The 131,163-nt window shown below is 42.1% G+C and overlaps 9 protein-coding genes across 9 annotated transcripts; 2 read left to right on the top strand and 7 right to left on the bottom strand.

Annotated features, from left to right (window-relative positions):
• Positions 1-8,581: 8,581 nt before the first annotated feature.
• On the bottom strand, positions 8,582-10,195 carry LOC139296734 (relaxin-3 receptor 1-like). Its single transcript, XM_070919217.1, has 3 exons — positions 9,989-10,195; positions 9,302-9,745; positions 8,582-9,193 (listed from the first exon to the last, which is right to left on the bottom strand). Exons 1-3 carry the CDS (start codon positions 10,193-10,195, stop codon positions 8,582-8,584), a joined length of 1,263 nt encoding a protein of 420 aa, XP_070775318.1.
• A 3,975-nt stretch (positions 10,196-14,170) lies between these two features.
• On the bottom strand, positions 14,171-23,297 carry LOC139297098 (cyclic AMP-responsive element-binding protein 3-like protein 3-A). The gene is made up of 10 exons (XM_070919688.1): positions 23,277-23,297; positions 22,113-22,205; positions 21,496-21,820; positions 20,444-20,577; positions 20,085-20,195; positions 19,572-19,678; positions 16,777-16,845; positions 14,869-14,953; positions 14,444-14,537; positions 14,171-14,283 (listed from the first exon to the last, which is right to left on the bottom strand). Exons 1-10 carry the CDS (start codon positions 23,295-23,297, stop codon positions 14,171-14,173), a joined length of 1,152 nt encoding a protein of 383 aa, XP_070775789.1.
• Positions 23,298-36,149: 12,852 nt separating this feature from the next.
• Positions 36,150-41,945, top strand: LOC139295989 (elongation factor 2b). The gene is made up of 12 exons (XM_070918229.1): positions 36,150-36,262; positions 36,363-36,574; positions 36,695-36,870; positions 37,288-37,393; positions 37,820-38,072; positions 38,230-38,425; positions 38,566-38,689; positions 38,853-39,095; positions 39,664-40,017; positions 40,120-40,302; positions 40,691-40,823; positions 41,331-41,945. The coding sequence occupies exons 2-12, from the start codon at positions 36,428-36,430 to the stop codon at positions 41,522-41,524; spliced, it is 2,109 nt and encodes a 702-aa protein (XP_070774330.1). The 5' UTR covers positions 36,150-36,262; positions 36,363-36,427; the 3' UTR covers positions 41,525-41,945.
• A 598-nt stretch (positions 41,946-42,543) lies between these two features.
• LOC139296179 (BTB/POZ domain-containing protein 2-like) lies at positions 42,544-47,947 on the bottom strand. The gene is made up of 9 exons (XM_070918518.1): positions 47,358-47,947; positions 47,123-47,242; positions 46,689-46,845; positions 45,834-45,939; positions 45,539-45,736; positions 45,216-45,408; positions 44,295-44,382; positions 44,049-44,195; positions 42,544-43,650 (listed from the first exon to the last, which is right to left on the bottom strand). Exons 1-9 carry the CDS (start codon positions 47,945-47,947, stop codon positions 43,489-43,491), a joined length of 1,761 nt encoding a protein of 586 aa, XP_070774619.1. The 3' UTR covers positions 42,544-43,488.
• A 1,673-nt stretch (positions 47,948-49,620) lies between these two features.
• Positions 49,621-79,289, top strand: LOC139296411 (protein unc-13 homolog A-like). Its single transcript, XM_070918811.1, has 40 exons — positions 49,621-49,642; positions 54,114-54,143; positions 54,390-54,489; positions 56,025-56,142; positions 56,311-56,434; positions 57,038-57,108; positions 57,285-57,339; positions 57,789-57,818; positions 59,408-59,621; positions 61,516-62,634; positions 62,779-62,881; positions 64,045-64,088; positions 64,691-64,769; positions 65,352-65,426; positions 65,529-65,748; positions 66,458-66,685; positions 66,978-67,119; positions 67,359-67,528; positions 67,703-67,818; positions 68,799-68,962; positions 69,140-69,293; positions 69,608-69,676; positions 69,960-70,049; positions 70,405-70,545; positions 70,652-70,779; positions 71,482-71,567; positions 71,733-71,859; positions 71,952-72,048; positions 73,373-73,516; positions 73,620-73,703; positions 74,203-74,280; positions 74,363-74,451; positions 74,564-74,707; positions 75,111-75,234; positions 75,875-75,931; positions 76,051-76,131; positions 76,820-76,967; positions 78,321-78,407; positions 78,534-78,690; positions 79,001-79,289. The coding sequence occupies exons 1-40, from the start codon at positions 49,621-49,623 to the stop codon at positions 79,287-79,289; spliced, it is 5,598 nt and encodes a 1,865-aa protein (XP_070774912.1).
• A 7,803-nt stretch (positions 79,290-87,092) lies between these two features.
• Positions 87,093-91,716, bottom strand: LOC139297035 (RNA-binding protein MEX3B). Its single transcript, XM_070919617.1, has 5 exons — positions 91,617-91,716; positions 90,488-91,064; positions 88,600-88,797; positions 88,490-88,536; positions 87,093-88,338 (listed from the first exon to the last, which is right to left on the bottom strand). Exons 2-5 carry the CDS (start codon positions 90,996-90,998, stop codon positions 87,124-87,126), a joined length of 1,971 nt encoding a protein of 656 aa, XP_070775718.1. The 5' UTR covers positions 90,999-91,064; positions 91,617-91,716; the 3' UTR covers positions 87,093-87,123.
• A 1,252-nt stretch (positions 91,717-92,968) lies between these two features.
• Positions 92,969-98,991, bottom strand: mbd3a (methyl-CpG binding domain protein 3a). The gene is made up of 7 exons (XM_070919055.1): positions 98,920-98,991; positions 97,891-98,056; positions 96,336-96,473; positions 95,974-96,064; positions 95,698-95,875; positions 93,910-94,065; positions 92,969-93,785 (listed from the first exon to the last, which is right to left on the bottom strand). The coding sequence occupies exons 1-6, from the start codon at positions 98,931-98,933 to the stop codon at positions 93,915-93,917; spliced, it is 738 nt and encodes a 245-aa protein (XP_070775156.1). The 5' UTR covers positions 98,934-98,991; the 3' UTR covers positions 92,969-93,785; positions 93,910-93,914.
• A 1,093-nt stretch (positions 98,992-100,084) lies between these two features.
• Positions 100,085-102,885, bottom strand: uqcr11 (ubiquinol-cytochrome c reductase, complex III subunit XI). Its single transcript, XM_070919261.1, has 3 exons — positions 102,766-102,885; positions 101,877-102,007; positions 100,085-100,490 (listed from the first exon to the last, which is right to left on the bottom strand). The coding sequence occupies exons 1-2, from the start codon at positions 102,813-102,815 to the stop codon at positions 101,887-101,889; spliced, it is 171 nt and encodes a 56-aa protein (XP_070775362.1). The 5' UTR covers positions 102,816-102,885; the 3' UTR covers positions 100,085-100,490; positions 101,877-101,886.
• Positions 102,886-103,472: 587 nt separating this feature from the next.
• Positions 103,473-127,700, bottom strand: tcf3a (transcription factor 3a). Its single transcript, XM_070918844.1, has 20 exons — positions 127,412-127,700; positions 123,626-123,722; positions 123,194-123,266; positions 117,631-117,704; positions 116,484-116,559; positions 115,786-115,826; positions 115,479-115,614; positions 115,003-115,052; positions 113,441-113,540; positions 112,940-113,076; positions 112,655-112,805; positions 112,469-112,527; positions 112,230-112,308; positions 110,783-110,859; positions 110,475-110,645; positions 110,184-110,292; positions 109,905-110,037; positions 108,537-108,775; positions 106,227-106,358; positions 103,473-106,094 (listed from the first exon to the last, which is right to left on the bottom strand). The coding sequence occupies exons 2-19, from the start codon at positions 123,677-123,679 to the stop codon at positions 106,234-106,236; spliced, it is 1,884 nt and encodes a 627-aa protein (XP_070774945.1). The 5' UTR covers positions 123,680-123,722; positions 127,412-127,700; the 3' UTR covers positions 103,473-106,094; positions 106,227-106,233.
• Between the last annotated feature and the right edge of the window lie 3,463 nt (positions 127,701-131,163).

Below are 131,163 nucleotides of genomic sequence, written 5' to 3'. Positions count from 1 at the left end.
TACAGTGCAGATGTTTTTGTTTTTTATCCCCAACAAATGATCGTACAAAAGATTTCTCTTCCTCTGGCAAGATGGGAAAAGTTTGATGAGGTCAAAACTCCAATAACACTTGTAGTATACAGAACAACTTCATGGGCAGACCTGGTCTGGTATGGTCTGACCATAAAGTTGTGCTGTATACTACAAGTGTTGGAGTTTTGACCTCGTCAAACTTTTTCCCACCTTGGAAGTCGGTGAAGTTGTGCGAGTAATTCTCTGCTTCTTGAGAAGTATAATTCCGCCTGCTGCTGACTGGCTGTAGATTTAATTACACTGTATGTTTCTAGGAAAATGTTTTTACCTCAGGATAAAAGCATTGTACACACACACACACACATATATATATGCATTATGTTCTGGCAATAAACACAATGAGTTCCTGGTAGAAGTACTGTCAAACAGCAGTGGCCTAGTTATGAATATGGAAGTGGAGATGGCATGCGTTTGTTCATTTGAGATAATGGTACCATTCTTTGTGTTTGCCATGAAACCTCATTAACATTTCTGAGGTCAACATCATCACTTTTGTGTTTGTTTTGTTTTAAAATGTCATTATGCATCATGAACATGGCAATAAGGACCAAAGAGCCTCCTCCTGATATTCCATTCACCCTAAATACCACAAAAAAAATAAAAAGAATATTTCTCAGCTTTCTTCTTTTTTTTAAGCAGGAACACTCCTCAGATGCTACGTCTGTACAATGGGTCACAGGTGTTTGTAGATTATTACTGCAGCGAACATAGCCCTGCGTGTCTGATGTTGAATATGCTTCAGTCCATTAAGGCATTAAGGTCTCTTCAGATATATAAGCAACAGATGTAACAGATGCAACTCAAACAGTCCCACTGCCTGCTCTGTAAAAGCATCATTACACAGTCCTCATTACAGCTCTTACCGTCTCTGTCTATGCATCAATTTGTTTTTTTATTTTGTGCTCTATGGTGCTCGGTAGACCCTAAACCCAGTGGCTTGTAGGCAGGCTGTAGTGTGTTAGAGAGACCCATAGATGAGGCAGATGTTCAAGAGTGAGAGTTTTATTTTATTTTCATTTCTTTACATGTCTGTGTGGTTTAAGCTCTGCAAGGAGAACACATTTATTAACATTAAATCAAATACCTCGACACAAATAATGAAAGTAAATCAAATATTAAATGAGGAATCACTTACAGGACAAACACACAAAGAAAGTCTAAGAAAGAACATTATTGTTTTGTGGTGTTGTACCTAAGGTTTGGTGATATGACCATATATATACAGTGCATCCGGAAAGTATTCACAGCGCTTCACTTTGTCCACATTTTGTTATGTTGCAGCCTTATACCAAAATGGATTAAATTCATTTTTTTCCTCAAAATTCTACACACAACACCCCATAATGACAACGTGAAAAAAGTTTATTTGAGATTTTTGCAAATTTATTAAAAATAAAAAACCTGAGAAATCACATGTACATAAGTATTCACAGCCTTTGCTCAATACTTTGTTGATGCACCTTTGGCAGCAATTACAGCCTCAAGTCTTTTTGAATATGATGCCACAAGCTTGGCACACCTATCTTTGGGCAGTTTCACCCATTCCTCTTTGCAGCACCTCTCAAGCTCCATCAGGTTGGATGGGAAGCGTCGGTGCACAGCCATTTTCAGATCTCTCCAGAGATGTTCAATCGGATTCAAGTCTGGGCTCTGGCTGGGCCACTCAAGGACATTCACAGAGTTGTCCTGAAGCCACTCCTTTGATATCTTGGCTGTGTGCTTAGGGTCGTTGTCCTGCTGAAAGATAGACCGTCGCCCCAGTCTGAGGTCAAGAGCGCTCTGGAGCAGGTTTTCATCCAGGATGTCTCTGTACTTTGCTGCATTCATCTTTCCCTCTATCCTGACTAGTCTCCCAGTTCCTGCCGCTGAAAAACATCCCCACAGCATGATGCTGCCACCACCATGCTTCACTGTAGGGATGGTATTGGCCTGGTGATGAGCGGTGCCTGGTTTCCTCTAAACGTGACGCCTGGCATTCACACCAAAGAGTTCAATCTTTGTCTCATCAGACCAGAGAATTTTGTTTCTCATGGTCTGAGAGTCCTTCAGGTGCCTTTTGGCAAACTCCAGGCGGGCTGCTATGTGCCTTTTACTAAGGAGTGGCTTCCGTCTGGCCACTCTACCATACAGGCCTGATTGGTGGATTGCTGCAGAGATGGTTGTCCTTCTGGAAGGTTCTCCTCTCTCCACAGAGGAACTCTGGAGCTCTGACAGACTGACCATCGGGTTCTTGGTCACCTCCCTGACTAAGGCCCTTCTCCCCCGATTACTCAGTTTAGATGGCCGGCCAGCTCTAGGAAGAGTCCTGGTGGTTCCGAACTTCTTCCACTTACAGATGATGGAGGCCACTGTGCTCATTGGGACCTTCAAAGCAGCAGAAATTTTTCTGTAACCTTCCCCAGATTTGTGCCTCGAGACAATCCTGTCTCGGAGGTCTACAAATTCCTTTGACTTCATGCTTGGTTTGTGCTCTGACATGCACTGTCAACTGTGGGACCTTATATAGACAGGTGTGTGCCTTTCCAAATCATGTCCAATCAACTGAATTTACCACAGGTGGACTCCAATTAAGCTGCAGAAACATCTCAAGGATGATCAGTGGAAACAGGATGCACCTGAGCTCAATTTTGAGCTTCATGGCAAAGGCTGTGAATACTTATGTACATGTGATTTCTTAGTTTTTTATTTTTAATAAATTTGCAAAAATTTCAAAAAAACTTTTTTCACATTGTCATTATGGGGTGTTGTGTGTAGAATTTTGAGGAAAAAAATTAATTTAATCCATTTTGGAATAAGGGTGTAACATAACAAAATGTGGAAAAAGTGAAGCGCCGTGAATACTTTCCGGATGCACTGTATATATCTATATATATATATAGATATATACACCATCGCATTTCTTAGGCCAGTGATTCCCAACCTTTTTTGGCTTGTGACCCCTTAAAATGAATGAAAGTATAAATGAAGCTCTTTAAAACCACAACCACAGAGGGATTTTTCTTTCTGAGATAATTTGATTTAAAGGATTTTTGCAGTCCTGAAGAGTTGAAAGTATCCAGTGTTTCCCCAGAAAAAAACATCGAAAATGTGAAAAAAAACCTAACCCTTATTGTTTAAATATATCCCTTGCGGGGGGGGGGGGTGAACTTCTGTCTTGAGCCATTGTGGGCAATGCTGTAAATCAATAACCTTTGTTTGCTTTGTGGCAATGTTTGATTTTTATGATTGTGATAAAGTGCCTTGATTTGTGAAGTATAACTTTTCTGGAGTTGCTAAGAACAGACATTTCTTTCTGGTTATATCATCTATCAACAATTTCTCTGTTTAGTTTTCGAGAAAATTCACTATATTGTCGTAGACATCTGCACCGCCATATAGAATTACATATACTGTGATAAAAGATTTGATCTTTGTCAGCTGACAGCAAGGCAACAGTAAAGAGGACACTGAGTACATTTTTTATAACTTGATGTATGTCCACCTGATCAGTTCAAATGATAGGAAATAGGTAAGAAAGCATACTGTCTAGTGTAGAACCATATACTCTCAGGAACTGTGTAACATTCAGAGACAGAGTAGCGAGGAGCCACAGAACTGAAGAACAGCATCAAACGACTTCCAATGTGATAGTGTTCACAGGCTCCATCATTAGAAACTGTAAACTTTATATATAGCACCAGACAGACTCTTCCTCCAGCTGCTCATCCTCCTAAACCCAGCGAGAAGGACCTTGTTCAGAGACTCTACATCAGAGCCCTGTTGGCTGTGAAGGCAGATCTCTCTGGAAGGAGAACAGTCACTGCAGCTCTTCTTAAGTCTGTGCTACATGGCAGAATGGCCATAAGGACAGACAGTCAGAGACAGTTGGCGCACGGAGAGTAGAAGACTGTGCATCAAAGATTTTCTGGTCTGATGAAGCCAGAATCAAACCCCTCAGTTGTAATTCAAAGTGTTGCGTCTGGAGGAAAGCAGGCGCAACTCATTAACATTTAACATGAACCCTGCTGTGAAGCACCGGGGTGGCAGCTTCATGCGGCATTAGAGAGACTTTCACTGGCAGTTACTGGGACTTCTTTAACAAGAGCGAGAAGAACAATGAACAGAGGTCATGAGGTCAGACCCACTAACCTGCTAGAGAGTGTCAAAGGCCTTCTAGACTGAGATGGGTTCATGCTCCAACGCTGCTGTCGCACCAAAGCACGTCATTGAGTGAGTCAGGAACCAGAGAGTGGAGTCCTTGAATCTCATTCTTGAATATTCACTCTACCCATTCAGCAGAAGCGAGCTCGAGCAAGTCTCTGAGGAAGACGGCTGAAGTAATCACCGTCGAAGGTGCGGCGCTGCAAACGTGATAAAAATGGAGAGCAGAAGGAGGAAGAGACTGAGAAATGAAAACACTTCATTTTGAATAGTTTATACTTAAAATAAATGTCTCAATTTCTCATTGTCCTCTCTGATGAGTCCAATAAACCAGAAAACCAAAGCCCAGAGTCAAAACTCACAAGAAATTAGACGAGTCTCCTTCAGATGGAGGCGGCAGCGGCAGATTCATAGAATTATATTTTGCTCTCACGTCAAACTGAACAAAAAAGTTCAGAAAGTTAGAATGAGCCAGAAGAGATAATTTGGGGTGACCTTGAGCCCTTTTGCTCAAAACTCAAATCCTGTAATTTATTCATAGATGAGAAGCAAAATGTTCAGATTTTCTCTAAATTGAGCTGTTATTGTTAAGTGGAGCAGATTTTGTGGCAAGCTTGCGCTTTTCCCTGATTGATCATGTGTTACCATGGGCAGCAGTCAGTTAAGGTCGGGCGAACCTTTTCATCCTCATATGGAAATAATTTTAAAGACAATGTCAATCATTTCTCTTTGAGGACGCTTGCACTTTAATTGTAATATGAGTACCGAGTCGTGTGTCACACGCTCTGACATCACTAACAACTGCATTCATATTAATTACTGCAGTTCTTGATGGAGACTATTCTATTGAGAGAGGCTTGTTTTTGTTCTTCCTGCTTGTGCATAAATTCTCAAAACATTCATTTTAGATCAGTCAGAAAATCTAACCCTGATGTGGTTACAGGATTAAGATAAGGTCTAGCAGCTACAGTTACAGTGTGATCAGATGATGCTACAGAGTTTTTATTTCAGTGGATTATATTATTTCAGAGTGTAAAAGTTCATTTTTGACCTTTGGAGGGGTACTTTGACAATCTGAACTCTAGGTCCACTTACTTGCTTTCAACAATGAAAACTCTTCTTGCTGAAGACTGAAGATGAAGGGTTGAGCTTTCAACAGCATCTTATAGTCTTCGTGATGATGTGGTTGAAAAACTCTTTATGATGAAGACCATGACATGGCATTGAGCTTTCGACTGGAGCTTTCAACTGTAGTTCAGAGTCTTCATGAAGGCTGGGAGATGCATTTGAAAATTCCAGAAGTAAGTGGATCTTGAGTTCAGGTTGAATCTCCAACAATGATCTGACGCCGCTATCGGCAGGACGACATCGTCACGGATCACTGTTGAAAAGTAAATCCCTTTTATGATGTGACCACCACTTGGTAAAGGTTTGGTTAGGCTTAGGCACAAAAATGACTTGGTTGGGTTGTGGGAAACATCGTGGTTCAGTTTAGGGAAGCTTCATCGTCAGGGTTACGATAATCATGGTGATTAAGGTTTGGAAACTGATCGTGGTCGTGCTTAAAAATAAAGTTGACAGTAGGAAGCGGGAAACGAACTATGGTCTCCCTTATTGAAGCCCAAAGTTTTGATAACAGAGCCACACACCCCACATGGACTTCATCCATGACACGTCACCGGATAACATCACCTGACTTTCTCCTTTTCTCCCGTCAAAATTCCTACGGTCACTTCTTGGTGACAGTGAGATGCACTTGAGCCTCAACAAAAACACGAAGAAGACCGTGAGAAACGGTTGAAAGCTCTTCACAATGGAGACCGTGAGAAGCCATTGAGCTCTGTATGGGAGCTGTCAACTGCAACTCATGGTATGGTCTTCATTCTGAAGACTGTGATATGTGGTTGAAAGCTCCGACTAAAGGTTAGAGAATCTGTGTCACTCTCCGTCCTCCTTCTCTCTCTCTCTCTTCGCTGTCTGTGCACACCGACGCAGGAGTGTTTCTTTACAAAACTGACAGCTCTTTCTCAGATGAACCCGGCTTTCTGACTGTATTCCAGTTTGTGATCAGAACGTGAACTCTGTACAAATTGGCTTGCTGCTTGCTTTTGAAAGGTTTTTAATTCCCACTTGAGTACTGCACAGGTTGTAAATCCTTGCACATAACCACACACACACAACCAAACAACTTTGCCTGCTGAGATGTATCATGTCTTTACTGCATGATTGACACTGAAGTGTGATTGATTTTGATTCATTTCTGTGCCTTTATGTATGTCACGCTCATCTCCTCATGGAAAATAAACATCTTGAGCCTGTAATTGCTTTAAAGCCATGATCCATACTGGCCATATATGGTATAGGGATGACACTATATGTTGGATGGTTTTCATCCGTGGAACTCTGTGAAATTAAAAGATGAATAGCAGGGCACACAATTGCAGCGCTTGTACCTGTCAGGTGTTGCTTGTTTTTCTGTGAACCGGCTCTGAACTAGAAAAGGGCCGTCTGGGTGAGAGAGGATGCACTGTAGCTGCTCTCTCCAATGTTCAGAGCTTGATGAGAAAACAGTTGAAAATATGAAGTGAGAAAATAAAGATTAAATCAGAGAATACAAGAGCTGTCAGCAGCAGAACTTTCTTTTGATAACACAGTGAACAGCAAAGTGACGGGCAATTTTCAGACAAAAGCTCGTTCTGAAATCACACTTTTGATTGTTTTCCATTCACAGCTGGAAGATGCAGGTTCCCTTGGTGACCCACTGGCTTTTTATTGCCTCCCACACAGAAACATGCTGAATAAACCTGTCATTCTGATTGGACAAGTAATTACTACCTGAGTGGCACACAATGGAGGGACTGTGTGGAGTGTGTGTATGTGTGTTTGTGGTATTTGCATGTCTGCCCCTATCTGTGGGCAGCTGAAGATGGTTATCTGTGTTCAGACTTTAAAGGTTGCTAAAGGGCAAAAACGTGGAGCAGCTTTTGTGCGATTGACTCATTTTCCTCGTCTTTGTGTTTTTTGTGGCTGTTTATGACCGCAGACTAGATTAACTTTCCTGAGACGTCACTAAAGTCTTTTGTCCCCTCATTTTTTTTTAATTTAATGTCACATTACATTATTGTACTCACAAAACAGCAAGGCAGACATTGAGAGACATGAAAATGGCCGACAGTTTCATGCTAGCATCAGACACTCCCTACACTGAATGACAAATATTCTGGCGTTACGTTTTACTTATGAAGAGTAGTGTCCTGACTGGGTTATCAACGATAACACAAATAAATATTAAACACGTCAATCCTAATGAAAATGTAACGATCTTACAGTCCACATGATTGCCTGTGTGGGTGTTTGCAAAGTACAGAAATCACTTTACAGGTTGAGCTGCTCAAACACCACGCTGTATTTTGCTTGATTGGAGAAAAGAAAAAATCAGCCCACAGTGAAACTCATCGGCTAATTCGAGGGTTTGATCATTTTCTACAGTGCAGATTATTTCCACAGTGGCATATCTGGTGTGGAGTTTTCCACAAAAGTGCATAATGAAGCTAAAACATTGCTGTTCAGGTTTGTCTGTAATAGGCGAGTGAGCTAAAGTGTGTGTGTGTCCAGTTTGAGGGCAGAAATAGATTTGGAGGGATGACAGTGTCACAGGAACGTGGTTAAAAAATGGCACCAAAGAAAATATGGCACACAAAGTTGACTCATAAAGAGGCATTTCCTTCAGTATTAAAGGAAAAGTTTGACATTTTTGGGAAATATGCTTCTTCGTTTTCTTGCCAAGAGTCAAGGAGATACCACTCTCATTTTTATAAGCTAAATATGAAGCTAGAGCCAGCAGCCGGCTAGCATAGCTTAGCACAAAGACTGGAAACGAGGAAACAACTTCCCTGGCTCTGTCCACGGGTATCAAAATCTACCAGCACCTCTAAAGTTCACTAATGAACAGGATGTATCTTGTTTGTTTAATCCACACAAAAACCAACCTATTGCCAGGCAACCAGTGGAGACTCCAGGAAGTTACTACTCAGAGACAAGAAATAGTCCCGCACATAACCCCTCGTAAAACAGTGATTTGTCATTTTTTCACTTTTTTGTACAGATTAAACAAATGAGATAAAACGTGTTAATTAATTAAAGAGCTGTGGAGGTGCTGGTAGGCAGATTTTGTTACCTCTGGACAGAGCCAGGCTAGCCGTTTCCACCGGTTTCCAGTTGTTTTGCTAAGCTAAGCTAACCTGCTGGCTGTAGCTTCATATTTACCGTCCAAACACGAGGGTGGTATCAATCTTCTCGTCTAGCTCTCAGCAAGAAAGCAAATAACTGTATTTCCCAAAATGTCAAACTCTTCCTTTCACAGAGTAAATCACATATGGATGTCTTTGTGTATCATAACCAGGCTGGGTGGTGCTTCCTCCACTCTCCTCCCTCTCATAGCCAGGGTGAGAACATTTTGGACTGAGTGCGACACTCTCAGCAGAAGCTCCTTCAGTCCAGCTCTGTACTCTTTCCGGATCAGGCAGTAGAGCACTGGGTTGAGGCAGCTGTTTGCGTGAGCTAAACACACAGTCAGGGGGAAGGCATAGGCCTGGGCGTTGTAGAAGGCTTTACTGAAGGGCACCAAGTCAAATTTGATTAGCACCCCCCACAGGGTGAGTGCCTGGTTGGGCAGCCAGCAGATGAAAAAGGACAGAACTACGATGGTGACAGAGCGGGTGACTTTGGAGCGGCGGCGGTGGCGTCTTCTCTCACACTCCGACCTCTCTGTCACACTCCCGCTGACCATGCTGCCCACGATGCGCCTGCTCAGGATGAACCTCAGGAGGAGGAGGTAGCACACAGAGATGACAATCAAGGGAACTACAAATCCCAAGAGGACTTTCTGTGTTTGGTAGAGTCCAAGCAGGACTTGAGGATCCCAGTGGCTTGAATCCGAGTCAGAGAACCGTACTAAGCACAGCTCGTCATCTGTGGACACCTGTAAACACAACAACAACTGCATAAGAGGCTACTAACCCAAAACAGAACGCATGAACTGGAACCAAATCAAATCATGGGGTGGTAGTTCAGTCTCAATTCAACCAACCTGGACTGTGGTGGAGTAGAAAGCATGAGGCAGCGTAGCCACCAGTGACACTACCCAAATGGCCAAACTGGCCCATTTGGCTCGAGCAATGCCGATCCCAGGGCTGTCCATCTTCAGAGATGTGACCAGGGAGCGGTAGCGGGTCACGCTCATGGCGGTGAGGAAGAAGACGCTGGCGTACATGTTCAGGGTGGTGACCGAGCTCACGATCTTGCACATGACCCGGCCAAAGGGCCAGCGGAAGTCCAGCACCGTGTCCACGGCCCAGAAGGGCAAGGTGAGGACGAACTGGAGGTCTGTCAGCGCCAGGCTCATCACGAAGCAGTCGATGGAGGAGTGGTGGTGGCCCCGGCGGCGGGAGTGGAGCAGGAAAAGTGCCAGGAGGTTACCCACAAGCCCCAGGACACACACCACCAGGTAGACCAGGGCAATGAGAATTCGCACCTGTCGAACACACACAATGACATTTTTATTTTGTGTTTTCTGATAAACAGTATTCATGTTGGAGCTGCTAGATGGGAACTCAAAATACAACATGCATGAGTAAAAACCCTTCCAAGCACTTCCTCTCAGCATGTGTTGAGGTGATTCAGGTAGAAATACTCTCTTGACAGAAACATTCACTCATTGTGTTCATCTGGATTTGTGAGGATTTGAGGATTTGGTAAAACCTTTAAATAAACCTACTGCCAGGTTCGCGCTGTCCCCGTGCAGGTCCAGCGAGGACTCCTTGGAGAGGATGTGCAGCCAGCAGTTCAGTGACAGGTTAAAAGCTGCGACGTTGGAGGCTGCTCCTGCGGGGCTGACAAGTTCAAAGATTTCGCGTTCGTCCTCTTCCCCTCCGCACACGCTCGGAGCGGCCAGGGGTCCGGAGGCGCTGCTGTTGCTCTGCATGCTTCTGCAGAGGGGGAGAAAGGGCGAGTTTTAAAAGAAGCTCTGCTCTCTGTGACTTCCAGAGTGCGGGTGCGCAGGTGTGCATGCAGAAAGCCACATAATCTTCGTCCTGTAAAGTTAGTCTTGTTCAAAGTCTCAGAGTCGCAGGATTTATCCGAGTGATTTCTGAACTTGAACGCGTCTCCGCTTGCATTGTATTGTTCTCACAGGAAATATGAAGCGTAAAAGTTGATGAATCCGCGTCAGCCTACTGTCAGTCTGTAGTGACGCAGCCGCCTCTTCTCTCTGTGATGCTGCTGACAGCGTCTTGAAACTGGAGGCTTTTATACTCGCTGAGGCTCTCCTCCGCCGCACGATGGCGCCCTGCCTGAGCTTCAATATGCAGTATTACTTTTTATGATTGTTACAGCAGACACTGGGCTGGAATGAAGATCCACTTCTGGTTTCAAAGTTAAGCCAGTTCTCTGCTTTGTTTCCATTAAAAGATACAATCAGATGTTTTTCCAAGGTTTGTTTTTCTGCGCAGTTCCTGATGATTCAGGGGTAAACAAACCTTGTGTTGTGTGTATAGTGGGAGAAATCATTTAGCAGTCTGACACACTGCAAAAGAGTCAGTGTTTCCTGAATTGTATAAATGTGTTTCTGCTTTCTTTTATTTAAAACTGTTGCAGACCATCTTAGTTCACAGTGTTTGTACGCTATAATCTGTTCATTGTTTGTTTTCCTCTTTGATGGAGTCAGCTAATCACAGTCTCCGATGTTATGTCCAAATATCACCTTTAATATTCCTGCTTATGATGTGAAGGTAAATTATATATGATAGTGTTTTCAGAAAAGGTTTCCTTAGCCTACGAGGGTTTGTTAACGCACATCTAAAATGATGCACATCAGAGGAATGATCAATTAGATTTCAAACAGCTTTCAGTCTCTGTGAGAGAGCCGGGAGGAGAGAGAGAGGTGTGTGTGTGTGTGTGTGTTTTTGATTTGCATTTCTTATAGGTCACTGTTGGTATTCACACAATGCACCACCATGGCCATCTGTGTGTGCGGAGGTGCAGGCGAAAAAAGGAGATATTCAGAGTCATTTTCTCAAGCAGCCTCAACAGGCCAGACTGGACAAGTCTGTAACTTATTGAACAATTTGTAAAACCTGCCACTTGCAGCAGAGAGTCTGACATCTTGTTCCTGAGCAAACTGCAATGCCTCACCCGTTAGTGACATTAAATCCTGATTTAAAGTCCAGTCAAGACAGTTAAAGGCAATTTATTGTCATCCCTGTTTCTGTGTCTGGTTTCAGGAACAACTTCAAATGAAAACAACACCAATTTGTTGACAGTTTCCTTTTTTCCCTTGTGTTACCAATATTGAGATGGATGGAAATGCAGTCATGGTCAGAGTCTGACCCTGAAGCTCTCTGTGGAGACGCTCATTTAAATTCTGTTGAAGCTTTCAAAGGCACTTAAAGATGTCTAATTTCTTTTTCAAGAGCTTGTCTTTATTTTTCACGACACTTGCAAAACAAAAGGATAGGGAGATACTGACATGACATCACATGAAAAAAGTGATTTGAATTCCCTCCGCATTGCTGTAATGCATAAAATATAACAGCAGTGAAATAAAGCTCCTCATACAAGCAGTGATCTTACAAGAAAAACTAAAACGAAGCGCCAAAGAATATCTGAATTCATGATTTTTTTCCCCCTCCTGTAACCTGATTCCCCCTCAGGTAGCAGCCCCTCTGCTCAACTCTCACATGATTCATATTCTGATTGAATTTCTACCTACATCTATAACTCTTTATCACACCACCACAACATACTGCTTAAAGCAGTCTGATCAATAATTCATTTCTGACTCTCAGTGCGGATGGTGTACCCACATTTTAGGTTCAAACAAGCTTGAATGTTAGAAATATTGAGGGCATAAGCCCTAATTTACCCAACAGATCCCACCCACCTATGACATTCATGACTAGCCACCAACCAAACTCTGTAGAATTTTCAGAGTATCAAACAAAATCACCAAATTTGATATTTTAATTATTCATTTAACTGCTGAATTATATTATCTGATAATTTTGATCTCCATACATTATGGTCTGGTGTCAGGTATGTAACCCTGGTAGAGAATACTAAATTCCTTTCATTTTACTTAAATCTATTTAGTCTTTAGGCATGATAGCGGCCTGGCTCTAGGGGTAGCAATGTTGGTTGTTCAGTCAGTCCACCACTTGTCCAGAGTGAAATATCTCCACAAATATTGGATGGATTGCCAAGAAATTTGGTTCAGACATTCATGACTTTGACATACTGACTTTGGTCACCACCTGACTTTTCCTCTAGCACCACCAGCAGGTTGGCCATTGTGGTTTTGAGTGAAATATCTCAACAACTAAATCATTGGATGGATTGTCCCTCTTATGATATAATACCTTTGACGATTCCCTGACTTTTCATCCGGCACCATTGTCACCACCATCAGATTCAAAATGTAAATGTGTCCAAGGCTTTGGTTTATGACTACTTACAAAACTAAAGACATTGCCCTCAGCATGTTATCATGCTCAAAGCACTACTGTGCCTAAGTACAGTGCTCACAGAGCTGCTAGCATGGCTGTCTTAAATATCAGAATCAGCTTTAAAAAAACAACAGCATGCGTGTAAGTGTAAAACGTCAACTCTTATTTATGTCATACTGTAAATCAAGGACATGACCTCACTGTCCTCTGTTAGCTACGCCCCGTACTGTATCCCAGTAAAACTTCAGCACATACAGTATGTGAAGAGCATCTTGTGGGACTGACCTCGAGCAGAGGCTGCTTGAACATCAACGGTTCAAAAATAAATCCCCATCTGACCTCAATGTTGCTCTCATTCTTTGGCCAAGTCGGCATCAAGCTAATAAAATATGGTACACTACTTGTTCTGTATGTGTGTTGGTGAATATGGACAGAGATGAACTGTTGTTGCCTCTTCGCTTTGTCTGTTGTACACATTTTGTCATGGATTTACAGCGGAGACCCTGTAAGATAGATAAGCTGTCTGTTTTGTGATATGTCATGGACAGGAACAGAGATGAGGATGTAAACAGTGGATATTCATCTTCTTCAGAACATTATGTGACCAGCGAACCAGAGACAAGAATAAGTGTTGTTTTAATAATTATCCTTCAAAGGCATTAAACAACAGCGGGTTACATTTCTACAAACATAAGAACAACAAAGACTTTTGCTCTAGAACTGAGATATGATTTCCACTATTTTCTAAACCTGAAGCCCACTTTACCATATTGATAGCCGACATGAAAGTGAAGCTTATTATACGTTTTTTATTGAAGTGAGAAGTCATCCAGCAACTTTTTTGTTTTTCAGATATTGCCTCTGTATGTTCGGGATGCAAATCAAATCAATCTCAAACTGGACACATGGAATTACTGAAAGAAACAAAATCCACTGGAATACACTTTTTTTAATTCTCTTGTGCTTTGTCAGTTTTGCACTCACTTTGCAACTATTACAAAATGCAACTAAAATCTTTTTTTAGGTTTTTCAACATATACATTAAAAGTAAATAATAAAATATAGCAGTGAATATACATATACATTTTCTTTTACAAATCATACATGCAATGCATGCAGCACTATAATACATATTCCACCAAGTCCCTGAGGCTCCATTTTCCAAATCAAAATGAAAAATGACATCTGGATGAGCTCCACACCGACCTCCGTCTGAGTGAGTGAATTTCAGTTTAAAGTCTTTTAACTAGCTGTTTGTGTGTTGATGGCAAACGCACCATAAAACCCTCACTCAGTCTCTGCAGTGAGAGACGGATGCTGGAAAACAATCAAACTGCTCCTTTGGATGCAGGCGAGCCTGCGCACCTTTGCTACATCTTTCCTCCTGGGGGTCCCAAGGAGGCCTGTGATTGTCCCTGTGCTGGATGGGAAGTCTACCGTAGGGAGATTGGTCAGGGTCAGTGCTTCTCTGTCAGGCTGTACAGAGCATCAAAGTCCCTGGAGACAGAGAAGAGAGGAAGAGGAGGGACGTCTTGCACTTCATCCATCAACTGCAAGGAGCGGGACAGCACTGTGGGGCAGAGATGTGGAGGAGAGGAGTGAGTGTGTGTGTGTGTGTGTGTGTGTGTGTGTGTGTGTGTATGTGTGTGTGTATGTGTGTGTGTGTATGTGTGTGTGTGTGTGTGTGTGTGTGTGTCAGAGAGAGAGAGTGACTGTGTATGTATACAGACCTTTGCTCTGTGTGTACTCTCTCTGGCTGTTTTGGCTGTAAGGGTCTGGCTGAAGATTTGAGGAAATGAGCAGGGAGAAGGAGAGGAGCAAAACCTGGACATGAATAGACAGCAGGACAAAAACAGGCCAAGAAGACGGAGACCAGAGGGAAATGACAGGAAGCACAGGGAAAAGAAGAAAGGGAGTTATTAGGCATAACCTACATACATGTTTGCACAAAAGATGAGCGCAGCTGCTAGTCAAACATTTGGCTCGATTAAGATCTTAAAGGTAAACACAGCAGTAGTCAACAGGGGAGCACAGGCAGTGGTTTTTAATGGTGTGCTCGGGCACTGACCTACTTCAATCATTTAGTTGGTGCAGATTATGCTGTCTGAGAAAATTCCCAATGGTGTAAATTAATGTAATGTGTTATATATCTCACCAGGATGCAGGTCCCTCTGTGTTTTGTTTTGTTGGAGCTGTTAGGAAGGAGAGCCTGTAGCCGGCTTAGCTGCTCCAACAGAGCACTGCAATACAAATACAGATAGAAAGATGAAAGAGACTTTTTACATGAGGGTCCAAAGGTTCCTATAACCATCATTTTTTCAGGATCTGTGATCACTGGCAACGACAACAACAAACAGAAGAACCGCACGCGGGGGGGAAGTGTTGGCACGCCGTCTCTTCCCGCGTTTTGTTTCAATTCACTGCAGCACTCTGCCAGCGTCAGGAAGAAAGCAGCATAATGAGATGAAGAGGAAGCAAAGTCAGAGAGTGCCGTGTGAGGTTTTAAAATTGGATGGGCTTTGTATTCTGGTAATTTTATACTGAGCCTCCTCAGTAGAAAGTTTTCTGAGGGAGGTTGTCAGCATCTGGAGAGGGAGGCGCTGAGGGCAAAATCAATAAAGATCAATGAAACTCTCACAGACATAATCCAACACACAAGAATTAACGCACAAAAGAGAGACATGGCTCATACAAACAATTTAGCCACACAAAAACAAACAGAGGGTGAGATTAAATGGCAAATAAAAAGATGAACTGAGACAGTAAAATATTCAAGGCACCACTTTAAATGGTACTTTGTTGGGTTTGTTTCCTGTGTTTGAGATTATGCCCACAATGGAGTCCTTAAGAGGATTTTCAAAGATGGAAAGAGGTGATGCTGAGCTGCATTTGTGGTTCTGTGTTTCCAGCAGCAGTCAGCTGAAGAGCTTAACTGACCGTAAATTACCTTTCTAAAACTAAAAAGAAACAAAGCAAAAGTGTAAAGAATAGATTGAAGAGTGTGTTTATCTGTTTATGTCCAGCTAACTACCTAAATTAACTACCTAAACTAACATTAGCATTACTTCCAAAGCCAAGGACCACTTCACTACATTAGTTTTTGGGGTTACAGGTTACAATTTAAAAAACGCCCGTTCACGACATTAGCACGTTCACTGTGTAGCTTGCATTCCCTCACCATGTGGAAGCCAATCCTGGATGCTATCAGAGTTTAGGATAACAATTTTGGAACTTGGATTCTTGAACTTTATTGGATTTGGGGAAGTTTACACTCCAGCAACATTACAACAAACACATTGGTTAGTCCTCATCCGAAAAGCTTTTTCTAAGCACCCAAACTGTGTTATGTTACAGTGAAATAACCGTCTAATCTTACAGTTTCCTTATCATACATGTGCAACACAAGAACAATGTTGTTTCTTTATTTCCATGTCTTCTACAAGGATCATTAACTGGTGAGGACGCTGACTTTTTGCCCGGCACATTCAGCTTTAGCCTCATCACGTGCACCTTTTACAGGGTTTTCATTCTAAAACAAGTCAGCTGGAACTAATGTTAGATAAACTGATTACCTACAGCTGATAAAATGTGCAAGTGGTAGTTTATCATTTAAAAATCACAAAATTGGCGGCCGTCAGCTGGACATGAGAATCAGGGTCCAACTGTTTCACAATGTTTCAACTAAACTGCACAAGATGTGCCCTGTGAGAACGGAGAGCTCGACAGGCGTAGCAACTAAGGGAGGCTGTGCTTACGGTCAACTGATTAATTGATTAATCATATGGTCAATCGATAGGATTATTTAAGTAATTATTGAACAAAAATGACAACATTCAATGATCCCAGCCTCTCAAATGTGGTAATTTGCTGCCTTTCTCTGTTTTAAATCACTGTAATTTGAATATCTTTGGGTTTTGGACTGTTAGTCCGACAAAGCAAGCTATTTGAAGATGTCACTTTGACCTTCTGTCATTTTCATTAAAAACTAAAACTAATAAATAGATCAAACAATAACAGAAATATTTATTAGTCGCAGCCCTTTTTGGCTCATTTGAGGACTCACTTGTTGGTCTTCTCCAACTGCTGGATCTTCCTCTGCAGTTCGAGGTTGTTAGCACTACAAGCAGACATCCTACAGAGAGAGACAGAGAAGAATCGAGGGGAAATAAAATTAGGAAAGGAGGGTATCAAATAACACTGTGCTATGATGCATTGTCTCCCCTTCGTTTTTCTCTTTGCCAATATCCGTCTGCTGAGTGTTATCTCGCACCTCATTCTGTCATCCAGTGACTCCCCCCCACCCTTGTTTCGTTCATTCACTGCGAGTGAGTCACCCTCCATTATGGCCCTCTGACTGAGCTGACGACTGATAATGATACCCTGTTGATACGCTCTGCTTGCAGCCGCCTTAATTACCAGCAAATGCTGACTCTGCTCTCCGCTGACAATCTCACCCCATCATGAAACTTTTGTTGTCCAGAGGCAACAGAGCTCAAGCGTGAATGAGATGTTGATAGCACACTATTAGATATTTCAAGTTCCTATTCGATAATTAAGGGTTTTAAAAAGAATGGGTGTATGCATGAAGGTTTGTTTTTGGCGATGCAGTAAGCACACAGACAGAAGAGAGAAACACACAACTGTGTGTAAACAACTGTATTATTTAAAATATAATTAAAATCCATGTTTATTGATTCAGGTGGAAACCCCCATGTTTCTTGGTTTATAGATTACCACACGGATTGCAGCACAGCTTTATTCCCCTCTCCACCACTCTGATTTCACATTCATGTTTGGGATCAATCATTGAAGTTTTTACAGTCCAGTGGTGTAAGGAGACTCATGTGAAGGTCAGCATCAGGAAGGTCAAGCAATTGTTCAAAGCGTCTGGGGAGGGCTGATGAACAATAAACCTGGAGGGGTCCCGACCCATGTGGGGGAACTGCTGCACTGCCCTTTTTTGAGAAGTCTTTCAACCTGCGAATCAAACTACAAGCTCTGCCACCCTGCATTGTTTGCGGAGGTGTGATGGGGTGGAAGAGCCAACGTGGGGGAGGCAGGCAGGATTTGGTGACAAAGGCTGGCTGTTTTGGTAGTGCTCATTCTGCACAGCCTGGAGGTAGAACAGAGGAGGAGGAGGAGGAGGAGGAGGATTAAACTGAGCTCCATCTTGGCAAACCTCCTGTTCCTCCATTGTGAGATGCTGCATCTACACAGAGTCTTCGACTTCGGCTTAACTCCCCCTCCAGATGCAACGCAGAGAGGTTTTGCTGCTCTTTAGTGCCAGAGGCTATCACAATATACCGTGTTGTCTCTCCAACTGACCCCAGATCAGACAAAGAAAGCTCACAGCTGCACTGTTTATGTAATATTTCCTGATTGTGCTGGAAAACCTTCACATTCTGACTGTTCATTAATTGTATGGCAGTCCTGAACTACCTATCTTATTTAGTAGTATTAGTCCACAATCAACAATATGTTCTGTTTACAATCAGGATAATTACAATGATTTGTGAGCATAGAGCACCTCCCTCTGGAGTTCTTGGTGACGAAGACAGTAATGCTTGTACCTTGATATGTTTTACGTTGCATATACAATAGTTTCTCTAGAAAGAGTTTGAGTTTCTGTATGTGAATAGGAAAGTTGTTTTATAGTCAGCATGGCTATGTTGATGGTAATGTCAGTGTATCCACCTCTGTGCTCCAGACTGACATATCTCAACAACTATTTGATGGTTAAGATGAACGTTGGTACAGACATTCATGGTGCCCAGACGATGGATCCTAATTACTTTTTTGATCTCTTGACTTCCTCTAGCGCCACCATGATGTTCCCATTTTGGGGTTTTGAGTAAATTATCTTCACAACTGTTGGATGGATTGCCATGAAATTTGGTACAGACATTTGGTACATTGATGTGCCCCTCAGGATGAATTGTAACAGCTTTGGTGAACCTCTGACCTTTCATCTATAGCACCATCATCAGGCCAAATGAAAACTTTGGTTAATGACCAAATACCTGCGAAACGAATTATATTCCCATCATCCTCAGCTGTACTTTCTGTTTAGTGCTAATTAGGAAATGTTAGCGCGCTAACATACTAATCTAAGACGAGCATTTAGCTCAAAGCACCACTGTGCCTAACTACACTCTTGTTACCAAGCATGTGTACATATCTTGGCTATTGTGAGTCATGAGAGACTGAGACAAGCATTTCGCTCATCATGCTCTCATAGTATTTTCATTTACCATCTAAATAACCTGATAACCTGACATAAAGTTAGTAATTCTGTAATCCACATTTCACATATCACATCACAATGAACAATATCAGCGGATAGTTTGAAGCAAACATCTGCAGAGTCATTGTGTTTTGATCAGTGTTTTTTTCTGTGGTGTTTTGGCGCTTAATTCCCCAGATGTCAATTAAATCTGTGAAGCCTTTTTTCTCTTGAAAAAGTTTGACTTTCTGTAGGCATCTGGTCTGTTTTTTGTTTGGTCAGCCATGACAGCTACTGCAACTCCGCTCTTTGTCTTTTTATTCCAACAAACCACTTCTGTTGCTGTGAATTCCCTGTAAGCCCAAGAATCTTTTTCAAGGTATCACCAGGTATCAGGAAATGAAAAAGCTTTCATGAGCTCTGCTTTATCAACAATGATATGAAATAGAAAAATGGGCAATTACCTCTTTAACATAGTTCCCATCCCATCCATGCAACAGTTTGTTAAAGTTAATTAAGCGTATGACAAAACAGGCTCATTATAGAGTGAATCAGAGCACAACAAATGAGTGCAGATAAAAGTTTAATTTTCTATGGTGTGCAGAGATGATGTGGAGTTGAGTGAGGATGCTTACCTTCCCTCCAGACTGTCAACATATTCCCTCTTCTTCTTCCGACTTTCTTGAGCCGAGTGCTTGTTGCGGATTTTCCGCCGGATCTTCTTCAAAACCCTCTCTTGAAACTTGACAGGGAGATGAAACACATGGGGTAATATGATCAACAAAGAATGAAGCATGCAAGTGTGTGTGACAGAGAGAGAGGAGGCAGTAACTGTGTGTGGTGTGGTGTGTGTGTGTGTGTGTGTGTGTGTGTGTGTGTGTGTGTTCTGACTTAGGCTGCCTTTGGGGACACATTTCAGACTAAAGACCAGTTTATTGAGGACAGCTTGTCCAACTGGGGACAAGATCTGTGTCCCCAATTTGGAAAAAGCTGATTTTGGGTCAGTGGTTAAGGTTAGGGTTTGGGTAAGCCTCCAGGAAATCAATGTAAGTCTATGTATTTTCCTAAGTCAACGTGTGTGTGTGTGTGTGTGTGTGTGCCAAGACATCTGCCCTACATACATATAAGTGTGTGCCTTGCTCATGTACCTTGGACAGGGGCAGCTTGCTGGGTAAGTTCACCCCTTCTTTAGCCAGAAGCTTCTTCTCATCCTCATTAAGTACAAGCTCCTGCAGGGAATGCTGGAGGGTTTGCTGCGCCTGTGAACCAGATGGACAGAATATTCCAGTAAAAGTGACTCTCTGGGCAGTTTACCCAAAAGAAGTAACTGCAGTGGACCAGTTCATAGAATTCATAAAATTCTGTTTTCTGTTTTCTCAGAGTGAGGTCGCCACAAAAAGGTCTCTGGTTTCTGGTCAAATAACACTGAGAAGCAGTGGACCGTACAGTTAGTTCACTGAATTATTTTTTTATTTAATACCTCCATCGGTTAGAAAGCTTGACTTACTGTCTGTCCCAGGTTGGATAGCAGCAGGTCTTTCACAGTGAGAGTCTGAGTGGACGACAGAGGGGATGTTTGGTTCGTAGTTCTTAGGTGGTATGCAATGCCAAACTGCTCTTGGAGGTCACCGGACTCCCAGCCTGCAGATTGAACCAGTGAAACAGCTGGTGATGATTCACAAAACTGCCTCCATGTGCTATTCAAACAAAAAGCAAAATGTTTAGGTTGCTGCCAATAAGTGATTTAAATATGTGACTGCTGCACCCTGCTGTTCTTTACTAAACAAATAAAATATACGTGAGACTTTTCTATGTGTTTGATATCTTTGTGTAGTTGCAGATCTGGTTTGCTCAGTCAATTTCACTCAGTATTTTTAGCATTGAGGATGTCGATAATCAGCAATGTGAAAAGGGACCATTATTCAAAAGCAGCCCTCAAAAGACATTTTCCTCATGCGATGAATGACAAATGCACAACCCTTTATCTTTCACAAATGCTCAGAAATGAGAAAAACAAATTATTTGCTCTTTGAAAAGGCCCATAACTGTCCAAAGGCTCAGTCAATAGCTCTCATTATTCTGCAACAGAAAGTACAAATAAATCTCACACCAAGGTCTCCGTTTTATAGCTGGTTGCCCAGTGCCGTGGTTCACCTTGTTCCTCTTGTTTTACGAGGACAGTAATGCTTATACCTTGATATGTTTTACGTTGCATATACAATAGTTTCTCTAGAAAGAGTTTGAGTTTCTGTATGTGAATAGGAAAGTTGTTTTATAGTCAGCATGGCGCCACCATGACGTTCCCATTTTGGGGTTTTGAGTAAATTATCTTCACAACTATTGGATGGATTGCCATGAAATTTGGTACAGACATTTGGTACATTGATGTGCCCCTCAGGATGAATTGTAACAGCTTTGGTGACCTTCTGACCTTTCATCTATAGCACCATCATCAGGCCAAATGAAAACAGCTCACTCTGAAGCTTCAAGTTTCTTGCCAGTATAAAGTGACAGAGTTTCACATCATAGCTTTCCTTTTTACTCTAAATCGAGCCTTACCTAGATCAATGGAAACATCAGACGTTTTTTCACGTAGTGGCGGCTGGGTCTCCAGAGGTGGAGGCTGAGGGAAAGCATGTGTGTGGAAGGCTGGGAAAGCCGTGCAGGAAGGTTCGGGAAGACTCTCTGTGGGATCTGTCTGGGGGTCTTCGTTGATGCCGCTGTCAGTGGTGCAGGGTGACCACAGTGGGGAAGCCGGAGCCGAGGAGGAGTCGCTCCCACCCAGCAGGGTGTCGAGGAAGTCATCAGCAGCACTTCCCTCGGGGCGCAGGGTCTGTGGAGGAGGAGGAGGAGGGTATGTATACATCATCAAATGACACCACCACTGCTGGATCGACTGATTTAATCAGACAATCACATTCCCGCTCACAGCCACTAGACAAGATCATACACACAGCTGCCATCCAAATACTTGAGCTGATTTGCCCGTGACTCTTGCTGTGTGTCATGGTTGCTGCCACACAGGAGAACACAATGAAACTCAGCTCCTATATGTCCCAAGATTCAGCTCAATAATGTATTGACCCTTGTTGAGAATACAGATCAAACTCAACAGTCGGATTTTCATGATGAGATTCATATTGTCTCCCGAGTGACTCTGTCTCCACCGTACTCACGTCATGAGTAGTCCACGGTTGGTTGTTGTGGTAACCGGGTGTTTCATCTGTGTTCCTGAGCAGGAGGTCAATGAGGTCCATCCCACCGTGCACCTGAAACGAAGGACTACTCTGAGCAATGGGTTTTAAGCAGTGGTGGAAGAAGTATCCACAATGTAGAAATATTCTGTTATAAGTAAAAGTCCTGCATTCATAAGAACACAGAAGTGTTAGCTGTAAGATGTACTTAAAGTATCAAAAGCAAAAGTACTAATTCTGCAGTAAAATGTCTCCTGTGACTAATATATGATTCTATCTGACATTATTAGACTGTTAATACTGATGCATCAATGTGTAAGCAGTATTTTACGGATCGTGGTGGAACTAGTTTTAAATACTTTATATACAGTTAGCTGGTTTAGTCCAGTGTTTCCCAACATAGGGGTCGGGCCCCTCCAAAGGGTCACCAGATAAAACTAAGTTTGCTAAATTCTGATACACAAATGTATATTTATGTTTTTGCACTTTTCTCTGATTTCTTGGATCATTTTACCTCTTTGTGCCTCAAATACGTATTTAAATGAAACCATGTGAGAAGTTTAGAGGGGAAATGTCTCTCATTAAGTCTCATCAACGACTCATCTGAAACATGATGAAGGAGCCACAACTAGACACTGTTTTTCATTAGAAGTCACAACCAAAAATGTTGGGAACATCTGTTTTAATCTTTGACAGTGCATCGTATTTCATAAACTGATCACGTTTATCATATGAAATCTTAATCTGAAAGGTAATCATAGTTATCAGATAAATGGAGTGAAGTAAAGTACAATATTTAATTATGATAGAAGTTGAAAGTAGCCCAAAATGCTACTTGATACTCAAGCCCACCTAAATACTTGATAAAAATACTTAGTTACATTCCACCACTGGTTTTAAGTTGAGGTGTTCCCTGTTTTCTCAGAGGAAAAGCTGCTTGTTTTTGATGAATATGATTAATATCTTCAGTCGGGGTGTTGCAAACTCAGGTTGATCAATCCCACACTTGCCTTTGACAAAGACCCCTTAAATCAACACACGTCCCCTTTCTTTAAAACTGTTATTTTTCAGCACAATCAGTCTGAATCATTCTCTTTAAAACACAACCCAATAGCTGCACCCAGTGAAATAGTAAATGTGTCTCACCTTGTCTGCAGTCAGCGACATTATTCCAACATTAATGCAGCAGCTGGTGAAATTACACTGAAACTGAATCAAGCACACAATCAGATCAATGTGTTCCTCTCTGTGGGAGGAATGTCTGAGTCTGAAGCAAGGGACAAAGTTGAAATGCCATATCACACAACTGTATTCCCCAAACCCAGCTGATCACCGTCCAATCCAGTGTTTAGCAGACAGCTGAGAGCCAATCAGCACAAAAGGAAAACTCACTGATGGATTAATTACTCAAAGTTGCTCCCAGGTAGCCCGGAGTGACCTTTGATGTCATCAAGACAAGTCAGGACTGAGTCCCTGCGTGGTTTCACATTAATTTTTTGTTGTAAAGGGTTAATTTAGAACTCCTTTTTTTATTGCTTTCAAAGACAGAAGGTGGAAAGAGTCACGCTTTTAACTTTATACCAAAAAAATTATGTTGGCATTGTCATTGTGAGCATGTTGGCATGTTGACATTAGCAGTTAACTAAATAGAAAAAGAAATAAAAACAAAATGCTGTGCCTAAGTACAGCCTCACAGAACTGCTTGCTAGTGCTATTCCTCATGTCGTTAGTCTAAGAATTACTTTTATCTATTCTTTGCTGTTTTCCTTGTGAATATTTTCACCCTTTCAGACCTCTAAGAATAAAATACAGGAAGAATGCTTTGTGGTTCAACTGACTGCAACTGCAAACTTTTGATGTTGTCAAAATTGGTCAAAGTGGACTTTTTTGGAAACTTTTCTTCAGCTTTGTGTCTATCAATAAGACACTCGCTGCTGCTGCTGCTGTGCTTTCCATCTGTTACCAAAGTCGAACAATGACAAAATCTTTTTGCTTTTCTATAGCAGAACGACCTGACCCCGCCTCACCGTTTCTTATCTTTATTGCTATAATTAGGTGCATCTGTTTCGTGTTATTTCTAAGCGTACACACCATAAAGCAAAGAAATTACGTAATAGAAGAGCAGTTACACAAGAGGAACATGCACACTTGCAAAGACGTATCTAACTATTATCACAGTGGGGAAGAGATTCCTTCAATGGCAGAGCTGTTGAACTCCTCGTCAGTACAGAAAAAGTAATATCACCAGTTTGTCTTCTAGTTTCCACAATGAATATCATCAACACAATCTTTCCATCGCTGCCTTGACTTCAAAGTATTGTTACACCTCATGCATACACCTGGCTCAAATAATTGAAAGCCATTTTCGTTTCTCTTCAGATGATTTCTTTTGATATTTTTAACTTCATCAGACAGTTCAAAGTAGACAGAGATGTGATATGTTTTCTTTTGATTTTTCTTTCATTTCTTTTTAGTTTCTTTTCTCTGGGATGTCGCTTTTATTAAACCGTTCACAAGTTTCAAAGTGGCGAGGGACATGAATGTGAGGGAAGAAAGAAAAGGAGACTCATTCCCAGGATTCAGAGCACACAGCTGAGACACCAGAGAGTCATTTTCTGAAGAAACTGTTCAGATGGGAAGGACCCATTTGTTTCTCATCTTTTATGATTATGTGTCAGGCATGTCGCACAATATGAATACATCAAACTCTCTGAAGATAGCTCTGAAGGGTTTGATTTGAAATTCATTTTACAGTTCACAGGGGCTTTACAGAATAGAAATATAATTCAAGAATTTCTCAACTTCAAAAATCCTCACATATAAGGATATAACATGTCAGGAAAAGGTTACTTAAATGAATTCTTGTGGAACCAGTGTGAGTTATGGATTCACTGACTTGGTCTGATGGATTCATTGCTATTTTATAAAAGTAAAATAATTCCTACAGTGTGGCCCCTGTACAAACCCTATCTGATCACTATCCCTCAGTCTTTCAAGCACTCGCCTCTTTAGTTTTATTTGTTGCATCAAATTCCACTGATCTATGACAGAGAGCACAGTATTATCAGTACTGTAATAAGTCTAATTGCATGGCAGCGGAGCTCTGCTATCTTTATTGTTGCACTATCTTCAGATTAGAGAGTTTCAAAGTACATGCAGATATTATCTAACCAGGACATGTTTAAGTACATCTCTGGATACCAAGAATAGGTTGTAGCTGAGCACAGATAATTGCTGTGTTATTGCATATGATATCATAATAGTTCAAATGTAAGACGTCAACAGGCATGAATCCCACTTTTGTTTTGTAATTGAAACTCACCTTTAATAAGGCATGCGTGAAGGCAAGAAATAAAAAAACAAAAACATGCAACACAGTGATCAGAGTCTCACAAAACCTCTCATCAGCAACCTCGTTGGCAACGTTGACCCCCATCAGCACACCCAGGTGATACCAAGCTTCTCCTGGATCACATCAGAGATGAGTTTAAGTCCATCAGGCCTCGGAGGAACAACAACACATACACATTTACATTAACCCACACCAAGCTGGTATTGACTGGCTTTCGGCTCCTTCAACCTGGTCAGAGACTGTATGAGTCTGGCATACAACATGAATTAGCATCACACCATAATTCAGAGACAGAAGGTGAAAAATTAATTGATGATTATAATAACGCAGCACAAAGAGCAAAGTGGAACCTTGATGAGGGATATCAGATCAGATTACTTTTGTGGTTAAAAAAGTTTTTTGTTTTTTATTCTAATTATTCTAAACTAATCAAATTTTTGAATGTAACCTGTTGACTCTTGTAATCAGATTACTTTTATAATTTAATTACAATAATTATTTTTTTTTAATTATTTTTGTGATCAAATGTTTGAATGTGATATGATTGCTCTTATTATGGAATTACTTTTGTGACATACATATTTTTTATTTAATGTCCTTAATTTTGTAATGCAATCTTAATTTTAATGGCTTTAACATAATGTAATCTCATCAATAGTTTCTAATAATGTAATGCAGTTTACTTTAATGTAATCTAATGTCTTTAATGTAATGTAAGTTATTGAGATGTAATGTAATTTAACTGTGTAATGACTTCAATTTAATGTAATGGCCTTCGTAAAAGTTGTTCTCAGCAGCTTTCTGAATATCTCTTGCGAGGAACTTTAATTTAAGAGGACTTCCAATGATAAGAAAAGACACTTTGCGATGCTCCTAAAAAAAGACTCAACTGATGCAGCTGTGACAGTCACTGGCATGAGTGTTTGTTGATGTAGCATCTTTGAAAAGTGTAAATCCACATCATCGTGTCCATTTGGATGCACATCAGATCCACTCATGGGTATGTTTAGGATTAAGGGAAAGGATGTATATACACTCCTAACATTCCTAGAAGCGATTCACCAAATAACATGAAATGTACCATGACATCACAGTCAAGCTGCTGAATTCTCCTTATGACTATTACACCTGCACATATACGTATGAGTGCAACTCAAGCCCACCTAAAATTGGTTCACAGTTCACAGTCTCATATCCTTGACAAGGATGTACGAAATTGAAAAGGCATGTTGAAAATACTTGAGAAGAGAGAAGAGAGACTTGGTGGGTTACAGCTTCTGAAGTGAACCCAGGAACGCCCGTGTTTCAGATAGGACAGATGAGAAGCGTACAGCGTTATCACTCCACCAGCCATGAAACGCATGTTGGATCGCTCTTATCTGGAGCTCATTGATAACTCTCATGTGCACAAAATGATTCAATACCTGCAGCTTGTGGGAAATTCCCAGTGTGTCACAAGGAAGAGAAATGAAAGCAATTCTGTGTTGTGTGGAGTGAAGTTGGTTGCTCAGGTTTGGAGCGCTTCTTAATCTGGTAAAACCCTAAATTGAGCTTCAAGAAATGAAGATTAAACACACGGCAAGACAATATGGTAGCAGCTCAGCACCTGTTTTCATTGCCCATCGTTCTTTGACATCATAAACGTGAGATAACGGCCTCCCTCCTCCAGAAGTTTCTCCATAACCTGCTTGCTACAAGTGTCACACAAGTGGTTTCTTGGCTGCGAGACTTGCGTATTGGGATTTTTCTCAATCACTTGGTTAGCTCTCATATTTCCTTAAAGAGCTTGACCCAGTGACCCTATTACTCATTTTAAGTCTAAATTTCAGTTTCTGCAGCATTCCCCAGAGAAGGGGTGCAAAATATATCGCCGGCATTAAATATGTTATTAGTATTATCATTATATGTCAGGAAATAATGTTTGGCAGTGTTATGCCACAAAACAGGCACTATTTTTGAGGTGGAGTAATCTGTGCTAATCTCCTGGAGTGACTGCAGACACCTGGAAACAGACTGCATTTGTACTAAGCATCACTGTTGTAGTAGGTCATACAACACAGTGCACAGCGATACTGCAATGAAATTATATTAGTATTGGTTGTATTGGCCACAGAAATTATTGGATTTTGGCTCTCACCAGAAACTTTAATATCCTACCTCCCTTGCATTAATAAAGGCTGCAGAGACTATAATAAACTTTTTATAGCCTTTGATTTTTTTCCTTCTAAATTTTTATTTAGTTTGCGTATTCTAGCTGAGATTTGGACACACAAAAAGACACTACCACTTTCTAACAAGACATACCTTATAGGTTTATAACAAATGTGTTTTTCATGGTTAAAAATGCTTCATAGTTCAGTTATATGTGAGTATTAATTGCATATTTGTTATGAGTAGCATATATCCTCCTCCAGCACAGCTTGCTTTGTCGTTTTATCTTCGTCTTAAATTCATCAGGACAATATAACCACTTGCCTTCTAGAAAACAACTGAAGGGCATCTGGATAATTGAACATTTCTCAACAGTTGAAGGAGATAAACCCATTCAAAAGTAAGTTATTCACATTTTTTGTGAATATATCCCCTAGGTTTAATCAAGTCTTGTCTATTGTTGTAAAAAATAAAAAATAAAAAAGGGGGTTCTTCCACTACAATGAACCATTGTGTGAGGTACACACCTGCTCTCATGAGGGTCCATTATGTGCTTGTTAAGGTGCATCTGTGAAGCATGTATTTTTCATTTCTGAGTCCACTGGGGTAAAATGAGCATTAACACACTTGCTTTGGCAACGTAAATGTCTGTTTCCCATGTCATGTACACACACGCACACATGTGTGCATTTTTATATGAACACATTCACAAAAGCACAGATATAACACCCATTTTACACGCATGTCCCATTTCAGATTCTCAGATTGTCCTGCTCTGCCATCAGCTGGTGGAGGACAGCTACAACATCCGGACACAGTACAGCCACTGCTTTGTCCACAGAGGGCCCACATCTGAGCCACTAATCCTCTTTATTAAAAGGCAATGACAGACCCAACTGCAATGCTGGTGCTCCAAGTAGTAGACCTTTGACTTATTTCACCTGGTAAACTGTCGTTAACACAAAGAGTGTAGGTGAATATCTCTGACATTAAAGATTTGCCACTTTGCCCTCGATTCATACGGTGTAGACTGACAACATATTTCAGGACATGGTAATGTGTAAAGGTCCTCTTCGTTTTGTAGCATCATTTGTAGACAGTATGGGTAAAAGAAATAAGGCACAAGCTGAAAGGTTGAATGTTTTTATTGAAATTGTTGCATGTATTGATTATGTGTGTTTGGTAGATATTGTAGCTGCCCCTCAGCTGGAACTGATTGAAGGCTTAGTTTGACTAGTTTGGTTACCGCAACATAATGTGCTCATGTAGTGTCAACTGTTGCTTCATTGTACAATAACACAAGATGTGATGTTCAGGTCACTTACCTCTGTTGTGTATGATGTTCAGGGTGTTCAGGCTAAAAGAGTCCTCAGGGTATCTGAGCACCAAGTTAAAGGTTCCGGGAGATACCATATTGTAATCTTTGTTGGGGTGTTTTATCTGCTGTTCAGGTTTCTATGATTTTATTGTAACATGTAACATAACATACAATTATGCATATTATTTGACAGTAGTGTAGTATAGATGTATTTTGATGTATTTGTTGTGTTTTGTGGAGTTTTGATGTCAGGGTGTCAAGTGCAGATTCCCCTTTACTGTGGTAGGGGTCGAGGGCGTGGCCAGTGGCAGGCTATATAAGGCTTCAAGCGAGCCTGACTGCTGTCAGGATCACATGCCACCTGTGGTTCACACATTTTATTTGGAGAGGTATGACTGTTGTTAATCTGATTGGTCTGCAGCACCCAACCTCTGCCTCAAGTCTCCTGCTGTTTAAGTCCAACTGCTACACGGTCATCTTAACAAGTGGTGTCAAGAAGCTGGGGCCTGCAGCACAGTGAGGAGTTGAGAATGACTTGAGGTGAGAAAAGCATGACCAAGCACATCAGCTGACCAGGGGGCCATGGCAGCCGGCAAGTGAACGTGGCAATATTGGCAAAATATGAAATCATGGCAGATACCTACCGCTGAAGATTTTTGTCCATGGACATTCTTCAAGGAGAGACCCCAGGTGAGCTGTATGTTTGCCTAAAAGACTTGTTTTCCAAGTGGGTCAAACCAGAAAAGTCCACAGTGAAAGATGTCTGGGATGATTCTTCAACAGTTCCTGTGGCTGGTGCATCTTGAACTTGAGGTTTGGATCCGTGAACATGGCCCTCATACTGCAGAGGAAGCAGCTCAGTTGGACGAAGTCTTCACAGCAGCCAGAAGGGGGACCAGACACACTGGACAACAACAGCCCAGAGAAGTAAGTCCGCTGGGGATGAGCAGGGCTCTGGTCAAGTTTTTTACCCCAGTGGTATTAAGTTTACACCCAACACTAACAAGTCAAACCCTGCTAAAAGCACTCCTTTACAAACCAGACTAAGCCATCTCTCTCAGATAGAGATGCCAGGTTCGTCCACCCTTGTCCCTTGTGTAGTGTATACATGTATTTGAGAGACAGGTAAGTGTAGGCTTACTAGATTTATACACATCTGCCAGAGACTGGGCAGTTTGTTTATTTGACAGTAAATTCAAATAAAATGAAGGGTACATCAAATATTGTCTATACTATGCAGACTCTAAACTCTAACTCAAACTAAACAATTTTTCATTATGTTGCATCCTGTTCCATTTGGTAAAGCAACAGCACCTTGATGATTTCATCATCACTTAAAACATGAAGAGTTATCTAATTGCATGTTCAGTATATTTGAAATCTACTTTTGTCAAAGTTGTTGTTGGACTTGTTTTTTGTATTTTGTACATTGTTGCCGGTGTTTTGGAAGGTGACTTATTTCATGAGATTTACTCAGTAGAAGTTGTCTCGTCAGTTTCTATTTTCTGTTGTGGCTCTCAGTTTACTGAGTTGGAAAGCTGCTTCTTGTTTCACAGATGGAGGGCTCTGAGGAAACAGACAGGTTGGAGTGTTTTCTCTGAGGGTATTTAAAACTTGATGGTAAGAATCTAAAGACTCACCAGGACAAACAGCACATTGCTCTCAATACTATTGTTTCTCAAGCTTCCAGTTGTGAAGTTAAAATATTGTTGTGTAGTGTGCCTTTTTAAAATTGACCAAACCCCAGTGTACCAGATGAGGACTCTATTGTATGAGACTGTCAGCACCATGAGACCTGGTTCTGCTGTGAATGCTCCCACATTTCTTTAGTGTTGCGTTCAAAGACCAGCCAAAAGTATTGCAGTGTCTTTTTTTCAGTTTCAAATGATGGCGCTGAGAGAGGTTACAGTCCAATAGCCACCATTACTCCTGAACTTTGTCTCCATTAACAGATGACAGAGGGAACATTTAGGGCAACACCACTGCTTGCCTGCCAGCTGGTTTCTGGAGGTATTTTGTACTCCATTGTGTTCTGGCATCTTTCTATTCAAGATAGAACAGACGTGTCCAACCAGAAGACCTCTAAAATATGCCAATATAGTTTTTAATGTCTTTTTTATATTGCCTTCTGACTGTAGAAATACTGAGAAAGCAGGTGGTGTGAATAATACAAAGTCTGATCCCCCCTTGTTCAAAAGTGTTAACTACCCAAAGGTTCTGAAGGGCTTTACTGTAGGGGTGACATAATTTACCCCAAGTCAAACAATCATTTAACTGAAGCAGAAACTTGCAAATGGGTGGCACCCCTTGTGCATTGTTTAAAAGTCCCAAAATGGTATAACAATATGAAAATACAGAGCCTTTTTTTCCAACACACTATCAACTGCAAAGATAAACCATGAGGTAAAACATAAACCGTAAAACCAAACTGAGACATTTCCTCTTGTTTTTACTTTTTATTTAAAATACTTTTGCACCATTTGGGTGGGTGTTTCACTTTTAAAGTTTTAGTTCAGGATTCTCCAAATTTTGGTCAGCTGTAAAAGTCTTTATTACGTATATGCTTGGATGAATGTTTGGTTTGGTTATCTTTACATTTTTTAGAGACATCAGAAATCAGGTGAACAGATCATTTAATTTACCACATGAATTGTGATAACATTAAATAAATTGATATTTACCTTTTGCATGAGTTGGTGCCTCATATTACCCCCCACCACCACCACCACCACCACCACCTCCTCTTCTCTTTTATTGTTGGTCCTCGTTTCATTCTCCTCTGTTCTTGTATTTTCTCGTCTCTTCACATCTATTCTTGAATTGTTTCCTCTTCTTTCTCCAAAAAACAGATATAACAGCTACAATCTTGAGAATGAAGGTCAGCAGATTATTGTATCATTCTGAAACATTAAATAATCTGATATTTACCTTTTACACGAGTTAACACTTCCTATTGCCCTCCACCTCCTCTGAAAAATAAATGGAAGACAAAGGGAAATCAGGTGAACAGATACTAACAAAAAATAATTGATACTTACCCAGCCCCTACTCCCCTCTTTTATTCTTGATTCTTTAGTTCTTGTTTCATTTTCTCCTCTCCACCTCCCCTCCTCTCTCTACTGCTCCTCCTTGTATTGTCTCGTCTCTTCACATCTCTTCTTGAATTGTTTCCTCTCTTCTTCTCTCTAAAAAACCAATGCAAACAACAGGAAATAACAGTTAAAATCTTAAAAGAATAAAGGTGAATTCTCTCCTCTCCTCTAAAAGACAAACAGAAAACAAGGAGGATTAGAGTTAAAAACATCTGAAATCAGGTTTATCCATCACTACATCAACACACAAATTGCGATGATATTAAATTAACTGATATTTACCTTTTCCATTTGAGTAACTTCCTGTTGCGCTCCCACCTCCTCCCTCCTCTCCTCTCTCCTCTCCTCACTGTAAAAGATAAATGGAAGTTAAGGAGGGTTGTCGGTAAAAACTTTACACACTAGGTAAATGGAGGTATAATTCATTAGTAATAACATGAAATACATACCTTTTTAATATGAGAAGATTCTCACTTCCTGTTGCCGCCCCACCTCCTCTCCTCTCCACCTCCTCTTCTCTCCCCTCCCTATCTCCACCTCCTCTCCGCTCTCCTCACTGTAAAAGACAAATGTAAGTTAAGGACAGTTGTCGGTAAAAACTTTACATATCAGGTAAACTGAGTTATAATTCATCAGTAAATGAAATGTAAAAGTAACATGAAATACATACCATGAACATGAGAAGATTCTCACATCCTGTTGCCTCCACCTCCCCTCCTCCTCTTCTCTCCTCTCATCTCCACCTCCCTTCCTCCTCTCGTCTCCTCACTGTAAAAGACAGATGGAAGTTAAGGAGGGTTGTCGGTAAAATCTTTACACATCAGGTAAACGGAGGTATAATTCATCAGTAAATGAAATACATACCTTTTGATATGAGAAGATTTCACTTCTTGTTGCCTCCACCTCCGCTACTCCCCTCCTCTCCTCACCTCTCCTTCTCTCTTCTCTCCTTTCCTACAATTACAACCTTAACCACTACAATTATTTCTACCCCTTTTCCCCCAGTGTGGACCCCTGATGAGGTCCTTGTCACTGCAGACTCTTTTTGGTCTAGGGTGGGCGTCGACAGACATGTGAACCTCCTTGACATGGTGTCGCCATCCTTTTCTTTCTCTGCACAGAGGAGTTTCACTGGGAGGGCATAATAGGTTTTCAAAGGCTCGCTGGGTGCCTGGGGTTGGTTAGAGGAGCTCACCTTCTGCAGCTTTCTTAGGGTGATCTTGGTAGGATGATCTGACGGCACACAGCTCCAGTGTTCCTCTTCTAATCCTGGGGTGGGGGAGCTAGGGGGAGGGCTTTGGGGGGAAGAGGTAGCGAAAGAGCAAGGGGAGGAGGAAGGGAAGAACCTATGTGAAGTGTCAATGGAAAAAAGTGAAATTTAAAATGCAAAAGCTTAATGTAATTTAACAGGTTTAATGTTTGATGCTTGTATCACCTGCCTTGGTGACTTGGTGACACTGTGCAGTCTGCAGCATTGGATCACTAATTTAACATAATCAGCCTTCTGTGGAAAGATGAAACAACCACAGCTAACAGCCGTAGTTCAGTGTTGTGCTGCTACTCACCTGAAGTCAAACAGGAGGAAGGAACCACAGAGAGGGTTGTTTAACCGTTTCCACTATGCCATATTTCAGTATCTTAATATATAACCCTCCTTCTGATTTAGAAAAGCTTGCACCTTTTGTTGTCATCTGAGCATCATCATGATCAAGAATTGAATTAAACCCGAGTACACAGCAACAAGGGAAAATGGTCATGTATCAACTTCACTGTATACACAAGTATAAAGGCGAGTGAAAGTCTTAATTCTCTTTTCATTTTCTATTTGGACTTTTAATTAGAAATATGACCAAAAATATCCTCCATATAGACGCACCCGGCAGCAGCAGAGACTTAATGCAGCACAGCAGTGGGGACACATCCATAATATGATACCATGAGCAGCAGCGCCCCCTGCTGCTGCAGCCTCCGCCCTGCAACACTTACACGACAGCCGCAGCAGCAGCAGCAGCAGCAGCACAGTAGCGTTTCTCCTGTCACTACCGGGACTGCCTGTCCTCAGAGGCAGTGTTTACAGCAATAAACCGTCACACAGAGAGACCAACGATCGGCAGACAAAATGGTGAGTCGACACTGTTCAGGTGATTGTGTATTTAATCTGTTTGTAGCAGCGCTGTCAGCCACTCCACCGAATAACCTTCATGTAGCCTATAGTCATAATAGTTTCACTGCAACGGAGCCTGTCAGGTGTTTGTGGAATTGATGCCGATGCATGGTGGTGTTAAATGATCAGATAAAGGCTCTGCTTATGTGATCCGTTACAACATACGCAGCAGCCAGCTGATAAAGCTGCAGGGCTGTGGCCTTTACTGCACGGCCCGTTCTGCCTCGGTGTGACGTTCACAGCAAAGCCTTTAATATCAAGCTGCTGCTGTCGCATGACGGAAGAAATATCTTGTTGATACACTGTGTTACATAAAGCACATGGTCCTGACATGTCTCATACAGATGTTGTGAAACCTGTTATTAATAACTTGTAGATTTACATGAGATTACAAGAGATTGCGTCACAACCCTGCGCTCTTGCATTTGGCTTATAATGAATTATTATGATATAAGAGCCTTTGATTGTCCCAGTGAATGTCTGGACATCCCAAATGTGATATTTCTATAACTACTATGTGAGCTGGATGCATTTAACACGAAATTGTGTTAAATGATGCTGGATCCTTGTGTAAATTCATGATACTGAATTTATGCCTACAGTGAAAATGGCTGTATTTCCATACTATGGGACAAACTGAATGAAATTAATTTTTGGCCTCACTTGTGTCTTATTTGTCCCATGAATTATGTCTTAAACTAAGTGGTTATAACCCCATAAACATTAAAGTAAGGGCAGACTGAGTGCTTGTTATTGGAGTTTTAGTATTTATAAGGGGAATTTAAGGTATGAAGTGAAATACATGTTACCTCGTGATTTTGGGATGATATAGCCAGCCCATTCAGCCTGCAGCATGAGTGGTGACTCAGTAATTCCTGATCTGCTGCTTGGTTAGAAACCAGAAGGTAAAGTCTTTATGCTGTGCCCTCACTCCTTCCTCCTAATCAGGCTGATGGATTCAGTTTCCAACATGTCTTTCTTTTTATAACTCTACTTGGAAGGAGATCTGGTAGTGGACATAAATAAATACACGCATATGACAAATAAAATGAGCCTCTGCTGGTTGTAAATGGATGAATGTAACCCCCCCGTCACTCAACCCCACCACCAGGTGAACTTCACTGTGGATCAGATCCGTGCCATCATGGACAAGAAGTCCAACATCAGGAACATGTCTGTGATTGCCCATGTGGATCATGGGAAGTCCACTCTGACTGACTCGCTGGTGTCCAAGGCAGGGATCATTGCTTCATCCCGTGCCGGAGAGACCCGCTTCACAGACACACGCAAAGACGAGCAGGAGCGCTGCATCACCATCAAATCAACGTATGTGGCTCAGAGAAGTGGGTGTAGACACAGCTCTGTGTGTTTTGTGCAGCCTATTAAAGGTTGTGAAAACTTCTTGACTGTTTCTCTGAAATCAGCAACAAAATTTGGGAGAAGACATATACTAATCAATTGGAGGTTAAGGGCCTTTAAATCTCAAATGCACCTGTCTTTCAATCTGTCGATTGCAGCGTTTACTGCTGTATTTTCAAAACTCCACTCAGAATGTTTCTGTCTGATTCCAGGAAATGCACCAACACTGACATTGATTGACAGCACTAAATATTTTCTAATCATTCCAGTCAAGCCACTTTGTAGCTTTTGAATTGGAAAGTCTCCACCCACCATGTCTGCACCATTGAAGTAAAAGGACCATCTGACTCATCATTGTAATGACTCAGTTTAGAAATTCATTCAGTTGAACTAATTCAATTAAACTTTATTTAATCCATCCTTTACCTAACATTTATTTAAATGCTCAAGTGGTAGAGACAGGTGAACAGTGAACATGTCTTCAGCCTTTTCCTGTTGCCTCTCCGTTATTCAGAGCCATCTCTATGTACTATGAGCTTGGAGAAAACGACCTGGCGTTTATCAAGCAGAGTAAAGACGGAAACGGCTTCCTCATCAACCTGATTGATTCTCCAGGTCACGTTGACTTCTCCTCTGAGGTCACTGCTGCCCTCAGGGTAACTGACGGGGCCCTGGTGGTGGTGGACTGTGTCTCAGGTAATTACAAAATGGCTGACACACTTGCCTCCCCATCCTGCACACACATACACGCACTCTCACTATTCACCCAGGCTCACCTGTTTGTTTCCTCTGACAGGTGTGTGTGTGCAGACAGAGACCGTACTGCGGCAGGCCATCGCTGAGCGCATCAAGCCGGTTCTGATGATGAACAAGATGGACCGGGCCCTACTTGAGCTGCAGCTGGAGACAGATGAGCTCTTCCAGACCTTTCAGCGTATCGTGGAGAACGTCAACGTCATTATCTCCACCTATGGAGAGGATGAGGGGGGACCCATGGGGAACATCATGGTGAGGCAGATGCTCAAACACAACTCAGACACAAAGATATGCTAAAATGGCTGGAAAATGTTGCTATACATTTACTACAGCTGCAAGTTCAAACAATAATATACTTTTTTTGCCCCTCAGATTGACCCTGTTATCGGCACAGTCGGGTTTGGCTCTGGCCTCCATGGCTGGGCTTTCACCTTGAAGCAGTTTGCTGAGATGTATGTGGCTAAGTTCACCAAAGGAGAAGCTCAGCTGGGAACAGCAGAGAGGTGTAAGAAAGTGGAGGACATGATGAAGAAACTGTGGGGAGAAAGGTAAACATGATGGCATGTGTAGACTAGGCTTGTGTTACCGGTGTTACGCTTCACATATTGTAAAAGAGTAACTTAACACAAGACTGAAAAGCAGTGTTTCACTGTTGAATGTTTCCACACCCAGTATCACTGCTGGGTGTGGCCAGTCTGTTGCACCTGTAACCACACCCAACAGTGATGTCACTGTGTACCGACCACACCGTGCAAAACACTTCTACATCACTGCAGCAAAACAGCCGGGGGTTGGCAAAAACAAGATTTTCAGCCGGTGTTAAGTACCTCTTTAAAATAATCTTACACATACCAATAAGTTTTCAGAAATTTTAACTGCCATATATTGCACAATTAAGACAGGATTATGAGGTAGATGTCAATCATTTGAGTGTCATGATGAAATGTGATCATTTATATGCACAGATATTTTGACCCAAATGCCGGCAAGTTCAGTAAGACTGCCACCAGTCCTGATGGCCAGAAACTTCCCCGCACCTTCTGCCAGCTCGTTTTGGACCCCATCTTTAAGGTGAATGGAGATAAAAAAGTGACATAAACCTACAATTTATATGTTAACTAAGTCGGGGCTTAATATTTCTGATGACCATCACATGTCTCTGTATTGTTAAAAATGTAAAGCGCCTGCATGTAGGATTTGAACATTTCTGACCTTGGCACCTCCTAGTGGTAGCACCAAAAACACGTTGTGGTAGACAGCAATTGCATCCAACCTGGAGGACACTAAGATGAGTGGGCTGAAAGCAACACATAGAGTGCACCCATTTTCGCATTTTTTATTGTCTAATTTCTCTGCAAACAAAAACATATGCCATCAGAATAATTTGAGAGATCACATAAAATTGTACACAAAAAAAAAGTTATGGGTGACTTTAAGGAGATGCCTTTTGGCTCGAGTTTGACGCCTTCTTTTTTCCCTCTCTCGCTGTCCTACTAGGTGTTTGATGCCATCATGAATTTCAAGAAGGACGAGACAGCCAAACTAATTGAGAAGCTGGATGTCAAACTAGACTCAGAGGACAAGGAGAAAGAGGGGAAGCCCCTGCTGAAGGCTGTGATGCGTCGCTGGCTGCCTGCCGGAGAGGCCCTGCTGCAGATGATCACCATCCACCTGCCCTCCCCCGTCACTGCACAGAAGTACCGCTGTGAGCTGCTTTATGAAGGGCCAGGAGACGACGATGCCGCCATGGGTCAGTGCAACATTGTCACACCACCTACACCCTCTGGAGACATCATGCTCGATATGGAGCATTTTCATGATGTGGTTTCTTATAATAAATGCCTGATTTATAAGCTTTATTTTGGCTGTACTATATTCAGGGCTTACCGTCTCTGCTGTCTTCTCAGGTATTAAGAACTGCGATCCTAAGGCTCCTCTGATGATGTACATTTCCAAGATGGTCCCAACCAGCGACAAGGGTCGTTTCTATGCCTTTGGCCGTGTGTTCTCTGGCTGTGTGTCCACTGGCCTGAAGGTGCGCATCATGGGGCCAAACTTCAGCCCTGGCAAGAAGGAGGACCTTTATATCAAACCCATCCAGAGGTGAGCATGTCGATGTACAAACCACTACACAGAGGCCTGAGATGGGAGAACAAAGAACATGAGTTCAAAATTCATACTTTTCTTACACTTATGTTTTCATGCATTTGTTGGCAACTTTGTCCGTCTTCCCCTCCATCCAGGACCATTCTGATGATGGGCCGGTATGTGGAGCCTATTGAAGATGTGCCATGTGGCAACATCGTGGGTCTTGTTGGAGTAGACCAGTACCTGGTTAAGACAGGGACCATTACCACCTATGAACAAGTAGTGTATTGCTTTTTTCTCCTGTATGGATATATACTGTAGTTCAAATACTGATGCACCACACAGTTATTTATACTGAGTTATCGCTTGCTGTTTGCATAATTCTTCCTGTTGCAACAACACAAAAAGTCTTTTAGCTTGGTGTCTCTGGCTCTGTCCACAGTCCCACAACATGAGGGTGATGAAGTTCAGTGTGAGCCCTGTGGTCAGAGTTGCTGTGGAGGCCAAGAACCCCGCTGACCTGCCCAAGCTGGTGGAGGGACTGAAGCGTCTGGCCAAGTCCGACCCCATGGTGCAGTGCATCATCGAGGAGTCCGGGGAGCACATCATCGCTGGAGCGGGAGAGCTGCACCTAGAGATCTGCCTGAAGGACTTGGAGGAGGACCACGCCTGCATTCCACTGAAGGTGTGGCAGGGACAACAAAGGAGAAAAGCAACAGAAGCAAAAATAGAATTTTATATAAGGTGGCTAGGTGTCCGACAAGTCTCTGCTCTTTACAGGAGACAAAAGCAAAAAACACATCAAGCTTCTAAATGTTTGTTGGAAGTTAAAGAAAAAATATGTACAGACTGAACACAACAAAGGTGGTGGCTCCCTCCCCTCTAATTTAAACACACTGCTTCATTTAAAAAAGGCTTAATTATCACGACTACACAATTTAGAAAAGACAATCATTTATAGAGATTTGGTATGAGGTGAGACTTGATAGAATTGGTTTCATCTTAGACTGAGAGTGTTTAAAATATTAAACTTAAGAGCTTCAGGAATGTAAAGGTGTGTGAGTGTGTATAATAAGTTACATCTGAACACAGTTTTCCATCTCAAGCTTGTCCAAGTTGAAAATAAGCAGAATTATCCTTTCACAGACACTTAAAGTTAAAATGATTTTAAGAGATTAAATACAGCATATGCGCATCCTCACATTGTTGCATCACCACCCATACTCTCAATCTTTTCCTTCATCCCTATCCAGAAATCAGACCCAGTCGTGTCTTACAGAGAGACAGTGATGGAAGAGTCAGACCAGATGTGTCTGTCCAAGTCCCCCAACAAGCACAATCGTCTCTTCATGAAGTCCCGTCCTTTCCCCGACGGCCTGGCTGAAGACATCGAGAAGGGGGAGGTCACCGCTCGGCAGGAGCTCAAGTCTCGTGCCCGTTACCTCGCCGACAAGTACGAGTGGGAGGCGGGAGAAGCCAGGAAGATCTGGTGCTTCGGTCCAGATGGAACCGGGGCCAACCTGCTGATAGACATGACAAAGGGGGTTCAGTACCTCAACGAGATCAAGGACAGTGTGGTGGCTGGTTTCCAGTGGGCGACTAAAGAGGTGGGCAGCATTCAACTGCAACTGCAAGCACATTTTAAATTAGTAACTCTGTGTAGTCACATTTTTTGACATGCATCTGTGATGTTGTGCTTCATCCTGCAGGGTGCTCTATGTGAGGAGAATATGCGCTCAATTCGCTTTGACATTCATGACGTGACACTGCACGCAGACGCCATCCACCGCGGTGGAGGACAGATTATTCCCACAGCTCGCAGGGTCCTGTATGCCTGCCAGCTCACCGCTCAGCCACGACTCATGGAGCCGGTATACCTGGTGGAGATACAGGTGTGTATGGAGGCCTATTTCCTCCAAAACAAATCTTTGAAATAAGACTGAAATCGTAATTTATATCTATTATTATCTTATTATCTATCTCTATTAATATCTATATAGACTAAACTTGATTATGTTTGTGACTTTGTGTGGATTTATTTAAGCAAGTTAAAAACTACAACAGAAAAAGAAAGTGGCATCATTTTGAATGTAAAAATATTATAGATCTACAAATGTTTTGCGGATTTACAGAAATGATCCAAATGATCTTTTAATGACTGTACCGTATCGGGATTATATTGTCTCCATGCCACTTAACTCACCATCAGTATTATGTTTGACAACTCTCTGAAGCCAGTTCACACTCCATGTCTGACTGCTGCTCCTCTTGTCCGAGCAGTGCCCGGAGCATGTGGTCGGTGGGATCTACGGTGTGCTGAACAGGAAGCGAGGTCACGTGTTTGAGGAATCCCAAGTGATAGGCACTCCCATGTTTGTGGTGAAAGCCTACCTGCCTGTCAACGAGTCCTTTGGTGAGTTTGTGTTTTACTTAGTACTGTGAGATGTCTTCTATCGTGGGATCTGACTCACACTCCTCACACTGTAGTTTCATAAAAAATCTTGTATGAATCTTCCACATTTTCAACAACTTCACCAGAATGTTATTCTTTTCAATGCACCAATGTGTTTAGTTTTAGAATAATGCACCTTATTTATTCATTTGGTCTTGGTTAGTAATTTTACAGGAGCGCTCATATGGGAGGGCTTCATGATTCGAAAAGTCTTGAGTGAAGGAGAGACTGCTAGAAAGGTCTAAAGATTAAATCAGATCTTTGAAGCGTCTGAACACGAAGACCCATATCAGTGTTTTTAATTTATAAATGTCGAAATTAATAAATACAGATTGTAAAGAGATGAAGATTAGAGGATGTTTATAGGGAATTTTACAGAGCATCAAGGTCACAGGGGGTCGGACATTTATTTCCTTATTCCAGGCAGAGAAGAATATTCCACTATTTATCTGTATCTATTGCCTGCAGGGTTCACAGCTGACCTGCGCAGTAACACTGGAGGCCAGGCCTTTCCTCAGTGTATGTTTGACCACTGGCAGATTCTCCAGGGAGACCCCAGCGACCCCGCCAGCAGACCCTCCCAGATTGTCGCTGAAATTAGGAAACGCAAAGGTCTGAAAGAGGGCATACCTGCCCTCGACAACTACTTGGACAAACTGTAACACCGACCCTGGATTCGAAAAATACCAAATCAATCTCTAAACCCTACCCCATGGGCACTTTAAAATCTTTGCACAGGCTTAAAGATACATCGCACAATTTCTTTTGACTTTGACTCCAGAGCAGAAACAAAGCTTAAAGCTTTTGTTGTAGGCTAGTGGAAGCTACAATGCTTTTTTCATTTCACAGCTACAGTACACCAAGTGCCTAGGGCGAGGGTTTTGGGGAACAATTGGATCAAAGCAGTTGTATTCCTTGTTTCTTCTTTTCCTCCACATCACCCCCCCGCCTCATCTGTCAGGACTGTACAGTGCACTGTGATACTGCTGCAATAATGCGTATTTAGATGGATCATGGCCAGATAAAACCATGGAAACCACAATAAAGTGTTACAGAAGTCAAATTCCCTGGATTGAACCTTTGTTCAGTTGATGTAATTAATAAAAACATTAAACTCAATGAAATGTGACTCCTGAAATTCTATTATTTCTATAAGTTCAACATTTTGGGAAATACACTCATTGGCTTTGTGGCAGTGATTTAGATGATGCCACTCTCACATCTGTGTGGTGAATATAGCCTAAGACTACAGCCAGCAGCAGGTTAGCTTAGCTTAGCACAAAGACAGAAAACAATTAGCCATTTTACAGGGGTTATTTACAGTGGTGGTTAAAGTAAGTAAAAGTACTAATACCACATTTAAAAAAAAATACTCTTTCTTGTAATGAAAATGTTACTGTAAAAGTGTGTAATTATAATCAGGCAAATGGAGCTGATGTATTAAAAGTAAAAGTACTAAATGCAGACAAATGGCCCCTGTGACTTATCTATTGTATCATTTGATTATTATTATTGCTAAGTTTCTTCTGTTTTCCCTCTTTCACTAATAAGAAAGCTGTAAAGACTGTAAATGAGTGTATCGTTGTCTTTATTCTCCCCCATGGCATTTTGTTCTAAGGACTGTACTTATTTATATCATGCATTATATACCCCACCCACCCAAAAAAAACAAGCACCACAATACATTTTCCTCACTCTTTAATCAATAGTTATTTCAAGTTACATATATAATGTTAATAAATGCCACTTTAATATACAACCCTTTAACTTCCGCACCAAGAGGGAAAGCTCTTCCGCCCACACTTTTTAAAACAAAGCTAGAAAGAAACATATCTGAAGAGTTAGTGTGCATCCATAGAACAACCAAATGAACATATGCAAGGCCGAGAAGTGCAAGGTATCATGGGTATAGGCAACTACCAAGCAAGGACACAAGATATCACAGATTGTACTGTATGTAGAAACCCGAAAAATTGCTTACCATAATCATGTTGTTAAGATTAATATGAAGATCGGTTCAAATTCACCAAGAGTTCATAAAGCCTATGAGGTCTATGAGTCTATGGAAGTTACAGCTGATGTGGAATTGAGTGAAATGCTGGTTTTAACAGTGATGAGGAACTTGTCTTGGCAAATCTGATAAACTGTACATTCATACAGTTGCGACTCTCCTTTGCCGTAATGCTGTGGAGAACAGGAAGGGGAATTGTACAGCTTAAGTAGAATTCAGTGTCGAGCCTTACGCCGTCAATCCACAGCAGTGACATCAATACTGTGAATAATCTGAGCGGCTCCTCACTCCCTCTCTCCTTCCCTTGTGGAGTCGGTTACAGTCATGTCTGTTTCAGAGGTTGGCATCACTACAACACAGAGGGATAAAGGAAGCCACTGAGAGAGAGAGAGAGAGAGAGAGAGACAGCCTCTCAAATGACGAGCTACGCCCCATGTAGTGAGCTACGCCGCTTTACGGCTGTTTGGCCTCCCACGTGGCCAACAGTAGTGCACTACATGGAGGGAACAGTATGATGTCTGAGAGATTAGTCCCCAGTGCGGCTGCTGAGGTGTGGCCCCGCGCTGGTGTCAGGTTGTCACATTTGATGGAAGATCGTTGTTATGTCAGAGGTGACTATGTGTAGAAGATGACCTCAGGAATCTGTCCGTCCTCTACAGAAGTGCCGTTGTTGTTGCCCGCTGCGTAGCAGAAGGTGAAACACGTCTTTGTGCCAGTGGATGATGACTCGTGTGTTACCTTTCGCATTCCCTTAGTCCCATAATGAGAGTCTGGACCCTGCAACACAGACGGAGAGGTTGAACACACTGCTGGAGCTGCATAGTGACACATTAGATACTCTAAAATTTCCACAAGGAGGGAAAATAAATTAGAGCTGAAACAATAAGTTGATAGATAGAAAATGTTTTTTCTTTTTTTTTTTTTGTCATTTTTTTTTTTTTTTTTTTTTACAATTGATTAGTTATTTAAGTCAAGCTTCTCAATTGTAAAGATGTGCTGGTGTTCTTTGTCTTCTATTTGAGTAAATCTATTATAGTAGTCAGCTTTTTGGACTGGACACTATTTATTTGACATTTTATAGACCAAACAATTGAGAAATCAGCAGACTCATCAATAATGAAAATAATGGTTGTTGCTGCATGTGTATCTGGTCAGATGACCAACACGTCACAGACCTTCAGTGTAGCACAGGCAGTGTAGTTGACGTTGGGTAATATCTCCACTGGTTCTTTGAACATGACTCTGAAGGTGTTGGCGGAGCCATCACAGCTGAAGCCTGTATCATTCTGGCCCAGCACCGTGTTACTGTCTGTGTGAATGATCTGCATTGAGAGAGAGAGAAAGAGAAAATATGTTATACATCATGACTACAACATATAGCAAAACCGGACACAGAGTTTCTGAAGGGTTCGTGTCCACACCTGTATGTTAACTTGGTAGTCTGTGGGTCCGTGTATAGAGCCGTAGAGACCGAACCCAACCACAAATATCCTTCTGTTTACGGAGAATCTGAGAAGAAAAACAGAACGGGAATATATCAAGAAGGGAGAAGATACGATGAGCTGGGTAAAACTGTACGTACAACATGTGGTGTGTCTTCCTTCGTAGTTTTCTAGTCACAGAACTAACCCCTTTTTCACAGCAGACAGTTTCACTTGTCATAGCAGGAAAAGCACAGAAGTAACTAATAACATGAGCGACGGTTCGGTCTTAGTAAGCCATGCCAGTGAGCCAGCATGCACAATACTGAGGCTCTCACTGGAACAGAGCCATCGTTTATGTTATCAGTTACAACTGTGCTTGCCTTAGAAAAGGTCTATTAATGACCACAGTGCTGACAGTGTGTCAACCATGACTTTGACAGGTAAATATTCTGTTCTGTGACGACAGCAGAAGTTTTTTCAGGTTTCTTAAAGTCTGTGTTCCTGTTAACAAGTCCCTGGCCTTACATCATTAGGTATAGTAGGAGTATGGCATGGTAAACATCATCTGTTTTATTGGCTTACTGACTGACTGACCAAATATTTTGAAAATGTGTCATTCAGTTTAAGTTTGAGTGGAGCAGGGAAAAGTGCAAATGCAGCCAATGTAATCTACACTAAAACAGACTTAATAATTTTCTTATTCTACGGCTGAACTCTGGAAGTGGACTTTCACTGACTTTACTGTAATTTTCTTCAAAAATCATAGGCCATTTTTAGTTCATAAATAATAACTAAATATTGATTGCACTGAATTAATATGCCTTGACATCTAACTAACTTTAAAGTCTATTTTTGTAAAAGAAAAAAAAAAGAGTAAGGCTGTAATTAAATTTTTAAAATGCTCTGCTCCTCACTTACCGTATGCGGTCGCTTGTCCCGCTGTAACCCCAACGGCTCTCCACCTGTCCAAAACGCGTGATGCTGCACTCCTTCCCGCGGAGGCAGCAGCGAGGCCGGTCAATGAAATCTACACGAGGCTTTGGGTTCACTGTGAAGTGGAGGAAGAGACTCACCACCTCCCTGTCTGTCAGAATACTGGACTGGGCTGGACCTGAGGGCACGATGACAAGACCCGAAGACAAGGATCAGGGTCTGAAGCACAGGATGTGTGTGTGTGTGTGTGTGTGTTTTGGGAGATTAAAGTAAAGCTACAATGTTGGTTTCATTGTGTTTCTGTTCACCTGCAGCAAACTCCTCAATGGTCATGAGAGGGAAGCGGATGAGTGTGAGAGCTTTGCCCAGGACTTTGCGTTTGTTCTCGGGTGTGGGCTGCAGCTGCTGCCTGTGAGCCTCGGCCTCGGCCCAACGCACCGCAGCACCAAACAAACGCACCTCCCTCACCCCGAGAGTATCCCTCTCCAACACTGCCACCAATGTATCTAAGGGAGGGAGAGATGAAAAAGCAATGGTCAGTTAGGCTGTTATCCTGAAACACAACGTGTGGCACCAATGACAGCATTCACAAGGCGACATTACCCAAATCTATGTCTGTAAAGCCTTCAGCGGCGAGAGCATCTCCAGTGTTCTTATCGATGTTTTCTAGACAGAGGCTGGCAAGCTGAGGCTCATCAAACAACCGTGCCTGAAACAAAGAATATACCACAGTTTTAAGAACACATTTTTTACTATACGGCCTAGTTAGAGAATTCACAACTGCACTTAAAAGAATGACAATTCAGTAATTACTGTATTGCAAGAAGATCTATGAGCAGGACTGGATCTCAAACCTTAATACTTTTTTGGGATGAGCCAAAATATGTTCGTGGCATCAACTTTCAAAAGCTGACAAATACCGAAAGCTGGCATCAAATGTCTGGTCAGACTTGTAATCTTGTTTACTTATTCTTTGATGGGACAGTTTCTGATTTAAACCATCATTTTGCCAATTGTAGACTGTATTATATTATTGTCATTTATTTTTAAGGTTTTGGACAGCTGCTGGTGCATGTTTAGACATGTAATATTTGAGAACTTTGGCTTCTTCTGTTGAATAAAAAAAGAGTTTTGTCAAAAAACATGTTTATATTTCTCAATATAAGGTATCATATTGTATTGAAACTCAGCTATCATATCAGCAACAGTATGAACAACATATATAAGGATACCCAACTTCAACTGTGAATTAAAAATTTCAGCTCTGTTGCATATCATACTGACAGCTTTGGCACACTAAAAATATCAACTTCTAGGGCAGCAAAACTAGGGGTTGTAAGAAGCAGCAATTTTTCACTAAATTGACAGATGCATATAGATATAAAGGCAGGGCAGTCAGTCCTACACATCAAATCACACAAAAGAACTGGTCAACATTCAAGGATGGGGGAAGCAGACCTGTGTGAGCAGCATGAAAGCATTGTCTGCTCTCAAGTTCTTCTTGAGGAACTCCACACAGTGAGCCTCCAGGGCTGGCACTGCATACTTTTTAGCTGTATATAGTGTGGTCATCACCGTCTCAGGCCCGATCTGGACTTCATCAGAGTAGAGAAACCTGCAGGAGAGTACACAAGTTGTACAAAGCGTTGCAATTTTATTGTGGCACACAATTTAGATATTTGTGTGCTTAACTTCATTATAAATCATGATGAATGCACTGGTATGAAATTTTATGTTGCATTGTCTGAGTTTAATTTGAGCTGCAAATTCTTGCTATTTCCCAAATGCTGATATGACATATGAAATAAAAATAAACCTAACACACGCCCACTTTCAGGACATGCAAATCATCCGTTTAAATGCCACCCTCTCTCCCTCCACACACTCCTCACTTTAGCAGCGACAGAAAGGCAGCTGGTTCCACATCAGGAAGCTCGATTTCCGTTGAGGTCGTCGCCATCCCACCGTTGAACATGGCATCAAACACTGCGCTCCCCACCGCCAGAACAAACCTGTCAGCACACAGCAACAACAAAAAACAAGAGACAGGTTACGTCTTTTCGCTTTGCAGACTCAGCGTTAGCTAGCTAACAGTTTGAATGCTCATGCTGCAGTTAATCATCTTACCTGTGCGCAGGTATCCTCTGGACACCCATTCCCTTGCCCACTAAAAAATGAACGTCACTGAGCACTTCGTTGTTGAAGAGGAAAGCAAATCTCTCCTTGACGGTGCTCTTCGTCGCCTGCCAGTTGTACACTGGCTCTCGGTACACCAGTACAGACGCAGCTGCCGGAGTGGCGGTCGGTGCTGCCGCCGAGGACGCGTTTGACGCTGCGGTGGGTGCCATGTTGGACGCCGGGGTGGCCATGGCTCCGGCTGCCGCAGCACCTGCCGCAGCGGACTGCTGCAGGGAGTTCTGCGCAGTCGGCGGAGCTCCGGTCGAAACACCGTTGCTGTCTCCCCCGCCAGGCCCCAGCTGCGGGTTCGGACGCCTCGCTGCTCCCTGTGCTCCCCCGGCCGCACCAACCGCTCCGCCGTTGGATGCTGGCATGGAGAAAACGCTGTTACTGGGCTGGCTGTTTCCCAAAGGACCCGGTCCGGAGAAATTAAGGCAAGGAGGCCTGCCGCTGTTGTCTCCAGCAGCCATCTTGAACCTAGCGTAGGCGTAAACAACACACTTCATCGCGTTGAGTCTTTCTAGTCGTCTCACAGTCATAACTTTCTTTTGCTGCCCCTCGGCGTTTGTTCTTGGTACTACACGGTGCTCTCATCTGCACAGGAGGTCCATTTTCCTCTCACACCAGTATTCAATCTATAGCAGGGTAATAGCTAATCAGTTGCATTGGTAGTCTCTGATCTAAATATGTTCATGGGAGAACAGTTTAAAACCTGTACATTTGAGTTCATACTTCTATATATATATATATATATATATATATATAATAGTGTTTAATGCCCATTTCCACCCTATTACTGCCCTAATCATACAGACCCCTGCCACGTAACTGTACATTTCAACAATCATTAGGCACAACTGGTCAGATCACATTTTAGTCCCAGGACCTTCTTGCTGTAAAGCGACAATGTAAACCCACCATGTCACAAGCTATTATCCAGTATTACAGTCACCATCATTACCGACTGTAAATTATTTCTAGATGAAAGTATGCATGGTATTGCAGCTGCAGCAGCACTCTCTCTTGCTGTTATTAAAAGTAAACTGCTAATACTTTGACGCACAGTATTTTAGTTGACTAAACAAAACCTAAAATAGAAATGGATGAAGCAAGCAAGTCTTTTAAAAGTCCAGTGCATAAAGTAATAATAAGCAAATTACAATTTGTCTTAGTGAGCAAAATAAATTAGTTTAGAGCAGCAACATAAGTGATTTCCTTATCCATATATCCCATACTTACTATCTATTTTGAAGAAAATGTGATAATATAAGAAACTGCTATATATTGTGAGTAAATATTACTCTTAATAGCATGTATACTGTGTAAATACTGTGAACAAGTCATCAGACAAACTTTACTTTAGGCTTCAAATGAGTACAGCTGTATGTGTAAAGTTGAGATTGAGATATTGTCATTATGAGATAAACCCACTTATGGGTTCTGCCCATTCATTACAACGCATGTGCGCCAATATCAAATGAGTCCTTTATGCAGAGTGCCACATGTTTTATGATATGTTTTATAATTTATCAGGGCCATAACTGGCACTAAGAACAATGAGATCATGCCCTGTATTTTTTATAATAATTTGAGGATTAGAGGGATACTATTAATGTGCAATAGAATAGCCAAAATAAATGCAGTTTACAAAGCTGGGAATATTACACCAGACAACTTTTCTAAAATGCTTTGTAACTTTGAAAACAATGAATGAAATCCCTCGCCGTCATCACTGAGTGCATTACACCGACCAGGACGCTATTAATTCAGCCCGATCCCGTCTCGGTCTCCTCCTTTCACCCCACCGCGAGCCCCTCTCTCCTCTCCCTGCCTGCTACTCATCAAGCGTGACGTCAGGGCGGCGCGGCGCGGGGGAGCTGTCCTCGCGCGGAGGGTGCTGCTGCTGAAACAAGATGGCTGTGCGCGCAGGAGGAGCAGCGGAGGAGAGCTGAGGCAATGCAGAGGAGGAAGAAGAGGGGGGCGAGGAATCCACTTCTGTGTGTCTTGTCCTGCCAAAAGAGCAACAGCTCCGCAGAGGAAGAGACGAGCGTCTCTGAGATGATGCTGATTTGTTTCCGGTACCATTTAGGGTAACGGTTTGGCGGTTTTAGTTGTGTTTTTTTTTTGTAACCAAGAGACCAACGGACTGACCAAACAAAATCACGGAGCACTCAGTAGAGGACAGCCGGGGACGCTCACGCCGCTATCAGAGATGTCCCTGCTATGTGTGGGAGGTAAGATAGGAAATGAAAGGGGCAATTAAACCCTCTGTGTTTGATGTTAGTGAAGTATCACTTGCTCCCGGTTTAACTGCACCAGATGTCTGACAGAGCCTGCGGGCTATCAGCTCCGTAGAAAAGTCAGTGTAGCCCCAGCCGCGGAGGGTTTGTGCTGATCAGTCATTAAATCACACAGCTTGTCTTAACGGAAACACACGTTTATAGTAAGGGGGTGCCACGGGGATACTTTTAACGGCACTGTTGCTGAATGACATGTTTGTTTAATTTACTGTTTGACCTCAAATAAAGACGCCTCGTATGAATGAGTTATTAAGAGAGAGAAGATTGTTGTAGGCTAGCCCGGTCGTGACTGTTAATACAAGCAAACATTCACAGGCTCTTTGAGTTTCTATAAATGTCTACATGGAGGAGGAGAACTGCTGTTTCCTCCCCTGGTGAGTACTGTTGCGGTTTCTGTGTGTGTGTGTGTCATCCACTCTGTTCATTCATGCGTGGGCAGTCAGAGGAGGAGGAGGACGACGAGGAAAAGCCCCTGCCGCTGCCGCTGCCGCACCGCCGCCGCCTCGGCTCTGCCGCTCTGCTGTAGTCGTGAGGGAATACTCGTAGTCGGCTTGAGGTGCTCGTCACTTCTCTACGTTTTCCCCGAAGCGATGCGTCACCTCCTCCTGCCAGACTCCCTGAAAGCACCTGCTGCTGACACTGTTGCCTCTCAGTGCGATGAATAAGCATCTGCTGTGATTGCTCATAAAGTAACGCCACTTCCAGCTTCACATCCAGGGCGCAGGAATCAGTATGGCCCAAGCTAAGAGAGAGGGGACCCCTCGACAACAGCAGTTTGTGGTCCTCCAGTGTAGCTTCAAGGCTTTTGTTTGACAGATAGGGGTTGACTCAGCATGACTGCAAAAACAACTTTCTTAAAATTAGTGTTGTGTTAATTCAATGACAAATAGCAAGGGTTTGCTGTGTGAGTTGTCTTCACTTGACTTGATTTCAAGCAGAGGAGGACCTTTGGACCTTAATTATTGATTATTCTGTCAATTCATTGTTGGTCGTTAAGGTGCTAGAAAATGGTACAGTAAAACATCCCAATTAGAGCTGAAACGATTGGTTAATTAGTCAATGAGTCCATAAAAAGAAAATGAACTGGCAACTGCAATCCTGCATCGTACAATGACAATAATATTAACCTTAACGTTAACTATTTAAATAACTGATTAAATGATTTTAAAGTATTTTTTCAAGCACAAATGCCAATGAGCATTTGCTGTCTTTCTTTCATATCTTTGGATGTTGGACAGTTGGTTGGACAAAACAACACATTTGAGGACATCACCTTGGTCTTTAGGATATTGTGGTGGGCATTTTTTAACCATTTTCTGACATTTTTTATAGACCAAATGACTAATCAATCCATAGAGAAAATAACTGGCAGATTGTTCCATAATGATAATAATCACAGTTGCCTAAAGCTTGAAGTGATCTCTTAAAATAGCTTGTTTTATTGATGTTTAGTTTTCATTCACATAAGACAAAAAGAACAGACATTTGCAGATTATTTTTCTGTCGATCAACTAATCGATTAATCGACTAATCCTTTAAACTCTAAACCTGATCAAGCACTGGTCCGTAGACGAGACGATGTGTGGAGGTATGATTGGGCTCCAGACATTTGTCATGGATGGAATAATGGCAATGTGGGCACAAAAGGAAAGTTACGGGGGTTTCAAAGTCACCTTTTATACGTCAGGCCCATTATGGATGCTACCTCATCCTGTCCCGCCAGGTCCACCCACTGACTGTCCCTGCTCTGAGTCAGTCCCAGGTGTCATTAAGACCCTGAGCGTTACTCATTCATAAACACTGGCTGCGGCTGTCAGTGTCGTAGACTACGAGACTTGGCAGAGAGCCCTCTTTCTGTTCCTGTTACATCATTCATGCTTACCTGACTGGAGCTATTTCTGGCCTCCACAGTACTTTGTGCCTCTTGAATAGGCAGCATTTCTTTGGAGCATCTGCCGACAAAGCAGAATTCAGACACAGATACAGATTAACTCTGAAAAAAATTGGCTTCTGTCCCTGCAGATACTCCACATACTTTCAAAGTCCAGTTTTCTCCCTGCCTTGATTTGGACACTAAATCTGGCAGTGTAATGTCTCTGTCAGCAGTTGCAGACTGCTGCAGATCTGCATGTATATGTGATCCTTCAGAATAAGACGCTGTCTATCTGAATCATGTCAGCCCTCGTTTTGTCATTGGATGGCTGAACTCAGCTCACCCACTCCCTATTTTACATTCCCTGACAGTTCAAGTTGAAGGGTTTGCTTGATTCCCTGTCAAGTCTCTGTTTTCTTGGCAATCCGCTTAGTTCCCTTAAGTCAGAGTCTGCTGTGTCAGAGGTACTTCCTGAATGAAGTCTCTGCTGCTGGGTCTTACAGATTGTGCTGTGCGTCCTCTGATTAAAGACAAAAAAAACTAACACACGTTGATTTGTTATGTCCTTTAAGCCATTTAACCAGGTGGTGATAGATTTGTTATATCTTTGACCTCGTTTTCTGAATCTAAACTACTCACCCATAACCTACATGTCAGTTGATCCACTGCCACAGCCCTCCACAGGCTTATTGCTCATGAGTTATGGGCACTTACATGTACAGTGTTTACATGTGTGCGTTGGGGGTCGTCTTGTCTGCTTAGAAACATGCAATTGTGACAAAATATCGTTTGTGGGGCTCATGGACATTTCTCTTCGTAACTCACCCTGTCAGAGAGATTTATGATAGCGCGCTATTATTAAGCTTCAGCTTTCCACTGTCGAAAAATCCAATTCCTTTGTTATTGATCCTCCTCATGTACTGATATATTTCCAGGGCTGTTTTAGTGTTGACACAGGCTCTGATGTGGTCTGCCTGAACAATGTAAAGGGCTGCTGAAAACATGGCTTGGTTTCTTCTCTTCTTCTCTTCGTCTTCTCTGTATTGTGTTGAATAGTTTTAGCTTTCAGCTACAGCTCTTTTTGAAAACTGAACTGGACATCAAAAGGATGCTGAGCTGGTGCCAGAGCAGAGTTTGACCTTAAGTAAAGATGCAAACACACAGATGTACGTGTTTACTTGTGTGTTTATGTGAGTTGACATTAAGGTTGCTGAGGTATGAATGGAAGCAGAGATGAATATTTTTTATCATTGCTGCAGGTGTATGTGAGTGAGTCACTGCAGTTGAGTGAGTGTGTGTGTGTGTGTGTGTGTGTGTGTGTGTGTGTGTGTGTGTGTGTGCCTGCTGATGTAACAGCGTGGCACTTAAAGCTGCAGATTTAGCTTGTGTGTGTTACACTGAAGAAATGTGAAGTAAAAGAAGTGAGAAATAGAAATAAAAAAAAAGTCCCTTGCTGACTCAGGGCAATTTTGCATCAACTTTTCATTTTGCGGTGGTTACTATGGCGACTGGTTGGGGCGTGGATGGTCTGTGGAGGATATTGTGAGATAAGTCATGAATTGGTGTTCACGTTGCGTTTCTCGGGGGGCGATTAAAGGTGCAGGTTCACGTACAGAGCTTGCGTTTGCATTTTATTCATACAAACCTATGTGTGTTTGATGTGCACACACCTGCAGTGTGGTGTGGGGGTCTTCTGGAGCATGTGTGTGCATGGTTAGAGAGCTGTGGGTAGAAGGGCATTAAAAATGTATGTGTGAGTTACGTCAAAGGTGGTAAAAATGTGCTGCAGAGAGAGATGCTTTAACTGTATACTGAAAAATCCTCTGACACATCGCGTTTGATGAAGGTGGGAATTCTCCCTCTGAATTGTTCAATAAAGATTCCCAAAGTTAGCAGACATGACCAGCGCCCTGCATGGTGATGGGTTGTGATCATAAAATGCTGAAAAATGAAATGGTTTTATACTTGATTTTACACCACATCTACCACTACAATGACTGGAATTTCATCTAATAAAAATATATGTACTTTGGTTATCTCTTTAATCTGTGTATGTGGTTCTTTTTTATTTGCATGTAGGTGTTCTGTTCTGTTTCTGTATCCCACACTGATGGAGCACAGCGGGAAAGCCGCCCATATTTTTCCAGCTCTGTGTGGTTCTATGTTTTGCCACCACAGTCAGTGCCAACATGTCTGGACCGTATGGCAAAATAAGGCAGAGCACCACAACGGTACTCACACTCAATCTGCATAGTTGCAATTTCAGTTTCCTGTGTCAACACTTGTGAATATCCACGATATACCCTCTATATTTAGTCTACAAAGCATTTTTCCAAGCGTTTTCAGTCCTTTCCAAGAGTTTCATGTCGTGTGTGTTTTATTAAAATTCCCAGACTGTGTTTTCATTTATCACGAGCATCCCCTTGTTGCCTGTTCTCTGTGTAAAAGCCAGAATAGAGGATGTAGTGTGTTCAGAAGTGAAAACAGATGGTGTTCCTGTGTGTGACTTTGTCCCTCTCTGTGTTTCCACAGTGAAGAAAGCCAAGCTGGACGGACCCCAAGGTAAGACCTGGGATCCTGGAAAAAGAAAGAGGTAGATCACACAGGAGGGAGAGACTCGCTGTTGTGTGACATGAATCTTTTAGCAGACCGAGGACACGTTACATGCTGCAGCCATGAATGGAAATGAAGGGACAGGAACTCTGTAGAATATAACATCTGTATCTCACCGGGACTGCATTATTGTTTTCTAATGCAGAGGTGTTTCATTGTAATGCATCTCTGTCTTCATCTCTTTCTCCTTAACAGAGAAGTTCAACACTTATGTGACTCTAAAGGTACAAAATGTGAAGAGCACAACCATTGCTGTCAGGGGCAACTTGCCCAGCTGGGAGCAAGACTTCATGTTGTGAGTCCTTCATCATCTTCAGACAAAACTCTCTCTTCTCTCTCTCTCTTTAGCTCCCTCTTCCTCGCTCTTTCCTCTGCTTTCATCCTCTCATCTACTCTCCACTTCAGCTGCTTGAGTGCTTTTGTGTGTGTGTTTTTTCATCTCTTGCTTTTTATCAACCTTCCTCCCTCCCCTCTTTCTCACTCCTCCATCCCAAGTGCCCTTTATCCCTGTATTGTTTCACACAGCTCTTCCTCTCCACATCCGCTCCTCAGCCTCCAACAACTGCCTCATCCTCTTTGTCATCTGCCCCCCCCCCCCGACACTTCTGCCCCTCTCATCCTCATTCTCAACCTTGGCTCCCTCCCAGCCTCTCTTTCCTCTCCTTTGTCTTTCCTCGTCCTCTCCCCATTTCAACCTTAACCCCCCCCGCACCCTCCATATCCCCTCTTCCCTCTCCTTGTTTTTCTGCTCTCTAGGCATCATTTCCCACTTTTGAATTAGTTTGTTTGATAAATAAATACTAAATATTGGAATGATAGCTCATTGCAATCACTAAATTGTATTTGGCATGCGGAGAGATGAAGTGTAGCAGCATATGGGCGATGAATGACAATCATTTAGCATGTGGGATGCAGCAGGCAGGCTGACTGCGGAGTCCTGTGCATTTGTATGATGTTCGGAGGCGTTGAGCATTGTACTGGGGTTGCATCAGTGGAGCTGTGTTACGTAATGTTTGGGCTGCAGAGAGAGCCTCCTTCTAACAGCCTTTAAATGACTGTGCCCCCTCAGTCACTGCCATGAATCAAACAGGCACGTTTCTTAAAAGGAGTCACCACTGAGACGGGAAATCCAGTCCCCCTATTTCTTAATTAAAGTTCCTACTTTCTCCCTCCAGGCATGCGATACAATCACCTCCTCCACTGCTTTCATCACACTCTTTTCCTCCCTCCCCTTATCCATCCCTCTCTCTCTCTCTCTCTCTCTCTCTCTCTCTCTCTCTCTTTCTCACTCTGCCCCCCCCCCCCCTTTTCTTTCTGTCCTGCTTCCTGCTGTCTTGTAAATGTTTTATGTTAGATTCTCTCAGGCTTGCTCCCACAGAGACATGTCTTATATTTGTCACAGTGAAGCCCACAAGTAATTACTGTGCATCCTGAGTGTGTATGAGTGACTGTGTGTGTTTAACATTTATCTTAAAAACAGTGGTGGAAGAAGTACTGAGATCCTTTAAAAGTACCAATGTAAAAATACTCCATTACAAGTCAAAGTCATTGATTCAAACCCCACACTTAAGCAAAAGTATTATCAGCAATATACTTTAACAATGTATTGTATTTTTTTAGCTTATCATATGTTCTTTTATGTAAACTCTTAATCTGAAAAGTAACTAGTAACTACAGTTGTCCCTCTGAAATGTGATGGTGTAGAAGTAAGTACAAATAAATGTACTTAGTTACTTTCCACAACTGTCTTTAAATTTATTTTTATTGCTAAATCAGTTACTTATTCTCTTGATTTTGAACTTTCCTGTCTCTCTTTCTCTTTCTATCCAGTGAAATTAACCGCTTGGACCTGGGTCTGACAGTAGAGGTGTGGAATAAAGGGTTAATCTGGGACACCATGGTCGGCACTGTGTGGATTCCCCTCCGCAGCATCCGACAGTCAAATGAGGTTTGCCACTAACCACCACCACCACAGAAATACTGCAGTTGAACACTCTGTACTCAGCTGTTCTTAAGGGACTCACTCACTCAGGGTTTGGACCTGTTTTCATCAGGCTCATCTATTATTACAGCATGTTGTTTGTGTGTCAGCTGCGAAATGTCGCTCTGTATGCAGGAAGGTCCAGGGGAGTGGCTCACACTGGACTCCCAGGTCATCATGACTGATAATGAGATCTGTGGCACCAAGGATCCCACTCTCCACCTGGTACTGCTCGACACGCGCTTTGAGCTGCCTCTCGGTGAGAAATCAATATTCACGTCAAAATCAGAAAGTGTCAATAGGTGGGACAAGATGAGAATATGAAACTATTGGAAATCATCAGCCATCGAGGGAAGATGAATAAATTATGCCTGTCTGTGTATTTTCACAGCAAACAGTGATATATGAACACCAATAACTCAGATTAATTAACCTGGCCTACTTTTCAGTAGGAGAGTGTTTGTATCCTTTCCTTCTCAGTGATCAAGCTGTGTTCCTTTTAGCATTGATTAGGTGTCATTTTCATGCTGTTTCCCCTTCCTCTAGTCGATAGTGTTCACCTGACTCCTCAGTTTGTGGACCTGACCTATTTATAGGGGTTTGGCTTTAGGGCTGTAAGTGGAAAGGCCAATTTTCAATGTCACTGTGTTCTGAGCAGGCCAGTGTATCTACATGTTCAGATCTGGGTCAAGTAATATTTGCAAATGGGTCGTTATAGCTTACTTTGTCGTCTTTTGGTTTGAGTTTGTAACATAAAACAAAACCTAAAAGTTTTTAGGCAAAAAGTCTTGTGAATAATTATTTTAACAGCTCCATTAGGGTTGTTTTTGTCACCTGAGTTTGTCTGGCTCGTTGTTTTCAGATATCCCCGAGGATGAGGCACGATACTGGGCCAAAAAACTGGAGCAGATCAACGCCATGAGGGACCAAGATGTAAGCTGTCACCCCGTTTGATTTAATACCCCAGCACATCCTCACATTTTAGGAACATGCCAACATGATTAATTGGGGGAATAACTATGTTACACATTACAATTCCTGCATATAGACATAATATCTTCCCTGTTAATGACCAGTTAACCTTTAAGTTTTTTTTTGTCTGACTCCAGTATTCATACCAGGAGGAGCAGGAACGTCCTCTCCGTGTACCAGGAACCCAGTGTTGTAAGTGACCGATCACTGTTTGCACAAACCGTCATTTGTTTGTGTTGAACAAGAGAATTATGTGTTGAGCTGTTGAGAGATGTAATTAGATTGCTTTAGCTCAGCGTGTGCATTATGTGTGTAACCACACGTGGGTTATTGTGTGTTTGAGGGGAAAAGGGGGCCTGGCTCGCTGCGCTGTAATGGATCGATAGCGGTATCAGATGTCCACAGGCGGGCTCCTCCAGGATGCTGCTGCGCCTCGACTATTGGCCCAGTCTGCCGAGCCTGCTGAGCCAGCTGTCTGGGGCAGGTGGAAAGACTTGGAGGCTCAGCACTGCTTTTGTGCTCTCTTTCCGTTCAGCAGCTCCATCTGGGAACTTTGAAGCATTAATGGCATGAATGCATGTTTATGTTTGGACACAAGTGTAATTCATAATCAATACTGACACCCTCCTGTTTTATTGCAGGTAACTGGAGCCTATGGGGAGACCAACAAAGTAAGTGTACAGACAATACATACTGTACATACAGTGCAATACATAGGTATCTAGAGAATCGCATATTCTTCATTGCTTTGGTTCTGCAATCCATCACATTAGATTTGAAGTGAAACAGTAAATTTGAGGGTAAAGTGCAGCCTTTCAGCTTCTATTTGAGGGTGCTTACATGCATATTGGATGAACATTGTAGAACTTGTGCTCTTGTAATTGTCCTGAATATGTATGAAATGAGCTGCAACTGTTCACCTTCAAACACCCTTTTACCTTTAGTGGTATCTAGTCATGCAGATAGCTTTAGTTTATCCCTCTCTGGGATTTCTGCCACCATCCCCCCTAACAATGAAGGGAAATTAAATTTCATTTGTGGAGCTCACAGCATTAAAAAAAGATGACATTTAGAAAATGAAACATTAACATCTCTTTCCAGAAACAGTGTCCTTGTTACTCTAGATAATGAACAGACGTCACTGACAACAACAACTTTCATAGGGACTATGTCTTTAATCGAAAGTAGTTCCACTGAAAAACAGTGAGGTCTGTGGAGTCATTTTTTGTGAATTGGCCCTTTAACACCAGTCATTGCTTCATTTTAAATCCAATGTTCTACAGTACAGACCCACGTTAATGAAAATGATGTCATTGTCCAGATACTTATGGACTGCACTGTCCATACTGCACATAGAAACTTGTATTACATGGATATACATATACATTAGAAATATGAATATATGCAAAAAGCTCTCTCTCTCTCTCTTTCTCTCTCTCTCTTTCTCTCTCTCTCTCTCTCTCTCCCTCCCTGTGTCTCTCTTTCTCTCTTGCTGTGATTAGCAGATGGTCTTATATAAGTGTCTGTCAGACTCTCCCACACAACTGCAGCGATTCATCTCATCTGTGTTCACTCAGAGGAAAAAAGGAAAGAGCGGGGGGGATAATGATAGATGGTGAGCTGATGAAGTGAGTGAGAGAGAGTGGGAGACATGTGGGGACACGGTTGAAGTGAGAAACAAAGTTCGATGCCTTTAATTAGTGTTTACACGCCCAGACAGATGAAGATGAAGGTGTAAGTGGAGCAGCAGCCGCCTACGTCACAGTTTGAGAGACGATGATGGATAATGATGAATGATTAATAGATACTGGTTTCGCTTTTGACTGATTCAGCACTGTTAAAGTCTCTCATCACTTCCCTCTGGGATGTTAATCTCTGATCTATGGACATCACAGAAAAATAAAGCTTCTCCTTAGGAAGCAGGGATGGATTTATGTGCAGTTATGAGGATGAGGATGAGAAGGAAGTCGCTGAAGATGTTCATCATGTGCTTCATGTATGGATGCACTCTGAATGACCTATATGGGTCTGATAGGGCTTCAGTAGTGGAATGCTGCCAGCTCATCTATATTATCTGTAATTACCATAGTACTAAAAGATTGGTTCAGTGCTGATTAGAGCCTTTTATCTCTGCGCCACATGACAAGTCGTCTATTGGGATCATCTCTTTCATGATGTTCTTGTCTCCTGTTACTGTCCTCTATGAGGAACCAGCAAAAAGTCTGATGATTTTTTTCTCTTGCCATGTGCCTCTGTGCAGATGAAGACCAGGACAGTGCTGTGGACGACAGGGACAGCGACTATCGCAGTGAAACCAGTAACAGCATCCCCCCTCCCTACTACAGCACGTCCCAGCCCAATGCCTCAGTCCACCAGTATCCCATAAGCCAGCAGCACCGCAGCTCCAGAAGCTTCTCTTACCCGCGCTCTGGCAACAGCCACGACCTTGAATACCACAATCAGAGGACTGTCAGGTGTGTGCCTGCTTCAGTGTAATTAGGACTGAAAGTAACATTTTCATTATTGATTCATTTTTTTGATTAATTGATAAAGTCTTTGGTCTATAAAATTGTAAAAAAAAAAAGTGCATCGCAACAAGGTGACTTCAGATTGCCTGTTTTGTCTGACCAACTGTCCCATTCTCAGTCAGTTCACAATAATTTAAAACAGAAAAACGCAGCAAATTCTCACATTTGAGCTGAAAGCAGTGAACATTTGGCATTTTTGCTTAATAAATGGCTTAAAAAGAGACTATGTAACTTATAAAACAATAAATAGCACAATCGTCCTTTCACAAATGAAAACTTAAATTCATGAGCAATTAAATGCACTTGGTCTGGTATGATCAGTAGCTTATGGCGGCTAATGTTAGTTAATTTTATGACTCTTCACTACTTGTGCAACTGTTAGGCTATGTTTTAGTATTTACCAATTTGCTGAAATTTCTGCTTGTGGCCGCAGTGATGAATGTATTACCACAATTGTTAACTCATGTCGATTAATGAACTAATTGTTGTGTAGCACTAAATGTGAGTAAGTAAGTGATGATGACTTTGGGGTTTTTTTGATAGAAAATTGAAAAAGAGCTAGTTTCAGTTTAGAAGCAAAGTTTGTATTAGTGGTGAGGTTTTGGCTTTTTCACAGCAGACATTTTGACATAGCAGGAAAAACACAGGTGTCACTAATAACATTAACGATGGCTCCGTTCTATTGAAGTGTCCCACTAAGTCAGTGTGACAGTGAGCCAGCATACACAATACAAGGAGCCTGACACTGAAGCAGCTAAATGGAATTCAGCCTCATTCATTTTATTATTTACACCTGTGCTTTTGCAACTGTGTCATGTCAGCATGTCTTCTGTGAAAACGGCCTATAAAGGAATGAATATAATCAATGAAATTCTGCCATGCAGTAAGTGCATATGAGTCCCTCATTGGGTCATACAGACCCAACGCTATTTTTCTTTCAGAATTGTTTACATTACTGCTACATTTATCAGCTTTTATTGACATATTTCTCATAGACTGGGAATGAAACCATGCATCCCTTACCTCTTGCTTTATGAATTATTCAACTGGCAATCTAATGGTCAATACTGAACATAAGATTAGCTGCTTGTGTGAGTGTATTGGACAGGACACCCCCGCCCATTCTTCTTCATCTCCTCCTCTCAGCTCTCTACACTCGCTCCTTCCCTGCGTTCTCTCTCCTCTATTTTGTCTCTGTGCTCACCACTCCCTTCCTGTCTTCACTATCTCCCTCTCCCCCCCATCTATCCTCCTTCCTCTCTGTGCCTCTATTCTGTTTTTAATAGCCCCATTCATCACGGAGTATAAATACTTTTTCCCTGTTTGTTGCATTTCCGGATTCTTGTTCTTTTTCTTTTTGTCAGCTTTCTGGAGGCCTCTCACCTTTCTGTTCTGCTCTATTTCTCGCTGCTTGTCTGGTACTCTTGTATCGCTGGTGCTTTTCATCGATTAGCCATCAGCATTGTTCCTCGCGCCCCCAAGACATGTAGAAAAGGTTTTCAGTAGGGCTGTCTGATGGAGTACAAAGTATGAATGCCAAAATGTGCTCCAATAAAGTGCTCTGTAAGCATAAATGGATGGTAAACTTTTTACTTTACATTTGTTTTGTTTTATGTATAAATGCAGTAATGTATACATGCAATAATAACCTGAATGGAAGTGTCTGTATTTATATTATAAAACTGTATCCCTCTAAAGTACTTAAATAATCAGTCTCTCCAGGAAATGTGGAGGTCTTGCGTTTTAACTCTGTTTCTATTTTCTCTTCTCTTTTCTTCGCGTCTTGTCTCATCTCTTGTCTTCGCTTCTTTCCTTTTCTCTTCTCTTATCCTCCGTCCAGTCCCTCGGGGAGCTATGCATCATCTGCAGAGTTGAGTCGGTGCAGCAGTCAGCTGAGCGAGGAGGACTATGGCGGTGAATATGGAGAGAGGGACCCTTACGACGAGAACGACTCTTACCACTCCTGCCACTCCTCAGTTAGCTACAGTAAAGGCTCTCCAGACTGGGACCCGGATGAGACTCAGGGGGCATATAGCGATGAGGGCGGCTACAGCAAAGACGGGGGAGAAGAGGCGGCTCTGTACGAGGAGGATGACGGAGGACTGTATGGGGGAGAAGAGGAGGGCCTCTATGAGGATGAGGAGATGATGTATGATGAGGAGGATTTGTACAATTTGGATGGGACCCTCAGTGAGGACATGGAGCCTCCATTCACCCCCACGCCAACGTCAACAGCCGCCCCAGCTCTGGATGTACCTGGCTCCAGACCTCCTCTAGAGAAACAGCCCTCTTTACACCAACAGCAGCCCCCTACTCAACCTCCTAACCAAACATCCAACCAGTCTCATCCTCCTGGCATGGCCCCATCTGCACAGCCCCCTTCTGGTCAACCAGCAGCCCAACCACCTAAACAGCCCCCACCCCAAACTCAGCCTCAGCCGCAGGCAGCCCCATCTGCCACTTCCTTCTTCTCAATGGCCAAACCTCTTACAGCTGCAGTCACAGGCCTGGCCTCTACTTTCCTGTCCTCTGTTCCCACCGCCCAGTCTGCCCAGCCTGCCCAGTCTGCCCAGTCTCACCCTCCAGCCCCAGCCGTATCTCAACAACACCAGTCTGCTGCAGCCAGCACCGTCCCTCCATCCCACCCGGCCACCATGGCTAACTCAGCCTCCCAGCCTCCCTCCACTGCCATGGGTCCTTCCTCCCAGCAGACCCTGTCGTCTGGGCAGCCTCAACCCCATCTCAACGGTCCTGTCGCCACACAGTCTGCCACCCCTGAGGACCAGACTCTCCAGCAAGAGGAAGAGTCATGGCTAGAAGAGGAAATGATGTTGGAGAGGGAGGCCATGTCACCCCCTGCTCAGCCAGAGGAGAAGCTCCCCATAGAGGAGAAAGAGGAGCATTTTGAAGAGAGCAGGCCGCCGACGCCAGTAGAGGAAGAAGAGATGACGCCTGAGAGGTAAGAGGGAAGGTTGAAAGGGAATCAGATCAATGAACTAAACAACAAAAATAGACTAGAAGAGACACAACACGTTTACCACCTAAATGTATCAGCTGAGGATATTTTTACCTAAAATCAAAAACTGTTGTTTTTTTCTTTTAGTCCTCCAGTCATAGAGGAGCCCAAAGAGCCAGTGGATCCAGCAGTCAGAGCCAAAGAGAACTGGCTACGGCTCTATAACAAAGTCTTAGAACAGCTTCGGGAGGTAAGATCACCCTCCAAATTCCAGTCCAGTCCTCCACAGCAGTCCAGTCCGAGTCCCAGAGCTGAAGGCCTGATTCACCCTGTAATCTAAAAGATATACCTGAGCTGAAGAGACTCTAAAAGTGTCTACAGAGTCTTTGAAATATGTATGTGTAGTGCATTATTTATATGCAAAGAAAGGGTACATACAGTAAGTTCTTGAGTTCTCTTTTGATGGTGCTTTTTGCTCGACACCAGGAGGCAGACTTCATGTGTTTCATATTCTATTATTGCTTCCTTTTGGTTTTCCTAAAATAAAAATACTGATGGCTTTTTATTTTAGTTTGGGTGCAGCACCACACCACTCCTTGACAAAACTGCTTGATTTAATTGTACACATTAAGTTTTGCTTGATATGTTTTCACTTGCATATTTTATTCACATATTATGTTGCTATTCATTACGTTTGAATTCAGTTGTGCAGAGAATTAATCACTTGCTTTGATGTTTATGTTGATGTATGTCGCGTTTTTGTACATTTGGCTTCCCTCCGTTTGTCTTTTTTTTGTTTGTTTGTGCCCACCCACTTTGTTTTCTTTCCAGTTTCATGTCATTGCCATAGTGACACTCGCATGCACTTTGCTCGGCCATCATTGGAGCATGCTGACAGGTAGGTACAACCTGATTGGTTGCTTGAGAGAAAGAAGGAAATGCGTGCAACAGATGTCTTGTTGAGCTCTTCACTGTCTGTAAACAGGCACCTTCACCCCGCTCATTCATCATCATAACAATTAGACCCTTTCTGTTGTATCTTGCAAGAGCTGTCATCCAGCCACTCTGCATCAGATTCTCCAAAGACATGTTTGATTTCAACATTCAGGCAAAGTGTTTTTTGCATAGTTACACAACCTGTGTATGTATTCTGTAATGAGATGAATAAGGGTAACATTTATTGAATAACTGGTTTCTTTTTATGCTTCATATCTTGGCAGATTTCTTCAGCTCTATATAGGAGTTTTTACTGACCCAGCCTACTTTTGACCACTGATACAATAATACACAAATGGGAGGGGATTTTAGAAATGAAGAGCAGTTTCATAATCAGACGAATGCTAGAAAAGGCTGCAGGGATAAACTTAAGATTGCTTGCTTCTTCTTCTGACATTCCTTCTTTGTCTCTGTCAGGCTCGAGGAGAGACCTCCAGCTCGCTCTGGTTTGGTAAAGGAGGGTGAGTGTCTGCTGTCAGTTCCTCAAGTAATGTACTTTCTCTCAAGCTAATGCAATAACTCCAGAAATTAAACTTAAAGTGACCCTCATATCGTCGTGGAAACCTGCCACCGCTGCTTTAGATTGCAAATGCCCTTCTTTAGTCCGGGAATCCTCCGTTCTTTTTCATTCTGATCCACATGCTCATTCAGCTTGTGGCATTTGGCCAGCGAGTATTGAACAGCGGTGGGCTGCCCTGACTTAGCCAGCAGGTCATTTGTAGATGAGGCAAACCTCAGAGTGGAACTGAGGCTGCATACTGAAGAAGTGCTACGTTAGCCAAATAGAAACCCAGCAATTATACCCGGGTATGAGGAGCGTCATTGCCACCATTTGAGACGAGGCAGTCTGCTTAATTAAACTCTCCAGTAAAGTCCTTGACTGGAGTAGCATTAGAAACAATGATAGAGAGAATTACACCTGCCCCATAGTAACATAGTAGTATATACATAGTAAACATGCTTTTATAGTAAGAAATTTTGATGATGGAATTGTTTTTTCTACTGTAAATATTGATAAACATATATATATGAATGTATAATGGTTCATACTTCTCTTATTCAGAATGGGAGGTGCACTCTACAGTATTGACAGCATGCCTGACCTTCGCAAGAGGAAAGCCATTCCTCTTGTCAGAGATCTGGTGAGAAACAAACATGGACACACATACAAACATAATATACACATATCTCGTGGGGCGCCCTGGAATCAGCAGACATTATTGCTTTCTCTGCAGTTCAACAATCACCTCTGTTCCTGCCTCTTGTTCTTTATTGTTAGTTTTTCTTACTCTGAAATCATCTAAACATTATTTCACTCCTTCTCTACTTCCCAGCTTTCCTTTTTCTGCTATAATCAAAAGTGAATATACTTAAACCCATGTCTTCCACAGCTGTGTCATGCTTGATTTGTTGATACATTAAATGCATATCTGTGGTGTTAATATAATTACAGTAATTAATCAATGTAGTTACTGTTCTCTTCTAGAGGTCAGGGCATACCTGTCAGACACACACATGTACACACAATGCATTATAAAGACTTGTACAGCCAGTTGTTTGTTTCTTTTACATTTTTCTCTCTCTTCCCCCTTCTCCTCTGGTTCATCACTACCTGGCCTCATCAGGCAATGGTGAGTACTTGTTTATCCCTTACTGAAATCAAACATCTATCTGAAGTCCACAATGTAGCTCATGTTCAAACATAAACACTTTTCTGTTCCCAGTCTCTGGTGCAGAACTCTCGTAAGGCTGGAATAACCTCTGCCATGGCGTCCACCACTCTTGGCAATGAAGAGCTGGTGGGTTTCCATCATCTCACTTATTTTTCTGTTCAGGATCTTCCAACCTTTGATCACTGCTGGTGTCAAACTTACATTTTCTCTTCTCCACGCCCTCTGCAGAAAAGTCACGTTTACAAAAAGACCCTGCAGGCTCTGATCTACCCCATCTCCTCCACTACTCCACACAACTTTGAGGTGTGGACGGCCACCACCCCCACCTACTGCTACGAATGCGAGGGGCTGCTGTGGGGTATAGCCCGACAGGGCATGCGCTGCTCAGAGTGCGGCGTCAAATGCCACGACAAGTGCCAGGATCTGCTCAACGCCGACTGTCTGCAGAGTAAGGATCGCAGCATCCATTCACACACACGTGCATTAAAACACTTTTAAACATATGCATATATTTTTACTTTCATGTACACACACCCAGCCGTCCACAGAAACCCCAAACCTATTTTAGCTCCTCCTCTGTATCCTTCTGCCCGATTGACATCCCATTATTCTTGTGCTCTATCCACTCTCACATTCTTCCCCCTCTTCCTTTCCAATTTATCTCCTGAGTAATGTGCTGTCATACCCCTGCCTCTTTCCTCTCTCTCTTCTACCCATAGCCTTTGCATCCATACCTCTTTGTCTAATTCAGCTCCACAAGGGGTGACTTATCCAATTCCCATACTGATTTTGGAGTCAATCTACACGATGCATAATTCATCGCTCTGCTGTCTCCAAAGAGTCTTATAAGATCTTAATGCCAAAAACATCTGTTGGTCTTTTATACTGCGACTATCTACTTTTTCCTGACCATATCAGTTGTTAAGTGAATACAGTTTCTGCCATGATATTGGGAGGTTTGGGGTTTGATCCCTGGCCAAGAAATGTCAAAGACTTTCAAAATTGATGCTATCTTAACTTGGCTCTTTAAAGAGATGTATTGCAGGGAAACAGGAGATACTGTAACCTGCTAGCCTATGGGCCATTTCGCCTTGAATATATTTTACGCTATATACTAATCTTCCTATATCCCACTCCCCATTCATCTGTCTCATCAGGAGCTGCAGAGAAGAGCTCCAAGCACGGGGCGGAGGACAGAACCCAGAACATCATCATGGTCTTGAAGGATCGCATGAAGATCAGAGAGAGGAACAAACCCGAAATCTTTGAGCAAATCCAGGAAGTGTTTGGCCTCGACAAAACAACACACGGCACGCAAATGAAACAAATCAAGCAGAGCGTGCTTGATGGAACCTCCAAATGGTCAGCGAAGATCGACATCACTGGTGAGTTAAAAGCTTTTTTGTTTCCTTATCTGAATCGAAGGTTTAAGGATAGAGGGTTTCATATGTCGTACAGATTTGTGATTTGTTATTTTGGGTTATATACATAAAACTTTCTCTTCATAATTATTGTTTGTGATACAGATGTCATGATGCCTGACAATAGTGCTGTTGTTGTTTTCTTTTGCTATTATTGACATAAAAAGATTTTCTAATAAAATGTAGGTACAACAAAGGTATCTTGGAAGACAGCCATCTTGTTTAATTGTCTGTATGTCTCTTGTCTCTTCCTCAGTGGTATGTGCTCAGGGCCTGCAGGCTAAAGACAAAACAGGCTCCAGTGACCCTTATGTAACTGTTCAAGTTGGGAAGACCAAGAAGAGAACCAAGACCATCTACGGCAACCTCAACCCTGTCTGGGAAGAAAACTTCCACTTGTGAGTGCAGCTTTTCTGTAACACTCATTTTATGTCACTATAATGGACAGCGGTAGTGCTCTAATTTAGGGTGATCTCAGAAAAAACATTTGAGACACCTCATTTGTTATGTTTTTGGCTCACCAGAGAACTATGCGATACTTAGAAATTAGTGCATTTTCCCCCATTTCCTCCACCATCATGATGTCAGTGGTTGACTTCTTCTGTTTGCCAACCTTTTCTGTCTCGGCCTCGTCCAGTGAATGCCACAACTCGTCTGACCGCATCAAGGTTCGCGTGTGGGACGAGGATGACGACATCAAGTCGCGTGTGAAACAGAGGTTCAAACGTGAGAGCGACGACTTCCTGGGTCAAACCATCATCGAAGTCCGGACTCTGAGCGGGGAGATGGACGTTTGGTACAACCTGGGTGAGTTTTCAAGATAAGACAGAAGCCGATGGAGAATTAGAGATGGATGAGACGAACAGCAAGTCGCACAGAGATAACAGAACAAGAAACAGATAATTGAAGCGCCTGTCTCTTGCAGATAGAACAGATTTCAGTCAACTAAGGAGGCATTTATATCTTACTTTCATTTGACAGACAAGAGAACTGATAAGTCTGCTGTGTCAGGAGCCATCCGGATGCACATAAGTGTGGAGATCAAAGGAGAGGAGACGGTTGCTCCTTACCATGTCCAGTACACCTGTCTACATGAGGTCAGTCTGAGTGGAAATCTTCCAAAGGTTGTTATTATTATTTACACTCAAAATAAAACATTAAATATACAAGAGCAACCTGCTGAATTCATCAGTTCCAGTCAATTTCATTCTGGGTTTCACATTAACACAATCAATCACCTTGTAAATTCTCTGTTTCTGCGTTTATACTCTAGGAAATGTTTCTCTATGCTTTTATAAAAATATAAAATGGCCAACATTAGTTTGTTGAAACGGTTTAATAGTTGACATCATTAATAATTGTCTGGAATTATTGAGCCATTTTCACCAATAAAGGGGGATATGGATTTCCTGGATATGAGACAGGCATGGACACAGTGTCAGTGTATGAAGACTCTCATGAAGTCCTATAGACTATTTCACAGTTATATATATAATCCTCTTACACTGCAGGGTTGTAAGAAGAGGATGAGTCAGGATACAGCTTTGCCAATCAGCTGTGTTCAAAGGATAGAATTTGAGTCAAACTCAATCTGGATTTAGGCATATTTTTTAGTTTGACATTAGTTTCAACGTTGTTCTGTATCTCCAAAAAAAAAGTAGTGAATGTTTGTTGTGTTGTTTGTTTATTGTACATGTCTAAATTCAATTAGCTTCAACTAGTCCAAAACTGAAGGCTATTTGTCTCCTTACACCAGCTGGATGAGCATTTTAGACTAGATCAGATTAGACAGATCATTTTAATCACATATAAAGCTTTGTACTGTTAAACACATGAATATGTTGCTTTGTGTTACCTCAAGGTCTCTCAGATGATGTAATTTAAGGCCTCTGGCTGTCCAAGCTTCAATACTTTAAGGCCTCTTTAATCTTATTTGAAATGTATTGTATGTTTTATTTACAATCTGAAAATGCATTTTATTTTATTATACGCTTTGTAAAGTCCTTCAAGTTAATACTACTAATAATAACAGCCTGAGACACAAACACATACTTACCTGTCCTGTGTCTTTGTTCAGCATCTGTTCCAGTACACCACTGAGGAGCAGAATGGCGGCGTAGTAAAGATCCCGGATGCCAAAGGGGACGATGCCTGGAAGGTGTATTTTGAGGAGACGGCTCAGGAGATAGTGGATGAGTTTGCCATGAGATACGGAGTAGAGTCCATCTACCAGGCCATGACGTCAGTCCCTCAAACATTACTCTCAATGTCTGACGTTGAAAATTAAATAGGAAACTTACCAACGCAATGGCTTTCACTTTTTGACATATACAGTTAGATTTTTTTTTCCAATACATGTGTATCAGGAGCAGTACAGTAAATGCACTAAATGTCCTTTTTGCCACTTCCACCCCACAGCCACTTTGCCTGCTTGTCATCAAAGTACATGTGCCCAGGGGTGCCAGCTGTGATGAGCACCCTGCTTGCCAACATCAACGCTTACTACGCCCACACCACCCAGTCCTCCAACAATGTTTCTGCCTCGGACAGATTTGCTGCATCAAACTTTGGCGTGAGTCCCTGAGAAATACTTCTCTATATGCTTTGTCCCTTCTTCATATATGTGACAATATAATACAACAGGCCTCATATCCTAACTGAAAATTGCTGTACTTCAGAGTACCGCTTGCTCTTGCTCTGCTGTCCCTCAGGGGTTGTAGATGGAAGTCAGTTTAATGTGGCCCTTCCTACTTCTCCAAACGTCCAATCAGCTGAGGCTCGTCAGGTCCGGCCTCGGGGTTATGCAGTCAAATGGTAACAAATAACCTGTCAGCTGCGGTGTGTTTCTGAGTGGTTTGTTCTGTTTCTGCGTCTTTTCCTGTTTAGAAGGAGAGGTTTGTCAAACTGCTGGATCAGCTGCACAACTCCCTGAGGATCGACCTGTCCATGTACCGGGTACTGACTGCTTCTCTCTATCATAACAAATTCAAAGCATTTAGATTCTGAGTTACTTACTGCCACAGTCACTCAATTTCTGTGTTTGTGCTATTTCTGTGTGTAAATCCATGGGAATCACTATTCTCTGTTTTGGGACCGAGATGAAAATGATGTTGTCTTAATGTGCTAATATTTATTTCCTCTACCTTACTACCTGAGGAAAGAGAAAACTTTTAAACTTGGGTGAACATTTCGGGCCGTTTATAATCTTCTTTTTGTGTGCTTGTGAATGTGCTTTCAGAATAACTTCCCTGCCAGCAGTCCTGAAAGACTACAAGACCTTAAGTCTACTGTTGATCTCTTGACGAGCATCACATTCTTCAGGATGAAGGTAAGGATGAATGAAAGATCTTTTCTTTTCTTTTCTTTTCACATTAGCACTTAACTCCAAAATAAACATGGTACAAATTTGCAGTACTTTCTGGAAAGTAGCCTAAGGCTTAAACTGAGACTCAGCTCAACATTACCCTATCCAAACTGCAGCTATTATCATGAAGCTGTGTGTGTGTGTGTGTGTGTGTGTGTTCGTTCGTCAGGGTGTTAATGTATGTTGGTGCGATTTGTGCAGCTCAGTGACTTTATGGTTAAATTCCCGCTGAGATAACCTCCTGCAGAGACTTTGTGTGTCTGACAGCTCTTTGAGGTGAATTGGAATCAACCATATGTTGTGTAATGTTTGTGTTCAGGTCCAGGAGCTGCAGAGTCCCCCCAGGGCGAGCCAGGTGGTGAAGGACTGCGTAAAAGCCTGTCTCAACTCCACCTATGAGTACATTTTCAACAACTGCCACGACCTCTACAACAGGGAATATCAGACAGACCCTGTAAGTGTGTGTGTGTGTGTGTGAGAAGCAAAAGTGCTGCATATGTGTGTTTGCAGTTGACGCCAGCGTGCAGCTGTTGAGATATGAATCCGTAACCTCTTTCTGTCTCCAGTCAAAGGCAGTCCCTCCAGATGAGCAGGGTCCCAGCATCAAAAACCTGGACTTTTGGTCCAAACTCATCACCCTCATCGTCTCCATCATAGAGGAGGACAAAAACTCCTACACTCCTTGCCTTAATCAGTGAGTCTCTGCTCATAACATCAGTCTAATTCCTCTAATTTAGCATGCAGAGGCAGTGTTGGAAATTTCAAGGCCAGTTGAAGAGAAACTAAGGCTTCATTAGGTAAGAGCTGTATTTGATTTGTTTAAAGAAACAAAATGTAAAACAATAGAATATGAGGAGGGGAGTGTCAGATCTTTAAAAGAAGCAGAAACAGGCCAAACAGACAAACAAACAGCCTTTGTTTGTTTTGAAGCCACAAGGTGTGTCCTGTCAGTCCAGAAATGGAAAATAAAGAAAATACTTACATTGTTTACGAATATCATATTGTAAAAAACAAAAGCATCCACCTGTATAATATCTGTCTGTATTATAATGCTGTTTATGTTTGTACTTGCAAGGTGCACTGACAGTAAACCCTCATCCTGTGTATATACAGACAAGTCATTCCTGTATAACAGCCTCTTTGGTGGGTGGGGGTAGTTTGGATTTGGATCCCATGCCACTTTTTAAAAGTGTTGATTTAATACTTATGATATATGAGATGTATATGCTGATATTTAATACTTTTCCAGTGCATTTGTCTTTCTGTGGCAGCTAAAAATATACAGAGGAAACAATGATGGAGTTACATAAAACTGAGCCTGGGTTATCTTGTTAAATAATAAAGTACCATTACTGGATGCAGAGCTGGATTTAAGCCTGAGTACTTCCTCTTATAGGTTTCCCCAGGAACTGAATGTGGGCAAGATCAGCGCGGAGGTCATGTGGAATATGTTTGCACAAGATATGAAATACGCCATGGAGGGTAGGTTTTTGTGTGTGTTGTTGGGATGGTGGGAGTTCACAGGCCTGGAAATGAGAGAGGGGTCATTAGTTTGTGTCAGGAGTATGTTTTTATGTGTAAACCTTATGTGGAGAAAGGGTGTTGGAGTGGGACTTTCCTCATTCTTTCTTTCTCTTTGGTAATCAGAGCATGAGAAGAACCGCCTGTGTAAAAGCGCAGATTATATGAATTTGCACTTCAAGGTGAAGTGGCTCTACAACGAGTACTGCAAGGAGCTGCCCACTTTCCAGAAGCACGTACCTGAATATCCAGCGTGAGTATCTTTATAAACAGCGTCCAACACCTTTCCTCCTACAGTTACCACTGTGGCACAGAGACTCATGTTTCTCCTTTCTTGTTCTGCAGCTGGTTTGAACCATTTGTCGTCATGTGGTTGGACGAGAATGAAGAAGTGTCCAGAGATTTTCTACATGGAGCCCTGGAGAGGGACAAAAAAGACGGGGTAACTGCTTTCATCTGCATTCTTCACATGTAAAATATAAGACTAAACCCAACAGCTCCTAGTTTTCAATCTTTAGTTTTAGACGTGCGGTTTCAGTTGTTTTCCTGCACTAATTCTTCTTTAAAGTACTAGTTTGATATTTTGGGAAATACGCTTATTTGCTTTCTGGCCAAGAGTTAATTGTGAATATTGATACCACCATTCATTTATGTGCAGTAGTGTGAAGCTACCACCAGCAGCCGGTTAGCTTAGCCTCGCATAAAGACTGGAAACAGAGGGAAACAGCTAGCTTGGCTCTGTCCAAAGGTAACAAAATTTGCCTACCAGCATCAAACCTATTTCATGGAGTCTTGTTTCTAGTCTTTGTGCTAAGCTAAGCTAACAGGCTGCTGGTAGTAGCTTCGTTTTCACCTCACAGACATAATAGTAGTATCTACGTTTCCCCTGAACATAAGGAAATAAGTACATTTCCCAAATTGTCAAACTATTCCTTTAACAAAGTGTGCAGGAAGAATGTGAGAAACAGGCGGCCATGTGAGACTAAAGTTTGACTAAAATTCAACAATCAAATTCTGCTGAGACCGTAATAAAACAGTATGAAAGCTTAAATCTGACCTCCTACCTGCAGCTCCTCAAAAATGTATTCATGCATTTCTCATGCAAATTCAGGCAATTCACATCATTTCACCTGACTCAGCACATTCTAGGCTGAGAAGAGCAGGCTGAAGGCCTCAAGACAATCAATAATGACTCAATACCAAAGGCAAATGGGAAAGAAAACTTCACTGCAGAGAGGAGCAGATGTACACACACAAACATACCACACAGCGACTCCTACTCTCAGGCCCGCTCACACCTACATATCCACACAGCGAGAGGGTCGATACAAAGCAGCTGAAGATGCTCCCAGCTCATATGTCAGGAATCCTTTGGGTCCAATTACTGTCGCCAGAAGCAGCTCCTGCTTTCCTGTGTCAGCGAAACAGCAGTCCCCACTCGCAGTCACATACCATAACGCTATTCACTTCTGTGCTAATGGCCGGGCTGTTAATGAGGGCCCGCTCCCCATCATAACCCTCTGATCGCTCTCATCATGTCAGAGGAATCGCTTCACAAACCTTTTGATTGCAGCTGCATGCAGCTGGAGGGGGGGGGGCAGTTTCATTGTCTGTGATGTGTAACAGCGCTGCGAACTTCCTCGGGGGAATCAAACCCCTCACTTTCAATGTTGGCCGTGCTCAGATCACTGTGCTGCAGCATCAGCACCGCAGAACAGCTTCTCACACTTTTCCCTCCGGTCCCGTCCTCTCCTCTCGTTCTCCAGTTCCAGGTCACGTCAGAGCACGCTCTGTTCTCCTGCTCGGTGGTGGACGTGTTCTCTCAGCTCAATCAGAGCTTTGAAATCATCCGTAAACTGGAGTGTCCCGACCCTCAGATCGTTGGCAACTACATGAAGAGATTCGCCAAGGTGACTTTCACCGGCTAATGCTCTCACAGAATGTCTTCACTCTAACATACTACTTCTCACTGTAATCATGCCCTCATTACATAATTTTGTTTCTTTCTCGTAGACCATCGGCAATGTCCTGCTGTCTTATGCAGACATCATTGCAAAGGACTTTCCAAATCATGTCAAGAAGGAGAAAGTGGTAGGTGTCGAGATTTTTTAAATAAAAGAAAAGTTTGGCACAACAAGGCACCAGATGGAAACTTGTCACTGGAATAAACAGCAGTGACAGATTTAATAGTTGAATCTGAGCTCCATCAAATCTTAGTTTTAAGATGGATGCAGTTTGGTGTATGTGGTCAGTTTGATTCATTTCAGCACAATAAACGGCTCTTCAGTGTAATAGCCAAGCCCAGGTTGCAGTGTTTCAAAGTGAATTAGGACTGTGTAATTAGCTGAATGTGGTGTCGGCTCTGGGAAAAGTGGGCTGCGCTCCCAGAGAGACCGGGAGCCCCCAGAGGAGCAGTAATTACTGAAAACTCCTGCTTCTCCTGCCCTGCATCACCAAGAGTGTTTTGGCCAAAGAAGCAATAAAAAAAGTTGGGAGGACTAACCTTGATTGATTACAATAAAACGCTGGGAGCAGATAGAAAAAAGGGAGAGAGAGGTGTGTGTGTGTGTAATGATTTTTCTCTTTCTCCCCTCAGCCATGTATCATCATCAATAACATCCAGCAGCTCAGAGTTCAGCTGGAGAAGATGTTTGAGGCCATGGGAGGCAAAGATGTGAGTTTCCATACATGCTGTTATTGTTGTGATTGTGCTGCTATGACATGCTCTTGTATTCATCCCGTTTGTCTTCCTCCAGCTCAATGTGGAGGCCAGTGACTTCCTCAAAGAGCTGCAAAACAAACTCAACAGCGTCATGGACGACCTCAGTCGCATCTTCGCCGTCAGGTGGGAGTGTGTCTCTTTGATTCCTGCGTGGAACTGCGAGGTGCTTCAACTGGTTTCTCACAGCTGATGTCAAAGTCTGTTCTCACGTTGTGGTTTTTGTGTGGTGATGTAGTTTCCAGCCCCAGATTGAGGACAACGTGAGGCAAATGGGAGACATCCTGGCCCAGGTAAAAGGTCAGACCGTCCCAGCCAACGGCAGCGTGGTCCAGGAGGCCGACAACGTCCTGCAGCCCATCATGGACTTCCTGGACAGCAAGTAAGTACGGCTGGAAATCAAACGTCAGTACTGTGTAAGAACTGACTTAAATGTGTCTCAAAAGTTAGAATTGACTGTTTGCTTTGATGAGATATTTGTTCATCTAAATCAGAAAATCTGGAAATTTAGCTGTTTTTATAGCTGTTTTTACACTTTTTTTAAGGCAAAGTTTTTGAATGTCTGCTTTTGCTAAGACAGCATTTAATATTTTGTTAAATAAACCAATGATTTATTGAAAATAAGCATTTATTTCCCTCAAACTAAGCAACTGAAAAGGGTTTTGATACTGAAACTGAAGCATCGTTCTGACACTTCAAAAAACAGTAACAAGTCTCACAAGTGAGTTATATGTTGTTTGCCTTCATGTCTGTCAGTTGAGAGATTGTGTGGTTTTGTGTTGCAGCCTGTCGCTGTTTGCTAAGATCTGTGAGAAGACAGTCCTGAAGAGAGTGCTAAAGGAGCTGTGGAAACTAGTGATGAACACAATGGAAAAAACAATTGTGCTTCCAACACTTACTGACCAGACGGTATGTTTTAAAAAAAAGAGAGACATTCGGTCCTATTTCCTTCACTTTTTTTCTTCTTCTCTGCTTCTCATTTTCAGTGCTTTTCATGGCTGTGATTGTACGTTAACCCATCTATCCTGCCATTACCCCATTCTCTCTCCCTTTCTTCCTTTCTTAGGTCATTGTAAGTATGTGTGTGTGTGTGTGTGTGTGTGTGTGTGTACGGCCTCTGTTAGCATGAAGAAACACTCCATTTCTAACAGGAGCCTTAACACCACCCTCTGTAGCCTTTGTCACTTTCTCCTTCTCTGTGGATGTAAATGGCAGCACGGTGCACCAGAGACAACATTACCTGCCCATGAGTCCCTGCAGTGCTGACTGACTGCACACCAAAGCACTTAAACCTTCTTTCTCTCCCAAGAGGAAGTTTCTTTATCCTGAATGTTTACTTGAAAGATATATGAATTAGTATATTGTAGTCTTACTCTTTTCCCCCTCACTCGTCAGACTCATTTCTTGTATCTGCAGCTGTCTGTCCTCACTAAACCTCCTGAACTCACCTCTCACTCCGCAAATCTTCCTCAACTGCACATCTCTCAGACACCTCTGTTGTCTTCCTCTCCACACTGTATTCACTTGTCTGTCCGTCTCTCTATGACAGGGCACTCAGATGATCTTCAACGCTGCTAAGGATCTGGGCCAGCTGTCCAAACTCAAGGTGATGAAAGTAGAAGGCAGCAAAATGTCCGACAAATGAAACTTGTCTAAGATGTAGACCACATCTGAGCAGTAACTGTGCAGTAATAGACTGACTCCTTCGTTTGATCCATCCTGCAGGAGCACATGGGGCGAGAGGAGGCCAAAGCTCTAACTCCCAAACAGTGTGCAGTAATAGAGCTGGCACTGGACACTATTAAGGTATTGTATGATGCGTTACACAAGCAGAACAGCTGGCAGGGAAATTGGTGCTCTTGATTCTTGCTTTTACAATATTTTAGTTTACAATATTGTTTAACACAAAGAAATACTAAGAGAACAAGATGGTTTCAGCTTTCTCTGAAAAAAAGCCGATGGAGATGGAGTTCTATGTTCTATGTCACGACAAATGTCACGGGAAAGTAAAATCATAAAAGCAGACAATCAGCAAAAATTCAGATTGACTTTGTGTAGGTGAGGAAGAGTCTGTAGCTGACACTGGAATTTAATTTGAGCAAATATTGGGAAACGAAGAATTTGCAGCTTTTATGTACATGTTTATCTTACATCATGGTGACACATAAAGTATATTTGTATAAATAAAAGATTTATGAAATAATGAAATATTCTTCTCAATTTCTAATCAAAACGTAACTTTGAATATCATAATCAATAGAATTTGAATGTTATTGTTTCAAACTGTCATACTGCACTACAGCGCACACTAGTGCAACTACCTGTTTGGTGTAAATGAGAGCAGGTTTAGTGTGTCCATAGCTCCAAGGCTGACAAGGTTGTTGCACACTACAAAACAGTTTTGTCACACTTTTCCACTTCGGCCAGCACTCTGTCTGTCTGCTTGCCGTCTACCCGTCTATAATACATGTGTCTTGTCACATCTGTTACGCAGCAATACTTCCATGCCGGCGGTGTGGGCCTGAAGAAAACGTTCTTGGAAAAGAGTCCAGACCTGCAGTCTCTGCGCTATGCCTTGTCTCTGTACACCCAGGCCACAGACAAGCTCATCAGGAAGTTTGTCCTCTCACAGAGCGCTCAGGGTATGACTTCAAACAGCAGCAACACACACACACACACACACACACACACACACACACACACACATTGTTACACAGCAGGTTCAAACAATTTCACACAAAAATGCTTCCAGTTGCTCTCAAAGAGCTCCACTGCTTATTCTTACTGTATCTACGGTTTATGGAATTAAATGGGATTAGGAGATTAAGTAGAATAACTTGCTTACAGTGTTGAAAGAAAATATTTAATTCATTGCTTCAGTGAATTACAGTAACAATAGCAGAAAATGCAAAACTGCTGTTTGGATTTACTGGTTTAGTCATATACAGTATAACTTTAAAACGCTGACAGAAGGATTTTAGATGAGTAGAAAATGGGAGAGATAAAAACATTTATATATCTTACTCAAGGACGCCATATTTGTCTAGGTATTTAACCCATCAGTCATAAATTTTAATTAATTTGCAGTATTAACAAACCCTGACTTCTTCTGTCTCCTCTCAGTCCACGGAGGCAAAGGGATCAGGTGCACGGCAAATGAAGACACACCACCAGAGAAAGGTACAGTGTTATATAAAACCTGCATGTCCCCCATCGCAACCCACAGCTTGTGCTCAGACATCTGTGTGATCAAACTGTCATGAACCAAAGATAATCCGAGGCAGACAGCAGTGTTAGCCCTCGGCGCAGCCTCGACTCTCTCGCTCTCTCTGCTACTTCTTGTTTTTCCTCCCTTCTACTTTCCTGTTTGAACTGCTTTTTATCAGCTGAGGAAGAAAAAAGCGCGACTTATGCACAGGACTGTTTGTGCTAGATGAAGCTCGTTATATATGTAGACAGAGAGACGACGTCCAGAGCAGCTGACCAGGTGAGAGCTTGGATGTGAAAACCGCAGTGACTTGAGATGAAGGAGAGCGTAGGATGTGCGAGACATGATGAATAAAAGAACGAGTCGTGCACAGATTATGTCAGCTGATGAAAAGGAGCTTTTCTCCAGAAACTTGTGCCGCAGTTTGGGATTTTTTTTAGTTTCATCTCCTTTTTTTCTTTTTCCTTCAGCGTCAGTAGAGTGTTAAGAACAAATTACCAACTATTGCTGCATTACAGTTTGCCATTTGCTCAGCATCAGAGCTGGCACAAACGCTGCTTTACCCAGCCAAGTCCTGCTCATCTGATTATCACAGAGATCCTGCGTGTGTGTGTGTCTGTGGTTTCTGCATGTTTAAATATAGTTCACAATCTGCTGATGCATCCCAATTTTTCAAGTCATACATCTGAGCTGTGCTATATTGTGAACTGCCAAAAAACATTGGCTATGGCCATCCAAAGACAAATGGGCACACACACAATCCACTAACTGAGTGTGTCGTTTGCAGCATCCGGAGTGGATGCAGTTGGCGAGGTGGTCATGTGCGTGGACATTTTACCGCAGCCTAATGGAGAACACAAGATCAGCGTGAAAGGTAAAAAGCAAAAAGCAGAGCAGACTCCACCACTGTCCCAATTTTCTGAAATCTCTCACTCTATTATTCTTTGCTCTGTTGTTCTTGTCTTCTCCTCCTTTAACTTAACCTACTTCCATCCTCCAGTGGTGGCTGCTAATGACCTGAAATGGAAGGCGCAGGGCTTCAGGCCCTTCGTGGAGGTCTACATCATCGGCCCTCACCTCAGTGACAAGAAGAGGAAATTTGCCACCAAGTCCAAGAACAACAGCTGGTCACCCAAATTCAGCGAGAGCTTCCAGTAGTGAGTATCTACCAGTTTTGGATTTTCCCTTTGTTGAGTTGAGTTGAATATATTTGCAACAGGACAACATGCAACACAGCATACCAACAAAACCATCATACTATATATAGACTTATACCATAAATGAATACAGAGAAGACAATAAGGTACCATCTACCAACTTTGTACAGGTGATTTGAACTGCAAGGTTAATTGTACACTTGTGGACTTAAATGTACTGGAAGAGTTCGAAATGTTCTATTCTTGAATATTAGTAAAAGCCCACTTAATGTGAAGTAAAACATGGATATAATTCTGTTTTCTGTTCCAGCTCCTTGGGCACTGAGGTCGGTCCTGAAAGCTATGAGTTGCAGGTGTGTGTGAAGGACTACTGCTTTGCCAGAGAGGACCGCACTGTGGGCATGGCCGTGCTGCAGGTGAAGGACATAGCCAGCAAGGGCAGCGTCACCTGCTGGATGCCGCTGGGCAGACGCGTCCACATGGACGAGACGGGCCTGACGGTGCTGCGCATCCTCTCTCAGCGTAACAACGACGACGTGGCGAAAGAGTTCGTCAAGCTCAAGTCGGACCAGCGCTCAGCTGAGGAGGGCCGCAGCTGAGGGGGGCGGGGGGTCTGAGAGAACACCAGAGACATACCTGATAGACATCGTATTATGCACACATATAGTACTCACACCTACATAGATAGACAACCATGTGCAATACACAAGCACACACATGAAAATGCTCTATTGTACATATATCTGCATACATTATGCAACATTTACATTGCAATGTTATCAATGCAAACATGGAGGAATATGTTTATAAAAAGTCATGTTTCATTTTGAATATTTCAACAGCTCAAAGCTCTCAGTTTAGGGTTAGCCTCACTCTAGCAAGCACTCCCTCGCTCAGTCTTTCCTGGAACACATCTCACCTTTTATACGCCGTACATTTAGATGTGATATAACGCAGCGCAGAACAACAACAATACCATGTGAATAGATTGAGAACGACCACTTTGCACTTTTGCTTCTCTGTGTCTTCAGGAGAGCAGTCCTTACCTAGCTATGCTCTGTCTGTCCGTCTGTCCGCTTGCCTGCCTGACTGTGTGTCGTTCTTCCAGTCCGTCGTCCTAACCCCCCCCTCCTTCTCCTTCTCCCCAGTCGTTTGCTCTGCGTCTTCCCACGGTGTGATGTGTCGTGTAAGTTGGAGTTCAGGCACAGATCTAAGATCAGCTTCCTTTTAGTCCCCAAAAACCCAAATAGAGAGAAAAAAAAACATACTGACTGCACTGACCTTAGATCAGTGTCCAGGGGGCAACACCACTGCTAGTCTGTCCTGTAATGTACTAATGTCCTGCATGTTGACCCCAGGAACACTGTGATTGACTTTGCTGTAACCATGGCAACCGTCCCCCTTCCCCACACATAAAAGATGGGTGCCTCCAAATGTTTTACCTGTGTGAGCATGGTGCATATATAACCCTGGTACAATAAGGTTTTATAATCACTAACCTTCATCATGGTGGAGAAAACAGACGCTGAGCCTGATGTGTGACGTGTTGATAGAAGTGAAAGCTGTGGCCACAATGTGCTTTTTTTCTTTTTTCTTGCGTATCTTCTTTTCTTGCTTCACATCACAACAAATGGAGCAATACCCCAGTGTCTAACACATCCACACCCCCTAGAGCGCACATTAACTCCAAAAAAGGGCTACAGGATCAGCGGACTGGGATGTCAGTTTACGCACTAATACATACTGTACATGCTTCTGTTGGCAAGTTGACCCACAAGGCCCCCCGCCCGCCCCACACGTGCCCCTCGTCCACCATAGATACACCAACACACTGCTCACGACACGCTCCCATTCAGAAAGTCTCTCACGAGTGGAGGAACTTGAAATAAATCCACATGAAGCCTAAAGGACACTTGATGCTCGATGGAACACTCTCCCTCCTGATGGCCTGCACACGTATCCACACCCATCTCTTTAAGGCAATAGTGGTTTGTTTGTATGTTCACTGAACCTCGTGGTTTTTACGAAAAACAAACCCTCTGTGAACACTGCTGTGTCTTTTTGTTATTGTGTGCATGCATGTGTGTGTGTGTGTGAAGGTGTGTGTGTGTGTGTGTGTGGGCTGATTGTCACACCTGCAAAATGGGCTCTGAGATTGTGAGCAATATACTGTACCTACATACCCAAAATGTATGCGCTGTCAATATAACACAGCAGCACCAACCGCAATATCCACATCCAAGGAATGGGAAACTTATGATTCTTTATTTTCGTTTTTGTAAATCACTAAGATATTTTATTTATGGAGTCATAAAATCCCCATTCCTATTGGGAGTGTGGAAGCTTTTTCTCATGTTTTGGAGAAGAGAGAAGGAAAGTGTTTTGTCCTTGAATTGCCTTTAGTAGGACCAAATTTGCACGAACTAGTGTTTTTTTTGTTTATTAAAGAAAGAAGCCATCAGAGTCGCCGCCAAGCATTTATGTTGTTTAAGTCTTAGTTTCAGTCTTCAGTCACGTGCGTAAATTAACCTCTTTAAAAAAGTCGTAGTCCGGCTCGTCTTGTAGTCTCTTTGTGAAATGATGTCAGTGACAGCAGGAGTAAACGCTGCAGGAGGTTTTTTCCTGTTTTCCTGACGTCGCTGCTGGCCTGTCACATGTTGTCTTTACTGAAAACTGTTGAATTCTACCAAAAAACAAAGCTTCTGAATGTGATTTACCCTCAGCAGAGCCTTCTTTCTACAATCAAAGGGATAGTTCAATCCAAAACCACGACCAACTCATGCCTTTAATTTAGGCGTCCAAATTTCACTGAAATAAGAGTTTAATTAGAGTTAGAGTTTCGTTTTTTCCTTGATTTTGGGGTGAACTAGCCTTTAAAAAGGAGCTTTCCCGCCACATTCAACACACAGTGCAGTTACATTATTTGTATGTGTTGTGTAAGTAATCCCAGGGCTCAAGACAAAACTTGACATGTCAGGTTTTAGATGAAAAAGCAACAAAAAACAAAACATGATCCATCATCCAGTTTGGGGCTTGTTGGTTTGCCTGCTTCATGTATGTGCGCACACAGACACCACTGCGCGCACACACACACACACACACACACACACACACACACACACACGCCTACACACCTATCTCTGCTCAAGCACAAAAAGGGCACGTAAGATGACACACATGCATGCACGCCGACACAACTCCGTGGAGACCAATGACGCCCACCTGTGAATAGAATCAACTTACAATTGCATGATGGGAAACTTTATCGTGCCAGCACGTGTCTCTTTGATGTTACTTGACTTTTTTAATTTCCCTTGTTTTCAATTTCCAAAGCTACGTAATGATAAGTCATCAATGTTTTTCTTTTTTAAAAAAGGCTTGTGAATACGTCATCTGTAACCAATATGAATGTAGTGTGAACACAGAACTCGCATGAGAGAATTATTTTCTACTAAAGGATGTTTCTAATTTGTTTCTTATCATTATTGATCGTTCTTTAATGAGGATGAAGTGGAACTGGAATGCAGCCTGATTGTGATCTGCTTCCTATTAAAAGGACATTTGTGTCACAATCTAAACGTCTGCTTTATTATTCCTGCTGTGGTTCCTGAGAATCACATCACTGCACTTCGATTTGTATTCAGTTATTATATATATTTTAATATATTTCAACAGATGCTGTTCCCTCCCCGATGGAGACAGCAGGGTGTTACATTGACACAAACCTTCAGCTGGAACAACCGGCTTCCACTTCAGTGAGCGCTCAGTCTGTTCTCAGTGTGACCTCTGACCTCTGTGGAGGAGGGGGAGAACCACTCCACCACTTTTTACAAGTTGAACCAGATGTTTCGGCTCCTTCTCAACAGTCCAGACAGAGCAGAGAGATCTTTTGTTCCAGCTGAAATGTTTTAACCAGTAGATTTAATAAGTGAGCACAGTGTGTGTTATTCTGTGTGCCATGCTGCTGCTGGTCCTACTTCTGATTTAAGGCTGCGGTTAGTTTCATTATCAATTAATCTGCCAATTATTTTCTTTATTACTCAGTTAAACATTTGGACTATAAAATGTCAGAAAATGGTGAAAAAAATGTCTCACAATTTCCAGGACCCCACATTGACCTCTACAAATTGCATTTCTTTTAATACAATTAACCTCAAAATATGTAGTTTATTATGATGTAAGACTAGGAAAAGCAGCAAAGCCTAACATTGGAACCTTTAAACATTTGGCATCTTTACTTAAAAGATTACCAAAAATTAATTTGCTTTCAATTCAATCAAAACAGTGAAAAACCTTAATTTGCTTGTTTTGTCAGACCAGCAGTCTAACTAAAAGTGTATTTAATTGACATAAAACAGATACAACCTGCAAGTCCTCAGAAGCTTTAAGTTGCTTGGTATAAGGACTTTAAGGGAGTTAAACTTTTAATTTTCTGTTGACTCATTAAAGCATTACTTTTGACAACAAAATGCATTTCTTCTATAACCACACTAAATCTATTTAATGTTACATCTAGGTCGTTCCCAGTGTTCTTTGAATTTTCTAAATAATTAACTAATGTCTGGTCTCACATTTTCAAACATGTCTGAACTGCAGATTTCAGTCTCAGTGCTTTTATGTGCTGCAGGTGTGTCTCTACTGCCCCCATGTGGCAAAGATGCTGCACATTTCTACTCTGAACAAAACAAGGAATGAAGACACGACACAAGTTCTTATTTTACAGTAAAAAAATGAAACCAAAAACAAGACTTTATTAAAGAAGCATAAAAAATAAAACTCTTGATACATTTCTCATAACCGTCAAGTCAGCTCAAATTATATGATTATACAATTTTCCCGGCTCACGGTTAAAAGGTCCATAAACTTTCAAATAAAATATATTTCAATTTTAAAATTTCTTCAATAATTTTTCTCATTTTGTTATAAATTGCCTATATGTAGTACACAGGAAATAAGGAAAATAAAAAAATGGAAAATAAAAATAAATTTGAAGTAATAAAAAGGGTCACATTATTGTCTGGGATATTTAGGTAAGCAAATAAATTGTAAAAAATAAAATGTGTAAAAAGTTTTTTTTTAATCTTAAAAATTATTAGCTAATGCCAGGCGGCTTGAAGACATGCAGATGGTTAACTTACAAATAATGATACATGTTCTTTAGAAACTACACTTATCTTCAATTAAGTCATTTTGCTTTCGAAAACAAGATCCCAATGATTGTATTCAGGGTATATACACACGCACACACACACAGGTCAGGCCTGAAACCTAGTTTGCTGACGTTTTACATTTTGGTTCTGCATACAAAGAGAATTAAAGCAAAAAACAGGAGAGCGGAGGCTTGAGGGGTGACAAACACCCCTTACTGGCGAGACTCTCTTCGCACCCCCCCCCCTCCCCTTAATCACAAAAAAAAAAAGGTCAGAGGTCACTGGCTAGCATGCCTCAGGAAACCCTGTTTTCAAACCTTTAGGAAGGAAATGGGGGAGGGGACAAGTTTGGCTAAAAAATAAAAATAAAAATCAGCAGTCAATCTGAAAAAATTTGTACCTTTTTAACAATTAAACTACTGTACATTAAACCCTAACATTCTCTCAATGGCCAGAAACATCCCAGTGCAACACCAGGATTTACATTAGACCCATCTGGCAAATACAACACATTTTATTCCTTTAACACGTCGACTTGTACAGTTTGAAGGGCTCTAAAAGTTTGGCCTCAGCAGACTCACACAACGGTCACAACTGATCTGTTCGCTCAGACACATTCACAGCCCTGCATCTGTTCCGAGTGCGCGCGAGTAAGAGACGAAATGCGACGTTTGACATCAAGAGCCCAACGAGAGGGGGTGGGCTGCCTGTTTCAACGAGAATTCAAAGTTTAGTCTGAGAACTAAAAGGCCCCCCCACCACTACCAACTGGGTTTTTTCATCACCCTGTTTCAGTAGGGAGTTGCACCAAAGCACCATGGGATAGTCTTCACAAAGACTACCCGGTTCAGCTGCTGGGCAGGTTTTTCCTACACGTGTGGACACATGAATTAGTGCACTGCTGCGCTCAACCAGGACAGCGGCTTATTAGATTCCTCTGTGGAGCTACTGCCCTCGTCACCTAAAAAGTAGCAAACGAACAGTCAGAGAGCAAATAAGTTTAACATCATACTGGCTGGAGCACCAAAGCACAGCAGCAACTGCCCGTTTTCGCCAACTATTTACTCAAGTAGAGTTACCCTTTTTTCCCTTGCTATTAAAACCCTACGACCCGTCCTGCTCCGCAACTGCGTCCAGAGAGGAGGACACACTGTGACTGTGACGCCCTGCACTCTACCTACAGGACCCGAATGTGATGACTGTGTAGGGACCGTTAGAAGAAAAAAAAAAAAACACAAGCAAAACATTCTGCAGCTGCTGGGATTTGAACACAAAGAGTGTCTGGAAGCCCTGGATGACCTAGCTACTAGCTGCCATAAAGGATAAGTTGATTCTACCTACTGTATGAGCCTGAAAATGTGATCGTGTGTCTGTGCAGTCAGAGGAAGCCCTTGAGAATTAGCTGTGTCGTTTTAAACCTGTCATCATGGCTTGTCTCATTCTATGAGCTGATTCCATCTATGTTCAAAAAGGGCCACTAATGGCAACCGTGTACCATCACACTGACACCACCCAAATCATACATACAGTATTAACACTATAGAGGCAGTGACTGCAAACTTTCTTAAAAACACAAACACAAAACAGGATGCAACCGCCTCATCAGGAGTTACTCAGTAATGCTATGAAACATAGGACGAACCTCAAACAACTAACCATATAGTGCACTACAGTTAGCCAGGACTACAGCGTTATGAGTACGACAGTGTGTCATCTGAGAGAGTGCCATACAGCTTTGCTGTGAGAGTGGGGTGGAAGACCAAAACTACCAAAACAAAAACAGTAAGAGCTGTATCTTTTTTTTCTCTTTTCCTTTTTTTTATTTTTTTTATTTATTTTTTTTTAGAGGGGCCGGGAGTTACAGTGCATGGAAAAAAAAGGTTTGATCGAGCCCCTTGTTATTGTTTCACGTGGGAGGAGCCGCCATCTCTCGTTAACCTAACAAAACATTCACGTGTGACATCAGAAAAGCCCTATCTTACCCTAGAGTTCAAAATATGTCTGTTAGCCACACACTTGACAGTCAAGAGTCAAAAGGAAAAAAAAAAATAGTAGAAAAGACTAAATGAGCTGATGTAAGAGTAACAGACAGAAGATGTGAGGGGGGGGAAATGTCCTGGTGTGGATGGATCAGAGCATTGCCTTCCTATTAAAAGGACAGAGAGTGAAGTGAAGGAAGAGGGGCAGCAGGACAGAAACTGGACCTTCTCATGGTGAGGACACATGATGATGCTGATGTAAAGAACAGCATGAGTGGGCATTATTCACACAAACACACACACAGCAAGAGAGAGGGATGTAAAGGGATTGTCAGGCAGCCCAAACATACAGAGAACTGACCTCAGACACATTCCTACAGAATCACTGATGGTGCGTTTATCACTTATCAAAGGATAATTAATGTGAATCAATGCAGCGGCCACATTTGAAATGTGGGGCAGACTCATCCAAATTCATCCAACATGTTTCTGAATTTGAGAGAGACGAATTAAGAGACGACTATTAATAGCATTCATTTGGCATTACTGATGGCTAACTTTTGTGTGGCAACAGCAAACAGGAATTCATCCTTAAGAGGTCCCTTGGGTGCGTTGTTCTGCTAGGTGCCCGACTACGTGCTGACCTTTTAAAAAGTTCCAAGCTTACAGAAAAATAGCAAAAACCCGCCGCTTCGCGTCACAAACAGCATGAGTGGGAGCGAAGGAGAAAGCGAGGGATTTGTTGGAACAGTTTGTGTCCCATCAAGAACATTAAAATAAGGGGAGTAGAAAAGTGCAGGCCTCTTTGACAGCTTCATCGAAAAATATCTGTTAAGTACAAAAGTGTCTAAAGGAAAGGCTGTGAGAGAGAAAGCAGGCAGAGATCTGAAGAAGCCAGAATGGAGAAATGTCAAGACAGACCGGCGGCCAGCAGTGCAGGCTGCTGCGGGTCAAAATGAAGGCCTGAAGAGAGATAAGACACTAGTTTCCTTCCATACGTTCACTACCGAGAGACCGTCTGAGCCCCAACTGTCTGCAGACCAGTTTCAATTAACTTCACTCTGAAAATAAGTCATTGTCATTATTATTATTATTATTGTTATTATTAATCTTGACAGTTATCAGCAATAAATCAACATCCGTATAGTATCATCATCTCTATTAATGCATTTATTATGGTCCATCATGTGTGTGTGAAAGTTATTAGTGTGAATCCTTCCGGCGCCTCCGCCACAGCTGGTGCCCCAACTCCAGTTTTCCTCCTGCCCCTCCTCTTATTTACCCCCCACCCCCCTGCCGGGGCATTAGGAGAAGATGCGGATGCACTGTGTGGTGGGGGTGTGGCAGACGGGGCACTCTGGCTCGGCTGACTGGCAGATTTGCCCAGCGCACTCCATGCAGAACAGGTTGTGGCCGCAAGGCACCAGGGCTGCTGTCACCTCGCTCTCGAAACACACAAAGCAGTCCCTGTTGATCCCGGGGCTGACGCCTACCAGACCCGCGACCCCGGGGCCGGAGCCGCCTTTCAGCCGGCTCAGCATCCCGGAGCTGAGGCCCATGCCGCTGCCACCTCCCTCGGAGTCAGTGGGCGAGCCGCCTGGCAGGGAGGATGCCGAGCAGGAGGAGTAACCGGTTGACGAGCCGCCGGAGCTGGAGCTGGACGCCCCAGAGAAGGAGCCGCCTCCTGCGCTGCCAGACTGTAGCCAGGAGAGAGTGCTGAGGGGGTCGCTCTGGGCACGACGGGCTAATGGGTGATCCAGGGGGCCCACGCCTGTGTCCTGAGGCAGAGTTGGAGACAATCGTGGAGTGATGGCGCCACCGCTGAGGCCGCTGCTATTGCGACGTAGAGGCTGCTGCTGGGAGGAGCCGGTCGTCTTATTGCCTGTTCCACCGTTGACAAAAGGTGCCCAGATGTTGGAAGCAGTGAACTCAAAGCCCAGTTCATCTGAGGGCAGCCCTGGGGTGGAGTCGCCCCCAAAAGTGAATCCTCCTCCAGCACTGCTGGAGCCTGTGCTAAAGGGGCTAGTGGGGCTGCCTCTCTCATTGGCCTTGCGAGTGGTGCTGAAGTTGTCTGAGCTCATCCCACCGTTGTGCGTGTGATAGGCGACCGAGGAGGACATCTTTCGGCTGGAGGAGTGGTGCATGGACATGGGAAGAGGAGGAGGTGGGGAGGGTGGAGGAGGAGGGGGGGCAGAATGGTGGCCGGTAGCCCTGGACCACAGAGACGCCCCTAGCCCTCCACTCAGGGCGCCCAGGCCCTCTAGACTGACATCAGTGCCGTTGCTGTGGAAGTCATTGTCTCCCTGCAGGTCAACAAAGGTTCCAGTTCGCAGGGTGATGTGGGTCTCGATCTCCTCTCTCGCTCGGTCCACGTTCTCCGGCATGCCAGTCACCTCGAACACCGGGTCTTTCTCTCGACTGGGGGTCACGATGTAGGTGTGAGTCTGCTGCTGGATACGCTTGATAGTTGCTCCCTTTGGTCCAACTACTAAACCAACTACTCTGTAGGGCACCCTCACCTGGATTGATAAAAGAAATATTTCAATGTCTAAAAAAACCTAGTTGGAGTTTAAACAGATATTACACGTCTAACATCCAGTTATTTCTTTGTCACATGGCAGAGTGAAACAAAAACACAGCATGACGACTAAGCCACAGGGATTTCTGTACCTGTATGGTGGTCTGTCCCGGCAAGTGTGGAGGTCCAGGAAGAGAGCCTCCCCCGCTGCCGCCGCCGCCACCACCACCACCACCACCACCACCGCCGCCGCCACCACCACCTCCTCCTCCTCCAGAGCCTCCAGCTTTGCAGCGGGACGCCCGGATCATAGAGAAATGCTCAGCCGCAGAGACAATTTCGCGTTTGGCCATCTCCACATCCTCCCTGCGTCCCGTCACGATGAACACTGGCTCCTCGCCTCTGACTGGAGTTTTAATGTAGGTATTTGTTTTGGCACGCAAGGCCTTGATCTTACAACCTGGAAGATGCAGAAGCACATAAACATCAGTTTTATAATATAAATCACCGAAACACTTTAATACAAACACGCACACATTTACGTATAACACAGCCATACATGTAAGTGGGATTATATTATATGCACAAACAAATAATCTAAAGAGAACAGCGCCAATATAAACCCAGTTAACAGTTACACCTAGTTCAAACTAATGCAGTCCAATACAACAGCCCTGTAATAAATCCTACCTTCATGAAGATTATAATATTCGTTTTTTGTTTAAATTGAGAGATGTTCATCCGACTATATGCGTGGTTTTGGATGCCGTTTCTAATATCTAGTTGCCCTCATTAATATAAAGAATGAGGAGGACAAAATATTACAAACACCTCTCCACAAACCACAGCCTCCAAAATGATCTTACATCTGAATCAAAACCTCTCTAAAACTGAAGATTATAACCTTCATAATGGGAGGATTTATTATATTATTATTATAAATAATGTATTGTTTCATATCAGGCTACATTCATTTAAACTACAGTAGGCGTACCTAATTAACTGACAACTATGTTATACACACAAACACCGTCAATTGAAAACAGCTCCAATACATCATTGAATATGGAGATTCAATATAAATCAACTTGAAGCTGGGTACTAAATCCTCATAAACAAACATTTAAAAAAAAATCATCAACACCAGTCGACTGACCCTTTTCACATCACATCACATCAGCAGAAGCAAAAGCAGCACGATATTCTGCCCAAACATTAAGCCTCTGGCTGCTGCACTGCCTGTGTCATCTCATGCTCCTCCACCAGCATCAACTGTGTGCACTGTTTCTTTAAATATGGACGGTTCATTCCCGGCGACCAATAGGGCGCACAGAGTGTGATGTCATTCTGGGAAGCAGAAAGCATGGCTTTTTCAAACAAAGAGAACAATGCCATAACGCTGCCGCGACCGCGACGGGCTAACCAAACCCACAACATGAGGCGGTTTAAAGTGTGAGATATATGTTGATTAAAAAACAACAGCAAAGACGCATTAAAATGTATAAAACGTCGCGGCTCACAGGCGAGCAGCAGCAGCATCGGCAGACAGAGCTGGGTGCAGGGCGTAACACCGCCCAGTCCCGTGTTTGTGCGCCTGCTGCCCCGTTTCAGCCTAAAATCTGCTCAGCAAAGCCAATAATAATCTACCATAATCACATACATGAGTTAGGAAAGCGAGTTCAGTGTAAAACGCTGCCAGTTTGGATCTGTGATATATAAAATCAGCATATGTCGGTATATTTCCTTTGTTTGGTGCAGGCTGCTAGACATGTCCAGACTCCCGACAATCTGCCGCTTTGTCTGACCCTCTCCCACCCCTCCCCCTCCATCCTACTCATCAACCACACTCCCCCAGTCACTCTGTCAAGGCATTGTCTAAATACTGTTAAGAAAATGACATGTAAATACAGTAGGCAATGCTTTTTAATGGAGTACCCGCATTATGCGGGTATTAAAGACTCAAACAGCGAGTGCTGTCCGCCCACAGCACCAAGCTCAGGCTGTAAAAGTTCAGAGACCCTCCTCTCACCAGGCAGCCACCCAAACAAAGAACAACCAGGCTGCACGCTGCCTGAACAAGCTGTCCATAAACATGAACACCAAATAATTCCTCACTAACATCAGCACCACACACACACTCAGGCTCTTACCTTGTCTCCCCACTATTTCAGCCACATGCTCAGAGCTGGGGACAGGCACACATTCAGTCATGTTGACACTTCTTTTCCTGCTGCAAAGGACGGAGCTTTGTTCCCCGTGGAGCATGGGGTGCGAGCCGGCCATGTGGTACCCGCCCGAGCCGTAGTACTCTGGGGATGGAGAGCAGGATGTCGGCGAGTCCCGGGACCCGTTGGGATGCTCCAGCATCTGTAGATCCACATAGCCCCCTCCGCCCACGCCGTTGCAGCTCTCAGAGCCAGGACCCTGGGTCCCATCCAGAGTGTCGACCAGCCCGCCGCCTACGCTACCACCGCCGCCCACACAGTCCACCTTCTCCAGGGCCATGAGTGACAGCTGGTCCAGGGCGAAACGGAGCGCCTCTTGGTGGTCCTCTTCCCGGGACTCCTGGTCTGTCTCCCGGGGCAGACCGACCCCGTTGTGCTGGCTGCTGATCACCACGTCGTGGTCCATAATCTCGGGGTGGAATAAAGGGCTAGGCATAGTGTCTCCGTGGATCTCACATCAGATCACGGATGCCTTGTTTGTTGGGAGTGAGCTCACCCTCTTCTGAAATTAAAAAAAAGGAAAAAGTAAGAAAAATGTAAGTGTTTGTTTATCAGTAAAACACTCAAAACGAGGCTGGGGGTGAGCACAGTGGAGCCACCGATCATTCATAAACAGCAGCATACATAGTAGTGTTGATTTGGGCGCCTTGCTTTGTCTGTTGTTGCTTCTTGTCTGCCAACTGAAGACATCCAGGAGGCTGGTTGTTTTGTCAGGATAAAGCACGCCCGCTTTAGCACAAGTGAACTGTGAAGTCTTTCCCTCCACACACACATGAAGACCCTTTATGGCACTAACTTCTGGCACTCCTTTATGTTCTAATCGATATAAAAAATATAGATAAAAGGGAGGTATATAAGCTGTTGTTAGCTTCTACAGGCAAGCTAACAGGCTAGTCCCACATAGTCGGCACCCAGTCACGTTGTCGACCCCTTTGTTTGGGAGCACCACAGCTAGCTGGTTAGCTCTGCTCTGACAGTCGAACTTGTACTCAGTGTCAAAAGCAGCCGCGTTGGTTTTTAAAATTAAACAAGTGCGAAAACCACGTGAACTTACTTTATCTTGCCTTTGTCGACGAGAACCTCTCTTCGCTTGTCGCCCGGTTCTTGAGGGAAAGATGAGAAGCAGCCAGGAGGAGGAGACCTGTGCTGTGCTGTGCAACGCTAGGAGCTAGCGGGTTAGCTAACTAGCACGCTAAACAGGGGGCGTAGGAGAAAAACGTTTAAAAACGAAAAGAGGGCACTGTTGTCTTTTTCTCGCTTTCTGGAGAGTCAAAGCATTTCCTGGGAGTGTCACTGGGTCTTCATTCTGCGTATCGTCAGAGAGACCGTAGCTGAAATTCAAGGTTAGCAGTTACCTTTTAGTTAAAAAAAAACAGTGATTCTCGGCTCTCTGCTGCTGCTGCCTGACCCCGGTCGGTCCGCCGCCTTTGTCTCGCCAGGCGCACGCCGCTCCGTCTCCCGCACACGGCACTGACGTCACCCGCGACACAACAATGGGTTCAGAGGCCACATGCAGCAAGGGGAGAGCATCAACGAACAGCCACTGCTGCTGTCACTGCCATTGTGTCTGTCAGTCTGCAGGGCACTATTTTATTACCCTCTGTTTTAATGCGTGCTATTGCACCCTGACTGTTAACGCATTGATACGTTTTTCTTTAATGTGGTCATGGTTGGGTGTGTTCATCATGGCTACCAATGAGGTGTTTTGGGGTGGTCCAACAACAGCACGGAATGATGCTCATGCAGTGTGTGTGTGTGTGTGTGTGAGAGAGAGTGAGTGTCTGCATTTATTTGTGCTTTCTAGGTAATAAAGAATGAACAATGAATAGAACCACGGACGGGCAATGGGTTCCTTTAAAAGCATGTAAATACTTCGGAATATTCAAGGCACCACCTCTCCTTGTATCATAAGGTGAAATAAATAAATCAAAAGGATAGATTCGCATTTGTTCATGTTTATCTCAAAACACCCATATGGACACTGAAAGAGTTATCAAATCGCTCTAATTGTTCTTCTGTCCATACCCGCTGTAAAGACATCCCCTCCTAAATTGACAGTTTTTAGTATCAAATCCCCTCTTTGTGTTTACTTGCTGAGCTGGGATGAAGGCAGTGTGACACAAAGAGGGAATTTAGCACTAAAAGGGTTTTAACTTTGTAAGATACCCACTCCGTTTGACCAACTGCTGAAGCCTCATATTAGCTTTGGCTCAACAAGGACTGTGGATTTTGGATTTTCATTACAGTGACCATAATATGAATATGATCATGCAAGTATTGTTTTATGATATACTTGAAAAATGTGAACCCATCCTTAAAAGAAAAAAACAAATAAAAGGACCACAACCTTAATCACAAAAATCTAAAACCACCTTCTATAATATAAATGACACGCTGCGCCAGTCATAAAAGAGCTGCATTTATTTGACAGCGACACAGTGGTACAGAGACAAATAATGAATCGTGCAATGAGGTACAGTACATCTTGTTTTGAGGTACATCAGCGTTGTATTTGATTTTGTATTTTCTGAGGGTGACTGTCTAAACTCAAATGTAATAGGCCAAACAATACAGATACCATGACTTAAACTTTAAAACCATGTAAACTCAGGTTATTGTGAGAAATGAGAAACACTACTTTGAACTGAAAAACCTTTAATCAATTAGCTAAATTTTAACATTCACAGCCACGAGGATGCTGTGTGCACGTAAACATACTGCAAACTTTCTATGCTTCCAAACATAAAAAAAAAAAACACACTACCTACAGTGCCAGAGTAAAATATAGAAGAGCAACATGTTCAGGTAGAACAGTTAAAAGGAAATACACTTTAGGAGATTCTCAACATTAACTGATACAATCCAACACACACATACACTTATCAGTCTCACACAGCAGGTTTGTGTTTTTAACTTTGAGCTTGAACAGCGGTTAACTAAATATAACACTGCATTGTATAGAGCACCATCCACAACTGCCTTACATTAATAGAGGTAAACATGAACTGAAAACTGAAACTCAAAGCACCTTTTCAGGATTACACCGTCACATGTAAAAATAAAAAAACAAAAATAAAGAAAACATTCTTTGTTTAGGTTAACAAAATCTGCAGAATGTCTGCATTTAGGGTCTATTACAGTTAAAAGTGTATAAAACGATCTTCATGGAGCCAATTATTTGAAAATGAAAGGAGTTTACCAGCAAACTTCATGTCAAACAAGCCTGTGGGAGAGATGAGAGAGAGACATGTCACATACTGCAGTTCATAACAGTGGAAGCTAATCAATGGATGAACCCATAAAAAAGGATTCAGCAACACTGGAACCCGTTCTGCAGTTTTGTGTACCTTGGCTATAATTCCTCCTTGTCCACCAGCTCAACCTTCTCCTCCACTTTGTTGGCTGCTGTGTCTGCAGCGGTGTCCTCTATATGAGCCAACATATCAGCCGCCAGGGCTTCCTCCAGCCGCCTCCTCACATTCTGCACCAGGTCCTCCTGCTTCCTGAGGAACACGGACAGGGAAGAAATAAAAAAGGTGGCACTAATGAAAACAAAATTTCAAGACTTGATGATGATAAAAAGGATTTAGTTTCATCATCCTCACAATTAGTGGAACGTGTCTGTCAATTTAATATGTTTAGTCAGTAGTCGGATTTCCCTTAAGGTGTTTTTATGCGCATTTTGAAGTATCGCATTAGAAAAGCTGTACAGAAACAGCAAAATTTAATAAACCTTCCTCAATTGCGCAAAAATGTTTTTATGCTTGTTTGAAGTGGTTTTCGCCCTTGTTGAAAGAGAGTTGATGCGCTATGGGATGGGATATGGAAACACCTTTGCCGAATAAATTCTAACGTAGCAAACATTTAACTCGCATGACTTATCACCATCGTCTCTGGACAGCTTCAAACATGGCCCATACTAGCTGACATGAAAGAATTAAAACTTGCCCAATAGAAACAAATTCCTGAGAACCTCTCTCCATTTTTCTCCCGTAGATGGGTTAGATGGCCAAGGCGGCTTGTTTTATTACCAGTTCACCACCTATACTACTTCTACTCTGTTTACTGACAGCCATGTGTAAAGTGTAAAGTGTAGCCTATACCGCGATCTCTGATGAAACTACACAACGAGCCTGTCTCTTCGCTCCAAAGCAGCTGATGGAAACGCGCCTAATTCACGTCTTTTTTGCAACATTTCAAAAGTTTGCCTAAAATTCACTTGACAAATGAATGGAAACACGACTAGTGTCTTATTCTTGGCAGTGTCTCTGTGCTCATCACCCACTGAGCTACAGTACACACAGTACAGCATCAGTACAGTGTGTGATGTGTCCGAATCTGCCTGACTATGTACACGATGGAGGTTAGTTAACTGTAAGACTATTCAGTATAAGATGAGCAACACAGTTTGGCTGTCACAACAGTGAATTCCACAGCAGTGGATAAAAAAAAAAAAAAAAAAAAAAAAAAAAAAAAAAAATCACACAAAACATTCAGATTCAGCGTCTAAAAACACGACACAACACAAGTCAATAAATTAAAAAACACAAAGTAAGTAAGTCTCCACACTAACTACTGAGCACAATGTGTATTTTTGTGTAATTTACAATACGTCATAAAGCAGACATGTAGGCGAAACATAAAAACAATAGGATAGGACTATTGATAATTTTAAAAGCATCATAGAATAACTGCAGAACTGAAGAACTCTACATGTTAACAGAAAAGAGGGAAAAGCCATGAGATGTAGAAAACAACCACTTCCTCTTCACAATACTGGGGCTAAAACACACTTTACAGCAGAAGCTGTGTTAAAAACACACCACCAGCTTGGTAGCTATTTAAGTTGACAGTGAGACTCTATATGCAACACCAATAACCTTTTCACTAGTTCAGTAATGATGACCCACATCTAACAATAGGCCTAACATGTTACACCACCTTGTTACTGGGTGCATGTGCCGCAGTAAACTTGAATCACCTTAAAAAGAGCCCTAAAATTTACAAAAACATCAGCTTAAAAAGAAAGCCAGCAGCGACGCATTCCATCTATTGTCAATTTCCAATGTATTCATGATATCGATCAACCGTACAGTGAGGAAACTACAGCCGTGTTGCATGTGTGAACATCTTACCTGATGTCATCATCAGTCACTACGAAGGCTTTGCAGAGAGGTTGTGTTGTGTTGAGCCAGACTCCGGGATTTTTCTCCACTGCAGCGGTGAGCTGTCCAGTGACGGGAGCGGGGCTGGTGTGCAAGGCGCTGGCGATGGCTGAAAGCAGTGTTTTATCCGAACACGCAGGTCCAACACCTAAGCAGAGGACAACAGGAGGCACAAGTCAAGTTTAAAAGAAAAATTCCAGCTTTGAGTCTGTCAAGGTCGTCGTATTTTTTTTTTTTTATCCTCACCCTGTAAACCTTTGGGAAGATCCATAGTTTTCACCAGCTCCTCTGCAATATCAAATGCATTTAACCCGCTCAACTTCCTCTCCCAGAACAGCTGAAGATTGAAGAAAAACAAAAGAGAAGATCCATGTTATGTTTTGAGCTCAATTTTCCACAAACTAAATATTAGGCATCATTATCTAATTTATAAGAACTAGGCTGAATTAACCCCTCAGCTCTCTCTACATAACAGCAAGAAAGAGAAAACAAAACAAAACACTTGACCACCTGGTTTTATGTTGGTCAGCTGTGCAAAAAACTACTTGCAGGAACAGAAATGTCCTTTGACTAACTTGTGTGTGCATGCTTTCTGCCCTCTGACTTACTTGTTTCGGTTGGTCCACAGCCTTCTGCGTGTCTGTCTTCACCTTGTTGTTGGGATGATTTGTTACCTTGGTCACTGGTTGTTTGAAGATGGATGCTGTCTGTCGAACTGGTAGTGTTGTGTTTAAATCCGGCTTGGCCTTTAAGAAACAAACACATGACTGATTGGCCAAACGTTACGGTGCAAGTCTACACAGATTTATTGTTAGTGTTGTCAAAACCAAACAGGGGGTACTGTTGCATCCCTTATTTAACTAGAAAAAATGCATTTCCTGCAGAAAATGCATGTGAACGCTGACAGCTGAAATGAATTAGCAAAACACTGCTGAGATCTGAAATGAATGACGCGCAAATGTATTACACGACACTGCACAAAAACCTGGAGGCTGAAATGCAAAACTGTTAGAATTGGGAGTTGAAAAAGTTGGAAACATAGCATAGCAAAGAACATAACATTTTTACATTTGAGTTGTTTCTGTAGCTGAAAGTATGCAGGACTGCATTACCTAAAGAAGTTAAGAGCTGAAATACATTGATAGAAAAGCTGGAAGCTAAACTGTAGTATTTTCCTTCCTTACTTCTTTCTTGCTTTCCTTGTTTCCCTGTTTGAAATAATTAGCCAGAACTGAAAACTGAACTGCATTACTTCAAGAAGCTGAATCAGCATTCAAAGTTATTCAAGTTATATGGCTTGTGAAGAGACAATGTAAACATTACAATGAACTGGAATGAATATTATGATTCAAGAATAGTCTGCAGGGACAAATCTCCCCTTAAGCTGAACAGCGGAGGTAAAAGGCTGTAATGATGTCAATTTTACAAGGCACTGTATATCCCTCGTATCCACAGTCATCGGTCAATCATAAAACAATGTTTGTGGCAATAGATTTAAGAATCTAGTTGTGTCCAAAGAATCACTCCTTTTTTGCTACATAGTGAACTGTGTTTAGTGTCAAAATTCTAACTATAAGATATATGCATACACTAGTGTCAGAAATCTAAATGTACAACTCACTAGAGTAACTACTAATGTTTATTCTAAAAGGTCATAGTAATTAACCAAGGAGTGATTTCAGACACAGCAACTGTGTACACAACTGATGCGCAGGTAATTTAACGGTCGCAGCTTTATGGCAGAGTGGCAAAGAAAGCCACTGTTAAATAAAGTCTCATTACATAATTATATCAACTAGTATTTGCCAGAGGGTACATGGCACACTCTGAAACAAAGAGGAAGAAGGTTGTATGGTCTAATGAGACCGCAACTGAGCTTTTTGGCATTACTAATTATACTAAGCGCTATGTTTTGGGTTCAAAACAACACTGTGGATGTGGCCTGGAGTGCCTGAGTCACTCTGCTGGTCATTGTCAAAACAAAAAACGTAATTAAAACCACTGTGATTTAATGATGTAAAACAACATGAAAAAGGGATGTGAACCCATTTCATGTTTATGCATTGAATGCACTCATTTTACAGTGTCCAGAAATCCCTGAAATAGCACCATGCACATTCTATCTTAGGATAATTTAAAGACCAAAACCAAACACAGTCTTACCCTGACCTGATGGCTGATGTCATACAGATGAATGTGCCTGTTGTGCTGCACTTTGGTCAGGAGCGAGCGTCCAGTCCTGGAGTGGTTGGCATTCACATCTGTGTGAAGGTTGCTGCCCAGACTTCGGACTATCTGAGGCTTGTTGAGAATGCGCTTAACAGGTACACTAGAGAGAAAAACAGAAAACCCGTCACCATAAGACTGACCTCTTCAGTAACTGAGACATTAAAGCCATTATGGCTCTGGATATACAGCTTCTCAGTTATTCTAAATGACTGAACCTCTAAACAAACTGAAGGTGGGCTTAGTTTTCTTAGGTCACCTGACTGCATACAATGATCACAAAGGTGTCTGTTGTCCCGCCCTGACTGGTGTAAATACAAGGACACAGGAGATGTCAATCAAGCACATCTGTACACGCCCACACAATCTTTTAGGCGTAATCAGCCAAAGTAAGTGACAACACCTGTGTGTGTGTGTTCTTTGAGGTAGATTTGTTAACTGCTACACCTTTGTAACTGTGATACAACAGACTATTCAAGCCTACCAATGTCAGCTGAGCAGCCACTCATTTAAAGGACTTGCAAGCGGATAAATAAGCGGTGAGCAACACATGAGGTCATCCTCTTCGTCTACAACAGATACAAGACCGCTGTGCTGTAGCTCAGATATTTGTACCGTATTTCAATACTGGCGTAACTGTGCCGGGGCCCAACTCACCGCAAGTCAAGCGTGTGTAAACAATGAAACTTAGCTAGCTAATCAAGCTAGCAGCGCCGGGAACGTCAATGTACGAGCAGCCAGCGTATCAATTACTGCTGTTCAAAAGTTACAAGTTTGCTAACGCCATAAACTCAAAACAAACTAAAGCCCACGTTTAGCTGAAGTAACTAAAATGTAAATAACCCGGACCTGTTCATTTTGCTAAGTGTTGTTCTCAACTGCTAAACGCATGTATGCGTGCGTGCATTTCCTGCAGAGAAACTTTCATTTTAACAACTTCTTCGACCAAACATTTAAAAGTCTCACCTTTTTCTCTCCATGGTCTCCCTTGTCTTTGTTTGCGTGCCTGTGAGTCCGGCTTGTAAACGATAAGAAGCCAGCTAGCTGCCTATTATTGCAGTCATAATATTTCACCGAGTCTGGTTTGTTATCGATCCCCGCTGTCTGTCTCCCGTCAGGACAACTGTAGATCACTCCGCCAGCCTCTTAACATAATGAGCGGAAGACATCCGCCACAGTCCTGTAAAGTAGTCCGAAAATGACGCTCCGGATCTGACGTGGTCTGTACACGGCACACTGTCAGCGGTAGAAAGTAACTCAACTAAAACTTGAGTAAGTTGAAAGTATATTGACTCACGTACAATTTTGAGGTACATTCTTTGGTACTCCTACTGTACTACATTTTGGAGAAATATTGGTGCTTTTTAAACCATATTTATCTGTACTTACTTTGCAGATTGAGTAGTTGCATGATAAACATACTGTATAATGAACTAATTAAATGATGAAACGACCACCTGGACTAGCCACAACACTAAATGCTGCTTACAGGTTAGTCAATAACTTCTTTCAAAGAGCCATTCTGCATAATGAGTACTTTTACTTGTGATACTCAGTACATTTTGCTGCTTATAAGTATGTACTTCTTATATAATTTTATTCCAGGACTGGTTCCAGGACCTAATACTGGTTACTACATTTACTTTGAGATCCTTCTACAACTGCACTAAATATGAGATTTATAATTCTGACTCCATGGCAACTTTTAGCTGCACTTGAGAAAGACTTGTACACACACACACAAAAACATATTTCATACAGATACACAATCCAAAGAAGTACCCCTCCACCATCTGAAATCAAAACTCACAAACCGTTTGGCTGCTCTTTGTGTTCTGATGCTTTTAAGGGTTTTGTTGTCTGTTAACAAAAAAGTTAAAAAGCCTATATTTTTGATTATGATCAGTTGTGGTCTTTAGAGATATACCAACCAATCAGAGGCACTATTCGGGGTTTTTAAATTACTATGTGCTTCAGTGATCTGACCCAGAGTTTAGTCCAAGCAAACTGTAGCCAAACTCCACTGATGGGGCTGCATTCAGGATACAAATACACTTTAATCTGAGAGCAGGAACATTGTATTTAAATAATTTCAAGAATGTGAAAAATGATACACAACCACAATATAGGATAAATCTCACATACTTTACTTCTCTTCAACACAATTACAGCATGACATGAAGGACAGATTTTTTTTTCCATTTGTGAATCGGGTTTGATCCACAGCACACAGAAGACTGATGATTATCAAAATAAATACCTGACCCCAAATTAACTAGGAAAAGAAAAGAAAAGTCCATTTATCATCTCTGTTTTCATATTCCATTCCCGTTTTCACTGGTTGAGGAACATTGAAATGCCAAACTTCAGTGCATTTAATGGGATGTTAATTGTGAACAGTTCCATGTTGACTGTGCTGCAGGATGAGGATGACAGCTTCCAGTGGCCTGGCATGCAACTGGACCGCAGTGCAAGGTACCGGCTGCAGTAGTTCTTGTTCAATATTCAAGTCTTTGTGTAAAAAAAACAGAGAAGACCTGACGAGGGAAAACAAAGTCATTAGGTTGTACAATAGAAATGTGGTTTTGCTGTGACAGTGACAGAAAGTCAGAGCTGGATGGACAGTCATCAAGTTCAATGTGAAAATGTTACGTGTTGAATCTCATTTGTAAGCACATTTGTCTTTTTGTTCATAAATTTCCTCAGACAGGTCAGTTTCCTGGTCCCTGCAGATGAGATGCATCCCATGAGTGTGTTACCACCACCATCAGGTTTCACCAAAGGAATGTGTTGGAGAGATTATGAGACTAACCTATTGTTTACCAGAGGGAGAACTCATTCAGACAAAGGCTATTAACTTTTGTGTCTGACCAGAGTTACTAATATTGTGCAATGTTGTATGCCCAGATCAACCAGATCAAGATGTCTAAAGATGTGGAGACTAATGGTATCACACTCTGTATCATTTCTTTTACATTTAGGTTTCATCACAATGTTATGTGTAATTTATCTGTAGAAATTACGAATAGAGCACGCACAAGGTTATTACTTTATTTGACTTGTTGATAAACTACATTGACTGTGTTCATTAAAATAAAGGAATATGTCACCCAATGCAACAATACAGCTGTGATGTGTGTTTAATAGTTTTTGGACACCAGTGTAATTATATCAGATAGAAGCATATTCTAATATTAGGCTGTAGCTACACAGACAAAACTTGTTAACAGCATTAATTGCTGAAATGGGGGCAAACCTCCACCAGTGCTGCCTGAGGTCTCTGGACGGAGTTCTGCCCGTTTCCATGATTTTTACAGCCTGTGTGAGAAAGTTGCTCTTTGGTGTCATTTTGCAACTGCTCTCTTGCAGCGCTGCCACCATAGTAAGTAGAAATACAATCATGTAATATGTGAAAAGACTCAACATGGAATTTCTCTGCATGAGAAGTGTGAAAGGTAAAAGCACTACCTTATACAATTACACAGTAACCTTTAAGGTTTTTATATCACGTTCAACTGTGAATTTGCCACAGGTGGAAAATAATGCATATTAACTAATTTGCAAACACTTCTAAATGTGTTTGCTTTGTAATTATCCCATTAATAGAAATAAATCGCAAGAGAGCATTTTGGATTACGAAATTAACAGAACATGTAAGACACGTGAGTCTGAACAGTTTTAGAAGCCAGCCTAAAGTCAATTCAGATGTAAAGGTTGGGAATGAACAGGCCCATTCTACATTTGAACTACAGACAGCAGTGGCAGATTCTTGTTTCTGCCTTTAAAGTGGGTGCAGAAATAATGAAGCCAACGGTGATTACGGAGACAAAAACGATACTTCAACTGTCCATATTCATCACGTGCTGTTACACCTCCTCCACTCTTATTTCTGCAGTCATCTCTTTGTCATTCCTCAGACTAACCTGAGTGCCACTACTCGTCCTTCTTAAATTTGCCGCTGATGTAGGGAACATAGTCCAAAACCAATCGCCAGTCTGTGAAGTGGACCAGAGCTACGCCTCCAGCTGTGCCCCATACAGCCAAAGTTGGGATCCTGTGGAGTAGAGAACATTGTCAAGATTTACCAATTTTTCTTCCAATTAAAGTGGATATACCCTTAATGAAAATGATGAGAACATTTTTTAAATTCAGGGAAAGCAAATATTCCTTCTGAAAAGGTCAACATAGTAGGAAATCAAAACACAAATCCTAGTCGAACATCCAAAGCAACATTAAGCTCCCATTGACTAGTACAACAGAGAAGTGCTGAAACAATATGTTGAGTAATGCATGCAACAAGTTGGCAACTTCAATCTTGATAGTAGATTGTTTTGGTTACTGTGTAAAAATAAATAGATTTTGCTTCACAAATACAAATGTGAAGAGTTGCTGATTTTTTTCCAGACAGCAATGTGACATCATACCTGACTCTTGAAAACTGACCAATTATCTTTCTTACTAATCTTTATCGAATAGAATTGCTCCAGCCCTTCAAGTGAGATCAGGTCAGGTAGCTAGTTGGTTAAATTAAACATGTATTCAAACTGGGTAATGAAAGGTATCACATCACATTTTAGCTACGTGATCAAGGGAACAGTCATTGAGGAAAAGGTAACGCTTAGTTCATTATTACTCATTTTAGGGATCTTTAGCCTGAGTTTAGCTGTCAAGTAGCTAAAGTCAGCATGCCCCCACAGCAATGACCTCGGCTAGGCTAACAGCTAATGTTAGCTAAGGACACACCGAAATTGTTAGCCGAAAAACTGACTTCTTTCCGCTTCTTGTCACTAGTACGATATAAAAACATCTTACCATGACTTGGCAATGGCCACATATTTCTGACCGATCACTTTACTGATCATTTTGGCTGGAATATGTCCTCCTAACGTAGGACGTGCCGCTTTAAAGGCTGAGAAGAACTTCCGATTTCGGGTTAAGTACACCCAGTGCGCATGTGCATAGCGTATATCCGGTTTCTCGAAAAATAAAAGTCCCCAACATTAATAAAAGATCGATAAAACTGAATCGCAACTTGTAACATTATTATCCAATGAGGAGGTCCTATATCACACAGGAGGCCATGTGTCAAAATCAATTTGTTATACCTTTATTCATTCAGTTTCGATTCGCCTACATGGTGATTATTCCTAAATATATGCGTTTATTCAAACTATCACATACTAATTTACACACAGCAAACCCGAAGCCAAGTAGTACTCCAGCACAGGAGAGCAGATTTGTTTCTAGGGCTCTGTACAAAATATAATGAAGCTGAAATGTGTATTCAACCGAGTGCAGTGTGCTTTACGTGCAGTAGGAGGTGACAGTGTAGCTCATTTCTGCCACGTAGTGGACAAATCAAGCTATTTCTGCTGGCCAGTCAATGAAGTCATTGCTGCCTGCTTTGTCTATCCCACTTGGGTGAACCACCTGGTTCACTGACTTGCATTGCAGAAAGGAAAATGAAATGATGTGTTTTATGATTTATGGATTAAAAAAAAAAAGACATTGGACTAATGTGGGTTTTGTTATTAAAAATGGCACATTTATTGCTACATTACTGTTATATACACAACAGTTCTCGATATCTACTTTATATATAAAAAATAGGAAACTGGAGGCACTTTGAGGACATAGCCTACATAGATGTTGTCCCCAAACATGAGTGAAGACAGAGAGATCTGTAGCAGGTCATCTGTTGCGGAGGACAGAAAGGGTCTGTTAATAAAGAATATCAGGTGCATGTGTTGATACTTGGATACTGCAGACATATCTTTCATGTTAAGAAATAAAAGTACAAGTCTTCAGTAGCGATTTTTCGTATCACAACCACGTTTGATTTTTCAGCAGAAAGGGTAGGGTTACTGACAAAGAAAATAACGTTTGGGGCTAGTCCATAGGGCAAGATTTGTGACGAATAACAGGTAGAGGTAAACCAAATACTGTTACATATCAGTATCAGCTTACAATGATAAAGCTGATGAGGACATACCATACAGCTGTACATACATATCAATGCACATGCCAGTCAAGGACAAAATTATACTTAACAAAATCAGTTCATAAAAGATGAGAAATATATTTTAAGTACAGTTTTCAGCGTCAAAGTTGTAGACCAGGTTATTAGTCATCTTACATTTAATGACACACAGACACTGAAGCAGTCAGCGTCAATGAGCGCAATTCTTCATCTAGATGTTCTGAGACACTGCCAGATGTTACTGAAGTATATATGTATCCTCAAATGCAACATCATCCACCATGTAGCAGAGACGTATTCAGGCACTGGTGAGTAACCATTATCAAAACTCCCAAAGTCAGGAAAATGACTAAGGCCACTCTTTTGATTCATTTTATGCTTCATATCATAATAAAACAGTGAATTATGTTGCAGATTGTGCAGACCACCCCTACTGCCCCTTCCTCAAACTAATCAACTAGCTCATCAGAGAGCTGGACATCAGGGAGAGGAGAGGGGGGTGTGCTGAAGAAAAATATTGTGTTTCATTTCAAGAAAAACTGTCGCAAACACCAGAACAATCCAATTACAATTTGTGTTGAAACAGGCATTTAAAACAACAAAAGAGCAATATCACAACATGTGATGTTACAGCCAGATCATTTTGTCATTTCTAACATTTCTAAGCACCTGGCACAAAAGAAAACACCTCACTTTGTTCCTGGAATCTAAATTGAGAGTCGTCTTACATTTAAACAATGTAAACAAAAAAAGAAAGAGCATTCCAAATGATAAAAACAAAACTCATACAACTATCTTACAAAGTAAAAAAAAAAACAATGACAAATCAATTCTACAAAAGGAAGATCCTTACAACAGGCTTTGCAATTGTTCAAAAAGGGGGGAAAAACGAAACACCAAATGCTCGACACAGAGCAACAACCACAACAAGTCAGTCAATGGCGATTGAGTAAATTCTCCACAAAGGTAGCAGTAACACTCATGATCCCTTTCAATACTCAATATTATGTCTGTCTTCTAGCACAATACAAATTGACTTACATTAAGTAAGTTCACCATGCTGCAACAGTGTCTTTAGGTACGATTCGACAGGCTGATGTGACACCGGCTGTACTTGAGTCAGAGGGTTCAAACTGACCACATGGCAGAGAGCGACTGACGTCATGATGGTGAAGGATGTGAGCAGTGAGGGTGACACCTGTATGCTCGGGTCCAACGGCAGCCTCACACAGGAAGGTCGGGATGTGCGCGTGCACATTTGATTCAACATCATCCTGGATTTGTATCGAGTCTTTGCTCGTGTTTGTGTCGATGGTGGGTCTCCCTCCGGCAGTCTTTCCATTCCACTTGCATGGCCGTGACAATAACAGATGTACAGGACTTTAAAGAGATAAGACTCAGGGATACACAGAAAAAATATAAAGAAAAAATAACCCACCACGTGTGTGAGTCAGTGGCTGTGGCACCTTTACAGCCAAAGCAAGAAATTTAAAAAACACGGCCAGTTACCAGCAAAAAGAGAAGTCTGCTCTCTGATTGCCCAGTTAGTTGCTGGATGTCTCCAAACCTACCTCTGTAATTAAGCCATCACACGAGAGGATAATAAAGATGGCTATTCTTATCGTAACCAAACACTATGCATTAGGCCTCTTTCAGGCACGTAAACCTTCAACAGGTTTTGTTCAATCATAAGATATAAACCCGGGTGTCCCTCTTTGCTTGTGAAGAATGTAAGACCTCCTTTTCAGATGGGAATGCCAATAATTTTCCAACAATACAAATCCTAACTTTGCTAACACGAGCAATTGATCCAAAAGTTTTATTTGATCCAAACAAGTTTTGCTCCCAACATGTAAAGCAATTTTTCAAAATGTCTTACAAAAACACGATCATAAGAACGTCCTTATGTCCAATTTCCACTGTCTCCAAACCAGTGTCCTCAGTTCAAAGTATTGTCATGTAAAGATTAATAAAATTTTCCTCTTTCTGTGAGAGTGTGCTTGTTACTTTTGTATTCATCGTCAGGAATGTGGCCGCCTGCCTTGTCAGTAATGAGGTGTGTGTGCGTGTGTGCTTTCCAAAAGTTGATTAACACACACTGAGATGCATGACAATGATAGATTAAGGCCACGTGTTCTAAGGGCTGTACAATCAACAGGAACTGGAAGAGAAAGGAGAAAAATGAATGAGTATCTTTCCACAAAACAATCTGAAAATACGCGATGAAAGCAAGGTATTGTTCACTATATTATTTTGCACCACAAGCCCTTTCATGCAGACTCTGTAGACTGACCTGAGAATTACATGTGTCCATCTCCTCCTAGACCAGGGTGACCCCCACCAAGCTGCATCTGGGGGTCCACGCCTGAAACTTTTTCCTCCTCTCTCCTCTTGAGGCAGGCAGCCTTTGGGTTCAAATTACGCTCTTTGGAAAAAGGACACATACATATATTAAAAGCCGTAAGGAAGTTAATTCTTGATTATTTCGTTACGCGCCACCCTCAGAAATCTCTTCAAGACATTAAAGCAGAGTTTTGAACACAGAAAAGGTCATTAATAGACGGGGGAAACAGAAAAGGGGAAAAGCAAGGAAAGCAGGAAATGAAAAGTAGGATGAGAACTGCAGGCGTTTGGCAGAAAAGCAGGGATACACTTCCTCAAATACTCTCCCTTTCTTCTCCATTTTTCAAAGGGATACAGGCAAATAGCAGAGAGAAAGCCAAAGTGGATGCTACACAGGAAGTGAGAACAAATTTTAACAAGAGGTTTTCCTACAGGTGAATGGCTAGAAACTTTTGTCCAGCTGTGATAAGAGATGGTTGGTTGTCTATGTGGATCAGACCTTCCTGTATTGGCTGACCTACCTCGCACCTGCTTCTCCAGGCCCAGTATGACCTGGACAGCCTGTTGCAGGATGATAAGCTTGGTCTGGGCCTTGTCGCTCTGCAGGTGGACCTGACACATCCTGCCCAGCTCTCTGAAGGCTTCGTTAATGTCGCGCACACGCACCCTCTCCCTAGTGTTGTTAGCGTGGCGGCGCTCACGCTCCCTCTGCTCCTTCTCCTCAGCAGTCAGGTTCTCATCAGTCACCGAGACAACGCTGCAGCGAGGCGAAGAAGGAAGGGGAGGGGGGGGGTTGGAGGGGCTGGTTAACAAACCCAAATCACAACCCTCACTGACCCAAGGCTAGATGTTCTCACTAAAGCTGCAGTTATAGTGGTTTAAACCTATAATACTGCGTTCAACTTGAATCCTTGTTCTGTTACAGGGAAACATTTGATCTTTTATGTATGTCTATATAACTTCAAACTCTTAGCCAAAGACGAGACCAGTGCAACTGCTGAAGAAGATCCCAGTGGAGTGGGGCTGTGCTGCAGGAGAGTGAGCGAAGGGGTGGAAATTAAAAAACATTTTTTTCTTAGATCTGAAGTACGTAAATGATAAATCACAACTTTAATCAGTCACAACTTTAAGTGTGAGCGAGCGCGACACTAAATGATTTCAAGCCAAGAACAAATATATTGGAGAGCAAGATACAACAGTCGACCTGCGTGACCAGGTCTAATAAATCTGCCCTGAAGTCTAACCAACCAAGACTTTTTCTTTTTGGTTTTTGGTCATTGGGGTCCAGGATGGAAGTCGTAGGGGATTATGGTGACTGTCCAGCAGAATGAGAGAAGTAATGAGGAGGAGAGAGAAAGGGAGAGAGAGAGGAAGCAACACCCTCTGCCAACATAGAAAGAGCCACAGAGAAAAAGCCAAGAGGGGAGACTGAGGGCATTGTGTTAAATACATCAGCAGAAGGAGATGTATTTATCTGAGTGTGAGGAAGAGGAGGTCACTGTTGCCATCTGTAAAAAGAAAATGACAGACGACAGGGGAGTGAATGGAGAAATGGAAAGGTTTGTGTCGAAAACAGAGTGGTAAAAGGGTTAATGCTTGAAAGGCTGGGGCATGCAGCACAGAGACACTGCAACAAAGCTGAAGACAGGTTAACGCACATGACAACAGACAGCCCTGCTTTCATGCTAACCTGGAGTGTATACTATGAGTGGAAGACATCATAATGCTGGAATAACGTCTTTGAAATTAAAATGACTATAGTTAAATAAAAGCATAATGAGGCAACAGTGGAAACAGCGAGTGAGTACACAAAAAGATGTGTTAATCGAGAAAGGGTGAGGCAGAGAGACATGTAAGCATTTTCACAGTGGAAACAGACAGCCAACTGTAAGACAAGGCAACACATACTGCATCAGAACAAACAGCAGTCCTGTATGTGTTACCAGAGGACGAAAACCTGAGAAGATGAACTGGAGAATGGGCATGTCTTAAAAACAGTCACACAGCTTCATTTCCTCGTCCCATGTCCTCACTTTGTTTTTATCGTTTTTAGGATGGACTGCAAAGAGTATAATACCTAAACTCACTAGTGTTCAGCAGGCATCATTTGTAAAGTGAACTACCACGAGCAATTTAAAAAAAGGCTTTTTAAATGGCTTGCAGGACATGTGAGGAGCTGTGAAGTGAAGCCGTATGGGAGTTTTATTTTGTAAAAGAGGCCCTTCCCCTCCTCTTCCTTCCTCCCTGGACACCCACTGACCTCGAACTTGCTGCTCCAGGTTGAGTATAACGTTAACGGCCTGTTGCAGTACGATCAATTTGGTCTGCGGTTTCTCATTGCTCAGATGGAGCTGACACATGCGGCCCAGCTCCTTAAAAGCCTCATTGATGTCCCGCACACGTAGCCGCTCGCGGGTGTTGTTTGCCATCCTCCGCACTTTCTCCCGCTCAGCCTTAATCTCCACTGGCAGATCCTCATCGTCTTCCTCATCATCCAGACTAGCGAAGAGCCAATGGCAGATGAGGAGGGAAGGAAACAACAGTATGGATACAGTTCACTTAAAATTACTTGCCAATTATGGTGTGCATTAAATTTTCTTAATAATGTCAACACCACATGGAAAGGTTTGATAAAATTCCAGAGTAACTCAATGACAATTACCAACACTGCTACAAAAGGTAGGTCACATTAGGGGTTGGGCCCAATCAAATTTTGACATAATACTACCAGGAACTAATGTCAGGAACAGAATATATCCTTTTTCCACCACAGCTGAAGAACCAGGAAGATTATTATGTCAATGAAATTGTAACAGCTTTGAGTGAGATGCAATGTCTACAGCACAGTCTAGGAACCCAAATTTGTACTAGATACCTGAGGTCGAAATGCTGGTAAAGTTCATGAGTTGTTAAAAAGCATCCTTGGTTCCCAGAAAAGGTTTTGTGGTGGAAAAGGGCAATTTTTTCAAGACAACAGGCACAGCGCTCCACAAACCATATGTCTTTGGAGGAGCATCAGAATAATACAAAGGAAACGGAGGGAGGGGGGTCTCAAAAGAGAACATATTCCAAACAGAAACAAACTGCATCAACAGGGAACAGCAGTTAAACTGAAACTGGCTGGCAAACAACAGCATGTAAGATAATGTGATTGACGACCGTAGCAGTGTTTACAATTGTGATTTATTATTAATTAGTTCAAGTCCTATTTCATGAAGTGTTGATCTGAAGTTCTTGTTTAAACTTCAAAATCTGTAAACCAGATTTCCTTCTAATCATTGGCTATGAAATTGTCTCTTGTCTGTACTTTTACTTCTAGATTAGGGCTTTTTTCTTTGTTCATTAAACTTTATATTTGATACACATGTTGCTAAGTCTGTAAGGATGTCAGGTTTAGAAAAGGAGTTGGTCTTTTTAACCAGTCAAAAAACTGGGGCTCAACTGAAGTCCTTCCAAAATCAATCATTGCCTTAATAGACACATGCCTATCTAGTCAATTGTTAAATTAAATAAGAAACGAGTGACACATTTTATACTTAAACCACTGCAGGATTATATACCATGAAATCTCATGCATTGATAGTTGAGTTTAAATGTTATGTGGAAAAAAGAAAAAGGTTTTAGACACCTTGTTCCAAGGTGGGCCTTCATGTCTTTTTTCTCATCCTCTGACTTGTCGGTGATGGAGCAGTTCTCATCGTCCTCCTTGTCCTCTCGTTTGATATCAGAACCACTGGAACGACTTAGGCCACCGGGCAGGCCTACACCGAGAGTTCAGAAACAAAGATATTGAATCAGACACGTGCAAACCAAAAATGTTCCTTGACAGTCAAATAATGGTAACGTATTACCACCCTTTCTCACATGAAAAACAAATAGAGGAGTACAAAGTAACAGAAAGTCTCACCGGTAAAACCCTCATGCTGAGAGCCCGGCTGCACAGATGTGGGGCCGTGGTGACCATGCAGATGTCCTCCACTAGAGGGCAGACCAGAGTCCTCGAGGTGACTGGACACCTTCAGAACAACAATTTAACATGATCAGTGTTTCAATTATCGAGTAAACTGTTTGCAGTACTAGCATAAGAGCAACAAAACAGGTATACCGATCTTGCTGTTTACGTTTTACTAAATACCTAAAATATCAAACTTCATTTAGTCATTTGTAGATTTCCTGTGCTGCTATTCATTAATCTCACCAGTCCAGGCAAGCGACTGGCCAGTCCAAGTGCTGCACTGGTGAAGGCTGGAGGCAACCCTAAACCAGACGAGAGCAGACTGTGCATCTCAGCCAGGCCTGGCCCTCCTTGTCCGCTGGCATGACGCTGGAGGACATTGATGGCTTCGTCCAGACGGTCTTCCATTTTACTCTGCAACAGAGAATGAAGAACAATGGACAATGTGATGTATGAATGACTGCAACATCCTGTATTTACCCAAGTAATCTACTTCAACTATCTTTTGTTGCACCTCTGACATGAAAAAGAAAAAGATATATTTGACTCACCATGGACTGAATTCCACCCTCAAAGTTGGGTGAAGGTGTGGCCTGGCCAGAGGACCGAGCCCACTGGGATGCAGAGCCTAGAAAAAAGATCACAGGTTACACCTTGTTTACTGTATCATCTGGGCTTGTGCTCTAAACTGATACTCTCATATTAAGGCATGGGTAATGCCCCACCCTCAGTGGTAGATGTTTGATGATACCCCACTGCTTGCCCCCGTGTTCAAAGGGAGATGCGAGTGTAAATGAGAAGCACTCCTGGAAATGAGCTTTTCATGTCTGACTCACAAACACTACAGAGCAGATGACTGATGCAACTACGGCTTGAGCTTGGGCCTTGCAGGTGAATGATGGTCTCCCTACACCATGCCATGCTGTCACATTCTGAGAGTCATTTGGTCAAATGCTATATATGATGCATACTCAGTCAAAGACACTATAAAATATATGCCCGTGTTGTGCTGTTTTAAGCCATCCACAAGCAGAAGATATCTGCTCCTTAACACAATATGAGGTTTTATCATATAAACATTATTATGTGAACATTAGGAACATGAAACACTGGATGAAAGAAATTGCATTTTGATTGTACATTTTTATGTAAGTGCATGTGAAACTAATGCGATAGGGGATGTGAAACAATTGTGAAACATGTAGATACAATAGATGGTGTTCATATTTTGGCCCAAAGTATGACTCAAATCCCCAATTTCATTTTAAAATATTTCCTTTTTGCACTTTTTATTTGCTTCACAATTATCATTTTTTTCTTCTTTTCTCACCATGTGCCAGCAGCAGTATTTCATGTATGAAGTGTGTGATGAGCTCACTCATGGGCTCAGTGCAGAGACAAATGGGGAAGTGACCCCACCCTCCTTTTATTTTTACTGTATTTTCCCTTCCTCTCTCATAAGTTATATTTGGATGGTGTATGTGTATGTGTGTGTCTGAAAGATCAAGTGAAGGTTAAACTGTGGATGGGTTACTATGAGTTAAACTTAAGTATTTACAGAAACAACGCCATTGTCTGTGCAATTTCCAAATTGCTGCAAGGTTTAAAACAATTAAAGAAATGTAAATAAAAATATGGACTTGAATCTTGAAAAGATTTCAGTGAATAGGTGAGACTTAATTCTTACAACTAGCTTACTGCTACAACTGATGACAAACCAGATACAGTCTCCATGTAATGTATGTTGTTTCAAAGAATATTGATAGATAACGTGATGGAATTTGCAAATGGAGAGAGGTAAATATCCCTCATAATGTTTACTTCCACTTTCAACCCAATAGATGGAGCTACTCTGTCACTAAGAACTATTCAGGCTTAGTCAGAATGAAAACAAGACATTTTTAAAGATTTTACACAACAGGAAAGACTTGAATAAACAAAACTACAAAACAGCCATTTGACCTTGAATCCTCAGGAACAAAATGACTATTCCCTTACCTGATACAGCCTGAGGAGATCCAGAGGGAGTAGACGGGGACGGGGGGAAGGTGTTACTGTTTGGGTCTGATGGATAGATCTGGACACAGAGATTTTTGTTTTTAATTAAATGAAATGCAACTTATTCCTTTACATTTATTATGCTTTAGAATGGTGATAATATATAACTCTATAATGACTGTAATTTAAAGTCTTATGTGAAAGAATTGCCTATAAATACGTATTCTATTACTACTTACAGATGCCAGGGCTTTTCCAATCTCATCACCTGAACTTCCAGGTACAACACCTCGATTGGCTTTTGGGGAAGAAGAAATTCATTTCAATTAGATCCTATGCTCAATAACAATTCTGCTATGTAATATTGCATGAGAACATAAAGAGAACTTTTCACAAAGAAAAGAGCACACATTAAAAGGGTTTACCCATAATGGTGTCAGTGCCAGCAATAGGGGGTGTGTGGCTGGGGACTCCGAAGCTGCTGGAGCCAGAGTGGAAGCCAGTGGGATGAGCCCCGTTCACGTCGCTGCCATGCAGGGGGTAGTTTTGGGGAGAGAGGGGCAGTGGCTGCCGTTTCTTGGAAGCAAAGACACCCAATGATTTAAATGCACAACCAAACAGAACCCTCAAAGAAGCATTAGTCAAAATGTGTCAAAGACCTCATTATGCCATCATAGAAAAACAAGTCCAAAGTGTAAAGCAGAGCTCACCAGTCTGTCTTGGGGGTTGATGGCAGTGAAGGGACCATGCTGGCTCAGATGGGGGGAGTTGCCCAGCATGGCAGAATAACCAGGCTGAACCATCGACCTGGCAGAGCCCCATGGATCGGAGGGCGGGTGGAGGCCTTCTGTCAGGGGGCACCCAGCGGAGGACGGGGGGGCAAAAAGGGCGAGGGACAACCAGCCACAGGAGAGGAGAAGACAATGAAGGCCACATATGAGACATGTCACATTACTGTGATGACTTCATTCAACTGTGATGCACTATTCAGCACCCAGGCACCACAGGGTGTTCACCGCACCAAGGTTCATCCGGACCTCCATAAGGACATTATAGAGAGCTAATTTCACAACCATACTGGCTAAATAAATCCAGGTCGTTATTATCTATCCAAGTGTCTGATACATTTACCCACATTTAACAACAAGTGTCTTGGTCAGACTGAACTTTTCAACCCAACACAATGAACAAGGCGAATCTTGTCTACTGACCTTGCATGTAGAATGGTGGTGGGTAGACGTTTCCTGCCTTGGAGGCCGGGTAGCCGGCATTGTCCCTGTTAAAATCGTCTCCTGAGGCTGATGCATAAACCTACAGAGGATACACAGAGTTAAACTGTTCAGCTCAGTGCTTGTAAACTTGGCACAAACCCCTATTTTACTGTACAAGTTATATGGTATATCTAACTTGTTGATACGCAGTACATACCTATATATGGCATTTTTCTTTTGAGATACTCATGAAGAAAGTTCCCTGGGAGCTTTCTAGTACTTAGCTAGAAGGAAGGACACAAACTTTCTACAAAAATAGGGTCCTACAAAAATAGCATTAGGTGTCTTCAAACAAAAAAAAAAAATATATATATAGTATGTATATATGCATTAAATGCCTGATTAAACACAGATCTCAAAATGTCTATGTGTTTCTTTCCTGGGCTGGAATCTATTTTAACTATCTGGTTTTACTACTTAATTCAATAAACAGGCTGTTGCAACATTTCTGCAGTCTGGAGCACTGAGCATTATGTATTGAATGTGCAGTGTCAGTGATTTTATTGGGCTCTGTCTCCCATCTCTGTAGGGCTTTTACATATTATCCTGTTAAACAGAAACACACTGAGAATGGTTTACAGATACATAACTCACACTCTTCAACACAGTGAGATGTGACCACACAATGGGAGATGCAGTTGGATTTGGTGGATGGTGTAATGCGTATAAAGAAACCTGTGTTCTGAAACGCCATATTATTCTCAATCAAGACTATTCGAGACGAAAAGCAAGTATCAAACTGTGCCTGCAAAAACTCAAATCCAAATGGACTGAAGTTTTCTTCTGTAATTTCATTAAACAGAGAGAAAAGGGAGAGGAAAAAGAAGGGAGAGGAGAAGAGGGAACGGAGAGATGCACTCCTAATTACTGAACCATCTGCCGAATCCTGGATGGCAGCCAACTCCACTGGCAGCTGGGATAGAGGGATGGGGGAGGGAGAGAAAGGGGAGGGAGGCGGCGGGAAGGAGAGGGAGGCAGCGGGAGGGGGGTGTGGGGTAGAGAGGAGGGGGGGAGGGGGAAAGGAAGAAACAGAGAAGAGGAGGAAATAGGGTGCCCAGAGAGCGAGAGTGGGAGGGGAAAAAATGAGGTGGAGTAAGAACCATCAAACCCCAGTATGAATTCCCTTCAGTGATCTAACGAGTATACTTGGCAGAGGGGAAGAAATGTGGCCATAAAGTAAAGGGCCTACAAATACAACACACTATAAATATATGCTGCAAATGAGCGACTGGGTGAATGAGTGGCTTCTTCCCCCCCCCCTTTTCCCTTTTTTTTTTTTTTTTTTTTTTTTTTACTTTGCTGGTGCACATACACAGCTGTAAGAGCTGGATGTCCTGTCTGTATTGCAGCTATTCTACGGCTTTGCAAGCCAAGGAGAGGCTTAAGATGCCAAATGGAATGTGAAAAGGGGCGTAAAACATGAAAACATGGGCTCCCATGGACTGACTGCAAGGGCTGAGATATAGTTCAGGGCTGTAACATTTCTGGATGCTAACACTCACCGAGGAGGGCAGGCCAGGGGGCACCTTCCTGATCTTTTTTGGCTGTGATTCTGAGGGGAGGAAGAGTGAAATCACATAAGCATGCTTACACACACAAAGATCTTAACTTAATGCATAAGTGACTACACAACCACCAATGAAGGGATTCATTTATGCAGCCCCCTTCCTTCTGAACCAATCTATCCATCTGTCTCGTGACTACTCATTAATGCCTGATCAGAAGGTATTCTAGTCTGATGTTATTCAATGACTTTCCTCATGGAGAACTCACTGTGATTTCACTCTCTTTAACTATGCAGAAGTGAAATTGAAGTGAAAAACACTTTTTCAAACCTCAGCAGGAGAAGTGATGATATACACAGACTTAAATATAAATCAGAACAAAGAAAACTTTTTCTGAAACTAAATCTGTGACAACAGATTAATCTTATGACTGTGTTCAACAATGTGCTTAAAGCAATCCTTTACAATCTTACCAATGGGCTCCTGTGCGGGTCTCCTGCGAGGGTTGCTTCCCTCATAAGAGGAGTAAAACTGGGAGTTGGTCTTCAGGCCAGATGGGGACAGGGCATTGGGACTGGGTATGGGTATGTCACTGGGCATAAAGCCCTGCTAAAGATAGCATAAAAGAAAGCACAATCTCATGTAGGGTAAAATGATAGGTTAATAGAAATAATAATGGAAGTAAATTCAGAATGATATAGGAAAAGAAAACTGACTGAGCGACATGAGGAGAGAAGGGGTGATAGTGTAGCAGAACACCTCCCTTTCTGACTGATTTACCTGTGTTGCAAATGACGAGTATGGTCCTCGCTCAGCCTTCCCTGTTAGGAGAAAGGAACATAAAATCAGGTCATGATTGTGAAAATTGGGCTTTTATGTCAATATTAAATCACAATCTGGCCATTCCCCTCTCTCCATTTGGGTGCCTCCCATCTGCTGTGTGAGTGTATATGATGATGTGTGGTATTTATGGCTGTGGACAGCAAAACAACAACAAATTGGCCCATTATAAATGGTTCAGGGGCAATTGTGCCCAACCTCTGTCCCCTACCCTGACAGTTAAACAGAGAGCTATAGGCCACCGTAGTCCCAGGGGAGAGCCTTGTTTGTGCATGGGTGCCCTTTACACCCCCCCCACCTCCTCCTGCCTTGAACACACAAACTGCAACACACTAACAAACCCCTCCTCCACATCCTCCCCCATTACCCTGCTCCCTTCATCCATTGCTACCTAAGCATAAACATGGTTTGCCCTAAAGAGATACACTAACCTGCGAAAGGCTGCAACTCAAACAAACAACTCATTGTTTTGATGCAGTCACACAGTCCGTTGATATAAACTTGTGTATTTCACATTCTTCACTGGCCCCAAATTTCCCAGATTCTTTGTTTTGTTTTTTTCTTTGTTTTTTTAAAAGACGATGTGAAAGTTGTGGTCTCTATGCTTCAACAGCTTAGTTCAATTCAAACCATCTTACCAACAATCCCTGATCCATACATGGGGGCAGAGGCAATGCCCTCTTGCTCACTGTAAAGGCCTTCTTCTCCATAACCCTGAGGGGAAGACAGCAGAGGCACAAAGAATATAAAAACACAGAAATACAAATAAATAAAGCCTGTTATTAACACCCCTTTCTCACAAAAGCAACTATGTAAGAAGCTGTTGTGTGTTCAATGGGTCAACAAAGATGATCTAACTTGACTCTGAGACCCTGCGCCAGGCCTAGTTTTTAGGCAGGTCTGACATAGTTCTGCTTTGGGATGAAAGAGTGACTATGCGATTCTTCAGCAGCTACAGGGTTGGTATAGTATCACTACTGGATCACTACAGAAATCCATTAATCACATTCACCAATATTTCTCATTTTGCATTTAAGTCGAATGAAAAAAATATTTATTTGTGTAAAAGGTATGTGTGGAAATGTTGTGTGTTCATGTGAATGGGTCCCAAGTTACCCCTGATACCCTGTTCTGGATGGTAAGAAATATGCTATGGTCTGGCCTTGTTAACACCAATGTTAAACTCAGAATATCTGGTAAAACTTGAGTAGTATAGAGTTACAATCTTAAACCTTCAAAATTGCTGCTACATTTGGGTTACTTAAATAACTGCAAACCTGTTTACCTTAGTAAGAATCTGGAGGTTACCATTAAGGCTTTTTTGGAGCTGAACAAGTGGACTCACAATAGAAACCAAATATCTATGATATACACAGATAAATGAGACAGACTGTGATAGAGCTGGTGCGTCGTTCCCTCTGGAAAGACAATCTTCATAATATTGTGTTCTGTGTGACACACCATTATTTTTCTTTCAGTGTTGTTCATGCTGTTGTTCGTGGGCCATGTGCAAAATGTCTCCTTATGTGTGTAATCCATCTCAATTTCTAGTGAACTCCTAAAATTTGAGCCTGCTCTTAGCAGTCACGTGTATCAAACTACAGGTGGTGTGTCAATGGTCAAATGAGGGTTGAAAACTTTATCATCCCATGTCATACATTGTGTTTGTGTGTGAAAAGGGTATAAATTACATGCCCACCCAAACCTATGTTGTGTTTCACTCAAGCTCAATAGCATGATATCTACATGGCCATATTCAATGTAGTAATTGAGGATTAACCATACCCTTCCCTGGTTGAAAGATGGACTGTTCTGTTGTCCCGGCCCCCAGGGACTGGGCCCACTCCTCTCATCCATACCTGGAAGACAAAGAACTGGGTTAGGGCTATTAACCACCAAAAGGCAGACACATACTTAACAGGGATTTAAGCTCAGGATTTGCAAAACTAAGTCTAACTTCAGAGAATGATGAAGTTGACCTGCTTTGATACAGGTTTTTCCAGGCTGCTCAAAGTAACCTCCATTGAAGAGCTTCACTTCACAGCTCACACAGAGACAGCATAGTGACAGCGCTGTCACATAGCGTGGATATGAGCTGTAGGAAGTTTGAATAATTAACACCCAGTATGAGGCTCCCAGAATCATCCTCGACATTCTTCATTCTCCCACTCCACTCCTTTACATTTTCCATGGCAACAGTCATTCATCCCCCATCTATTCTCTCACATTTGGCCTACACCTTCGCCTCATCACAGACGCGAGGTCTCAATCTTACATAGTTGACACACGTTATCCCCTGGCCACAGCACTCCAGCTTTCACAGAGGTGAATGTGTTTGAAAAGGAGTGATTTTAAAGATTGGCGAAGCAGAAATTCCTGCCCGTCCCCTTTCTCTCAATCTCCGCTCGTACTGCAACACAGCATCTCTGGGGGAAAGCTGAAGCTTAATTGCGTACTGATTTGCATAATTGTGCATATTAATGAAGCAGAGCCCTATGAATATTCATATTTTTGTTTTGTTGTCTAATTAAAAAGCGGAGAGGGGCGAGGGGAGGGGGGTGGAGGCGGGCTAGAATCATGACAGGATCAGCAGTAGAACAGAATGATGGGTCCACAGCGCTGAGAACTGCTAGATTGCCGTGACAACTGTGATCTATACACACGACACCAGCAGAATAAGAGATGAAGGAGACAATGTCTTGTCCCCTCTCTATGGCTGACTGTCACTCTCCGCGTCAATCAAAGACGATAAAGAAAATGCATGAACCATTCGTTTTCCGCTGTAAGTCATCAGTACCCAAGCTCCAGACACGAAAAGGCTCCGATTCAGTGTTTTGTGTTCGTGACTGCATTACACTTCTGTTGAGATGAGGATTACAAGTAGGTTTTTTTGACAGTGAAACTGACAAAAAAAAGTTCACCATAAGCTGTATACTCAAGGAGTCTATTTTACTTACTGTTATTAATACTAAATTTAAATAAGCCAATGTCAAACAAACAGTATTGCCGAATAAAATGTAAGTTTACAGACAAGTGTAACCAGCTTTAATTGAGCATATCATAACAGTCTAAAGAAAATTCAAAGCTAATTAGTGAGACAGGACTGAGGATTGTAAGGCATTCATTCCACAAATAGCAGGATGTATATAGCAGAAAACTAACTCCACAACCCTTCTTATATAAAAATACCTTTCTCAAGGTACTCAAGTGTAGGGTTAATTCAGAAAACAATGGATTGTGTGGAGGTAATAATGGGAGGATTAATGCGAATATTCACACCTGAAAGAATCGAATTATGGGTGTTATAAAGCGGGTGTATGCATTGCATGCCACCACAGTGATGTTACCTTGTCTGAGTGACAGTATGACACACATTGTTGAAATGAACAATATGCTCCAGTTTTAAACCGCTTCAGCATTGCCAACTTTTAAGACCCATTTGATGCCTTTGTTTCACCAAGGAGCCTAGAAATTAACCTAGCTGACGCTTAGCTGCATCCTGTGATGGTAGAAAGGAGGCACTCCCAGTTGATTGCACATCAGCTACATTGAAACAGGTAACTGCCTGCAAAGTAAGTTCACTTGTTCTGGTCAGTTAGTGTATCTTATCAATGTGGTCCACAAGCCTAGGCCTGGTTGTCTCCTCCGAATTCCAACGTGTAGCACCCTCTTCAAGTTGTTTTCTTGCGCCTTGTTTGTGTGTTTCCTGTTGTGTCATTTCAAGTGGTTGGATAAATATGGCTCCTTACTGTGCTCGTCATCATCATGTTCATCATCAAATGTGATTCTTTTTTCAATATAATTTTGTGGGGGGGGGGGATTGTGACCAACCTTTTAATTGAATTTACTTTTTCAAAAGGAACACAACACAAAAGAATGCACACATACAAGGACAATAGACTCCATAATTAAATACCTGCATTCAATCTGATTGAAAATGAATCATTGTCTTTGGTCTTCATAATATCGAAACAACAACACAAAAAGGCCTGTAACCAGAGTTTTCATGATAAGGACTAATTTTGTTCTAGTTATTGCTTTTCCTTTGAAGCTTTTTCAGTTTGTAATTCTTTGTCTTTCACCACATTACTCCTTCATCTTATTCATACCCATAATAGTTTTTGTCTCTACCACCTTGGCCTGCACCCAGTTCATAATGTGGTGTTCTAGGGAGAAAGTGGGGAGTGCTTGAACAGACACAACAGATCACACTGCTGTTGTAGCTAGAATCATTATCATGTATAAATGATATTATGTATGAAATGGAATCACATTTTGAATGACAAGATTAGACAGAATCAGAATTGTTTTTACAGATCGATTTCCATCAGAGCCAAAAGTTCCAAAACCCATGAGAAAATCATGAGTAGTGCACGACTCAGACAGACTACCAGGACTGGAAAGAGAAAAATGAAGAAAAGGGTGAGTAACATCAGACAAATTCTCTGGTGAACCCCAATGCACTTCTCCTCCCAGCATGCAACGCCCCTTTAAGCATGGCTAGTCTATAATTACACAGGAAGAAATACTGGAAACAGACAGCCAGCCTGAGTCATAGGCTTCATGAGCCGGCACATACATTGACCAAACTTGCAGACATGCCTTGATTTTTATAGGAACACTGCCCCAGGCACCTATAACTGAGCGTGCCGCTTTGTCTACACACCTTCTTCCTTCCCTTGGCATAGTGAGTCACACAGACACAAAGCATGATGTCAGATCAAATCTCAAGAGAGTGAACACTGTTAATGAAATACTGAACAATGTACAATAACACAGGCATGGCTGTTTTAACCCATGAGTCACCGGAGACTTCTCAAACACAACACAGTGTGCCGTAACCCACTAACAAATACAGCTTACATTTGAATGTCCTAGTTCTGACACGGTGTGAAATTACATAATTTTCAACGGCAATATGTGGCAGGAATTTTAAAACAGCGAATCTACTTGTGGGGTTAACATTAAGTCTCTGTGATTCACAAAACACATCTGTTAAAAAAAATTATAAACATTTCATGCAAATTTGAATCTTCCCTTCTGCATTTCAGCCCATACCAGAGTTTAAAAATACATTTTAGGATTCTCGGTTTCTAGAGACCAAAAAAATGAAAGTGCACTGAAAATGACTTTAACTGACTGGTGAAAAGGACTGAACAGGCACATAAGACCAGATCAGAGATATTATCATCACTGAAGGCTCTAAAAGGGAGGTTCCCCACAGATACACATGTTAAACCTCCACATATCCAAAACCTTAACCATACTGGGGATCTGACTATCAGGAAAACATGTGGCAGCTGCTCCACAAAATGCAGGAATACAGTTTAACCAAGTCAGGTTATTTGAAACTAATCATATGATAGCACAGCTTTAAGTTACCAGAAAAACAGAAAATAATTTATATGACCAACTTTACTACATATAGACAGACATGAATCGTACACTGAGGTGCATTTCTGTCTGAAATTATTTTAGCCACATATACTACAAGAATATCCTGCAGTGCTGTTCTGACCTGTCCCACTGTCAAGGTATCTAAGGATAAAATGTATGTTCTTATGCTATATGGAATTGTTTAATGTTTTGGGAAATATGCTTTCTTTCTGAGAGTGAGATAAGAAGATTTGCACACTCACAGAAATGTGAAAACGACAAGAAATAGAAAGTTACATTCTATTTCTTGACCAACAACAGTTTATCCAACTGGCCAGCACTTCTCTGCAAGGCCTCTGCCTGCAGCATGGGTTGCCAGATATGGTCAATAAGCACAAGTTTTAGTATGGGTCTCTGAATAGTGTTGATGGTACCAAACCTGGCAACCTCACTGTGATGAAAAGACTTCAGGAAGTCAGTTGTTCACGCAGAAATAGTTAGGCCCTATAGCACATAACTACTCCTAATACCAGTAATTGTTGTCTTTACACTAAACCTTTTTTCCTGCTGTGAAAACTTGCCACTATGGGAATCCATTGTAAATAACACGAATTCAAGTAGATCACAGTAGATGTTTTTCATAAAGAAGCAAAACTACATACTATATATATATATATATATATATATATATATATATATATATATATATATATATACACATATATTCTTTTTTTTTTTTACAGCCAGCAAGGGTGAGTGTTTGATACTCAAGAGGGGTGGAGTATAATTTTAACAATCCAATGAGCGGCCGTTGGATTGATAACATCAATGTGTCTGTTTTGTAAGCACACACCTTGCCGTGACAAAAGAACATGTAAGTGGCCCTCAAGTGAATTGAAGAAATAGAGCCCCCTATACCCCACCCTGCCGTCGCTTGCCTTGTCTTTCATCTTAGCTTCAATATCCTGTTTCATTTATATTGCCAGTTGAAAGACCTACAGCACTTCTAGAGATATGAGGGTGACAGAAAGTTTCACGTAGGGCAAGAGGATCTGCTACAGTAAGAGTAGAGATGGACAAGTAGACATTTGTTAAAAATCTAACCACTTTGTGTGTATGAAATCAATACAAAAGAAAGAAACACCACAAAATAAATGAAATAGTCTGATCTTGAGTATCTCTGAGGCTATTTGTTTATAGTAAGCTGCATGTCTTAAAACTAACTGTAAGGGGTGGCTGGTAAAGTTTATGATGACGATGGATAATAGCTCTGGGTGAAAATGAGTAATGTGAAGGGGAAAAGTAGGGTGCGAGATTGCAGGACAAGGGAATACACTTTTTCACAGAGTAAGCAGAGGAGATTAATTGGGCTGTTCCCATCAACCCCCACCCTCTGCCTTTGTCCTTAAGTGATTGAATGGCAACAGCTGAGAAGGTGAGGGATGGGACACCTGCAAGGCGAGGATGAGGAAGTGTAGAGGAGATGACGCTTGATCAACATAACATAAAATAGCCTGGCAATCTTTCACAAGGTTCCTTCCAATAATCTGTGGTCTGAAACACAATTTGTGAGAAGAAGTGGAGAACAGGAACAATTTCCTTTTCTATTACCATTCAAAACACCATGAATGACTGGGTGAGGGTGGAGTAGTGAGACTACAAGAAGCTCTAACAGCCCATTACTGCCATGCTTTACTGTCAGGAGATATACTAGGGAGCATTACAAACCAATAAGGACATTTCAACACTAGCTTTAGGTGAAGGAAGAGAAAATACATTTTTATTTTCTTTGTCAAAACATTTTGCTGACATTTGTTTTGGGTTTTTTTTTTTTAATCAAGAAAATTAGATCCATAAGAATAGAGCATTTATTTTATTTGGGAGAGAAAAGAATAGAAAGTCAGAAAGAAAGAAAATCATTAAAAAAATTTAAAAAATGAAAGAAAAACTAAGTAATTTGATTTTGTCTTACCTGAACCTCCAAACTGACTGCTGGCGAGAGTAGTCGGCCGGTTCTTACCATTTGAAACTGGCAGCTCAAACATCTGAAATTAGAGAAATTAAACTGTAAAAAATGTGTGTAAAGGCTGATAAGGTGGTAATTCAAACTCTCCTATTTAGCAAACAGCTAAAATGGACATGAAGCAATCTATACATTTCATCTTTGACTGAGTGACTGCTAAAATTAAAGTGACACAACAGTCTCATAAGAAAAAGGTGGCTGATGTACAAGCTGCATTCCTTCAAACCCTGACCGACTGATCCATTCATGCCCTGATATTCATTCACCACATTTCAACATCACTATTATGAAAGTTAAAGTAAATTGTCATTCTGTGACCATAGACTGGACTGTATAGGATGCACACTCGACAAATTAAAGCAGTCTTCGAAGAGATCTTACCGCGCTAAAATCCAGCAAGTCGTTGAGCTCCTTATCGGTTTCCACTGCAGCCATTCTCTGCTGCTGTTCACTTGGCCCTTTCAGTCTCAGCAAGCGACTACAAGCAGAGGTAAGAAGAATATGAGTATATTTCGCAGGGTACAGCTAGATATTTCCAAAGGCAAGTATCACAATGTTTTTCCATACCCCAATAATGTGACAATATTGTGGGTATGACTATTGGGGCTTTACACAATAACAAAAATGAGGGTAATATGGGTGCAGAGAAAAATGTGGATACATAAACCAAGCAGTTTGATGCATGATTCACAGTTTATTTCACTCAGCTGGAACAACCCACAAAAAGTTTAGGGAATTACTTATCTGTTTTGCATTTTCCTTTAAATATTTTCCGATTCATGAGGTCTTATTTTTATCGTTTTGTTAAATCAATCCAATCGGTTATGACAACGTTTTACTCTGCTGAGATATAAGAACACAAACTGAATTGCCAGAAAAGGCGATGCATACACGGGGCAACAACGCAAGCAATCATACAGGTTTTAAAGTCCAGTTTAACATCTAAACCACGAACCATACTTTCATTGAAATTATTACCCAAACTGTCCAATCAAAACACCCAGTGAACATAGAACTAATTCATGGTTCAAATTTGACCTACTGTGTTTATGGTAGAGGTGCAGGTACGCAATTATATAATGCAATGGGCAACTGGACATTAAAGGTGTCTTCCTTTACACTTACAAATAAGTGGTTCAGATAATGTAGTTAAACTGGAGACTTGTTTAAACCTGTCTGAGTGTCTGTGGTGTTGCCTTTTCCATTGTAAAGTTTTGCCTAGTGGTGTGGGTATTTCCCCATATCTCAACAACAAAGCTGGTAAATAAAATGTTGTTACAAACAATAGATGGCAAAAAGTGTAAAGACCAAGATTGTAAAAATAAAATCTTGCTTTATGAGCAGGAAATATTACAACTCCAGACAATGTCTAGACCAATTTCTCCCAGCTTTACACAGTAGATAATTATTCAGGTAGATGACTCAAAAGCATTAAATTTGCTCAATACGACAGTGAGAAAAGTCAATTAAATGACCTGGTGGGAAGCTTGCCATACATAACAAAACCACCCAGTCAATAGACCATTGCTCAGACTCAGGTGATCTTTTTACCAATGACACAATTAAACCTGAATAACTAATGCCTACATCCTACGATAAAATTACCATTGTCGTAGCACATTCTTAAGAGAGAGTATTGACCAAGTAATGAAATCTCCAGCCAGTTCTAAGAGTTTCCCTGGTAGCCCACATCTAACATGGGTGATCATGGTCCAGCCACAGGCCACACTGCACTCGTTGTTAGTCAGGCCCTGGACTCAGGCAGCTTCCTCTACCTCAAAAACCAACCAACAGCTCTTCTGAAAAACCTAGAGTAATAACACGACATGCTGGACTCTCAAACAGGCAATGTACTGTATGACCAGCCTGTATCAAAGCAAATGCAGGCCATGTGTGTAAAACATCGAAATAAGTTTCTACATGAGGTGGGCAAACCAGCAGAGACACTTTGTAATACAAAAGCACTGCAGTAAATACCAGCTGGGGGAAATCATACAGTAATGTTTTTTGGATTTTGTTTGTAGTCAGAGGTGTTGATTACATTCAAAGGTAATTTTTGAGGCTGCAGTTTGTGATGCCAGCAAGCAAATACACCTTTAAGTGACGTTCAATTAGTGTTGTTGAGGGTTTACTTGTGGCCACTGTTCCTCTAAGCTAGTGCAGTTTTCCTGAGTTTGAAATATGTGGTCATTATTTTTGAGACTTTTGCTTTGCCACTGTAAATCATTTTTGGGTAAATATTTTTTGTGAGTACCAGTAATATTGTCTGAATTTCTGGTGCATCAGTTTCTAAGAATGCAGAATTATATGCAACGTCAAAAATAAAAACATTGAAAAACTGTGTTGCCAAAGGAGAACATAAAGGTGCACAGATCTGCCACCAACACTGACATAAAGACACTTGAAGCGATATGTAATTAAAAACACTACCAACGTGTCAAAATGTCCACAAGATTGTATTGTGGCACGTTTGTTAGTTTGTCCATTTTTTTGTTTTGTTGCAAGTACAATCTTAAAGAATTGGGTGGAGGCTGAAGATTTTTAACATTACATTTGTAAGATATTACTGAGATAATTTAACTTGAATAACATCTTGAGTATCATTTTCAGGGCATGAGTGAAGATTCATTTTTAGTCTATAATAATATACTAAAAAAGCCAGTTTCAGTTATTTGGGCTATTCATGGCAACAAAAAAGTATTATCCATTGCATTAAAATGTATCCAATTTTTACACCAAATGTTGTATTCCTTAAAGCAGTGCTACTTTTCCCAGTGGTACTCCTGGAAATATTAATAATCTCACTACTTTGCTTACAATCAAGTAAAACCGTGAAAAAGACAACACCAAAAATCCACAATTTGTCTGATAACTCAAAACGAAACAACTGTGTGCCACTCTAGAGGCATTAAAAGATGCAACCACTAGTTCGAGTCTAACGGGAAAAGGCAATGTAAATACTGTTACAACTGGAAATAACAACACAATTAAAGAACGCCCACTAGTGAAAAATGTGTTATTACATGAGAACAAGACAAAATATTGAGATACTACCTAATCCAGTCATTTCTGCCTCTCGTTGAGCTGAGGTCAAAATGGGGGATAAGTGTTCAGCCCCTCCTAACAAATGGAAGTTGCATACGCTTGTCTTGAGCACCCCCACCTTCGGCCTGCCCATTTGGCGAAAAGTTTTAAGGCAGAAATAGCCACACATCTTATACCTGGCGTCAATTAAAAGGCAGTCTGTTATCAAAGGCGTGTGTTTTCATGGCTCATCTGTAGGTTAAACTCCTACGGGACGTTTAAAAGGACCTAAAAAACCTGTTGCCTGCCCTCACGTCGAGCAGGAGAATGACACACTAATGAACACAAAGACTCGGGCCACCAAAGTTTCAGTTGAGTGGTCAAAACGCACCCAAATAAGAATAATTGTCAAATTTTATTTGAGAAATCGTTAGAAATATATCTTAAATGATGCAGGATGAATTAAATAAGGCTTTAGCTGCATTCTTCTTGCTTGTTACAGTGGTGGTTTGTTGTTGGTAGAGGTGTGTGCGTGTGTGTGTGTGGGGGGGGGGGGGTAAAAATAATACCCAACAGTTATACTTTTAACTAGGATTTTTCTATCATTGCACTATTTTGCGGTTTGTGCTTATGGAGTACAGTGGCCTAACGTTATGCTACATTAGTGAAACCGTAAGATCTTGATAACAGGTGGAAGAGATTAGCATTTTAGCCACAACCAGGAATGTTAGAGCTAAAGCAAATCAACAACGTCTGGCCATGTTAACGTTTCACGGCTAGCTAACGTCCATGCATTTGTTTCCCGAAAAACTACATACTAGCTCGTACTACAGACAGCAAAATCCCGGGGGTAGCTAACTCTGTCTGGTAATATGCTAATGTGCTGTAACGTTATAGCCCGTTGAAGTGAACAAAGAAGTCTTTTCCACCGCACATAAGCTAGTAATACTCAGCAGGAACACGACAAGCTCGCTGAGGCCGAGGGGACGAAAATCCGAGACCCCGCTTTTCCCGGCTGTGGCACTCGGTACAACTTGAACGATACGCTTAAAACTTGATCATTACTCCGCTTTCAACGCGACAGACAACTTCTGTTTGACATGCATATGCTTGTTATGAATGTGTATTTATCCACATATTTACCTGGATTCAACAGTGTAGCATCCAACAGGGAGAAATCAACGACTGGAGTAGAGAGAAAAACAAAGTTGGGGATAGGATCCTTCCCCCCGTGGTCCGGACTGTGGGCTTGATGAAAATGAGGAAAGACAATGTGAACCACTCCGTCGCCGCGTCTCGTCGTCGTCTTCGTCACGAAACTGAAAATACGTCTCTAACATAAACCATAACTCTTGTGTCACCCCCGTTTCCTTATTGTTAGAGAAATTGTAACCATGTCATTTTCCAAGTAGACATTTTAACAGCCTCCACATTGTCGGTTCCAACGGAGTATCACTCCGCAGCACAGCCTACAGGAGGGCATGGAGGCTGAAACATCAGCGGTGTCCAATCTCAACTAAAAACCAAGTAACCAAACGAAGCAGGGTTCGGCAGTCTTTGTATTTACGCGACGATTATCGTAAATACCACAAAATGCCACTGTTTTGTAGCTGCAAACGAGACACAAAATGATCGGAGTACCAATTCACGGGGATCTATGTCGACTGGCGGATGAGCACAGCGGAAAGCCCAACAACCTACCCCAGTAGAAGATGGAATGATAATATCGGAGGGAGGACCAATTGGATACGACGATCATTTGATTGGCAAGTGGGACGCCCAAATATGTTTCATCATCAACCTTTAGGGCAGCCTCATTTTGCCTACGGGTTGCTTGCATTTTAATTTTGCTCTCTTAATAGTGCCTGAGCTACAAAAAATGTTCGTGTGTGTGTCAAAGAGAGACGAGAGTGCACAGTGCTCAGTTATGCGAAAACATAGACGAGATTGTTAGACATTTTTTCTCAGGGTGGATTGTAATCGACCGTGTTATCTAAATTCATGGCCAAAGACAACAGAGATGTGGTGACCTTGCTATGAATAAATCCCTGAAAAAAACCAACTGCCTATATTTATGATGATGTGTACAATATTTAAATATTAAATATAATAACGCATTTACAATGCCATTTTCGTCCACTAGCTGTAGTTAAGTCTAGTGTTAAGGGAGAAAAAACATCTGTAGTTTGAAAATGCTTTGAAAATATCCCTAAGAAATAATTAGGGACTAATTGAATTCGTCATCATGTATTAGCAATACCCTTTTTGGTTTTAGTTTAGCCTTGTGTTTGAGGAGAGATCTGAAGTTACAAAATGTTATGAATACATCCCTGAAAAATATTTATAGCCATCACAGTGACTTTTATGTGTGATCACACTTGAAATCGTACGTATTATGTATTCCCAATTTGTTCAATAGTTATAGCTTAGTTTTAGTTTAGTGTATAGGAAGGGAGGGGGTCTGCAGTCAGAAAATGCTCGAGCATGTTGAATGCAGCATATGTGAATGCAGTGTGTGTTTTTATCTATGTGTGCAAGAGAGAAAGAAAGTGGCAGAAAATAAGTAATGGTGCAGCTGCTTCCTTTTGTCAAACTAGGATCAAAAGGCTGAGTTTACAGCATGAGCCAGCATCTAACTCAGAAAAATGGCCTGGCTGCTGTTTTTCATGAGTTGTACCTTGGTGGTTATGTAAACAAGGCTGCAGTTAATGTGAGTGTTTGTTTTGAGACTTTCTAAAGAAAACCTCAACTGGTTTAAGGGGAAACAACCTAAATAACATCTGTGCTGGCCTTTACGAGAAAACTCAGCCATCCACTTTGTGGTTCGCAAACACGCACACACACACATGCTCAGCATGCACTGCACACATGCAACTCAAACACAAACCTGTATGCCATTAACAGTGGGACTAAAGACTGGTTATCATCTTCCTTTTAGAGCTAAATAAATGTATAAAAACAGGCAATGCATGCTTATAATTGCATTGTTAAAGACAGATGCAGTTAAATGAGTAAGGGCACAACTCAGCTCTACATTTTTGCAACAGAGTAAGGAGCATTAAGTCGGTGTGAGCAGATCAACCTCATTATGACAAAACTGGTCTCATGTCACAGATCCACTTGTGAACCTGCAGTACACCTGGGGAAAGATGGCGTATGTGTTTGCCATGGAAGTGATCATATCGCAGCTCTACACAAAACATCAAACAATGTTTGGTTTGTTGACTTTTAAAAAGTAGGACGAACGACATGGAGGCAAAACAACATCAAGGTTGTACGGTAAAGCGCAAGACACACAAAAAAGCTATATTTAGAGTGGAACTCCATTTTCCTAACCCCCAAGTGCGTACCCTCCTCTACACCCACTATTTCCTGGGCTCTCTCGTCTTCTTCTTCTTCTTCTTCTCCTTCTAGACAAGCACTATAGCTTTGTAAATGGGTTACCCCCATGCAGCCACCCACGCATCAGGTACAGTCTGAAAACCTGGGGCATCCTGTTATGACTTCTGGTTTCCTGTTTCCTGTGAAAAATACAGCCCCCTCTCTCTCTTTCTTTCTCACACATGCACACACATAGACAAACACGCTCATGCACTCCGCCGCTCGTCACACACCAAACAGAGCAGGCCTGGGATAAGCTGCTAGCACCCCATTCCAAATATATTAGTTGGAGTGTTTGTACTTACAATCCAGGCTCAAGTATTTGGGAATTCAATATAAATATCATACTGCCATTACTGCTGTGGCGCGCTTTCTCTTTTTAGATTATTCCCAACAAGACTCAATCTAATATTTTAGGGTATTTTGACTGAGTATCTTGAACAGTGTCACATACAGTGATCAGTGTTGAGAGAAATATACAAAGCTGCAGCATTGTGACAAAGTCATTATGCTATATGGTGACAAGAACAGCTGTTTTGCCCCATTCTTCACAACATTTAATCTGTTTTTATTCCTTGTATACATATTCTCATTTCACATGCCAGGGAGGAAGATGTACAAGTGTCAAGGGACCAATGAAACAGCAATAACAGCAGTGTGTGCTCGTGTGTGAACTGCAGGCCCCCGTTAGCCCAAAAATATGAAAATAACACTGTTTGTGACACACAGCATGCTGCCACTGCACATCACCCCCCCACCCACCCCCTGCCAAGATACCTGAGCATGTCTCTCAACAGGGGTCAGCCACATCACTCTTAATGAGCAGAAATCTCTCTACCTTCCTGTGGTGGCTCTAGCCTGCCATGCTGAATCTTGCTGAATGCTGAATGCTCAGTGACGGTGTGTGCGGTTAATTGTCTTGGCATGAACTCATAGCTCCGTTTTCCCCTCTTTTATGCTGCGGCTTCTGTTGATGGTCAAACAGAATACTCGTTAGTGTATTCTTAATACATGTGATTATTTTTTACCAGTTTCAGGTGGCTTTTTTCATTTTTGAGTCTAAAAGCAGTAATGTTGAGTATTTCTTCTGTTCAATGGGGCCTTTAAATTCTACAGACCACTCACTCACTCTTTTTCTCGTTTTTGTTTTGCAAGAAAAAGCACAATACCACCCTGTTCTTTTTCCTAATTTTTAGCTCATCATCCCCTCCCCCTTTCTTGCAGATTCGAATGCATTAGCAATCAAAGAGCCACTGACAAACGCCCAATCTTAATTACCCTCTCATTTGCATATTTGCATATTAATGACTGCAGACTTTGCTGTTTTTCTGCTGCAGTAGTCCCCCTCCCATCAACATTGCTCAGCCTTAGCCTCCCCACATGCTGCAACACTACGTCTTTCTCTGAGCTCGAGGCCTCACACTTTCAGCCTGAAGTTGACAGACATTCAAGGGAAGACATTTTATTATCACTGCAGACATGAGCCAAACAGATGAATCATTGTGCTTGTAATT

The sequence above is a fragment of the Enoplosus armatus genome, chromosome 14 (assembly GCF_043641665.1).
Source record: "Enoplosus armatus isolate fEnoArm2 chromosome 14, fEnoArm2.hap1, whole genome shotgun sequence".
Lineage (NCBI taxonomy): Eukaryota > Metazoa > Chordata > Actinopteri > Centrarchiformes > Enoplosidae > Enoplosus > Enoplosus armatus.
This window is presented reverse-complemented; position numbering and strand designations above follow the sequence as displayed.

What these genes read in the sequence shown, in the direction of transcription:
- LOC139297035 (XM_070919617.1), bottom strand. Translation starts at nt 90,998, where the DNA reads ATGCCTAGCCCTTTATTCCACCCCGAGATTATGGACCACGACGTGGTG. An exon ending in TGAAATAGTGGGGAGACAAG is followed by an intron (nt 88,798 to 90,487) that starts GTAAGAGCCTGA and finishes TGCATCTTCCAG; the next exon opens with GTTGTAAGATCAAGGCCTTG. An exon ending in CGGGACAGACCACCATACAG is followed by an intron (nt 88,339 to 88,489) that starts GTACAGAAATCC and finishes TTATCAATCCAG; the next exon opens with GTGAGGGTGCCCTACAGAGT.
- LOC139296179 (XM_070918518.1), bottom strand. Translation starts at nt 47,947, where the DNA reads ATGACTGTGAGACGACTAGAAAGACTCAACGCGATGAAGTGTGTTGTT. An exon ending in CTTTACAGACATAGATTTGG is followed by an intron (nt 45,737 to 45,833) that starts GTAATGTCGCCT and finishes TCCCTCCCTTAG; the next exon opens with ATACATTGGTGGCAGTGTTG. An exon ending in GGGACAAGCGACCGCATACG is followed by an intron (nt 44,383 to 45,215) that starts GTAAGTGAGGAG and finishes TTTTCTTCTCAG; the next exon opens with ATTCTCCGTAAACAGAAGGA.
- uqcr11 (XM_070919261.1), bottom strand. Translation starts at nt 102,815, where the DNA reads ATGATCAGTAAAGTGATCGGTCAGAAATATGTGGCCATTGCCAAGTCA. An exon ending in GTGGCCATTGCCAAGTCATG is followed by an intron (nt 102,008 to 102,765) that starts GTAAGATGTTTT and finishes TCTACTCCACAG; the next exon opens with GATCCCAACTTTGGCTGTAT.
- tcf3a (XM_070918844.1), bottom strand. Translation starts at nt 123,679, where the DNA reads ATGGCTGCAGTGGAAACCGATAAGGAGCTCAACGACTTGCTGGATTTT. An exon ending in CATCTTTCAACCAGGGAAGG is followed by an intron (nt 116,560 to 117,630) that starts GTATGGTTAATC and finishes TCTTCCCCTCAG; the next exon opens with GGTTATGGAGAAGAAGGCCT. An exon ending in AGGGTGGAATTCAGTCCATG is followed by an intron (nt 110,646 to 110,782) that starts GTGAGTCAAATA and finishes TCTCTGTTGCAG; the next exon opens with AGTAAAATGGAAGACCGTCT.
- LOC139296411 (XM_070918811.1), top strand. Translation starts at nt 49,621, where the DNA reads ATGTCCCTGCTATGTGTGGGAG. An exon ending in TTGCTGCATCAAACTTTGGC is followed by an intron (nt 69,294 to 69,607) that starts GTGAGTCCCTGA and finishes TTTCCTGTTTAG; the next exon opens with AAGGAGAGGTTTGTCAAACT. An exon ending in AGTCGCATCTTCGCCGTCAG is followed by an intron (nt 74,452 to 74,563) that starts GTGGGAGTGTGT and finishes GTGGTGATGTAG; the next exon opens with TTTCCAGCCCCAGATTGAGG.
- LOC139296734 (XM_070919217.1), bottom strand. Translation starts at nt 10,195, where the DNA reads ATGCAGAGCAACAGCAGCGCCTCCGGACCCCTGGCCGCTCCGAGCGTG. An exon ending in GGGACAGCGCGAACCTGGCA is followed by an intron (nt 9,746 to 9,988) that starts GTAGGTTTATTT and finishes TGTGTTCGACAG; the next exon opens with GTGCGAATTCTCATTGCCCT. An exon ending in TCTACTCCACCACAGTCCAG is followed by an intron (nt 9,194 to 9,301) that starts GTTGGTTGAATT and finishes TTGTGTTTACAG; the next exon opens with GTGTCCACAGATGACGAGCT.
- LOC139297098 (XM_070919688.1), bottom strand. Translation starts at nt 23,297, where the DNA reads ATGTCGCTGACTGCAGACAAG. An exon ending in TGATGTTTCCATTGATCTAG is followed by an intron (nt 20,578 to 21,495) that starts GTAAGGCTCGAT and finishes TTCAATCTGCAG; the next exon opens with GCTGGGAGTCCGGTGACCTC. An exon ending in GCAAGCTGCCCCTGTCCAAG is followed by an intron (nt 19,679 to 20,084) that starts GTACATGAGCAA and finishes CTCCCTGTCAAG; the next exon opens with TTTCAAGAGAGGGTTTTGAA.
- mbd3a (XM_070919055.1), bottom strand. An exon ending in ACATCAGCCATCAGGTCAGG is followed by an intron (nt 96,474 to 97,890) that starts GTAAGACTGTGT and finishes TGTTTCTTAAAG; the next exon opens with GCCAAGCCGGATTTAAACAC. An exon ending in GTGACTGATGATGACATCAG is followed by an intron (nt 94,066 to 95,697) that starts GTAAGATGTTCA and finishes CGTGTTCCTCAG; the next exon opens with GAAGCAGGAGGACCTGGTGC.
- LOC139295989 (XM_070918229.1), top strand. Translation starts at nt 36,428, where the DNA reads ATGATGAACAAGATGGACCGGGCCCTACTTGAGCTGCAGCTGGAGACA. An exon ending in GACCCATGGGGAACATCATG is followed by an intron (nt 36,575 to 36,694) that starts GTGAGGCAGATG and finishes TTTGCCCCTCAG; the next exon opens with ATTGACCCTGTTATCGGCAC. An exon ending in TATATCAAACCCATCCAGAG is followed by an intron (nt 38,426 to 38,565) that starts GTGAGCATGTCG and finishes CCCTCCATCCAG; the next exon opens with GACCATTCTGATGATGGGCC.